Raw genomic sequence first — 144,179 nt, forward strand, 5'->3', positions numbered from 1 at the left:
CACAACATGCCACTGGGCCAAGCAATAGTGACACTCAACTGTATGTTTAAAAAATAAGAATATTCATAATTTCACACAATGACCAGGCATGACATGGCATCATGCAAACTTCATAACACAAAATCACACTGTGTCAAGCAACGGTGACACATAAAAAATAACTTCACACAATGGACAGGTGCAATTTTGTTCACCACCAACAGTGACTTTCACGGGCGATTGCTCTAAGACAACGAGGGAGGCTCAGCCTCCTCTAAAAATGCCCTTATAACTTTAATGTGTGTGTGAGTTTTTCCCCCTCGTGACAGCGCGATGCAGCGCAGCCTCAGTGGACTTCAATGGCATTTGGGAGCTATGCGCTTTTCAATCTCAAAATGCAAGACGGTTATTGGACAAATACTGCGAAAATGCCCGCCTACAGACTCCGAGCCTCACATGGGAGGGACATGGCAGTTTACGCGAGGAGACTGGTGATTGGTGAAAGTGGCCGGATATTTTCTTTGATTGACAGCTCGTTTCAACTATAGACAGGCAGCGGTGAATTTCAGTTCAGTCCCATGCGGATTCGCAAGTGCTGTGGTGTATTGTAAGAGATCAGCTTACATTTCGATTTCATTCATTACATACAGTTTCTACCAGCTTTTTTAGTTTGTATATATTTCCATTGTAAATAAAGTGTAAATATAGTGTTGTCAAGTTTGCGATCTTAGTTCCAGAAATTTCGTTTATTTGAGTGACTGAACTTGAACTTGAGGGGGCTAGTCAGCTAGCAAGAAAGCTGCGCACGGAGGCCAAGCATTGCTGATTTAATTTTGGCGAAGCCATTTGCCAGTCTTCCTTTCGAGGAAAAAATTAAAATTAAAGAGCAGGGTAGACCAACGCCTCAAATTGACTTGGTGAAAAAGGTAGGGAATAATACTCGTTCCTTTCAGCTCTCCTGGTACGAGAAAGTGAATTGGCTAACAGCAAGTGACCCACATCAACAACAGTAAATAGGCTACTTTAGTAATATGTCATGGATGGACCAAAAATATAGAATCTATTTAAAATGTTTATGCTGAGTATATTATATTGGAATATATATTTTTCTGGATATGAATTAAACACAGCTACAATTTGGAAAACATTTTTAAACAAAAACACAGCCGAGAACATTTCACACTACAGACCTGGATTAAAAGTGAAGGGTTATCAAAATTGTCAATAAAACATTTCTCAGTCAAAATAAGTAAAATATAGGGAAAGTGTCATTGAATGAAATGTGTGGCACCCAGCTCTACTGCTGAGGTTCCTGACAAAGAGCTGCTTTCAATAATGATCAATTTTTAAACAACATGCCACAATTTTAAAATATAAAATGTTAAAATATACCCCCCCCCCCCAACACCACCATCATGTATATTGGACAGTAGGCTAATGGGCCAAAAGAACCTGTTATTTCACAGTTTGTGACGCTGCCAACAATCAGCCAGATTAGAGGCAAGAGTATGGGCAAAATTGATGTTTTTTCTTTTAAAATCTGGAAATATCGTAACCGACCAGCCTCCCGTTTGAAAGACTACCAGCCGCCACTGGTGACTTTAGTGGGTGCATTTTACTTTTTTCCGATTTAGTGATACTCATAACAAAAATGGCATGGCATCATGCAGTCTTCATAACACAAAATTACACTGGGTTAAGCAATGACACATAAAAGATAACTTCACACAATGAACAAGTGCAGTTTTGTCAACCTACATGCAATGGTGGTACTACAGTAGCATTTACAGATTAGTATAACAAATAGATTTATAGATATAACTCCTTCTTATATTGGTGCCACCACAATTTCTACCACTTCATAACTTTTATCCCCCTTTCCTTCACAATCCACCTGGAATAACATCCATCTCTCTCCATTACTTTCCTTTCTACTATTCCTTCCCCGTACACTGATTTCCCATCTTACTTTCCAGAAAACTGGCAAAGACCAGACAAAACAAGGAATCAATAAATATCATCAGAGCAGACTTGACCTCATTCTTGGCATTACAGTAAGGCAGGCCTACTGGGTTTGAATTAAATGATAGCTAACGTTAAGCTAGCTGATACATCTCCTAACATTGACTAGCCAGCTAACTGCACTAACATTTCCATTGGGACAAAAAAAACCCCTGTCCTGTGGGGAAATTTTGACTGACTTTCCGCTTCTTTGTAAAGAATGTCCTTGTGTCCATTGTGTCTGGGGAGGAGCAAATACTGCAAACAATTCATCATCAACCAAGAATACCCCATTAGGCTAAGCTTATTTCACTGTTTAGTTGAATATTAATTTAACATGTCCTAGGGTTAATTTTGAGGGCACATAACAAAAGAATAAGGTTTTAGCAAAAGCTAGACATTGTGAGGCGGCAATGGGACTGACGTCACCTCCTCCACTTTCCAGCAGCTGCACCAACATTTCTCTGCTCGCGCTGAGATTCACTTCACTCGCGCGTGGTGAGTTGTTGTCTGGAACGCCCGGAAAACCCAGAGTGGATTTTCAGTGGTCTGTGTATTCTCTTATCGATCAAGTGGAATGGATTCTTTCACGAAGCAATAGAAACGGCGCTGGGTGAACTAATATTTTATGTTAAATGTGTGGGGGGGTCCAAACGAAGAATTATGAAATGTGAGGGGGACATGTCCCCTTCACATTCAATGGTGGTGACGCCCATGTTTAGCACCTACGGTTTACTATTACCTGGATGACTGAGAACCTTCACAGACATAGAAGGGGTGTCCAAACTTTTAACTGGTACTGGATAGTTACAGTACAAGAAAACCCCACACACTCAAAGTTATTAAAAAAGTACACTTTCAAATTTCTGAGACAGTTCAAAAAGTAAATTTTTGAACATGAGCCGAATGCAGATAGAACCTTATTGTTCTGTAAGATCAGACACTTTTCATACATTACATTAATGGAATTTAGCAGATGCTCTTATCTAGAGCGATATACGACACACCCAGAGCAGCCTGGGGAGAAGTTGGGGGTTAGGTACCTTGTTCAAGGGCACTTTAGCCATTCCTACTGGTCCAGGAAATTAAACCTGCAACCTTTTGGTCCCACAGCTGCTTCTCAAATCTTTTGACCATGGCTTCCTCTATATCAGTGGTCACCAGCCTTTTTAAGCCCAAGATCCCTAACCTCAGCCCTGTTGGAAGACAAGCTCTACCTTTTGAAGCGTTGAGAGAAAGACAGCCAAAATACTTCCAATTCAAGGCCTTTTATTTAGGCAACCTATTTGAATTACACAAAATACTTTGGTCCAACTTTCAATTTGATACAACCAAGAAAATATTGATACTAGCATATCAAATAATTAAGTCATACCAATACAAAGAATAAAGGCATGTGGCCTATTTTCTATCGGCATTATACAACCCCGATTCCAAAAAAGTTGGGACAAAGTACAAATTGTAAATAAAAACAGAATACAATGATGTGGAAGTTTCAAAATTCCATATTTTATTCAGAATAGAACATAGATGACATATCAAATGTTTAAGCTGAGAAAATGTATATCATTTAAAGAGAAAAATTAGGTGATTTTAAATTTCATGACAACAACACATCTCAAAAAAGTTGGGACAAGGCCATGTTTACCACTGTGAGACATCCCCTTTTCTCTTTACAACAGTCTGTAAATGTCTGGGGACTGAGGAGACAAGTTGCTCAAGTTTAGGGATAGGAGTATTAACCCATTCTTGTCTAATGTAGGATTGTAGTTGCTCAACTGTCTTAGGTCTTTTTTGTCGTATCTTCCATTTTATGATGCGCCAAATGTTTTCTATGGGTGAAAGATCTGGACTGCAGGCTGGCCAGTTCAGTACCCGGACCCTTCTTCTACGCAGCCATGATGCTCTAATTGATGCAGTATGTGGTTTGGCATTGTCATGTTGGAAAATGCAAGGTCTTCCCTGAAAGAGACGTCGTCTGGATGGGAGCATATGTTGCTCTAGAACCTGGATATACCTTTCAGCATTGATGGTGTCTTTCCAGATGTGTAAGCTGCCCATTCCACATGCACTAATGCAACCCCATACCATCAGAGATGCAGGCTTCTGAACTGAGCACTGATAACAACTTGGGTCGTCCTTCTCCTCTTTAGTCCGAATGACACGGCGTCCCTGATTTCCATAAAGAACTTCAAATTTTGATTTGTCTGACCACAGAACAGTTTTCCACTTTGCCACAGTCCATTTTAAATGAGCCTTGGCCCAGAGAAGATGTCTGCGCTTCTGGATCATGTTTAGATACGGCTTCTTCTTTGAACTATAGAGTTTTAGCTGGCAACGGCGGATGGCATGGTGAATTGTGTTCACAGATAATGTTCTCTGGAAATATTCCTGAGCCCATTTTGTGATTTCCAATACAGAAGCATGCCTGTATGTGATGCAGTGCTGTCTAAGGGCCCGAAGATCATGGGTACCCAGTACGGTTTTCCAGCCTTGACCCTTGCGCACAGAGATTCTTCCAGATTCTCTGAATCTTTTAATGATATTATGCACTGTAGATGATGATATGTTCAAACTCTTTGCAATTTTACACTGTCAAACTCCTTTCTGATATTGCTCCACTATTTGTCCGCACAGAATTAGGGGGAGTGGTGATCCTCTTCCCATCTTTACTTCTGAAAGCCGCAGCCACTCCAAGATGCTCTTTTTATACCCAGTCATGTTAATGACCTAATGAGTTGCAATTTGGTCCTCCAGCTGTTCCTTTTTTGTACCTTTAACTTTTCCAGCCTCTTAGGCCCTGTTTACACGAGGACGCTGTCAAGTAAAAACGACTAAATATTTTATCGGAAGTGCCTTTCGTCTACACGGGGATGGCGTTTCCGAGGCTGAAAAACGGAAAAAATTGAAAATGCCTTCCAGAGTGGATAAGTTAAAAACAGCCCCCGTTGCATATCCGTCTAAACTACCCAATACGCGAAACTCTGCTCGGATCTGCTCATGTCGGGTACGCGTTTACGTCATACATATGTCATATACTGCACATGCCAGCCCGGGAAGTAAGAAAGTAAGTAAAAAAGTAAGAGCATGTCTGATTACGTCGATCCAATGGACCTTCAAGCTGCTCTGGCAGCTTTAATAAACGTCCAGGAGTCCTTCGAACATCTATACCGAATCTGCACATATACCATTAATGAACAGAGGCGGGTATGTAATTACCTTTATGAATTTTTGGATACACCAATTCGTCGGAGGAAGTTTTTCTTAACCTCACGAGTAGCCATAGACAGAGTAGTCAAAGTTTTCGCAGCGCAGATGTGCAGATCAGACAAGACGGAAAACGTTGTGCATGCGTGCAGACATAGCGGAGGTCTTTCACAGCACCACCTAGCCGCCTGGCATGCACATCCAATTGAATTCCACACATTTATGCGTCACCGTATAGACGCAGATTTCCTCCTTGAAAACGGTCGTGTAGACGCGGAAAAAAGTGAGAATGAAAACGGACTTTTGCGTTTTTGTTTCAGACCGTCCCCGTGTAAAGTGGGCCTTATTGCCCCTGTCCCAACTTTTTTGAGATGTGTTGCTGTCATGAAATTTCAAATGAGCCACTATTTGGCATGAAATTTCAAAATGTCTCACTTTTGACATTTGATATGTTGTCTATGTTCTATTGTGAATACAATATCAGGTTTTGAGATTTGTAAATTATTGCATTCTGTTTTTATTTACAATTTGTACTTTGTCCCAACTTTTTTGGAATCGGGGTTGTAGAATTATGCAGATTATCTTGTTCATGGTGGACGTAAAAAACAAATCCATGCAGTTTACACACAGTAACCAGATCCAGTGATAACAATTAAGTGTGATGCATATCAACTTGCTTCACATAAGTTACTATACTTAAGCTACCTTTGAACATTGAAGAAAGCAAAACTGTAATGTAGCCTATGCCAATAAAATTCCCAGTTAATGAAACTAAGTGCACTTCTGTGTCCCATCTTATGCTGTATCACTTTTACAATGTCATTAGAAGGCAAAACTTTTGCAGTTATGTTCACAAGTTAGTGTGATGGCTATTATTGAATACTGTCAGTGAGTGCACTGTAGTTTGGTTCATAGCTACAGACAGCCAGTCTGAGGCAGTCTGTGAGGTGTCTCAGTAAGGCAGCTCCCTATACTTTGATTTGATTATTTTCATCTGTGAAAATGCCATTTCACATAGGTAAGTGGATCCAAAGTGTGTTAGCCCCCTGTTCTTTAAATGTGTGGGATAGGTGTCTATCTTTTTCCTGGATCTCAGTGTTGAGTGTGTTGTTTTGCTGTTAAGTCTGTCAGAAATCCCAGGTCAAGTAGCCATGCATCATCTAAGAGTTCTTCATGCTCTTCATTCCTCGTTGACAGAAAAGTCTTCATCTCTGGCAGCAAGTCAACAAATCGCTGTAGCACTTTGCCGCAACTCAACCACCAAACCTCAGCATGGAGAATTAGGTCTCCGTAAGCGGCGTCAAGCTCATCCAGTAACACCTTAAATAAGCGATGTTGAAGAGATTTTCCTTGAATCGAGGTTATCCGTTTGACCACCACTGTCATCATGTGAGAGAAGTCCATGACCTTCCCAACCAAGGCGTGCTTAGTGAAGAGTGACTGCTGGGCTTTCAACTCTGATTTAAGCTCCATGACTTTTCTAGCACAAATTGTGCTCTTTGGTGGATAGCTGTCCTTGACAAAAAATGATCTGGAAAAACTGATACATGCCTTCATCTCTAGTAGGGTTGATTACTGCAATGGCCTTTTCACAGGCCTGCCAAAAAAGACCATCAAACGACTTCAGCTGGTTCAAAATGCAGCGGCTAGGGTTCTCACACGAACAAAAAGAACAGAGCACATTACTCCAATTCTAAGGTCCCTACACTGGCTTCCAGTAAGCTACAGAATTGACTTTAAAGCATTGCTGCTGGTGTACAAATCTCTAAATGGTACAGGGCCCAATTACCTCTCTGATATGTTGCAGTGGCCTAACCCAATCAGATCTACCAGATCGCAACAGAAAAATTTACTATTAAAACCTGTTGTTAAAACAAAGTATGGTGAAGCAGCTTTTAGCTACTATGCAGTGCAGCTATGGAACCAACTGCCAGAGGACATTAAAAATGCTCCTGCTGTTGGCAGCTTCAAATCTAGGTTAAAGACCAAGCTGTTTTCAGATGCTTTCTGTTAAATAATTAATATTGTCTTCTTTACATGTTTTATAATCTGTACTTTAACAGTCTCTGCATGTTTCAAATTTTACTTAACTTTTATTCTATTTTATTCTGCTGGTTTTTCCCCCCCATTTGAACTTCTACTTAATTTTATTATTTTATTTCTACTATTGTTTAATTCTTATTATATTTCTTATGTAATTTTATTCTCTATTGTTCACTGTTTTGCTTTTACTTCTGTAAAGAACATTGAACTGCCACTGTGTATGAAATGTGCTATATAAATAAACTTGCCTTGCCTGCAACCCTGGAGGACAGGATAAGTGGCTACAGATAATGGATGGAAGTTTGCCTACTCAACCTGCCCTCAGCTCAGAAGAAAGCAGCCAACAGACTTAAACCAAACTCAAAAGGTAGTCCGACACAGCAAATACTGCTTTAAAGGTGGAGAATGTAATATATATAAGACAGATAGTTGTGGTCAGAAGTTTACATACAGGGACATGAATGTCATGGCAATATTTGGGCTTTCAGTAATTTCTTTGAACTGTTCTTTTTCTGTGGCAGAATGATTGTACAGCATACATCTTTAATTAAAAAAACATTAGAATTTAGTGGACAAGTTTTAATTTTCTTTGGAGTTTCTGAAATTGATACAGGGTCAAAATTATACATACAGCACACCTAATACTTGGGTAAAATGTCTCTTCACAAGATTTACCTTGACCAAACATTTTTGTTTACCACGAACAAACTTCTGGCAGAATTCTGGTTGGATATTTCATGACTCTTCATGGTAGATTTGGTAGAGTTCAGTTAAATTCGTTTTTTTTTTTCTTGGCATGGACTCGAGTTATAAGCATGGTCCATATATTTTCAATAGGGTTGAAGTTAGGACTTGTTTTAAGCTTAATGTTAGCCTGCTTTATCCTCCACAACCAGCTCTGATATATGTGTTTGGGTTCGTTGTCCTGTTGTAAGTCCTAAGTTGTGTTCAAGTTTCTGATGGTTTATGCTAAAGAATTCTGAGGTAGTCCTCCTTCATTATTCCATCCACTTTGTGCAATGAACCAGTTCCACTGGCAGCAAAACAGCCCCAGAGCATGATGATCCTACCACCACCACCAGCTGGTACAGTGTCCCTCTGTACATGGTGGTCATTGTGGCCAAACAACTCAATCTTTGTCTCATTTGACCATACAGCTATCCTCCAGAAGGCTTTTTTCTTTGTCCGTGTGGTCAGCTTCAAACTTTAGTTAAGCTTGAAGGTGTCAATTTTGGAGCAGGGGGTTATTTCTTGGATAGCAGGCTCTTAGCCCATAGTGATTTGAACTGTAGACAGTGATCCATCAGCTTCCAGTTCATGGCAGGGCTGTGCCATGGTGGTTCCCAGGTTGTTCCTGACCATCCAAACCAATTTCCTTTCAGCTGAGGGTGACAGTTTGAGTTTTCTTGAAACAAAGTGGCTTGGCAAAGTGACTACACCTCACAATAACTTGGATACAATTGTTTGAACTGATCTTGGAATTTGCAGTTGTTTAGAAATGGCTCCAAGAGACATTCCAGAGTTGTGTATATCTGTGATCCTCTTCAGATCTGCACTGAGCTCCTTGGACTTTCCCATTTAACTGTGTGTTGGTCAATCCAATGAGTGCTGTAAACAAACCCTTTTTATGAAGGCACAGAGAAGCTACCAGCTGTAGTCAATCATGATCACTAATAGGAAGTTAAGAGACCTTGGCCTTGGCAAGATAAGACACATTTTGGAAGTTTCAGCACCTCTGAATTAATAATCTAAGTGAGCGTATGTACATTTTTGACCCTGTGATTTCAGAAAACCCAAAGAAAATTAAACCTTGTGCACCAAATTCTAGTTAGGGCCCGAGCCCGAATGGGCGAAGGCCCTATTGCTCTTGTAAGAGTTCACTATTCTTCTTCTTCTTCTTCCTTCTCCTTCTTCTTCTTTATTTTTCTCCGCTGTTGGGCCATTTTCGTGGCGCTTGCCATGGGTGAAAACGCACGAAATTTGGCACCAGTTCCGAGAATTGCCACCGCTACTCAGAACCAGAAGCCCAAACTTGGCCGGGGCTCAGGGCCTCTATAGCGCCCCCTAAGTCGTTGTGATTTTGGCCTCCCGCATTAAGGTGCCTGGTTGCCATGTAGTTTGTAGTAGTGGCATGCCATTTGGTACGCATATGTATCTCACTAAGCCGGACAAAAATGTAATGCCAATGCATTAGCCACGCCCAACAGGAAGTGAGGTAATTTCACTTTTGTGCGAAATGCATGGCCACGAAGACAGCGCAACTCCTCCTAGACCGTTCATGGGAATGTCACCAAAATTGATACACATCATCTACAGACATGGCTGACAAAAGTTACTAAATACGTTTCACGTAGGATAAACCGTTCAGAAGTTATACGTCAATCAATTTTCAATGCAAAATTTTACATGCTTAAAAATTCATAACAAATCTTCTAATTGCTCAAAACTGCTCATTCTTCACACGCAAATCACTCATTGGGCTTCTGACATGTTACCCAATTTCTGTGATTTTTCGCCACTGGCGGCGCTATTTTTGGGCAAAAATTCCAATCTTCCCTCAAATTTGGTCAAACTTCACGGCCACCCTCTTACTACCTCCCATGTCATGTATACCACATTTTGGGAATTTCCGTCCATGGGGGGGCGCTGTTTTTGGCCGACGCAATTGCTCCAAAACGGGTTTTTGGTAAATAATTCCTTAATGCTTTTCCTTCACACCTCTGCCTTGTGATAGTACGTTGCTGTTGTGGACACTTATTTTTCCAACTCATAATCGCTCATGTACAGCATAGCGCCACCTACTGACATGGGAAAAACCAAAAAAATTTATTCTTCACAAATCTATATCTCATCTTCTATTTACTCAATTGTCATCAAACTTCATACGCAAACTCTTCATAGCTCACCTGACATATACACCAAATTTTGTGCACTTTCGCCCCTGGGGGTGCTGGTTATGGCAAAAATGATATTGCAGCTTCTGATTTGTCAAACTTGGCAAGCAAACTCTTTACAAGACCCTTATTGGGGCGCTTGCCATGGTCGACAACGCACGAAATTTGGCTCCTTTTTCTTAGACTGCCACCGCAGGCGGGCCTCAGGGCCTCTACAGCGCCCCCTAACGTGTTGTGATTTTTGCCTCTCGCATTAAGGTGCCTGCTTGGCATATAGTTTCTAGTTATTATTATTATTATTATTATTAGGGCCCGGGCACCGTACAGTGCGAGACCCTATTGTTTTTGAAGGATTATTATTATCATTATTATTATTATTAGGCCCCGAGCACCGTACAGTGTGAGACCCTATTGTTGCCATGTGTCCAATTCTGTGCTTTGTCGCCATTGTGGGAGTAATGTCTCTTGCCGAAGAAGCTGTGGCAGGTATTTCGCGGGGACGCATGCCCCCGCCCCCCTTGGCCGCTGGCGCGAGGGCCCGTCAAGGCCGCTTGCGGCTTTAATTAGGGCCCGAGCCCTATAGGGCGAAGGCCCTATTGTTCTTGTAAGAGTTCACTATTATTAGGGCCCGAGCCCTATGGGCGAAGGCCCTATTGTTCTTGTAAGAGTTCACTATTATTAGGGCCCGAGCCCTATGGGCGAAGGCCCTATTGTTCTTGTAAGAGTTCACTATTATTATTCTTCCGTCTTCTTCTTCTTCTTTATTTTTCTCCGCTGTTGGGCCATTTTCGGGGCGCTTGCCATGGGCGAAAACGCACGAAATTTGGCACCAGTTCCGAGAATTGCCACCGCTACTCAGAACCAAAAGCCCAAACTTGGCCGGGGCTCAGGGCCTCTATAGCGCCCCCTAAGTCGTTGTGATTTTGGTCTCCCGCATTAAGGTGCCTGGTTGCCATGTAGTTTGTAGTAGTGGCATGCCATTTGGTACGCATATGTATCTCACTAAGCCGGACAAAAATGTAATGCCAATGCATTAGCCACGCCCAACAGGAAGTGAGGTAATTTCACTTTTGTGCGAAATGCATGGCCACGAAGACGGCGCAACTCCTCCTAGACCGTTCATAGGAATGTCACCAAAATTGATAGACATCATCTAGAGACATGGCTGACAAAAGTTACTAAATACGTTTCACGTAGCATAAATCGTTCAGAAGTTATACGTCAATCAATTTTCGATGCAAAATTTTACATGCTTAAAAAATCATAACAAATCTTCTAGTTGCTCAAAACTGCTCATACTTCCCACGCACATCACTCATTGGGCTTCTGACATGTTACCCAATTTCTGTGATATTTCGCCACTGGGGGCGCTATTTTTGGGCAAAAAATCCAATCTTTCCTCAAATTTGGTCAAACTTCACGGCCACCCTCTTACTACCTCCCATGTCATGTATACCACATTTTGGGTATTTTCGTCCATGGGGGGCGCTGTTTTTGGCTGACGCAATTGCTCCAAAACGGGTTTTTGGTAAATTATTCCATAATGCTTTCCCTTCACACCACTACCTTGTGATAGTACATTGCTGTTGTAGACACTTATTTTTCCAACTCATAATCGCTCATGTACAGCATAGCGCCACCTACTGAAATGGGAAAAACCAAAAAATTTATTCTTCTAAAATCTATATCTCATCTTCTATTTACTCAGTTGTCATCAAACTTCATACGCAAACTCTTCATAGCTCACCTGACATATACGCCAAATTTTGTGCACTTTCGCCCCTGGGGGTGCTGGTTATGGCAAAAATGATATTGCAGCTTCTGATTTGTCAAACTTGGCAAGCAAACTCTTTACAAGACCCTTTTTGGGGCGCTTGCCATGGTCGACAACGCACGAAATTTGGCTCCTTTTTCTTAGACTGCCACCGCTACTGAGAACCAGAAGCCCAGATCCAGGCGGGCCTCAGGGCCTCTTTAGCGCCCCCTAAGTCGTTGTGATTTTGGCCTCCCGCATAAAGGTGCCTGGTTGCCATGTCGTTTGTAGTAGTGGCATGCCATTTGGTAGGCATATGTATCTCACTAAGCCAGACAAAAATGTAATGCCAATGCATTAGCCACGCCCAACAGGAAGTGAGGTAATTTCACTTTTGTGAGAAATGCATGGCCACGAAGACGGCGCAACTCCTCCTAGGCCGTTCATAGGAATGTCACCAAAATTGATAGACATCATCTACAGACATGGCTGCCAAAAGTTCCTAAATACGTTTCACGTGGGATAAGCCGTTCAGAAGTTATACGTCAATCAATTTTCAATGCAAAATTTTACATGCTTAAAAATTCATAATTCTTCTAATGGCTCAAAACTGCTCATACTTCACACGCAAATCACGCATTGGGCTTCTGACATGCTACCCAAATTCTGTGATATTTCGCCACTGGGGGCGCTATTTTTGGGCAAAAAATCCAATCTTTCCTCAAATTTGGTCAAACTTCACGGCCACCCTCTTACTACCTCCCATGTCATGTATACCCCATTTTGGGAATTTTCGTCCATGGGGGGCGCTGTTTTTGGCCGACGCAATTGCTCCAAAACGGGTTTTTGGTAAATAATTCCATAATGCTTTTCCTTCACACCACTACCTTGTGATAGTACGTTGCTGTTGTAGACACTTATTTTTCCAACTCATAATCGCTCATGTACAGCATAGCGCCACCTACTGACATGGGAAAAACCAAAACATTTTTTCTTCAAAAATCAATATCTCATCTTCTATTTACTCAATCTTGATCAAACTTGATACGCACACTCTTAACAGGTCACCTGACATATCTCCCAAATTTTGTAAACTTTTGCCACCGGGGGCGCTGTTTTCAGGCAACATTTTATATCTCGGCTTCTGATTGGTCAAACTTGATCAAACTTGACACAACAACTCTTCATAGGTCCCTTGACATGTATACCAAATTTGGTGAACTTTCACCACTGGGGGCGCTCATTGCGCTGTATCAGTTGCAGGAGAGGTGTTTACAATCATGAGGCACCAGGAGTATGTTGTTTTGGTTGCCTTAAACACACATGACTTGTGGGGAATGGGTAGGCAGTCGGGAGCAAGTGTTGTAGCGTTACATACAGACTAATAGATGTCTAGCAGAAGACAATCCTATGTAGCTATAGCTTGGTGACTGATGAGGTAAATACATTAATTTGGTTGGGAAGCCATGGCATGAAATTTTCTGTCCATGACAAGTCCTTAAACACACATGACTTGTGGGGGATGGGTAGGCAGTCGGGAGCAAGTGTTGTAGCATAGCGCCACCTACTGACATGGGAGAAACCAAAAAATTTATTCTTCAAAAATCAATATCTCATCTTCTATTTTCTCAATCTTGATCAAACTTGATATGCACACTCTTAACAGGTCACCTGACATATGTGCCAAATTTTGTGAACTTTTGCCACTGGGGGCGCTGTTTTCAGGCAACAATTTATATCTCGGCTTCTGATTGGTCAAACTTGATCAAACTTTACAAAACAACTCTTCATAGGTCCCTTGACATGTATACCAAATTTGGTGAACTTTCACCACTGGGGGCGCTCATTGCGCTGTAGCAGTTGCAGGAGAGGTGTTTACAATCATGAGGCACCAGGAGTATGTTGTTTTGGTTGCCTTAAACACACATGACTTGTGGGGAATGGGTAGGCAGTCGGGAGCAAGTGTTGTAGCGTTACATACAGACTAATAGATGTCTAACAGAAGACAATCCTATGTAGCTATAGCTTGGTGACTGATGAGGTAAATACATTAATTTGGTTGGGAAGCCATGGCATAAAATGTTCTGTCCATGACAACATCTCAGCGCACCGTGTACTCTGTGTCCAATTCTGTGCTTTGTCACCATTGTGGGAGTAATGTCTCTTGCCAAAGAAGCTGTGGAAGGTATTTCGCGGGGACGCATGCCCCCGCCCCCCTTGGCCGCTGGCGCGAGGGCCCGTCGAGGCCGCTTGCGGCTTTAATTAGGGCCCGAGCCCTATGGGCGAAGGCCCTATTGTTCTTGTAAGAGTTCACTATTATTATTCTTCCGTCTTCTTCTTCTTCTTCTTCTTCTTCTTTATTTTTCTCCGCTGTTGGGCCATTTTCGGGGCGCTTACCATGGGCGAAAACGCACGAAATTTGGCACCACTTCCGAGAATTGCCACCGCTACTCAGCACCAAAAGCCCAAACTTGGCCGGAGCTCAGGGCCTCTATAGCGCCCCCTAAGTAGTTGTGATTTTGGCCTCCCGCATTAAGGTGCCTGGTTGCCATATAGTTTGTAGTACTGGCATGCCATTTGGTACGCATATGTATCTCACTAAGCCGGACAAAAATGTAATGCCAATGCATTAGCCACGCCCAACAGGAAGTGAGGTAATTTCACTTTTGTGCGAAATGCATGGCCACGAAGACGGCGCAACTCCTCCTAGACCGTTCATAGGAATGTCACCAAAATTGATACACATCATCTAGAGACATGGCTGACAAAAGTTACTAAATACGTTTCACGTAGGATAAACCGTTCAGAAGTTATACGTCAATCAATTTTCACTTCAAAATTTTACATGCTAAAAAATTCATAACAAATCTTCTAATTGCTCAACACTGCTCATACTTCACACGCTAATCACGCATTGGGCTTCTGACATGTTACCCAATTTCTGTGATATTTCGCCACTGGGGGCGCTATTTTTGGGCAAAAAATCCAATCTTTCCTCAAATTTGGTCAAACTTCACGGCCACCCTCTTACTACCTCCCATGTCATGTATACCACATTTTGGGAATTTTCGTCCATGGGGGGCGCTGTTTTTGGCCGACGCAATTTCTCCAAAACGGGTTTTTGGGAAATTATTCCATAATGCTTTTCCTTTACACCACTACCTTGTGATAGTGCGTTGCTGTTGTGGACACTTATTTTTCCATCTCATAATCACTCATGTACAGCATAGCGCCACCTACTGACATGGGAAAAACCAAAAAATTTATTCTTCAAAAATCTATATCTCATCTTCTGTTTACTCAATTGTCATCAAACTTCATACGCAAACTCTTCATAGCTCACCTGACATGTACGCCAAATTTTGTGCACTTTCGCCCCTGGGGGTGCGGGTTATGGCAGAAATGATATTGCAGCTTCTGATTTGTCAAACTTGGCAAGCAAACTCTTTACAAGACCCTTTTTGGGGCGCTTGCCATGGTCGACATCGCACGAAATTTGGCTCCTTTTTCTTAGACTCCCACCGCTACTGAGAACGAGAAGCCCAGATCCAGGCGGGCCTCAGGGCCTCTATAGCGCCCCCTAACTCATTGTGATTTTGGCCTCCCGCATTAAGGTGCATGGTTGCCATGTAGTTTGTAGTAGTGGCATGCCATTTGGTACGCATATGTATCTCACTAAGCCGGACAAAAATGTAATGCCAATGCATTAGCCACGCCCAACAGGAAGTAAGGTAATTTCACTTTTGTGCGAAATGCATGGCCACGAAAACGGCGCAACTCCTCCTAGACCGTTCATAGGAATGTCACCAAAATTGATAGACATCATCTACAGACATGGCTGACAAAAGTTCCTAAATACGTTTCACGTAGGATAAACCATTCAGAAGTTATACGTCAATCAATTTTCAATGCAAAATTTTACATGCTTAAAAATTCATAACATATCTTCAAATTGCTCAAAACTGCTCATACTTCACACGCAAATCACTCATTGGGCATCTGACATGTTACCCAATTTCTGTGATATTTCGCCACTGGGGGCGCTATTTTTGGGCAAAAAATCCAATCTTTCCTCAAATTTGGTCAAACTTCACGGCCACCCTCTTACTACCTCCCATGTCATGTACACCTCATTTTGGGAATTTTCGTCCATGGGGGGCGCTGTTTTTGGCCAACGCAATTGCTCCAAAACAAGTTTTTGGTAAATAATTCCATAATGCTTTTCCTTCACACCACTACCTTGTGATAGTACGTTGCTGTTGTAGACACTTATTTTTCCAACTCATAATCGCTCATGTGCAGCATAGCGCCACCTACTGACATGGGAGAAACCAAAAAATTTATTCTTCAAAAATCAATATCTCATCTTCTATTTTCTCAATCTTGATCAAACTTGATACGCACACTCTTAACAGTTCACCTGACATATTTGCCAAATTTTGTGAACTTTTGCCACTGGGGGCGCTGTTTTCAGGCAACAATTTATATCTCGGCTTCTGATTGGTCAAACTTGATCAATCTTTACAAAACAACTCTTCATAGGTCCCTTGACATGTATACCAAATTTGGTGAACTTTCACCACTGGGGGCGCTCATTGCGCTGTAGCAGTTGCAGGAGAGGTGTTTACAATCATGAGGCACCAGGAGTATGTTGTTTTGGTTGCCTTAAACACACATGAGTTGTGGGGAATGTGTAGGCAGTCGGGAGCAAGTGCTGTAGCATAGCGCCACCTACTGACATGGGAGAAACCAAAAAATTTATTCTTCAAAAATCAATATCTCATCTTCTATTTTCTCCATCTTGATCAAACTTGATATGCACACTCTTTACAGGTCACCTGACATATGTGCCAAATTTTGTGAACTTTTGCCACTGGGGGCGCTGTTTTCAGGCAACAATTTACATCTCGGCTTCTGATTGGTCAAACTTGATCAAACTTTACAAAACAACTCTTCATAGGTCCCTTGACATGTCTACCAAATTTGGTGAACTTCCACCACTGGGGGCGCTCATTGCGCTGTAGCAATTGCAGGAGAGGTGTTTACAATCATGAGGCACCAGGAGTATGTTGTTTTGGTTGCCTTAAACACACATGACTTGTGGGGAATGGGTAGGCAGTTGGGAGCAAGTGTTGTAGCGTTACATACAGACTAATAGATGTCTAACAGAAGACAATCCTATGTAGCTATAGCTTGGTGACTGATGAGGTAAATACATTAATTTGGTTGGGAAGCCATGGCATAAAATGTTCTGTCCATGACAACATCTCAGCGCACCGTGTACTCTGTGTCCAATTCTGTGCTTTGTCACCATTGTGGGAGTAATGTCTCTTGCCAAAGAAGCTGTGGAAGGTATTTCGCGGGGATGCATGCCCCCGCCCCCCTTGGCCGCTGGCGCGAGGGCCCGTCGAGGCCGCTTGCGGCTTTAATGTTTTTTTATTACTAAAGATGTATGCTGTACATTCATTCTGCCACAGAAAAAGAACAGTTCAAAGAAATTACTGAAAGCCCAAATATTGCCATGACATTCATATCCAAGATAACATTCATGTCACTGTATGTAAACTTCTGGCCACAACTGTATGTGTGTGTAATTATATATACGCGTAGCAGCCATTGAATTTTTCCCGTTCCAGCCCCACGCCATGCGACTGCCATGCGACTGCCGTGCAGTTCCCAGCTGAACGCCAGGGGGCTGCCATGCATGGCTCAGACCCCCTCCCTCTCCTATTTTAATTCTAAACATGCCCATTCATTCGATTCCACTGTGTCGCCATTAGATGGCGCTTCTCTCATAAAAAAAAAAACATTACTTGAAATGTTGTGTGAAACTGTTGTACTGCACTTCATTCTGTTTTTTTTTATGATCTTATGGATTAAAAACATTGAGATGATGAACCATCTGAAAGTCTTTTTTTGGGGGGTACATCTTACCGTCTCCGAATAAGTAATGGTTACTACCGTAAGTGATATTAATTACCTATGATTAGTAATTATCAGGTATTACCTACTAGCAAACAAGAGATAATTTTACCCAATTTCAGTGAGAAAATAGCTGTTGAATAGATACATAAATGTGAGGTAAATTTTACCCAATTTATTTAAGTATTTCATAGCTTTTTATTTCAGTTATTTTATACTCAATATATGGAATGAAATCTACCCCAAACAAGTCAATGCAAATTGTTACCTCAGATTTATTGGGTAAATTCTATACGGTAGGTTACTTTTTTCAGTGCAGGAGCAGGCAAAACTGCGGGTCTTGGTAGTCTGGTGGTTACTGCACATGTCTTGTACCGGTAACTCCTGAAACATGGTTTGATTCTTGCCTTGGGTTTTTCACCCTCACTCCTCTCTCCCTGTTTTCTGCCAACCTCTATACCAGCTACTGTTAAACAAAGGCAAACTCGCTCAAAAATAAATATTTAACAAAAGTGACTCTTGCAATGAAGCACTGTGCACTTTTTAGTGTTACATGTAGGTTCTGCTTTCAAATAGGCTAGACAATATTAAATAGTGGCAATGTTGGGATGACTGAAAACAGACTTTTTTTTTGCTTATAAGACTTTACTAACTACCAGGGCTTTGAACCGGTTCAAGGAACGAAAACGAAAACCGGGAACTTTTTCTATTTCACATGGAACAGAAACGAAACCAGAAACTTTATTATTTTTTATGTTCTGGAACAGAAACGCTTATTAAAAATAATGGTAACCGGTTAATACCGGTTTTTATTTCGTTCCTCAAAGTTTCCGTAGCCTACAAATAAAAAAGCCATTCTTCTCCTGTGCAAGTTTCTATGACCCGCTGGGGTTCACTTTCTGTGTGACATTCGCTGACTGAATGGAGAGAGCGGGAAGGTGGACTACTATCATGTCTCCATTACTGAGTGTCTGAGCAAAGAAGAGTCTGAACGTTGCAACCTCCCTATTGGCCGTTTGTAAAAATGTATCAATTGTTGCCCTTCCCACGGGAATCATCGCGGGCTCGAGAGACGAGACCTGACGAGTTAATTCGTTGGTAGCAGAACAAAATGTCTGGACACAAATCGGGTTTTCAGAAAAGGAAAGAAAATAAACGGAGGGTTGAAAATACAAAAAAGGAGGCAGAAAATGCAAAACGAGTTTTAAGGTAGGACAAATGGTTACTTTTTAAGGCAGCCCGCCGTGGCTGCAGGCTTTCAGTTGTGTCATTGAATGGTTACTTTTCTGAGGCAGTCCGCTGTGGCTGCCTGCAGGCTTATTTATTATAGCCCATTTAGTTCAAATAGTTGATATAAAATGTTTATAGCTATAGTTATGTGATGGTTGTCCTGATTTAGACTGGTGTTTTTTTTTTTTGGGGGGGGGGGGGGGGGGGGTTGCGCGATGTTGCACCCGGGTCCAGATTAGGGCAGAACCGGCCCTGGCTACATTTCAGGTGTAGTTTGTTTTATGTATGTATGTACTTGCATAGATGTGTACTTGGTCTTCCAATATGGCGCCTAACAAAATCTCGCGGCGCAGTGACGTCATGCGGTAGCCCTCTATAGGGCCTGACTAGCCTTTGGTAACACACTAAACGAATTATCTTTCATTTTTGGCACTTTTTCTGTTTGTGTAGATGGGAAGACATACTGAGAATCCAAATCGCCAACATTTGAAATAATAATTTTTTTGAATTATTTCTTGTCTTATTTAATGAAGGTTGTAATAGAATTAGCCTACATTTGGCTTAAGCTGGATGAGACAGAGACATAACTTTATAGCCATTTGTTAAACAGCTGACAGGGAACGTAATTAACCGTTCCGGGAACGAAATTTTTTTGTTCTAACCGGTTCGGGAACGTCTATTTAATGGTGGAACCCCAAACCGGAAACGTTAAAATTCCGTTTCTGTTCGGAACGAACCAATAGGAAAAAAATTCTGGTTCAAAGCCCTGCTAACTACTGACATCTATTACAAGTTGAATGTAGTCACTGATTACTGTTTCATGAAGTAGGCCTTATAGGGCACGCTAAACAACATGCTTGTGATGAAAGTACCGTATAGCTTATTTGCTTGAATCAGTGTATCATTCATTCTTTCTATTTTCAAATGGCAATCAAAAAATGAAAAAGTGACTGGTTATTTTATTTGTTTTTATTTTAACACAAAAAATGAAAAAATGACTGGTTTTTCATATTTTTTTTATATGAGCCTAAAATTGAAATGAAAAACAAGTCATTTTTTTCATTTTTTGATTGCCAATTAAAAATGGAAAGAACGAATGATACAAAATCCGTGTATCATTCGTTCTTTCTTTTTTTCAGTAATGCGCAATGACTCGGCCAGGCCCTTTCTTTAGTGTAATAAGAGACAGTAGAGAGGTTCATGCCATTTGTCTATTTTTATTAAAATGTACCGGTACAGTGTAATCAAAAAACAGTATCGTATTTGAACCGACAAGAGACAGTTACCGTATCATTTCCCACTATGCCCTCCTTTGTTCCTAATAACCAGATTTATCACGTTTAATTATTAACAAATATAATAATAATAATAATAATAATAAATCAATATAAAACCCCGACATCTACAGAAGATTTTCAACAAATAGGGGGCAGCGAAGCTCGCACACTCCAGTAGCGAGTGATCTGTGATGAGATGATTTTGAGAAGCAAAAAAAAAATGCTCAACACCAGCAAATGTGGATTAAAGCAGAAAATTTCGTTAGGTAAAATCCTTTTCGAAATTTTAGAAATCATTACATTCTTGTTTTTTCAATAAAAATAATATTTTTTAACTTTATAATGCTTAGTTACATGCCGGGGCTCTGTCAGTCATTGATAGCCCAACTAGTCACAGCGCTGTGGTTCTTTTCCTGATCAATGGCATTGTTTTTTTTCTTTCTTTGTTGATAATGTGTTACCGTATGTGATAAACACGGTTCATTAAAAGGCCCGGAGATTTTCACTTCTGCTGCATGCCTCCTCCTCTCTGCAAAAATTGTGTATTCCTCTCAAGGTACTAACTATCTCCATTGTATTGTGAACAGCCACTCCACCCCCCACTGAGGTTGCTATTCATGAATGGTAATTTGGTTTTAGGTTACACCCCAATTTCAATGACAATTTACTCTGCCAAGCTCACAATGTCAGAGGACAGAGGACTGGAATTATGGCCCTTTTCCACTACCCTTTTTCAGCTCACTTCAGCTCGCTTCAGCTCACTTCAGCCCGACAGGGCTCGCGTTTCGACTACCAAAGAACAGCACGACTCGGCTCGCTTCAGCCCTGCTTAGCCCCTAAAACTCACATGGTTTTGGAGTGGGGCTGAAGCGAGCCAAAGCGAGCCGAGTGAGGCTGGGGGCGTGAGCAGACACTCCCCTGTGCACTGATTGGTGAGGAGGAGTGTCCTCACATGCCCACACACGCCCCACGCTGGGATCTGTAAACACCGTAAACCTGGAAGAAGAAGAATTACGAATTACGAGAATTTCTGAAGCCTTATGCGCCTCGCCTCATTTATACGCTCTTGCCAGTATCTGTTGGCGTTGTCGGTGACAACAAGCCACAGCACCAAGACCAGCAACACTAACGACTCCATGTTTATTGTTTACTATTCGGGTCGTGAGACTACCGCTTAAAAGCTCACTGATGTCACTGTTTGCACTGCTTAACGACATCACGTGACGTCCACCCACTTTCGCTAACTCCACCCAATGTGTCCACCCACTTCCAGCCAGCACGGTTCAGCGCGGTTGTAGTCGAAATGCAACTCCAACAGCCCCGCTCAGCTCGACTCAGCCCAACTCAGCATGGCACGGCTCAACCCGACTCAGCCGCGTTTGTAGTGGAAAAGCGGCATTAGTGCCCCAAAAAACACAATTTCAGCTTGGAAAAACTACAGACGGTATAACTTCAGGAAGAAAATAAACATTTATTTCACACTAAGAAAAGCAGGCTCACTACACATGGAGGCTATACAAAGCACAGAAATGTAGCATACAGTTGTCCCATCTAGTAGTTTCCACATTCCCATGGTGAGTCTTTCCTACGGTACATTTGCCACAGGTGTATTTGTGGCAGCGTACACAAAGTTCAGTGCTTCTGTATTGCAGGGTATGCCCACCTGACACTGTGTCTTTTTCTTCTGAGAAACTTTCATCTCATGCTGCTGTTTGTGTTCTTCCCCTTGTGCCTTTTCCTGCAAAAGCCTGTTTTGAAGTTCCTCTGCAAGCTCCAGCATGAACAATTGGCAACTTTCTTTGGATCCTGTACATGCTGTGTACAAGACATGTGCATTTGTGACAGCCATGTCAAGCAGGTTGTAAAACACAGCCATGGGCCATCTCCGTGTTCCTGCATGCACCGAGTAGTTGCGTAATTTCTGGTCCATGATATCAACGCTGCATTTGAAATGGTTGTAATCAACAACAGTGTTTGGTTTTTGTTTTTGGGTGTCCAAAATTTCCACTTTCTGATGCATGGTGCTCAGAAGACAAACAGATTTCTTTTTTTTTGTTGCAAACACCATCAGCAAGGCACTTCCAGATGTGAACACCTGTGTGGAGTACAACTGGCGCCCCAAGGTTTCCTTTGCAGTTGCTGGTAGCTCCTGACTATTTTTGTTGATGGTGCCAAGCAGAGTTGTTTTTCGTTGAAGAAGCCTGTTAGCCAAAGACAGAGAGGTGAAGAAATTATCCATAGTTACAGTCCTTCCCTGGTCCATACGGTAAATGGTTCCATCAATTTCAAAACAACATTCTCTGATAGCCTCTTTCTCGTTGGACAAGTGGGATCTTTTCCCAAGTAAGGGATGGCATTACACATGTATTTTGTGTCCAGATCTGCTGCAATCCAAAACTTGATTCCAAACTTGTCAGGGTTGGAGGCGATGTACTGCAGAAAGGGACAATGAACCTTTGAAGGAAATAACTGCTCATGCATGGTAACATGTTGCCCTGGACTGTAGGACGACACACAATTCTGAACAAACTCCTGCCAGATGTCTGAAATTGCTGCAAATTTGTCCGTTTGTATGTGCTCCTTGCAGGTGTCCTTGTTGTTGAAGCGAAGGTACCGCTTTATTTCAAGAAAGTGGTTACGGGGCATTATGGCTTTGATATCTGGGTTGCCGAATCTATTGGCCCACATGAGTCACATGGCACCAATGTAGCCCTTGGCAGCCCTTCGAAAAAGGACTGCGAGGAACGCCATCAGCTCGAAGACACTCGTCTGCCAGCTGGGATTTGTTCTATGGCCCTCCTGGACTGTGCAGTCTCTGATGGCCAACAACATGCTGATATCCAACAAATACAGGAAGCTTTGAAGGCGACTCGTGATTTTGCGTGTTGCAAACTCTGTTGGCCCTCCAGATCCATTGAATGCTGTCTGTGGAGTTTCATGAGCAGAAAAGTCTCCAACTTTGTGGTGGAACCACACAGTGCCATCTTTTGCCTTCTCTGTGGATCTAGATGTTATGCCCATATCTGCAACTTTTTGTTTTTTTATTACAAGGGGGGTTGATGTGTGTTGTGTCTTCCTCCTCATCTGATGTTGCCTCTGTGTCTGAACTGTCCTGCTCAATCACATACTTGGGTTAGGGTTTCCGGAAAGATCCACATCCTGGCCTAGGCCAAGGCCGTGTTGTGCACTGTCCTTCCCAAGCCCCATCCTCAATGCTCCACAAGTGCCTGGTCAGTACCCCCATGTTATATTTGGGTTATTATTCCATTATTATTTGAGGCTAGGTTTTGGGCTAGGGGATAAGGCTAGGGGTTGGGTTAGGGGTGAGCTCAGGTTGGGGTTAGATCCAGGATTTGGGGTTAGGGTTAGAACTGATCCTTCTTGGTTGCCTTGGTTGTGACATTGTGAAGTCTGCTTAGGGTTAGAAACAAAGAGGCTATTTCTCAGGTAACACAATAATTAGGCTTCTTTACACAACAATGGGAGGCAGGTAATGGTACGTTAGACTTATTCACAAATTTGGGGGGATTTCATTGCAGCCTAAAGTCTGCACTTTGGGCCTTCTAGTGTTAAAAATATGCTGTTAACTCAAAACACTTCTTATTCATTGTAAAACGTTTATTTCAGCGCTGTATACAGGTATTGAGCACACAATGTGACCACTTTTATGCGGTAGCCTAATAATAATAGAACAACCCAAAAATTGCAGGGTAACCCCAGACCTGCGCAAGTGATGCGCTACTGGCAAAAGAGCCAGCGACGTATGAAAAAAACCCACACCTTGGACCAAATACATATTATTTTCGGCACGCTGCTCCACCAGTCTGTAATGGTATTTTTCATATGATTACATTACGGTGTAAATGTGGTCTTGAGAAAAAAAACATGTTTGCAGACCTTTTGTTAAAATCGCTAAAAGTGATGTAATATTGAAACAATGGGTCTTACAGGGTAAACTACAGTATGGCGTCTAACCTTTTGTAATGCGTAACAGCTCGTTTGGCTGGAATGCGCAAGCTGCCCTACCCCCCATTCAGTGAAAAGGGACCATTCTCACCTGTAATATGACATTCTGGCCATATGCTGTCAGGGTTTTACACACACACACACACACACCATGCGGACAGATAGAGAAAGACTGAGAGAGAGAGAGACATACAGATAGACACAGACAGACAGACAGACAGAGATAGATAGATAGATAGATAGATAGATAGATAGATAGATAGATAGATAGATAGATAGATAGATAGATAGATGTACATGTAAGGGGCTCTGCATGCTCTTGCGACAAGGCTTTCGCAGATAGCTTTTCGCAGACAGTTGTAATTTATCATTGAGCGGGGAGTAATAGGCGTGCGCGATGTTATTCACCGCCACAACGCAAGGGGGCGCGAAGTCGCGAAATCGCTAGGAGTAGTTGGTGGGTGTGGTTAGTGGAGTGTTTATCCTCCGGTTACTTATAATGACTAGAACTGGAGTCGTATAGATGTACGTACTTCCTCACTTCCTCGATCAACCGCTCTTCGTGCTGCTCCAGCTTCGCTCGTGTTTTTAAAAATGGCGGTCGTGAAAACAAACCAAACCCGGAAAGTAGGGAAGCGAAAGTGCGTGTACAGCGGATGTAGAGTGGACCAATCAGAGCCCTCTTGTCTGCGACGCTGTCTGCGGTGGTCACAATTTTTGGGAGGTGCGCACAGTGTGTCTGCGAAGGGGGGGGCTTCGCAGACGCCATCTGCGAGGACTGGGTTGTCAGCATAAATTGGCCTTAAAGCCTCAGCTGCGCATGCCGCCTGGCAACGCGCACCCTCGCTACGTGCGCTAGGTGAAGGATCGGTCAGTGGAGAGCTCAGCTAAGCTCAGCATGTTTAATTCCCCAAGCCAATGACAAGAACTTTCGTGAGAAATAATGCGAACGTCTGCATCATGTGGGATTTACGGGCGGGAGTGGGACAAAATATGGCAGGCGGGAGCGGGACTGAAAATCATAATTCTTTGCGGGAGCAGGACTGAAAATTCTGTCCCGCGCAGACCTCTACGGAAAACCCAGAGTTTCCCTCATTTCAGGGTTTACAGACTCAGAGTCATGGCCGTAACTACCATTGAGGACACCGAGGTCATGTCCTCGGTATTTTTTTCAGAAATTTAAAATTGGTCTACGCTGAATTCGAGCAGTGATCAATGTAAAACGCAGCGTCCACATCCACGTCATCTGTATTTCCCCCCAATAAAATTCACATTTGTCTAATGTCATCTGAAATCTCTCAGCCTTTATCTCTATCGTTGCCGTGTTTAACGCAGCGTCACGCGACGTAGCCTATACTAGTGTCGGCCGGGGAAGTTGGGTTTTGGATAAAACAGGCAGGGTGTAGTCTACGCTCTATCACATGCCTACCTAACCTAACGTAGGCTAATAGTCACATCGCATTATAGAGCTTTACCTGAGTGCAAAATGAAAACGTTGCAACAAATTAAATTAAGGTTTGGACAGCCAACAGAAGAGCAGGGAAAGAGAAGGAGGGAAGGTGAGAAAATATTGTCAGTGCAGTGGCAGACCGTTCAGCGGTGTCATGCCAACTTTTCAAGGGGAAACGTTTCATTGTCATTGCCTATTACATTTTAGTTAGCATTTTGAGAAACATTCAAAACTACGTTGTCACAGGCAGCCCTGTGCAGGGCTGACTAAACGGGCTTATTTGAGTAACTGTCTCTCTTTCTCTCATAACTCTCTCTTTCTCACTCACTCACTCACTCACTCACTCACTCACTCACTCACTCACTCACACACAAATAATACACTCTCACACACGCTCTCTAATACATAGTCTTCGACACAGAACTAATAGCCCTACATTCTAATGTAATTTAAGATAATGAAATGTAAATAATGCCAATACTTCAGGTAGCTGAGCAATACACTCAGTTCAGTTCAGTTTTGACTTTTATGTCAGACAAAACTCCACAGTTATGATGGCACAGTTTTAGAATTGTTGAAGTAAATGTGTTGTGAGCCAAACTTACATTACAGGCAATGGTGAGAACACTCTGTTTCAGAGAATGCATGTAAATGGATCTCAATTCAAGACAGCCAGATAGACTGATGCCTTTACATCAGGGCTTTGAACCGGAATTTTTTTCCTATTGGTTCGTTCCGAACAGAAACGGAATTTTAACGTTTCCGGTTTTGGGTTCCACCATTAAATAGACGTTCCCGAACCGGTTAGAACAAAAAAATTTCGTTCCCGGAACGGTTAATTACGTTCCCTGTCAGCTGTTTAACAAATGGCTATAAAATTATGTCTCTGTCTCATCTAGCTTAAGCCAAATGTAGGCTAATTCTATTACAACCTTCATTAAATAAGACAAGAAATAATTCAAAACAATTATTATTTCAAATGTTGGCGATTTGGATTCTCAGTATGTCTTCCCATCTACACAAACAGAAAAAGTGCCAAAAATGAAAGATAATTCGTTTAGTGTGTTACCAAAGGCTAGTCAGGCCCTATAGAGGGCTACCGCATGACGTCACCGCGCCGCGAGATTTTGTTAGGCGCCATATTGGAAGACCAAGTACACATCTATGCAAGTACATACATACATAAAACAAACTACACCTGAAATGTAGCCAGGGCCGGTTCTGCCCTAATCTGGACCCGGGTGCAACATCGCGGAACCCCCAAAAAAAAAAAACAGTCTAAATCAGGACAACCATCACATAACTATAACTATAAACATTTTATATCAACTATTTTAACTAAATGGGCTATAATAAATAAGCCTGCAGGCAGCCACAGCGGGCTGCCTCAGAAAAGTAACCATTTGTCCTACCTTAAAACTCGTTTTGCATTTTCTGCCTCCTTTTTTGTATTTTCGACCCTCCGTTTATTTTCTTTCCTTTTCTGAAAACCCGATTTGTGTCCAGACATTTTGTTCTGCTACCAACGAACTAACTCGTCAGGTCTCGTCTCTCGAGCCCGCGATGATTCCCGTGGGAAGGGCAACAACTGATACATTTTTACAAACGGCCAATAGGGAGGTTGCATCGTTCAGGCTCTTCTTTGCTCAGAGACACTCAGTAATGCACTTACTCACTAGCAGTCCACCCTCCCGCTCTCTCCATTCAATCAGCGAACGTCACACAGGAAGTGAACCCCAGCGGGTCATAGAAACTTGTGCAGGAGAAGAATGACTATTTGTAGGCTACAGAAACTTTGAGGAACGAAATAAAAACCGGTATTAACCGGTTACCATTATTTTTAATAAGCGTTTCTGTTCCGGAACATAAAAAATAATAACGTTTCTGGTTTTGTTTCTGTTCCATGTGAAATAGAAAAAGTTCCCGGTTTTCGTTTTCGTTCCTTGAACCGGTTCAAAGCCCTGCTTTACATTACTGCTCAGAATGTCTCTACACATACAGATACCCACAAATAACACACAAACTCTCAGTCACTCTCTCTCTCTCACACACACACTCACACTATTATTATAAGGTGTAATACTAAAGCTTACAATTCAGCAATTCACACCCTTTCTGTCATGTGTATGCTGCAATGTAAATAATGCCAATACTTTAGATACTGTAACTGGTACTTTAGGTATGTATACTCAGTTCAAGAGTTCACTACCTTTCTACTTTTATGTCAGATAAAACACCACAGTTATGGTGCCACAGTTGTAGAATCGTTAAAATAAATGTGTCCACCACCAAATCTATCCTTGGTTTGTTATTTATTTATTTAAGTTGTGCCGGGGGGCCTTCGGTGCTGTCAGCCATGCTTGACATCGGTATTTGAAAAATCCTGGTTACGGCCCTGCTCAGAGTTTTCACTAAACCTGCTTTGTGTGTGTTAAAAAAAAATAATAATATCAGACATTATGATCTTAGAAAACGCTTTAGTGACGAACAGTTACAGACAGTAATATGTCGTGATATTATGTTATAAAATATTATTTTTTATTAGGCTATATATTAAATTATATATTCAATTTATCTTCTAAAATAACAGACTGTATTCATATCACAACCGGTTTATTTCACCATTGGAGATCAGATCACACAAGACATGCGTTACATGACTCATTTTAAGGATTTAAGTAGGGTATTTAAAAACAGTGCCAGCGGGACTTCGTGGCTCAGGTGGATAAAGTGCCACACCATAAATCCGAGGACCTGGGTTCGATTCCAACCTGCGGTCACTTTCCGAGCCCTCCCTGTTTTTCTCCTGCTCATTTCCTGTCTCTACACTGTCCTAAATGAGTTTGGATGTCTGTAAACCAATCAGGATGCTCTTTGTCTAGCATGCGCTACATGAACAGGCGCGCACACAGTCTCTCTCGCACTCCCTCGCACACTCCGTCATATGCGCAATGCAGACATTAATGTTTCGCGTGCACACTCTTGCTCACTTGCTCTAGATTCCGGGAGATATTCTCCAATTTGCGGGCATCAGGGAGCCACTATCAATATGCGGGAGACTCCCGGAACTTCCGGGAGACTTGGGATGTCTGCACTAGACAGTGTTTATGTAGAGAGCATGCGCACTTCAATCAATCTATCTATCTATCTATCTATCTATCTATCTATCTATCTATCTATCTATCTATATTTTATTTCAATTATATATAAACATATTCAAACTCGCTGTATGAGCGCATTAAAATCTTATGGCTTTTTAACTCACGGTGAAACTCCTCCGGGTTGAATTAACTAACTGAAAACAGCTGTTCTCAGCGTTTGATAAACCTGCTTTGTGAAACGGACAATCACTGCTCCTCCCCGTGGAAAAATGAGGGATAGCAGCTGGTTTTCACACAAGCTGCTTAGGGGCGTCACCAGTCAGGACTGCATTGACTACGTCATTGTGGGGGATAAATTATCTGCACTGACCAATCGGCAGACAGTCACGAACCAGTCAGGGGACAGCCAAGGGCCTGCAGAGGGCCAGTCACGGAAACGTGGAACAAATTCAATGGCTGCAATGGTATACTGTGTGTGTGTATATAATAAAAGCAAGAGTACAATATTTAAGTTATTTCACAAAATCGAGTTGTACATGAGCTGATAGCTGACAAGGCGCGTAGCACCGAGTCGGCTATAAGTCATGTATGACGAGATTGAGTGGAATAACTGTTTTATTCTATCCACATTCACTAGATTTTGAGAAACAGCATTTTTTTTTTGCAAATTCAATAAATAAAAACTAGATACAAAACATACAACAAAATCATTTCCGCTTAGAATGTAAACAAACTGCCGAAATGCAGAGGTGGAAAGAGTACTAAAATATTATAGTCAAGTACAAGTACTGTTACTCTGATGAAATTTTACTTAAGTACAAGTAAAGTTACCAGACAAAAAATCTACTCAAGTAAAAGTAAAAAGTAGATCATTTAAAATGTACTTTGAGTAAAAGTAAAACATTACTTTTAACAATGGGTGTTTTCTGCCTCCATTGTGTTGTGCAAAAATGAAAAAGAAGAGGAAACAAGGATATATGTACATCTCAACCCAGATGTTTTATTTAAAGGAAGTGTATCAAATTGAATGCTTAGGATAATGCTGCATTAAAACTGAGACAAACAAAAAAGGTCAATACACACAGTCATGTCGTTTACATCGCCCTGACCACACACAAAGCATTGTACGGTACATGAAATATGAAAGTGAAATGTTGCACCGAAATCTCGTAGCTTGCCTGTGTGCACTGTGTGTTATTGAACAATTCAATTCAAACATTATTTGTTTTGCTTAGTATTCCTTTCTGGCCTGTTGGATGTAGAATGGTAGGAGGACTGATCATGTCAGGTTGGCGAGCTAACTTGCTTGCATGATTAGCCAACCGAATAACAGACTAGTTACCGTTATGTTACAGTACCAACAGGTTGCTACTTCAACATTAGCAATGCCATCCACTATTTTTGGAATATAACCAGCCTATTGTCGGTTTTACTATGGAAAGGAAACATTATGATCAGGGGCGCAGATACGTTTTTTGAACTGGGGGGGGACAAAAAACTGGGGGGGACAAAGCTGCCAGCAAACCAACCCCAACCCCGATATGCCTGTCAAACTTGTTGTGAGTAACCATAGCAACCAAGCTCGAGCTCGAAACCTGTGCAGTCTGCGCAGCTCAACCAACCGAATCTCAGTCTTTGTTTTGTTTTATGTGAGTTGTTACAACTATGTATACACTGCTGTGCACCTCAATAAACCGAATGGTAATTAGTCTTTTGATTTTTCCGTGAGGTTTGCCTTATGCAAAGAAAGACAGCATAGACGTTTTTTCCTCCCTATAAGTGGGGGGGACCGAACGAGGTGAATTTAAATCTGGGTGGGACGAATCCCACCCGTCCCACCCTCTATCTGTGCCCGTGATTATGATGCCAATGACAATACTTACCTCAACATGCTTGCGCAGATTAGACGTCGAATTTTTGTATGCCGCAATGGTTGTCTTCTTGGGCACACAATCTGCATTGCATAGTGAAACTGTCACCCCTTTTCTCTACGAAGTTGAAGTGATCACGTATGTAGGGCCAGGGGTCCACTTAACTACTGGAAGAAATTGCGTTTTCTGCAGGGTCGTCCACCACAGGTTCCTCGGTCTCCTCCATGTCCGCAGGGGCGCTTTATCAACACCCGTGGCCCAGGGGCAAGGCCCCTCATAGGCTACCTGTCAACCCTACCCTTACCGTTGGCCAGGAAAACACTCTTATTTTATTTGCAATACGTGTCAAGCATTTACAGTGTAAGCACGTAATTAGCCTAGAAGCCTACGATAGGTTACGTTTGGCTCAGCGTAGCTGCGCAAGGCCCACGCTCACATCGCTCAACACATCCGACCACAGAGGGAGAGAAGAACGCGCGCATTATCATTACAGAGCCAGTTCTGATTATTACCACGGACAGGACAGTGATACTGCGTAACTTTCACGCAGGGGCATGGCCAGAGATAACCACACAAGCGCGCGTGCGCTAATGTAGACCTATGTGTTGTAAACATAAAACACACACACCTACAGACAAGTCCTTTTAAAAAATAAAATACATAAAAATAGCTCGGCGGCATGAAAACAAACATTCACTGCAAGACAAGGTGCCCTAGAATCACCATCAATTTTTAAATATCTATATGGACTTTGTTGTCAGGATTGCACAGCATGAGATATCAAAACTGTACCCAGATACAGGCTTCAAGTTCAGATATTTCATTCCAAATGAGGTATCCACAAGAGAAATGCGTACGAAAGCACGAGCATCAGGAGAGGGTTGCATAACAGAGATTCTATACGCAGATGATCAGGCCATACTCGCTGGATCCATCGAGGAGCTTCAGAATATTCTTCAGTTGTATGATAAGACCTACACCCGCTTTGGTTTACAAATGTCATATGTCAAAACAGAAACAATGGCTTTTAACGTCAATGAGGATATCAAATGTAAACCAAGTATCATTTCCCTTGGCGGCACTAATATTAAAAACGCCCGCACCTTTAAATATCTTGGTTATAATGTCAGCAACTGTGATGAATCCTCACACTTCCTGCATGCTAGGATAAGTGCTGCATTCATGAAATTGAATGAACTGAAACACGTTCTAACCGACCACCAAATACTACTAAAAACCCGTATAAAGTTCCTAGTGGCATGCGTTCGATCTCGTCTCCTGTACAGCACACAGGCATGGCAACTATCATCCAGTGAAATTCACAAAATTGAGGTAGTGTGGCACGGCTTCCTAAGGAAAATGATTAAAGGTGGATATAAACGAAAGAATGCCCCTGACCAAAAGAACACTACAAATGAAGATATAGACTGGAGCTACAAGATGTCCAACACTGACCTCCGGAAACTGACAGGAACCCAGGATATAAAACTATCCTGCTACGTACAACAACTAAAATATATTGCTCACGTTTGCCGGATGGGCAATAACCAAGTGCAAAAGCAGCTCCTGTTTGACAAAAATGGTTACAAATGGACGAAATGGGAAAATCTGCTGGGCATAGACACCCAACAGATAAGACGTATGATGATGGACAAATCAAACTTTGAGCAACTGCTGCAACTGCTACAGCAGAAGCACCCCTAGAGAGTTTAACTTTTGACAGGGGAACATGATGATGATGATGATGATGAAGGTACTTGGCTCGGCGGCCAAATGAAACGTAAACACCATGGACAGCGGCCAAACTCATAACTCTACAGACCGAAATACACGAAACCAAGTCCTACTAGGGTCTATTTTACCGATCTATGTTCAAGCATCATGCAAGTCTTCCTTCTCCTTGAATAAGACCGTGCATTCAACTGCCTTTTTGACATGACTGCATCGAAATACCACTTGCAACAATATTTCACGCACTCCATCAAGAAAAAAGTTAAACATGATGAACACGGGCATACTGTTTTGAGCATACGATTTTTTAAAAAGAAACTAGCTACATCAAAGTCCTTCAATAAACCCATCCTTTAGCGCAAATGAGCTTAACCTAGTTCAAAGCATGACGCTAGCAGTAGCTGCATAAGGCAAAATCGTATGGGCCTTTCGTCAACAAGCCACGGCGGGCAAACATTAATAATCAAGCGTCCTTACCTTAAAACGTTGTCTTGACCACAGAACTTCTCAAGTATTTCACTTAAATCCACACGGGTTAACAACACACCCAACACAGCTAGCGAGAAATGTGGATATGCGCTAGCTTTGTATTGCTATTCCCCTCAGTATGCTTACACTGTCTGCTGCCCAAACTGTGAAAATTATAGGCTACAATCTTTTCATCAATTTCTTTAGTAGATGCCGTTTTAGACATTTTATTATCCCCATCGAAATATGCTATTATACTAACAGGATTATAACTCAAATCACACGACACGTATTCAAATCACAACTGATTTATTTTACTGTTGGACAGATCATAGCGGGCGGCACGGTGGTGTAGTGGTTAGCACTGTCGCCTCACAGCAAGAAGGTCCTGGGTTCGAGCCCCGGGGCTGGCGAGGGCCTTTCTGTGTGGAGTTTGCATGTTCTCCCCGTGTCCGCGTGGGTTTCCTCCGGGTGCTCCGGTTTCCCCCACAGTCCAAAGACATGCAGGTTAGGTTAACTGGTGACTCTAAATTGACCATAGGTGTGAATGTGAGTGTGAATGGTTGTCTGTGTCTATGTGTTAGCCCTGTGATGACCTGGCGACTTGTCCAGGGTGTACCCCGCCTTTCGCCCGTAGTCAGCTGGGATAGGCTCCAGCTTGCCTGCGACCCTGTAGAAGGATAAAGCGGCTAGAGATAATGAGATGAGATGAGACAGATCATAGCATATCTAGCCTAGCTGCACATAGCCTAGATGCTGGTAGGCTGATAACTGATAAGTAGCTGATATTCTGAACAGATTGGTGATCCTTACCTTAAAAAAGTCTGTGACTTTAGGCAACTATTCTATCATTACCTGCATCTCTCTCTTTTTTTCCTTTTATGCACCCCGCTAACATGTGAACGCTTCATCTTTCAAAGTCTCTAAATTTGTGTCTCAGTAGTCTGCAGTCTTTGGCGCGCTTTTGTGCGTGACATTACATTTTGTTACATTTTATTCTGGTACAGTTGTGGGTGTTCGTTTCGCGAACCACATCCACCATGTCTCTTACAGCAGGCTACTGTGCGCTCATTTATTTCTAACCTTATTTCTATCCGTACATTAATGTAGGCCCACGATTCCGACAGTTTATTATTTTATTAATATTACAAGGCCCCTGATTGGCTGTGGCCCAGGGGTTTGAGCCCCCCGAAGCCCCTCCCTTAAAGCGCCGGTGCATGTCGGCCATCGTCTGTGTGAGACTCGTGCGCGCGACAACTGTCCTTCCCGTGATTCATTTCCAGAACGCATTTCCCCAGGGGCGTCAGAAGCATTTTTAATGTGCGGAGGACACACTGGCGGGGGGTCCTCCGCCAGAAAAATTTTAATTAATTTTCAACAATAAGTCCTCATTCAACTAGTCCATATATTCATCAGCCTGTTTTTAAACCCACCGCTACGCCTAAGATAATGAGATGAATGTGACACAATTTATCACCAACAATGACTTAATGGGTGCATTTTACTTTTTATTTTGTTTTCTCTATTTAGTTTTAGATGTAACACAACATACCACTGGGCCAAGCAATAGTGACACTCAACTGTATGTTTAAAAATAAGAATATTCATAATCTCACACAATGAACAGGCATGACATGGCATCATGCAAACTTCATAACACAAAATCACACTGTGTCAAGCAACGGTGACACATAAAAAATAACTTCACACAATGAACAGGTGCAATTTTGTTCACCACCAACAGTGACTTTAGTGGGTGCATTTTACTTTTTTCCGATTTAGCGATACTCATAACAAAAATGGCATGGCATCATGCAGTCTTCATAACACAAAATTACACTGGGTCAAGCAATGACACATAAAAGAGAACATCACACAATGAACAAGTGCAGTTTTGTCAACCTACATGCAATGGTGGTACTACAGTAGCATTTACAGATTAGTATAACAAATAGATTTATAGACATAACTCCTCCTTATATTGGTGCCACCACAATTTCTACCACTTCATAACTTTTATCCCCCTTTCCTTCACAATCCACCTGGAATAACATCCATCTCTCTCCATTGCTTTCCTCTCTACTATTCCTTCCCCATACACTGATTTCCCATCTTACTTTCCAGAAAACTGCCAAAGACCAGACAAAACAAGGAATCAATAAATATCATCAGAGCAGACTTGACCTCATTCTTGGCATTACAGTAAGGCAGGCCTACTGGGTTTGAATTAAATGATAGCTAACGTTAAGCTAGCTGATACATCTCCTAACATTGACTAGCCAGCTAACTGCACTAACATTTCCATTGGGACAAAAAACCCTGACCTGTAGGGAAATTTTGACTGACTTTCCACTTCTTTGTAAAGAATGTCCTTATGTCCATTGTGTCTGGGGAGGAGCAAATACTGCAAACAATTCATCATCAATCAAGAATACCCCATTAGGCTAAGCTTATTTCACTGTTTAGTTGAACATTAATTTAACGTGTCCTAGGGTTAATTTTGAGGGCAGATAACAAAAGAATAAGGTTTTAGCAAAAGCTAGACATTGTGAGGTTGCAATGGGGATGACATCACCTCCTCCACTTTCCAGCAGCTGCACCAACATTTCTGTGCTCGCGCTGAGATTCGCTTCACTCGCGCGCGGTGAGCTGTTGTAGGGAACGCCCGGAAAACCCGGAGTGGATTTTCAGTGCTCTGTGTTTTCTCTTATCGATCAAGTGGAATGGATTCTTTCACGAAGCAATAGAAACGGCGCTGGGTGAACTCATATTTTATGTTAAATGTGGGCGGGTCCAAACGAAGAATTATGAAATGTGAGGGGGACACGCCCCCTTCACATTCATTGGTGGCGACGCCCATGCATTTCCCCTTCTCCGTTTTAGCCTTTTTTTATTTTTATTTATTTATTTTTTTTACTCAGTAACGGTTGTGATGTAAAATGTACCGAAGTACACTACTTAAAAGAAAACATACTTAAGTAAAAGTAAAAGTACACTCTTTAAAAATTACTTGAAAAAGTATAAGTACACAAAAAAGCTACTCAAGTACAGTAACGCGAGTAATGTAATTCGTTACTTTCCACCTCTGCCGAAATGACAGTAACAATTTGTGAAAAAGGCTAGAAAAATAATACTTGAAAAAAAAAGATATGTTCTTACCATCAAATACTTTTATTCCAAATTTTGTTGCTTTATTTGTAATTTTGGGGTGTTTTCTTTAGTGGTATTTTTTTTGGCGGTTGGCAAACCAACTTAAAGGTGCATTACGGCCACCAACTGGGCTGGAGTGTGGAACAGGGGATATATATATATATATATATATATATATATATATATATATATATATATATATATATATATAATTGCTATTTTTTGCTGGTTTCTTTTAAATATTTGATCATTTTGGGGGTTTTGTTTTCAAGTAGAGTTTTTAATTTCATCCTCGGTTGGTTCAGCAGCATGTGCTGCCATTTTATTTTTCTCTACTCATGGTATATGAGCTGATATCCTAGTCATAGCGTAGCCAATCAGAGTGCATGATTGCTCATATCCAGTGAATGTGGATAGAATAAATACTGGGTATTTCTCAAAGGCAGCTGCATGAGGAGAAGTTGGTCTTCAGTGAGGGAGACCATGAGCTGGTCCTGGAGATCTGTGGCATGAAGAAACTCTCCCAGTGTGTCACCACCGAACCCCAGACGGAGAACTACAGGCCATGTCCGGCTATGCAGAACGTGGTGTATGACCTCATCCTGTACATCCAGAAGTTCATCTACCACCACGATGAGCTCAGAGAAATGTACAAAGACATGAAAGAGAGCGGAATTGCCCAGGAGATCAAGTCACTGAAGTTTGGTCAGGTAAGCATGTGCCCTTCTTGTCCATAAGCGCCGAGATTTGATATTTGCCATTCCTGGCTTGGCTGCAGTGTCTGCTGAGTCATTGCTGGCGATTGCATCATGTCCTTTTAGTGGAGGACTGAAGAGAGCCTAAAGAGAGGATTGGGGTTTTTTTCACAGGTGGGAAAGCTGTACATTTATTACTGTCTGGAACAGCCAGATGAGAGCCCCATTGTAGAGAGTGAAGACATCGTATGTCTTCTGAAAGACAGGAAAGAGTTCTACATTCAGAAAGACCACCTGTCATCCAAAATGGCCATCTGCAGGTATTTCTCTAGTGCTCGTATAACCCGTACGACGAGGGAGGGGCCTGTGCTTGTGCAGGAACAGTCTAATTCTAAGTTCTAGAGGAGACTGGTTTAGGTTAGGCTAGACCACAATCAATTACTCACCCCAAACAACACACAACACTCACTGGTATAAGGATAAAAAATACAACAAATATTTATTTAGACAATAAGTTAAAGAGAATAAAAGTCATTTACTCTGTGCAAATTATCAATCATGTAACCAGTATTCTAAGTGCAGTTACAGTAGTAAAGGTGTCAATATGAAGAATAAATAACATCAATACTAAGAATCTATTTGTGTTTTAACTAGGTTAGTAAAGGTCTCAATATGAAGAATAAATAGCCACTCTATTTATCAATAACTATTTAAAGACATTTAATTCCTACTAAAAATCTATGTAACTCAGTTAAATTATTAAGTTGTGAATGGTAAGCTACTTTTGTTTCCTAGTGTAGCGAGGTGGGTATTGGCTTTTTTTGCCATACCCACGGTACTTGCGTCATGACGTCCTTCGTTTTATCCAGCTGATTGTTCAGCTGATTGCTCAGCTGATTAACCGCTGGTGAGGTATAGTTGAGGGGCGGGCATTCGCTAGCTGAGTGGGATAGCTGATAGTTGGCGGGTCTTTCTACCTCCACTTCATGTGATTTTGTCTGTTCCTCATGCTCTTACCTGTCGTGGAATTTTAATTGGTGCGTTCATGTTCCCCGCGATTGTGTGAGTGCATCTGTCCTTCTGCTGCTGCTCTTACTCTGGTGTGTGTTCACCACAGCTGTGCTTGCTGGCCTTTTCTTTTGTGCTAAGGTAGGTCATTCTCATCATGCTAATAAGTCTGTTAGGTGTTTATGTTGTGTGTTGAGTTGGTTTTAAAAAGGCGTTTGTGTTTTTTTTTTTAGCGTGGGTTTAGGAATTTCTTCCTGCATGCCGGTCCGTAGTTTGTTTTCTTCTATATTCCAACGTGAGTAGACAGCTTTAACTTTTGATTAGTTAGTTAAAATAGTTTAATGGTGCATATGTTTTTAATGTATGCTTTGCATTTGTAGGTATGTTAGCGTAGCTGTAGACCTCAAGTCATCGCTTCAGGTGTTGCTGTTTTGTCCCCGTTAAATATACACCCCGTTGATCCACTGTTGTGTTTTTTTGTGGCTCATCGCTGCTCTAACCACAACTCAAGTGTTGCCCCTTTTCCACCAAAGCAGTTCCAGGGCTGGTTCGGGGCCAGTGCTTAGTTTGGAACCGGGTTTTCTGTTTCCACTGACAAAGAACTGGCTCTGGGGCCAGAAAAACCGGTTCCAGGCTAGCACCAACTTTCTGCTGGGCCAGAGGAAAGAACCGCTTACGTCAGCGGGGGGGCGGAGTTGTTAAGACCGACAACAATAACAGGACCGCAAAAGATCGCCATTTTTAAGCAACGAGAAGCAGCAGCTGTACAAACGCGAAGTCATCCATTATTATTATTATTATTGTTGTTGTTGCTGCTGCTTCTTCCGCGTTGTTTTTGCTTCGATATTCGCGCCAAGGTTTATACAAACTTAGCGACCTAACTGACGTGTACAGCGACGTAATGACGTATACAACGACGTAATGACATATACAACGACGTAACTGACGTATACAGCGACGTAATGACGTGTCTTCTCTTAGCACCGCAAGCGATGGAAAAGCAAGCTGGTTCTCAGCTGGCTCGCAAGTTGAACGAGTTGTGAACCAGCACCAGCACTGGCTCTGAACCAGCCCTGGAACTGATTTGGTGGAAAAGGGGTAATATGGAACCCAAACTGGACTGACCCCAATGGAACCCCAACCATGGATCGGATGGACCTACGAGTTAAGCCTAACGGAACTGCAACAATAAGAGTTGCAACCTGGAACGTATTGTCCATGAAATGGGAAGGATCAGCAGAGCTGGTTGCCAACGAACTGGCATGCCTGAGCGTCGCAGTAGCAGGTCTTACAGAAGTACGCTGGCCTGGATCTGGCACACATGTAGCAAACAACTACAACTTCCTTTGGTCGGGCAGGGATGACTGCCAACATCGCCAAGGGGCTGTTTGTTTGCCGGCTGGGATTGGTTCTGTGTGTGTATGTGAGACTGGTAGAAGTGTGTTTGTCTTCAACTTAAGTTAAAAGGGCGCAGTGAGAGTGCGACCGATATGTTTTTTTTTTTCCTTTATCGTGATATTTGGATTGACTTATCCTGATTTTTGTTTCTTTTGTTTGGTCCTGTGTTTAATGGCACCTTCATTTGCATGATCTGCATGTCTTTGCTTTTGATTTAGAGCTACACAAGTTGCAAGTTTCCATCTGGGTAATATTTGCCTATTGCAACTTTTTCTGGACCTGTGTATTTGATTTGCCTTGTGGTTATATAATTTTGTTGTTTTGTTTGTTTTTTCTTTGTTTTAATATGTGAGTTGTGTGGCAGGCCCTTTAGTCATTTAATATTTTGTTTAATTAATAGGTGCAGGTGATCCCCGAGGGAGTTTGTCGCCCCTGGTGGTGGGTTATAGATCATGTGGTGTGTAGGGTAGTGTTACTGAGTGTTCCTTGATAGTGAATGCATTAGCTTACCTTCACCTAGCGTGTGTGTCTGGGCACGTGTGTGAGTGTGTAGACTTAACCGAGTGTGTATACTAGGCCTGTACAGGGGCTGATTATTTCCTTCCTCTGGGTGCGCCTGTTTTGGATTGGAGGACACCTTCTAGCATCTACAAATATGTACAGATTTACTACCTGAGTGTGGGCTGGTGTGTGAGTGAGTGTGAATGCGTGTGAGTGTGAAGGGAAACCCAATTGTTGATTTTAGTGTTTTATGTGGTATTATTTATAATAAATATATTGTGACGAAATCCACGGCTGCTGTTTTCGTGCAATCTAGAACTTGTGTGGGTTCAGTTGGGGGCTCTGTGTGGGTGGTCCCTGGGGTGGTAGTTATTCCCTGGGGTGGCTCGTTTGGGCTCATTTCAGGGGAGGTTTTAACTTCCCTTCCCCCTACCACTCCGCCACATTTTGGCATAGTCAGCAAGATTGCATTTAAAGCAAGATGTGGATTCTTTTTTGTTTCTTTGTCTGTTTAATTTTTGTGTGTTTGAACTTAGTTTGGTGTGTTTGTATGGGTGTTTTTTTTGATTGGGTGTAGTAATAGTGGGACAGAGCAGCAACAGCCTGAGCAGGAAATATTTGTTCGTGGAGGTAAAGTGATTCGTTGGTTGCCAAGAATGTCTTGGCAAGTTGTGACACGAACATGAGTCAGGAATGGCAGTAGCAGGACAATTTAGCACCTGTGGATGAGGTGCAGCAACTGCAAGATCCGGTTGCACAGCTTCAGGCTGAGAAGGATCGATGGTTGCAACAGCAGCAGGGGGAGTCAGGGGCAGCCTTTGCAGCTCAGACTGCGGTAAATGTAATGGCTGAGAAGTTTGTGTTTATTCCACGGGATAGAAAGTGTCCTATGTTTTCAGGCAAGAGTGGTATGGGGTTTGATGAATGGGAGGAAGAAGTGTAGGCTTGTATGATGGCCTGCCATTTAGTCCCAGCAGACCAAGCCTATTTTCTGTTTGACCATCTTGAAGGGGAAGCAAAGGAGGAGATAAAATATAGGCCTGTAGGGGAGAGGAAAGACCCGGTGAAGATTTTGGCAATTTTGCAAGAGTTGTATGGCTGCTCGCAGTCCCATGTGTTACAAGAAGCTTTCTTTTCAAGGAAACAACAGGAGGGTGAGAGCTTGCTGGAGTTTTCCTTGGGGTTGATGAGCTTAATGGGAAAGATTAGACAAGTTGCACCAGATGTAGTACCAAATGCTGATGTTCTGTTGAGAGACCAATTTATAGAGTATGTTATAGATGGAGCGTTGCGTAGAGCCCTCAAGCAGTTTGTTCGAGATTACCCGAGAGCTTCGTTGCTCGATGTTCAAGGGGAAGCGATTAGGTGGGAGCGTGAGGGCATGCCAGTGGCCATGAGGGTAAGGAGTCAGTCTGTACCCTCTACATATGTCCTGGTGTATGGTGTCCAGGGTGACCCTTGTCCAGCAGCCAATAGGCCAATGCCCAGTCCTGAATGGGTAGAGTTGAAGGAGATTTTGAAGCATCAGCAAGAACAGTTGGACCTTCTTACACGTAGCATTAGCCTCTTTCAGGAGGCTAAAGTCCCTGGTAGATCCTTTTTTTACTGGTCCTGTGATATGCAGGCGGTGCCAGCAACAGGGACATTTTGTGCGTGATTGTGATGGTCCAAGGTGCCCACCGCATCCCAGTATGGTTTCCAGCTCTAGCTCTCCTTTGTGTCATTTTGGCCCTACACCCCCTACTCAGGTGCAGGAAAACTAACACCCACCGATCTGTTGAGTCGCAGTTCGGATGGGGTTTCTAAGGGCTCAGGGATGGTAAAGGGCAAAGAGGGGGGCTTACCACACTTACTGTCATCATGCCCAAATATACAGGTTAATATGGGGGGGGTGAATGTGTTATGTCTATTGGACACAGGTTCAATGGTATCAACCATTACAGAAACCTTCTTTAAACATCATTTTGAACCCTGCGGACAAGATCGCCTCAGACGGTGTCAGTGGTTGCAGCTACAAGCTGCAAATGGGCTGGCAATTCCATACCTGGGTTACTTGGAGCTTGACATTACGTTATGTAACAAGGTTATCTCAGGGTGTGGGGTGCTGGTAGTTAGTGACCCTTCGGGTGGGCCCATGTCTGAGGTCCCTGGTGTTCTGGGGATGAATGTTATCAGTAAATGTTATTATGAACTGTTTGGTGGGAAGGTTGCTTTTTCTGTCGAATCTCTTTCATTGGCCCAGGTTTCAAGTCCCGTCTTTGAGGCCTTACAGCAATGCCATCAAGTGAACATAACTGCTTCCTTGACAACCGACCGGACTGTTCAGGTGCAGGGTAGAAGAGCATATCACATTCATGGGGGGACATTCAAATTTGTTGCTGCTACCTGTTGTAGCCTTGGCTCCGGCCAGTCTGCACTCTTTGAGCCGTTGTCCACTGGGTTGCCAGGGGGGTTGTTGGCTTTCCCAGCATTAGTTTCTGTGTCCCAGGGCACTGCTTATGTTCCTGTGGTCAATTTTGGCGTCAGTGATGTTTTGTTATATCCCCGGTCTGTTTTGGGCAGTTTAGCAGATGCCCATGTTACCTCCAGGCATTGTTGAAGTTAGGGCAACATGTACTTCGGTTCAGGCACAGGAGTCTGTGGACCCTATACTGTCCAAAATTGGGCTCTTGATTTATCAGCTTTGAGTGACCAAGAGCAAGTCCGCTCCCTTCTATTGAAACATCGTTCTGTGTTTGCTGCCCATGAAGGAGATCTAGGCTGTACCAGTCTCATCTGTCATGAGATTCCGTTGCCTGATCAGGTTCCAGTCCGGCAGCGGTACCGTCGACTACCTCCCTCTGAGTATGATGTGGTTAAGTCGCACATCCAGCAATTGCTGGAGGCTCAGATCATCCAAGAGAGCTGCAGCCCGTACGCGTCCCCGATCGTCCTGGTCCGAAAAAAAGATGGTAGCCCATGATTGGGTGTGGACTACCGCCAGTTGAACAGTAAAACTCGCAAGGACGCGTTTCCACTCCTGCATATCGAGGAAACTTTGGATGCGCTCTCTGGTGCCTGCTGGTTTTCAACATTAGATCTTGCCAGCGGGTATAATCAGGTGCCCGTTGCAGAGCCAGATAAGGTGAAAACAACTTTCTGTACCCCATTCAGCTTGTTCGAATGGAACAGGATGCCTTTCGGGCTCTGCAATGCCCCTAGCACTTTTCAAAGGCTAATGCAGTGGCTGTTTGGGGACCAGCAGTGCCAATTGTTATTGCTTTATTTAGATGATGATGTGGTGTTTTCTTCCTCTGTTGACCAACATCTGCAGCAGCTCGCAGTGGTGCTCGACCGGTTGCAGCAGGAGGGATTAAAAGCCAAATTAGAGAAGTGTGTATTTTTTCAGAGGGAGGTAGGTTATCTTGGGCATGTAATCTCGGACAAGGGTGTCTCTACTGACCCCAAGAAGGTTGAGGTGGTGGCCAACTGGCGACATCCCACCCAGGTTTCTGAGCTCCGGTCGTTTTTGGGCTTCGCGAGCTATTATTGCCGCTTTGTCAAGGGGTTTGCAAAGTTGGCAGCCCCTTTGCATAAGGTGGTGGCTGAACTGGTAGGTACCAAGTTGCGAAAGGCCTCAGGCCGGAGCTTGCCATCAGTGTGGACAGCGGAATGCGAGGCTGGTTTTGAAGGTCTGAAAAGCAAATTGGTGCAGGCAACTGTGCTTGCATATGCTGACTTTTCATTGCCATTTATTTTAGAGATCGACGCCAGTTATACCGGCCTCGGAGCAGTTCTTTCCCAAGAACAGGGTGGCCAGGTTCGGCTCATTGCCTACGCTAGCCGTGGATTGAGGCCCACTGAGCGCAACATGTCAAACTATAGCTTTATGAAGCTGGAGTTTGTTGCGCTCAAGTGGGCTATGACGGAGAAGTTCTGTGAATATCTTCTTGGTCAGAAGTGTATTGTATTCACGGACAACAATCCACTCTGTCACGTGTCCACGGCTAAGCTTGGCGCTACCGAGCAAAGGTGGGCTGCCCAGTTGGCTGCCTTTGATTACGAGTTGAGGTATAGGTCAGGATGGACAAATAGGAACGCTGATGCGTTGTCACGACAGTATGTGGATTCGGGTGCCGGCCTAGAGGGAGCGCGTGGGACACTCCTTCTTACACCTTTGCAAAAGGTGGAGGTTGGTTTGAGTACTGTGGTAGCAGTACAATCCTCCATCTCGCTCTTCCCCAATCACTCCACTTCTGACTTGCAGGTTTTGCAGAGGGCCGATATTGTTATTCAGCTCATATTGACCTTCTGGGAACGGAAGAAGCGTCCAAGTGCGGCTGAACGGCGTTCACTGACATCTAAGGCTTTGGTGTTGCTACGCCAATGGGATCATTTTGTGCTCAAGGATGGTGTGCTGCACTGCCGGATCTTCCGCCCTGATGGCGGGGAGGAGGTCCTCCAATTAGTTCTACCTTCCCCTTTGCATTTGGTGGTAATGACCCAGCTCCACCAGAATCATGGCCATCAAGGGATTGAGAGGACTAGCCGGTTGGTGCAGCAGCGGTGCTACTGGCCGGGGATGTTTGCTGACATCAAGCGGTGGTGTCAAGAGTGTGAGCATTGCCAGGTTAGTAAAGATATGCAGCCGGTGGCTCATAGTTTTATGGGGCATTTGTTGGCCTCCCGACCCAATGAAATCTTGGCCCTAGATTTCACGATTTTGGAGCCTACCCGTAGTGGCATTGAAAACGTTTTGGTAATGACTGGCATCTTCAGTAAATATACATTAGCTATCCCTACCCGGGATCAACGTGCTGCCACCATGGCCCAAGTCCTGGTCAATGAATGGTTCTACAAACTGGGGGTTCCCAGTCGTGTCCATTCAGACCAGGGCCAAAACTTTGAAAGCGCATTAATTCACCAGCTCTGTCAGATGTATGAGATTGCAAAGTCCCGAACAACTCCTTACCATCTGTTGGTTAAATCAAGATATATGTAGACATATATATATATATATATATATATATAAGTTTAGTTAAGAATTCAGCGAATTATTCTGTGTCAAAATTATATTAGTTGACTTTATGTCTCGGCTGGACATTGTTTGGGAACATTTTGTTTATTCTTTGTTATGAGAGTGTATTTTGAACAGAGAAGTGTCTGAAGGACCCACCAAGGTCTGTTTTAGTGCTAAATCGACTCACACACACTCTGAAATGGCAGAATTAAAGTTCATGTTTCATTTGAAACTTAGGTCATAGCTTCATAAAAGCTATGAAATATACTGAAATATATTGAAATATACTATGGTAGTGATTTGGATCCCGTAATTAATGAATGCATTCCGTGATTAATGTTAGTTTTATAGTTCTAGATTAGTTTCATAATGACATTATAATTATAATTAAGATCTTATGATTCTAAGGGTTTTTAGTTTAAAAGCATTAACCTAATTTAGTTAATTAACCTGTTAGTTGTTTAATTGTTCTCTCTCTTTCAGACATATTCTCATTGTTCTTGTGGTTAAGTTGTTCTTATTTTTTATGTTTATTTTCTTATAACATTCCTTGTTTTAGCATTATTAAAGACATGTTATTTGTTATTTTACTTATGTTGATGAAATCAAGATGTAATTTACTGACTTAACACACATTTATGTGTTAAGAAATTATGTTAATTATTAAGATCCTTTCTGTGCAAACTAGTGTCTTTGACCTTCTTTGTAGACGAGACATTATCTGTGTTTAGACATTCCATGCTATAACCATAATATTGATCATAAGCCAAGACTCTGATATCTATCTGTACCTTACTGTCAGCAAAAATGTTATTATATTATGATTGATTCAAGATCATTACACACTTCCACATAGACGCACACCCATCTCTCACACACACACACACACACACACACACACACACACACACACACACACACACACGAAGACAAAACATAAACACAGAGACACTATAAGACGTTTTCAAAAATGTTTTCATTTTGACGAAGTGACTGTGCAAATAAACTGACATGTGAACTCTCTGGTGTTCCCTTGTCTGTTTCTCTCGACCTGATCATTCTCATCCTCAGATCTGAGGGGGCTCATGAAGGAATCGGGGTCTCTTTCTGGGTGAAACCCAACACCATCCGGCTGGCAATGGCCAGTGCGAGAGGTTTAACCAAACGCTGCATAATTTGTTGCGGACTTTGCCTGCATCGCAGAAACGCGACTGGAAGATGGGCCTCCCCCAAATGGTGCTTTTTTATAACACGACCCTGTACCAGTCCACCGATGAATCACCGTATTTCCTTATGTTTGGTCAAGATCCCAAACTGCCGGTGGACTTTTTGTTGGGTAGGGTAGCCGATCCTGTGGCGGGGACCGTAACAGACTGGATAGCGGAACACCAAAGGCGACTTAACCTTGCCTTTAGTGGGGCAAGGGACTGCTTGGCTAATGCAGCAGAATATCGCCAGCAGTTTTATGGTCAGCGGGTGCGGGAGTTGCCGTTGGAGGAGGGCCACCTTGTTTATGTCCGTGATCATAGTTTTAGGGGTCGTAACAAAATTCAAGATCGATGGCATCCAGTGTTGCATAAGGTAATTAAGGTTCCACAGCCAGGTGGTGTCATTTACGATATTGCACCCATTGATGCCTTGGGCAAAACCAAGCATGTGCATCGTACCATGCTGAAACCTTATCTTGGCTTAAACCCTGTGCACAGTCCTCCCCCTCTTGCACCAGGTTTGCCAGCTTTGCAGGAGGACGACTCCAATGAGGACATTGGCTTGTTGGTGGCTACTGGGTTTAATAACCCCCAATGTTCGCTTCCAGAATCAGCAGTTGCTTCTGTTGTGTCGCCTCTGGTTACTGTTCATTCTAGTATACAGTCTCCAGCTGGCAATACTTACCATTCTCGACTGTCGTTCCCAGAGTCAGTGACTGCTTCTTTGGTGCTACCGTATCCCAGTACGTTGTCTCCATCTCGTGGTCCCCAGAGTAGTCTCCCCTTGGATCAAGGGATGAATGAACAGTTGGCATTTCTTTGGCTAGTCCCTTCCAAGGTGAGGCCTTGGAGGCTGCTGTGCTATTACCTGCCCAGACCAATGATATTGGTGGAGTACGACGATCGGCACGAGTAACTGCAGGTCAACATTCCAACCCATACCATCTTCCGTGATCGGTGGGAAATGCCAGTTGAGGATGGTGTGTGTATATAGCTTTATAGCAAGTAAGGATTCCTCGTCGGGACAACGATGCAAATCCCGGGGGTAGATTGTAGCAAGGTGGGTATTGGCTTTTTTGCCATACCCACGGTACTTGCGTCATGACGTCCTTCATTTTATCCAGCTGATTGTTCAGCTGATTGCTCAGCTGATTAACTGCTGGTGAGGTATAGTTGAGAGGCAGGCATTCACGAACTGAGTGGGATAGCTGATAGTTGGCAGGTCTTTCTACCTCCACTTCATGCGATTTTTGTCTGTTCCTCGTGCTCTTACCTGTCGTGGAATTTTAATTGGTGCGTTCATGTTCCCCGCGATTGTGAGGGCATCTGTCCTTCTGCTGCTGCTCTTACTCTGTTGGTATGTGTTCACCACAGCTGTGCTTGCTGGCCTTTTCTTTTGTGTTAAGGTAGGTCATTCTCATCATGCTAACAAGTCTGTTAGGTGCTTATGTTGTGTTGAGTTGGTTTTAAAAAGGCGTTTGTATTTTTTTTTTTTTTTTTTAAGCGTGGGTTTAGGAATTTCTTCCTGCATGCCAGTCTGTAGTTTGTTTTCTACTATATTCCAATGTGAGTAGACAGCTTTAACTTTTGATTAGTTAGTTAAAATAGTTTAATGGTGCATATGTTTTTAATGTATGCTTTGCATTTGTAGGCATGTTAGCATAGCTGTGGACCTCAAGTCATCTCTTCAGGTGTTGCTGTTTTGTCCCTGTTAAATATACACTGATCCACTGTTGTGTTTGTTTTTTGTGGCTCATCACTGCTCTAATCACAACTTGAGTGTGTGGCTGTTTGTTTGCCAGCTGGGATTGGTTGAGTGTGTGTATGTGAGACTGGTAGAAGTGTGTTTGTCTTCAACTTAAGTTAAAAGGTCGCGGTGAGAGCACGACTCCCCCCCCATCGTGATATTTGGATTGACTTATCCTGATTTTGTTTCTTTTGTTTGGTCCTGTGTTTAATGGCACCTTCATTTGCATGATCTGCATGTCATTGCTTTTGATTTAGAGCTACACAAGTTGCAAGTTTCCATCTGGGTAATATTTGCCTATTGCAACTTTTTCTGGACCTGTGTATTTGATTTGCTTTGTGGTTATATAATTTTGTTGTTTTGTTTGTTTTTTCTTTGTTTTAATATGTGAGTTGTGTGGCAGGCCCTTTAGTCATTTAATATTTTGTTTAATTAATAGGTGCAGGTGATCCCCGAGGGAGTTTGTCGCCCCTGGTGGTGGGTTATAGATCATGTAGTGTGTAGGGTAGTGTTACTGAGTGTTCCTTGATAGTGAATGCATTAGCTTACCTTCACCTAGCGTGTTTGTCTTGGCACGTGTGTGAGTGTGCAGACTTAACCGAGTGTGTATACTAGGCCTGTACAGGGGCTGATTATTTCCTCCCTCTGGGTGCGCCTGTTTTGGATTGGAGGACACCTTCTAGCATCTACAAATATGTACAGATTTACTACCTGAGTGTGGGCTGGTGTGTGAGTGAGTGTGAATGCGTGTGAGTGTGAAGGGAAACCCAATTGTTGATTTTAGTGTTTTATGTGGTATTATTTATAATAAATATATTGTTGTGACGACGAAATCCACGTCTGCTGTTTTCGTGCAATCTAGAACTTGTGTGGGTTCAGTTGGGGGCTCTGTGTGGATGGTCCCAGGGGTGGTAGTTATTCCCTGGGATGGCGTAGTCGGGCTCATTTCAGGGGATGTTTTAACTTCCCCTAGCACTCTGCCACACTAGGGTTTTCTATGTGATACAAGTGTACCCAAAACATTGTTAAATTGTAACTAGATGTAAAAAAAAAAAAAAAAACTGTATCAATACCAATACAATATTAGTGCCGGCACTATGGTTCTAAATAACAAATAAAAGAAATGAATGAAACAAACAAAATATTAAATAAAACCCAATTGAGATCTCAAACAACAAAAAAACTAAATAAAAATAAGCCTAAAGAAAACTGAGTGCACCCAAAAAAAATGAAATTGAAATAAGAAGAATGGAGTAGGGATGTTAAATGTGTGGCTCAGTCAAATTTCCGATCCAAGTCTGCGTATTGTATTCAAATTTGATCCTACCACAGTCACAGGGCAAGGGATGGTGGCAAGTAGCTAAGGGAGATCAGCCAGGAGATGTGAAGAGGCATGCAAGGGGGAATGGTGACACAAGAGAGATGGGGACCACAGGTGGGGGACTCCAAGGTATCCACAGACGAAGACGACGGTGACACAGGGTTTCCAGGTGTACAAAAAAAGTCAGGATATCTGCTCTTAATCAAGATCTCCAATGATCTCGGGGTCTTGATTGTAGATAAGGATAGATTAGATGCCAGTTTCTCTCAGTATCGAAGGTAATCGTGTCTATCCAGTTTCTCGATTTCAAGTCTGGTTTTAAAGTGGCAGTTGCTTATTATTATTATTTGAGTAAACACTCTGGCGCACGCTCTAGGGGCTATCAGCAAACCCTCAGTGCATCAGAATGGGTTAGGGGGTGTCTAAAAATCATATGGGTTACATTCTCCCCCTCTAAACTGCATGAGTCTCTGCATGTGTGTTAAATCTACCTAGTGTGCCCTCTAGAGGATTCAGACATTCCTGGCTAGACTTTCAAAGAAAGAGTCAAGAGCTAGCACCAAGGGTCTCCCCAGTTCTCCATAACAGTCTTTCAGGTGGACGTCTTTCTCAGGTGGATCTTTGGACTTCGGTGGATTCTCTCTCAGGTAAGTCAACAGGTTCAACTTGCGGTATCTCATCAATGGGTGGCACAGTCTCTGTCTCTTCTTCCTCAGGTAAGTGTCTTTGAAGAGGTCTTTTCTGTGGTATTGCATTGGTGTGGTGCTTCCTCTATAACAGGGTTTCTTGCAGGTGAGTATGCACCAAGAGGTTCACTTGCAGGTATTGTATCTTTGGCTGGAGTTCTCTCAATTTCAACTGTCTGTCTTTCAGGTGAGTATGTCTGGACAGGAACAGTGTGGGATATTGTATCGATGAGTGGAGCTTTGGACTGGAGGACCTCGGCTGGATTTGTATTTAGCAAAAGTGGAGTGGAAGGTTCTGAAGCCTGATGTGCAGAAGTGGACTGTGTTGCTTCTCTGATATTTGTTTTGATGAAGAACCTTGTGGAGATCTGTGGAATCTGATGTGGATAGCAATCCTCTTCACTGCTAGACATTCTCTCCTCAGCGCCGCCAACATTCGTGGGCTGCTGAACAGTATTTTGGGATCTCAACCTTCTTGCAAGGAATTTCTTTTCAGGCTCTGTTTCCAGTTCTCCAACAGGTAAGAAACCACAGGGCAGGAGGAGGTCTCTGTGAAGGGTTCGGTGTGGAGCATCACCTCTTTCTTGTGTGACAACGTAGACAGGACTTCCACCCATTCTCTTTACTACAACATGGACTTCCTTCTCCCATCTATCAGCAAGCTTATGTTTTCCTCTCAGGTTCATGTTTTTCACCAGGACTCTGTCTCCAGGAACTAGTTCTGCTGCTCTAACTTTGGTGTCAAATCTGGCCTTGTTCTTTTCTCCCATCTTCCGTGAGCTTTCAGAAACGAGGGCATAACTGTCTTGCAGGCATAGATGAAGGCCCTTCACATAATCTGAGTGTGACTTGAAGCTATCTTGTTTTGGTTGAAGGCCAAGGACAAGATCAATGGGGAGTCTTGGCTGCCTGCCGAACATCAGCTCGTACGGTGAGTAACCAGTGGTGTCATTCCTGGTGCAATTGTATGCATGGACTAAAGACTCGGTAAAGTCCCTCCAGTGGTATTTGTCCTTTTCCTCTAGCGTTCCAAGCATGCTGAGGAAGGTCCTGTTGAACCTTTCGATGGGGTTGCCACGTGGATGGTATGGTGTGGTTCTCACTTTTTTTTAAAAATGGGTTTTATTCAAAGAACATTTGGCAGCCCAAGAGCTGAATTACATGTTCTGTACATTGGATAAAAGGTACATTGACAAATCAAACATACTTAGAGTTAAAATCACAAACATATATATATATATATATATATATATATATATATATATATATATATATATATATATATATACAAAATAAAACATCATGGTTAACCATTCCAATTATAATGTGCTATTCAGAAGTTGAACAAGGTAAGGAAGTGGACTTTTAGAGTATTGTACAGTGCGAACTGGCAACTGATCAAGTTTTTTTATTCTGTCTAGTTTCCCTACCACTTGTCTTTCCCCACAGTTGTGGAAACCAATGTTTGTACTGTTCAGACTTGTACAGTTTCTGGGCAAACTTCAGACACAGCGTAACACGTCGGTCCTCAAGTTTTTGGAGTCGTAGAGCTTCACAAGCTGGAGAGTAACTGTGAAAGTTATTGCCAAGGATGATCTTAGTTGCACGCACTTGGGTGTTCTCTATCTTCATCCGTTGGCTGTTCGTTAAGCCTGGATGACACAGGGGTGTTGCATACTCCAGGACCGGTCGTACAAAACATGTGTAGACTGTAAGCAGGTCCTGTATGGGTAACTGAAACTGCTTTAGCCTACATAGGAGGTACAGCCTCTGTTTCCCTTTATTAGTCATTTCTGTGACATGCGTGCCCCACTTCAGGTCTGACTGAAAGGTCAAAAGCCTTACTGAAGTCCATCAGTACCCATGTGCTGCTTGTTCCACGCTTGTCTGCTGACTTAAAAAGATGATTCGCCAAACTAACAAGACAATGCGTTGTCGAACGACCTTTCAAACACCCGAATTGACTGGGAGATATGCTGCTGTCTATGTCCTGCAGTATCCAAGAAGCAATAAAGCCCTCACATACCTTGGCGATAAGGGAAGTCAATGACACTGGACGTAACTGATCAATGCTTGGTGGGTGGGACTTAGGAAGTGGAACTACAACGGCCTCCTTCCATTCCTGTGGCACTTTGCCTTCGTGTAGAGAGGCGTTGAAAATATTAACAATGGGTGTACTGAATTCATAAGCAAACTTTCAGTAACACACCATTGATTTCATCCGGTCCAGGAGATTTCTTCACCTTCATTTGTAACAGTTTATTGTACACCTCCCATGGATGGACTGTGGGGGGAACGTGTGATGGAAGAAATGCTGGTAACTTAGTGACATCGAGAGGTGGCAGGGATGTCGTGATGTCGGTAAACTTTTTGTTGATGATATTTGCAATGTCACTGGGGTCATTGGGTACACCTTGCACTCGTACTGTCATCTCCTTCCTCTGTGTACCAGTGAGAACTTTAAGCTCCTTATACCAAGCACTGGGATTCTGCTTCAACAGCTTCTGAACTCTGTTGCGGTAGAATTCGCTTTTGGCCCTTTTGATTGCCCTTTGAACTTTGTTGCGAAGTGTTCGCCATGTTGCCCAGTTTTGTTCTTCAAATGCACACTGACGGAGCTTAATCGCGTTCTTGATCACTGGTAATATCCATGGTTTATCTTGGATGTGGGTCTTGATTACTTTACAGGGGAAGTGTGTATCTATTGCGTAGGTTAAGATTCTGTAAAAAGTAGAGGTTTTGTTTTGTGTTCCTTGTGCCTCCAACACTTCTTCCCACTGGTACTGAGTAATCCATTGGCCGAACGATTGAATGTTTGACTCATTGGTCGTATCTGACGCTTTGTGATCTTGTTCGTGACCAGCTGATACTTGGACTTTAGTAGAATGATGTGGTCGCCACGCCCCAGAGGTGCGATCACAGTGGGGGGGTGATAGAATTCGTTAAGGTTTGTCATTATGAGGTCTAGAGTTGCCTCACATCTGGTTGGGATATTAACTATTTGATACAGACCATTGCCAGAACACACCGCAGATATGTCAACATGATTAAAATCACCCATTATGAAATATCCTGCATTATCATATTGGCTTCTTAGCTTATCTACAGTTTCTATCAAATGTTGTTTTAAAGTGTCTTCACAGGCACATTGTGGTGGTCCATACACTACACAGATAATAATGGAGGAGATCTTCCTCGGTAGGCACCTAGGCCGTAACATGATCCACATACATTCTATATCACCTGGTACAGTGATTGTCGTTATCTGATGTGCAGCTATACAATCCCTTACATATAATGCTACGCCTCCACCACGTCTATCTTCTCGGGATTTGGAAAACAGTGTAGCCATCTACGGCCCAAAAGTCAGGAGGAACATCATTACTAAACCAAGTTTGTCACACCAGCAACCTCAACATTCTCGCTTAACAACAACAAATGAAACTCATCTAATTTGTTCACTAAAGAACGAGCATTGCAAAGACATGCAGATGGTGCAGTAATTTGACATAAGGTACTAGGCTTAACTTTTTAGAATTAAGTGTTCGTAAGTGCAACTGGTACTACCTCTCTCGGCCTGTGAATAATGTTCGCCGGTGTATGAGGAAGTTTGTTGACAATGGGCAGAACGCGAGGAAGATATGTCGGCCGGTATGTGTTTCGGTATGCTCCAGGTATGTGCATTTGGGCACATAAACCAGTCACTGGTCCTGTTGTAAACACACCATTTCCCTCTGGCACCGACAGGAACTCGCTGGCAACTTTACATACGGGTTATTTGAGCTGGTTGTTGAGTGCCCCATATTTACATATCAATGGTCTGTTTTCTCAGTAACTGTAGAAATCTTCCGTATAAAGTGTTGGCCAGCTTTTTTCCCTCTTGGTCTACGTGAGGGGTATTCAATTAAGTCACTGAGGTCCAGTTATTAAATTTTGTCCAAGTAGAAGGTCCGAACCGAAGTCCAGCTTGTGTCTTATAGCCTTCCCCTATGTCCACATTTTCATATGGTTTCAACAATATTTATTGTTCATTTCCAATGCAGGAAATGAACTGAGTGCACAACTATCTCTCTTACCATAAATAAAAGTAGTCCCAGGAAAATAAATTCAAGGCCTTTATTTCAGATTAAAGAAAACAGAAACCTCAGAATAAAATAAATAAAAAAGTGCAAACAGAGTGGAATAACTCCTGTTTCTCTTAAATTAAAGCGATCCCAACCTGAAGAATTGAAGGCCTACACTTCAAGTAAAAAAGTCAACTCAGAAAACATTAACTAAAGTGCAAACAGAGCACTGACTTAACATTTTCTCTTCTTTGTTCTTAAAATAAGGAGGTCCCAGCCTAAAAAAATGAGGGCCTACTTTTCAAGAAAAAAAAGTCCACATTTTCAGAAAACAAGTGGCTTTTTGGGGGGGAAATGCAAACAGAACATTTTTCTTTGAATTTTTCTCTTTTAATTCTTCTTTTACTTTTCTTAATGAGAAAAATGGGCATGTGGTTGACCTGCCAGTAATTTAAATCTTGGTTGGAATGGAGTTAGTGCCATTCTCATGCAGATATGTAGGTGTTCATTGTTGAGCCTAGAATGGTACTTGGTTTTGACAATGTTCATAGTGGAAAAAGCTGACTCGCAGCTGTAAGTCGATCCAAACATAGTCAAGGTGTGCAGTGCTCCTTTGGTTAGACCAGGGAACACACTCTCAGAAACAGTCTGTAACCAGAAAGTAGCAGGGTCAGTTGTCTCAAAATGCTCTCTTTATGCAGCATTTCCTTGCAGATCAATGAGCAGATCAATGTCTCAGCAACGGCGTTTAAGCACTCCTTCACAACTGTCCCATCACTAAATGTTTTTTTTTTTATGTTGCCCCAAAATCCACGCTACTTTTAAGGAACATTCGTTTGCACGTTGCTGGGCTGTAAATGTATGTGTGATGAGTTGGGTAGACCTGTCATACTGTGCTTGCAGTTCAGGTGGGGTTTACATTAGACCGTATCAGCGGATCATCAGATTAACGTTTTTAAAACGATTAGTGTGCACACAGCAACACCAATACACGATTTGCGTGCACACAGCAACACCAATACACGGATACGCTCGGCTCCGCAGGCATCCTGCGCTCCAAATCACTCCGCCCTGAACAGCGAGTGCCCTCTGGAGGGTGCGCACTCCGGCCCTGCGCAGCTCACAGAGCGCGCAAGTGAAGCGCACGAGCAATGATTCGGGACTGAGCCGCTGTGTGTGTGATCCTAGTGCATATCGGGCATGCACGTCACTTACCACTTGCAAGTGGAAGGATGGCAAGCCTAAAGACAATCATAACTACACAATGGGCAGTATTTGCATCAGTATTTGCAGTATTTTCATACTTTTATACTCTTTAATGAAAGGTGATACAAGGCGGAAGTCCGCGCCGTTTTTCAGCAGTCGCGTCACATGACCAACGCCAGCGAATCAGGAAGGTGGATGTCACAGTGACGTTGTCCAATGACGACGCCAGCTAGAGCTCAGCACAGCGTATCCGCGTATCTCAATGTTTACACAGCACCGGACCAGACACGATCTGGATTGAACACGTGGACCCTGGCGGATTCCCGTTTCCCGGCGTTTCCAGGCGTTTTAATGTAAACAGACAGTGCATCCGCGAAGAAAACAAGACAGATACGGTCTAATGTAAACTTGGCCTCAGTTATTTTGTGTGCCCTCAGCTCGGACTTCAGGGGATAACTTTGCTCAAAAGAGCTGTGCTTTGTTTCGTAGTGCCGCTTCACGTTGCTGCTTTTAATTAATGCCACGTTTTCGGAGCATATGAGGCACACTGGTTTTGAACTGCTTGCCGGAAGAATGAACATGTATTTCTCCGTCCATTCATCTTTAAAACAATGATTTTTCTTGTCTACTTTCCGTCGCCTTTTGGAGCAAGCCATGTTGTCTCGGTCGGTTGTCTCTGAACTTAACTCTCTTCCTCTCTGCTTGTTGCTCTACTGGGACATGCTGGGTAAACTAATGATTTTATTGTTTCAACTGAGTGAAGCTGTTGTCGTATTAACTGGAGTAGCAGTGCCCGCTGTCAATAGCCACGACCGTCCAAAATAATGCTCCATGAAAATTACTTAATCTCGTGAATTTACCATTGGTCACGGGTCCAGACAGAACCATCACTGGGTCCGGATCCAGACCGAGGGCCGCCATTTGGTGATGCTTGGTCTACGTCGTTGTTTCAAAATCCCAAGGCCACGTAGGTGATTCTTGATTTCTGGACCAGCTCGTGCAGATACCGTCTTCAACTCCCGCAGGTAATCCAATGAGTACTTGAAGACAGTTCGTGAGCAGGAAGCCATATTGTAACCAAAATGATGTCCGAGTGCTATTGTGCTGTTTTGTCATTGCTATGGGGCAAGGGAGACTTCTAGTGGTCATATTTTTCCATAGCAACGAAGTTTTCTATTCCTTTTTTGTACCTTTGGTGTTGCCGTACTCAGAGGTATTTAGTTAATTAACTCAGAAGCTAAATAGAGTTGGGCCTGGTTAGTACTTGAGTGGGAGACTGCCTAGGAATACCAGGTTACCACGCTTACGGCCAAACCACTCTGACAACACCTGTTCCTGTCTGAACTCAGAAGCTGAACGGCCAATGGTTTGTGATCTGTGTTTATGGCCAGAAAGCATTTGCCTGTAAGTAATTTATGCTAATCTGCCTCTTAATAATAATAATAATAATAATAATAATAATAATAACAATAATAAGGAATTATGTGATATGAACCTTTCTACATAAGTGAGAATATCTTTTTATAGTTAATGTATCAAATGGTAACCGTTGTCATTTAAAAGCTGTTTTCCATAGATGTTAGCTTTAAGCTAACTGCTTATTTTTCATTTGTCTTGTATGTAGTTTACTCTTTCTTGTGTTTTGTGATTATAATCCAAACATAGTTTAATCCAGATATATTTGCATGTTTTGTATGTCAGTTTTACAGATAAATCTTCAGTAAACTTTTTATAAGTCCACCAACGGACCCTGGAAGTTTATTGAAGAAGTTGTTCGCTATCTGCGCAGCTCGTTGCCATGCAATCAGGGAAGCATACGCACGAGCGGGGGCAGAGTAGCTATAATTGGTGCGAACTTGAACAAATGAAGCTCACAGTTGTACAAAAACGGTCCACAAGGTCTCTGGAAACATTCATACACACGATCTATTGCACAATTAAACTAAAATCTTTAAAACCATAAAATAAAATGCATCTAACCAACAACGGGTATTTGAGTGCGGCTGCCATTAAAAGCGCCACCTATCCGCCACCTTTCTCTGTGCCAATCAGCAAACACAGCTCTTTGATGGTATGGGATTCAAAGTCTCTTCCTTGGTCACTGAGAAGATGGCTTGGGAATCCATAATGGACAATGAAGTTATCCCATAGAGTCTTGGCAATGGTGTTTGCCCTCTGATCTTTTGTTGGCACCGCAATGGCAAACTTAGTAAAATAGTCTGTGATGACAAGGATGTTTCTAGTGTCTCTACTGTCAGGTTCAATACAAAGGAAGTCCATACACACAAGCTCGAGGGGGTAACTAGTCTGGATGTTTTCCATGGGAACAGCATTCTGAGCATTGGCCTTCCACCTCACACATCTCTCACATGTCTGACACTTCTGATCAACAGACTGGAACATCTTCGGCCAGTAAAACCTAGCACAGGTAAGGTGGAGACGCTCAGTGCCAAGATGGCCGAGTTCATCATGCAGACCGTGTAGTGCTCTGGCGTAGTGCTTACTGGGTAAAACCAGCTGATGGATCTCAGTGCTTCTATTCAGACATCTATGGAACAGCACCCTATCTCGAAGCTCAAGTCTTTTCCACTCTCTGAGTAGCAGTTTGACTTCCAGTGACTCAGAAGATGTCTCTTTAAAAGTGGGCTTTTGATTTTCTTTGGATGAGGCTGATCACACATCTGATGGAGGGGTCTTCTCTTTGGGACTGGTACCAGTCACTGTGAGTCATTCCAAGGATGGTGTCTTGCCCTGAAGACTCAAAGTCATCTGGAACAGCAGACGCATCTACAGCCAAGGACTCGGCAAGAATGGGGAGCTCTGGCAGTAAACATTTGTCAGCTGAGGCAATCATAGAGTGGTGCTGGCATACAGCAGAGAGCATTTCACCAGACACAAACTCATTTTCCTCATTCAAGATCCATTGCTTCATCTCCTCAATTCTCGCTTTCTCTTGCTTGAACTCCTCATCCTTTTCAGACAGACTCTGAGGCCTTCTGGACAACCTGTCAGCATCTTGATTACTGATTCCAGCTCTATACTTGATGGTGAAACGATACGTTGACAAAGCAGTGAACCAATGATGACCTGTTGCGTCAAGCTTGGCTGTGGTCAGCACATAAGTTAAGGGGTTATCGGTTAAAACTTGGAATTCAATGCCATAAAGGTAATCATGGAATTTCTCACAAATGGCCCATTTTAAAGCGAGATACTCTTGTTTGTGGATGGGGTAATTCTGTTCACTCCTGGACGGCCCTCTGCTGGCATATGCTATGACTCGCAGTTTTTCATCTTGTTCTTGGTAGAGGGCAGCGCCAAGTCCATCACAGCTGGCATCTGTGAGTTGGGATTGGCAAAGGACAGGGGCTGAGGTCAATTTGTCAGAGTTCTAAATGCAACCTCACACTCTTCAGTCCAGTCATCTCCAAAGGGCAAGGTGGGATTAATGGGGGGTTTGAACTTTCTCTTATAAATCTTTCCTCTTTTCCTTGGTGGGACATATCCTGCTGTAAGGCTGTTCAGTGGCTTCGTTATTTTAGAATATCCTTCTACAAATCATCTGTAGGGGCGGCACGGTGGTGTAGTGGTTAACGCTGTTGCCTCACAGCAAGAAGGTCCGGGTTCGAGCCCCGTGGCCGGCGAGGGCCTTTCTGTGTGGAGTTTGCATGTTCTCCCCGTGTCTGCGTGGGTTTCCTCCGGGTGCTCCGGTTTCCCCTACAGTCCAAAGACATGCAGGTTAGGTTAACTGGTGACTCTAAATTGACCGTAGGTGTGAATGGTTGTCTGTGTCTGTGTCAGCCCTGTGATGACCTGGCGACTTGTCCAGGGTGTACCCCGCCTTTCGCCCGTAGTCACCTGGGATAGGCTCCAGCTTGCCTGCGACCCTGTAGAAGGATAAAGCGGCTAGAGATAATGAGATGAGATGAGAAATCAGCAAATCCTAAGAAGCATTTGAGCTTTTTTCTGTTGGTGGGATAGGGCCATTCCTTTAATGCAGAGACTTTACTGGGATCTGTGTGGACTCCTTCAGCATCAACGATGTGACCAAGATATTTGATGGAGGTCTTGAAAAAGTGGCACTTGTCTGGGGACAGTTTCAGACCATAGTCTTTGAGCCAATTAAGCACTTTAAGCAATCTGGTCTCATGCTCTTCTAATGTCTCTGAGAAGACAATGAGATCATCCAGAAAGACTAGGACTTTGTTCAGGTGTACATCTCCCACACATTTCTCCATAAGCCTCTGAAAAGTGCTTGGTGCATTTGTTACGCCTTGAGGCATCCAGTTAAACTCCCAGAAGCCTAGAGGGCATACAAAAGCGGTCTTGTTTGTCTTCCTCAGCAACGTCAAGTCAACTTCTCATCTCATCTCATTATCTCTAGCCGCTTTATCCTTCTACAGGGTCGCAGGCAAGCTGGAGCCTATCCCAGCTGACTACGGGCGAAAGGCGGGGTACACCCTGGACAAGTCGCCAGGTCATCACAGGGCTGACATATAGACACAGACAACCATTCGCACTCACACCTACGGTCAATTTAGAGTCACCAGTTAACCTAACCTGCATGTCTTTGGACTGTGGGGGAAACCGGAGCACCCGGAGGAAACCCACGCGGACACGGGGAGAACATGCAAACTCCGCACAGAAAGGCCCTCGCCGGCCCCGGGGCTCAAACCCAGGACCTTCTTGCTGTGAGGCGACAGCGCTAACCACTACACCACCGTGCCGCCGTCAAGTCAACTTTATTGTCAAATATGCTATACATGCTCGACATACAGCACAGATGAAATATCAGTCCTCTCTGACCCACAGTGCAAACAGGCAATGCAATAAATAAACATAGAATAATTGAAGAAAAAAACAGTATAAACGTTCTAGATAGGAACTAGATAACACTCAAACAATATAAACAGTATAAATAAACAGTATAAACACTAGATAAGAACAAGACAGACTAAACACCGACAATATAAACAGTATAAACACTAGATATGAACTAGACATAGACTAAACACTCATTAGTGCTGTCAAGCGATTAAAATATTTAATCGCGATTAATGTCACGACTGTCATAGTTAACTCGCGATTAATCGCAATTTAATCGCACATTTTTGTCACATGAAAAACCATTGTAATTCTCTTATCAGCATAAAAACGTGAATGGGCTTGCTTTGTATTGCAAAGCATAACACATCTTGACACAGCCACTGCAAAGTGAAACCTAAGCCAAACACCGGGGCTGGCAAGAGAACCATGAGTGAAGTGATCTACTGCTTGAGTTAGTCTACAACTCAGAGAGACAGGTTACACAGTGACAGTAGGCTTGACATGCTTGATTATAATATAAAGTACACTATTATATTAACTTTAAGTTGTTCGTTGATAAATATTGCATTGAATCTGATCTTTACTATTTCAGCTCACTTAACACATTTTGTACTTTTACACTTTCTGCCTGTTGATGCGTCGCGCTGTCCAATCAGAGGCGGCCAAATTTGCATATTACAGGAAGGATTTCTGGGATAGCATTGAGTTTACAGTTCAGAGGGATCTGGCTTCTTTAGACGCTGTCTTCTTAAAACTGAATAAATATTTAAAAAGAGCCAAATGAGCCAGTCTTTTGAACGGCTCTTTTCAAAGAACGGATCACAAAGATGCGGATCCCATCAAAGAGCCATAAATCCCATCTCTACTAGCGCGCCCTGCCCGCGCTGGTTCTTTGGGGGAGGAGGGCAGAGGACTCTGGCTGTGCGGGGCATTACAGTCTAGCTGCTATCGGTATTCTAAGCAAAGTCTCTGTTCCAAGTTCCTGGCAGTTTCAAAAGCTTATGAAAAACCTACATCATGTCACAGAGCATTAATCTCGCGATAAAAAAATTATCGCCATTAAAATTGAGTCAAGTTAACACGTTAATAACGCGACATTTTTGACAGCACTATACAGTGCAATGCAATAATGAGTACACCCCCCCTGAAAAACGACATTTTTCACAGTATTAAAATGAACACAAACAATATGTCCCAAACAGTTCCTTGATGATGTTTATTGCACTATGTTCTTACATTATAACTCAAGCAGAAAGGTGAAAAGATGCCTTAAATTACATATTTTTCTGTTTCCGTGAAAGTGGGGTGGAGCAAAAGTGAGTACACCCCACAACAAACTCAATTACATCCAGTACATTTAGTACTTTGTATGGCCTCCATTATTTGCAATGACAGCCCCAAGTCTCCTTGGCATGGAGTGCACAAGTTGACAACATTTGGCTACATCAATCTTTTTCCATTCTTCAAAGATGACATCTTTCAGAGCCTGGATGTTGGATGGAGAGTGATGCTCAACCTGCCTCTTCAGTATTCCCCAAAGATGCTCTATAGGGTTCAGATCAGGTGACATACTTGGCCATGGAATCACTCTCACCCTGTTCCTCTTCAGAAAGTCAGCAGTGGCCTTAGATGTGTGTTTTGGGTCATTGTCATGTTGAAAAATGGCACGACGACCAATGGCCCGAAGTGATGGAAGCATCTTAGCTTTCAGTATAGAGCAGTACATTTGAGAATTCATGATGCCATCAATGAAATGCAGTTCTCCAACACCCGCAGCACTCATGCAACCCCACATAAGAACACTATCCCCTCCATGTTTCACTTTGGGCACCATGCATTTTTCCTTGTACTCCTCACCCTTGCGACGCCAGACTGTTTTGAAGCCATCAGTTCCAAAAAGATTGATTTTGGTCTCATCACTCCAGAGTATAGAGTCCCAGTAGCCTTCATCCTTTTCAGCATGTGCCCTGGCGAACTCTAGACGGGCTTTTTTGTGACTGGGCTTTAGGAGAGGCTTCCTTCGGGGACGACACCCATGCATGCCATTCCGCTGCACTGTACGGCATATTGTGTCACGTGACACATTCACTCCAATTTCAGTCTCTACTTCCTTAGATACCTGTTGTGCACTTGCATGCCAATTTTCCTCAACTTTTCTCATTACAAGCCACTCCTGCCTGGGTGTTAATTTTCTTGGCCAGCCTGTACGTCTCTGTACTTTGGCTGCAGTTCCATCTGTCTTGAATTTTTGGATCACTTTTGCAACCGTGTTCTTACTGATAAGTAAGGCTTTACTGATCTTCTTGTAGCCCTCACCTCTCTTGTGTAAAGCAATAATCCGCTTTCTCAGATCCAGAGACATTTCCTGCCCATGAGGTGCCATTGCTGACAGCAGGAAATGGGAAAGGGTGGTTTGCTTTAGGTAATAGCCTTTTGTAGCCAACTGCCTAATTAACACCTGTGTAATGACTAATTAGACTCACCTGTGGTTAATTGTTTGTTCAGGTCCACATTGGTAGCCTAAAAAGTTGCTTTACTCAGAGCCCTTCAGTGGGGTGTACTCATTTCTGCACCACACAAATTTCACTAAAACTGAAATAAAAATCATTTAAGTTATATTATTAGCCTTTGTTTTGAGTTCAAAAGCTCAACAGAACCTGTGTTTAACTTAGTCTGGGAACATTTTGGAAATATATCTTTGTGTTCCTTGTCATATTGTGTGAAATGTTACTTTTCAAAGAGGATGTACTCATTATTGCATTGCACACACACACACACACACACACACACACACACACACACACACACACACAAATTGGTTCAAATAACCAAACAGTCAAGGGCACTTGAGGTATAGCAGGTAAACATGAAATAAACAGTATAAACAAACTAGCAGCTGCCCGACTTCAGGTCCATGACAGAGAACCATTTTGCGCCACTAAGAGCAGAGGTGTCTTCAATGTTGGGAAGAGCATAGGCACCTTTCACTGTTTGCATGTTCAATTTTCTGTAGTCAACACACAGCCGAATTTCTTTTTGACAACAGCAATGGGTGATGCGAATGGGCTGTCTGATGATTCCAGCGTCTAGCAGCTTTCAGAGGTGGTGTTTGACAGCTTCTCTGTCGGAGGGGTGAATGGGCCTGGGTCTCTCTCTAAAGGGAGTGTCCTCCTGGAGGTGGATGTGGTGCTTGACGGCAGATGTATGGCCATAGGACAGGTCATCAACAGCAAAGATCTCCGGCATGTTCAGCTTTTCCATGATTTGTTTCTTCCACTCTTTTGGAATGGGGGAATCTTCCAGGTTGAAACTCAGTCCATTGTTCTGAGACTGGGGGATGTCAGACACTGTTCCATGTGGTTCGGGTGGCATCACATGCTGTGCTACCATCATCTGAGCTATCACCTGCTTTGGATGCAGCATGACGTTTCGGTTGGTCACATTCCTCAGCACAATGGGGATCTTGCTTGATGATCTGTGTGGAATTTCTTGAAGGGCACTCTCAATGAACATGCCTCCTGGCAATGAAGACATTTCAGGGGACTCAACCACAAAGAGTGAGCGTGGAGAGTTCTTCCTCATCCTGACATCACCCGAGACAGACACTGTTCCTCCCGCTGGGATGGCAACAGAATGTCGTCCATGTAGCTTGACATGACAGGCTGAATTCTCTTCCTGATGACTTTGGGCAACATGCTGGAACAGTAGGACACAGTCGCTATTGAGGTCAGGTCCTTGCAAGAACTCCGGTCCATGCTTTTCCACGCCATCTTTGTACAATCTGTCTAAGACGTTCGTGCTGGGTGGCACGGTGGTGTAGTGGTTAGTGCTGTCACCTCACAGCAAGAAGGTCTGGGTTTGAGCCCCATGGCCGGCGAGGGCCTTTCTGTGCGGAGTTTGCATGTTCTCCCCGTGTCCGCGTGGGTTTCCTCCGGGTGCTCTGGTTTCCCCCACAGTCCAAAGACATGCAGGTTAGGTTAACTGGTGACTCTAAATTGACTGTAGGTGTGAATGAGTGTGTGAATGGTTGTCTGTGTCTATGTGTCAGCCCTGTGATGACCTGGCGACTTGTCCAGGGTGTACCCCGCCTTTCGCCCGTAGTCACCTGGGATAGGCTCCAGCTTGCCTGCGACCCTGTAGAAGGATAAAGCGGCTAGAGATAATGAGATGAGATGAGACGTTCGTGCTGACCAACAGGGGAATCTGGGTGTTGAAGTGACAGTCTGGCACAATGAGGACTAAAGCAGTGATCTGTTCAGCAACACCAGTGATGTTGCTAGGGAAGGAGATGAGGGCTTGGGTATAACCCTTATAGGGGACATGTTGGCCTCCTGCACCTACCTGGAACAAGGCTTGGATGGGCTGAATGGGGAGGAAAGATAGGTTGTTCCAGTAGAATGTCTCAAACAGTTGTAACTTGAGATCCAGTGTCGAGGATGGACTCTCACTCTATTCCTTCAATAAAAACAGAGGCAGTGCAGCGTGGGCCTACAAGTCCAAGGGGGAGGAATTTATCATTCTTTTGGTGGTGATTTTCTTTCCAGAGTGTTCTCTTTATGATGGCGTTGAGGGGTTGGGGACTCATATTCTGGCCTTTAGCTCCTGAACGTCCTGAAACAGGAGCTGTTACGAGTTTAAAGGCATGGAGGAAACAATGTGTTGTGTTCTCTGAGCTTCACGTTTTCTTTTTAGTTCTGCATTCTTCTGATGGACCAGAACAGAGTTGGGAGCATTCAAACAGCGAGCAGCAATATGGCCGTCCTCACCACACTTAAAGCAGAAACAAGTCTTAGGGAAACGAGGAGTGTCATGTCGAGGCATGGAGGCATTTGTGACCATGCAGCTGGCTTCAACTTGATTTATGCTTGGCTGTGAGTTCATGCCATTCCTATCAGAGTGGCAACCTGTTTGCGCAGCTCGGATATCTCACTAAGCAACCTCTGTGTATCATCTTTCTTTTCAACAGGCACTTCAGTGTTGCTGTAACAGGTGGGTAAGCCATATACTGTGCGGGCATGTGCAATCGCTTTTGAGCTTCCCATATGCTTTTTCATCCTATCCATTTTGGCTGAACAGTGGTCTTCAGTTCTAAGCAGGAGCAGCAATTTGGGGAAAGGTGGAGGACTGTTCTTTTTCTGCTCAAACTGGAAGCTGATAAGCAAGGAGTGGTCCCAGCACCCTCTGCAAAACTGTCGGATTAAGTGTTTGTCTGAATTTTCAAAATGGACTCCCTTTCTAGAAATGACTTTTGTCAGGAGGGTCTGAAGTCTAAACAAGTAATCTGATGGCTTCTCGCCAGCATTTTGGTTCGTGCTCAAGAACTTTGCAAACAGCTCCTCTCCATCCTCTACAACATTAAAAGCTGACTCAAGATGATTAACATATGCACAAGGGGTTGACGTGGTCCCAAGTGGCTTTACTATGTCAGCGGCTGGGCCAACCAGACTGTCTAGAACTTTCCTCACCTTCTGTGAGTCTGTGACATAAGGGTCACTAAGAAGCAGCTCAACTTGAGTTTTCCATGTTTCATAATCCACTTCGCCGTTCGGCTTTGGAACTCTTCCTAAGAGGGTGTGGATTTTAGTCTGGCTTGTGTATGGTGGTGCAGAATCATTCCGGATGACATGTTCTACAACTGCTCTTTGGATGCTTGGAGGATTAATGACATCATCGGCAAGGCTCAGTGGGCTGTACCCAGCAGAGTGGGCGCTCAAAGGGGGATCTCCAGACATGGAAGAGCGACAGTTGCACTGCGTGTTCATGCTCTGAGTGGCTTTGACATCCATGCTGGTCTCAGTGTGTGATATGGGGCTGTCTCCGGGGATGGGAGTGCTGTCTGTTCTCTCAGAAGTCTGACTGAATCCGTCTAGGCTCTCCTTCCAGGATGCTGGCATATCCTGATGTGGCACTGCCACCTATGGCACTCAGTTCTTCTAGGTACTGTCGGGCAAGCTCTTTGCCCAAATCTTCTTGGCATATGTCTCTAACTGTTCTAACATAACAAAGTGGTTGGGTCATTGGGACTGGGTATATGGCCAAGGGTATCTGGGTTGATCATAGTTATTGAGTTTTCTGAAGCATAAACTATTAATACCCTGCCATTAGGTTGATTGGGCTCATCAGGAACTCTAATGCATTTTGAAATCTTGCCATTTTGTTCAAGAAAGCTAATTATCATTTCATCAGTGCATATTTGATCGACACCTGCTACTATCAAGCAGCATTGTCCATGTACTTTATAACGGTTGAAAAGATCCATGTTTGACTAAGGTGAGCACTATTTTCAAGTAGCCTAGTTCACTAGAAATATTTTTACAGTGAGGTGTGGTCAAAGGGGTGTGGTATGTGGTCTTAAAACCATTTAACCAATCTCCTGGCTGGCTCGCCAAACTTTCTGTAACCCGTATGACGAGGGAGGGGCCTGTGCTTGTGCAGGAACAGTCTAATTCTAAGTTCTAGGTTCTAGAGGAGACTGATTTAGGTTAGGCTAGACCACAATCAATTACTCACCCCAAACAACACACAACACTCACTGGTATAAAGATAAAAAAATACAACAACTATTTATTTAGACAAGTTAGAGAATAAGTCATTTACTCTGTGCAAATTATCAATCATGTAACCAGTATTCTAAGTGCAGTTAGTAAAGGTCTCAATATGAAGAATAAATAGCCACTCTATCAATAAATATTTAAAGACTTATTTAATTCCTACTAAAAATCTGTTTAACTCAGTTAAATTAAGTTGTGAATGGTAAGCTACTTTTGTTTCCTAGGGTTTTCCATGTGATACAAGTGTACCCAAAACACTGTTAAATTGTAACTAGATGTAAAAAAAAAAAAATGCATCAATACCAATATGCTATTAGTGCCGGCACTATGGTTCTAAATAACAAATAAATGAATGAAACAAACAAAATATTAAATAAAACCCAATTGAGATCTCAAAAAACAAACAAAAAATAATAAGCCTTAAGAAAACTGAGTGCACCCCCCAAAAAAATGAAATTAAAATAAGAATGGAGTGGGGATGTTAAATGTGTGGCTCAGTCCAATTTCCGATCCAAGTCTGCGTATTGTGTTCAAATTTGATCCTACCACAGTCACAGGGCAAGGGATGGTGGCAAGTAGCTAAGGGAGATCAGCCAGGAGATGTGAGGAGGCATGCAAGGGGGAATGGTGACAAGAGAGATGGGGACCACAGGTGGGGGACTCCAAGGTATCCACAGACGAAGACAACGGTGACACAGGGTTTCCAGGTGTACAAAAAAAGTCAGCATATCTGCTTTTAATCAAGATCTCCAATGATCTCAGGGTCTTGATTGTAGATAAGGATAGATTAGATGCCAGTTTCTCTCTCTCTCTCGGTATCGAAGGTAATCGTGTCTATCCAGTTTCTCGATTTCAAGTCTGGTTTTAAAGCGGCAGTTGCTTATTATTATTTGAGTAAACACTCTGGCGCATGCTTTAAGGGCTATCAGCAAACTCTCAGTGCATCAGAATGGGTTAGGGGGCATCTAAAAATCATATGGGTTACACTCGGATTATACAAGGCCATGTATAGCACTGTCTTTAACAAGACCAGAACTCTGGTTTGTGGTTCAGGTGTAATTGTGCTGGTCTGATTGCAGAGAGCTGGTGAAACTGTTCACCACAGAGAAGAGCTTTATGGAGGAACTGAAACAATTTCTCGATAAACTTATGTGCACCAATGTAAGCACCTTCACCATACTCCATGTCAGACCCTTGAGCGAAATACTTGCAGATTTTCATACAGAAATAAATCCAGGATGCTATTCTGTTTAAAAGTTCAATTAAACATGGAAATATTTCTGAGATCCATATAGTGCAGTATATTTATTAAAACTGTATTTTATTTGGAAAAATGTGTGACGGCATGTGAAAACCCCTCACATTCAGTATGTTGCCTTGCACACTAATTGTTAGGTTTATATAAGTATTATTCTTGACCAAGAAGGCAGTAATTTATTTGTGACCAAATTAAGGATTAATTTCGGTTCAGTTAAAATGACCTTATGTCTCGGCTGGACATTGTTTGGGAACATTTTGCTTGTTCTGATATGAAATGTGTATTTTTGATCAGAGATATGTCTGAACAGCGCCAAGGTCTGCAATGATGTCAGATCCACCCACAATGGCCTTTGATATCACACAGAACCACAGTTGCACAAAGAGTTAAGACTTTATATTTTTAAGATCCTTTATTATTTTGGACTATTGCATATACTATGGCAGTGATTTAGATTTAATTTTTAGATCTAAGATGCATTCAATGGTTTAAGTTAGTTTTATAGTTTTAAGTTAGTTTTATAATTACAGAATATAATTTAGGATTGTTAAAGACATATTTTTATGTTATTTTGCTTATGATTGTCTTACTACATATTGATGAAATCAAGATGTAATTTGCTGACTTAGCACAAGACACACATTCATGTGTTAAGAATTTATGAGCTTTTCATCCTTTAGCTTTTAGACCTTTTAAACTATTTCTGTTGGCATTAATTTCTGACTTCGTAGACTAGACATATTATCTTTGTTGAAAAATTCCATCACCATCTTAAGTACATGCATGTATTGCCCTATGTTATATCTGACCTGAAGGGGTGTACGTAGGCAATGACCTTTAAAATCTGTTTGTACCTTGCTATCATGTCATATCATCAGAAATATGTCATTATGTTATGATTTACACACACACTGATGGAGATTATTTGACCTGCCCCAAGATCAAGCTGCCCACTTGCTCGCAAGTCAAACACACACACATACATCTGAACATTCCATTAGAACAATGATGTAATTAAGATGTGACTTGCTCTCTCTCACACACACACACACACACACACACACACACACACACACAGTGGTGCTTGAAAGTTTGTGAACCCTTTAGAATTTTCTCTATTTCTTTCTATATATGACCTAAAACATCATCAGATTTTCACACAAGTCCTAAAAGTAGATAAAGAGAACCCAGTTAAACAAATGAGACAAAAATATTATACTTGGTCATTTATTTATTGAGGAAAATGATCCAATATTACATATCTGTGAGTGGCAAAAGTATGTGAACCTCTAGGATTAGCAGTTAATTTGAAGGTGAAATTAGAGTCAGGTGTTTTCAATCAATGGGATGACAATCAGGTGTGAGTGGGCACCCTGTTTTATTTAAAGAACAGAGATCTATCAAAGTCTGATCTTCATAACACATGTTTGTGGAAGTGTATCATGGCACGAACAAAGGAGATTTCTGAGGACCTCAGAAAAAGTGCTGTTGATGATCATCAGGCTGGAAAAGGTTACAAAACCATCTCTAAAGAGATTTGGACTCCACCAATCCACAGTCAGACAGATTGTGTACAAATGGAGGGAATTCAAGACCATTGTTACCCTCTCCAGGAGTGGTCGACCAACAAAGATCACTCCAAGAGCAAGGCATGTAATAGTCAACGAGGTCACAAAGGACCCCGGGGTAACTTCTAAGCAACTGAAGGCCTCTCTCACATTGGCTATTGTTAATGTTCATGAGTCCGCCATCAGGAGAACACTGAACAACAATGGTGTGCATGGCAGGGTTGCAAGGAGAAAGCCACTGCTCTCCAAAAAAAACATTGCTGCTCATCTGCAGTTTGCTAAAGATCATGTGGACATGCCAGAAGGTTATTGGAAAAATGTTTTGTGGACGGATGAGACCAAGATAGAACTTTTTGGTTTAAATGATAAGCATTATGTTTGGAGAAAGGAAAACACTGCATTCCAGCAATAAGAACCTTATCCCATCTGTGAAACATGGTGGTGGTAGTATCATGGTTTGGGCCTGTTTTGCTGCATCTGGGCCAGGACGGTGTGCCATCATTGATGGAACAATGAATTCTGAATTATACCAGTGAATTCTAAAGGAAAATGTCAGGACATCTGTCCATGAACTGACTCTCAAGAGAAGGTGGGTCATGCAGCAAGACAACGACCCTAAACACACAAGTCGTTCTACTAAAGAATAGTTAAAGAAGAATAAAGTTAATGTTTTGGAATGGCCAAGTCAAAGTCCTGACCTTAATCCAATGGAAATGTTGTGGAAGGACCTGAAGTGAGCAGTTCATGTGAGGAAACCCACCAACATCCCAGAGTTGAAGCTGTTCTGTATGGAGGAATGGGCTAAAATTCCTCCAAGCCGGTGTGCAGGACTGATCAACAATTACTGGAAACGTTTAGTTGCAGTTATTGCTGCACAAGGGGGTCACACCAGATACTGAAAGCAAAGGTTCACATACTTTTGCCGCTCACAGATATGTAATATTGGATCATTTTCCTCAATAAATAAATGACCAAGTATAATATTTTTGTCTCATTTGTTTAACTTAGTTCTCTTTATCTACTTTTAGGACTTGTGTGAAAATCTGATGATGTTTTAGGTCATATTTATGCAGAAATATAGAAAATTCTAAAGGGTTCACAAACTTTCAAGCACCACTGTAGACATAGATATCAAAATGATGTCACTCACTCACACCCCCCCCATAGACACACACATACACACATTCATGCACACATACACATAGATATCAAACAGTGATGTCATTTACACGCAGATAACACTCGTATATAATAACCCTCTGTATTCTTGTCCAATTGGGGGAAACTTGCGAATAAAGATGTGAACTACACTGGGGTTCCTGTCTTTCTTTGCGACTAACCCCCCCAGAGCTCTGGGCGGTACGAGGGCGGGGGTCCCGAGAAGTAAGTTGACTGTTTCCGACTGGGTGAACCCCAACACTAATATTCCACTATTATTCTGAGAATGGCGATATTCGGAATTTGATAACGGTCATGTAAACAGCATATGGATATTCCAAATTTGGCCTTATTCCAAATTTAGCATTTTCCGATTAAGACACACTAGATGCTGATATTATTCAGGATTTAGGAGCATTCTTTGGACATGTATACAGCAGAATCAGAATATTCATCTCAGTTGGGGTTTTTATGGCAGTTTGTGACCCACAGGCCTCTCGCCTGTTTACTATCTGCTCTGTGTGCTGTACACAAATCAACTAGACAATTGGAGTATACACGGCTGCATGCAAACGGGAATATTAGTGGAATATTCATTTCCATTAGCCATATAAACAGCTTAAGAGGAATGTTGTCTTTTTCCAAATAAGGGCAAAAACTGGAATATTTTGTGGCTGTAAACATAGCGATTGTGAAATTGTGACATTTTCTATGATATAAAGATTTGACTCTCAAGCTTCTTTTGAATTGAAATATATTCAGTCCCCCAGGATTTCACGGGCCTTTTTTGTGATTGTTGCGGGCTAAAATGTCTGTTGCGGGGGTCTTCGAAAAAATTGCGATGAAAGTTGTGGTGTTTTTAGGTTTTTGTTGCGATTACATTGCGGGAGGAAATGAAAGTTGCGAGAAATTGTTGCAATTTTCTCTTTTTGTGATTAAAATTGAGTGATGCGGTATGTTAAATATTAAGTTATTACTGAAAAACTATTGATTAAAAAAAACACACTGAGAAATGGTCCTATAAACAACTTTACCAATATAAAAGATTACCAGAACTACAAAAATGCAGAAAAAATAGGCTTTACTTATCCAAATGCACCTGTTGGTTCAAAAGTTAAAGTGCATAGAACCTCACAGCACAACATGAAGTTAGCTTAAAATATAATATAAATGCCTCAGCTTTCATGTAAGAAAAAAAAAAACTATTAATACTAGTACTGTGTGCAGGCAGTCTCTCCTGAAGACTAAATTAAACAATAATTATAAACTAATAAAATAAATGGCTCAGGCTTCATAGAAGAAAAAAACAATTTGAATAGAATCTCACAGTATGATGTTGAAGCTGCCTAAACAATGGAAAATAAAATACCATTTTGGCAAAAATGTTGGCATCCATTAATTTCTTGTATTAAGTAAAAAATAATGTAAAGTGCACACAGTCCTTCACTGTAAACATAACACACTTTCAGTAACAGAATTTAAGCCTATATAAACACTGACTCGCACATGCTGCTTCTCTTGAACATATACACGGAAGTAAGCAGTGTTGCCAGATACTGCTGACGTTTTCCAGCCTATATGTTCAAAACCCGCCAAAATGCAGTTGAAACTGCCCAATCTGGCAACACTGGAAGTAAGGCGGAAGGTAGTTTGTTGACGTCACCTCAAGACGACGCCAACGATTGGTCAAATTTGCGGGAAAGTTGCGGTGATTGGATATAATTGCAACACCGCCCTGAATTCACGGGGATTGGTTGAATTTGCATTGAAGTTGCAAATCGCAACATCGCGAAATCCTGGAGGGTCTGGTATATTTCTCTTTCTCTCCAGATGAAAAGTTCTAGCATTTTAAAATCTGGTTACCCCCAGAAAAAAAAAGAAACTTTTGAAAATTGCATTTAAAGAGCGTCACATACATTTTAACAGCCACTATCTGACTGAATTGATTAGGCTTATCTCCGTTTAGCTATGACACACAGCTGTTCAATAACTTGATCAAAGCATGACATTCACTGTGTGAGGAAATCTCACTTACCTAGCAAGGTTTCAGGCATCTTTAGGCACACTGACTGCTGTGTTTATTAAACTGGCTTCTTGCCTAACATGATCTTTGCAGCAAGATAGCCAGATACAATGGTGCTTGAAAGTTTGTGAACCATTTTGAATTTTCTATATTTCTGCATAAATATGACCTAAAACATCAGATTTTCACACAAGTCCTAAAAGTAGATAAAGATAACTCAGTTAAACAAATGAGACAAAGATATTATACTTGCTCATTTATTTGAGGAAAATGATCCAATATTACATATCTGTGAGTGGCAAAAGTATGTGAACCTTTGCTTTCAGTATCTGGTGTGACCCCCTTGTGCAGCAATAACTGCAACTAAACGTTTCCGGTAACTGTTGATCAGTCCTGCACACTGGCTTGGAGGAATTTTAGCCCATTCCTCCATACAGAACAGCTTCAACTCTGGGATGTTGGTGGGTTTCCTCACATTAACTGCTCGCTTCAGGTCCTTCCACAACATTTTGATTGGATTAAGGTCAGGACTTTGACTTGGCCATTCCAAAACATTAACTTTATTCTTCTTTAACCATTCTTTGGTAGAACGACTTGTGTGCTTAGGATCGTTGTCTTGCTGCATGACCCACCTTCTCTTGAGATTCAGTTCATGGACAGATGTCCTGACATTTTTCCTTTAGAATTCACTGGTATAATTCAGAATTCATTCTTCCATCAATGATGGCAAGCCGTCCTGGCCCAGATGCAGCAAAACAGGCTCAAACCATGATACTTCCTCCACCACCACCATGTTTCACAGATGGGATAAGGTTCCTGTGCTGGAATGCAGTGTTTTCCTTTCTCCAAACATAATGCTTCTCATTTAAACCAAAAAGTTCTATTTATCTTCTCTGTCCACAAAGCATTTTTCCAATAGCCTTCTGGCTTGTCCACATGATCTTTTGCAAACTGCAGATGAGCAGCAATGTTTTTTTTGGAGAGCAGTGGCTTTCTCCTTGCAACCCTGCCATGCACACCATTGTTATTCAGTGTTCTCCTGATGGTGGACCCATGAACATTAACATTGGCTAATGTTAGAGAGGCCTTCAGTTGCTTAGAAGTTACTCCGGGGTCCTTTGTGACCTTGCCGACTATTACATGCCTTGCTCTTGTCGTGATCTTTGTTGGTCGACCACTCCTGAGGAGGGTAACAATGGTCTTGAATTTCTTCCAATTGTGCACAATCTGTCTTACTGTGGATTGGAGGAGTCCAAACTCTTTTGAGATGGTTTTGCAACCTTTTCCAGCCCGACGAGCATCAACAACGCTTTTTCTGAGGTCCTCTGAAATCTCCTTTGTTCGTGCCATGATACACTTCCACAAACATGTGTTGTGAAGATCAGACTTTGATAGATCCCTGTTCTTTAAATAAAACGGGGTGCCCACTCACACCTGATTGTCATCCCATTGATTGAAAACACCTGACTCTAATTTCACCTTCAAATTAACTGCTAATCCTAGAGGTTCACATACTTTTGCCACTCAAATATGTAATATTGGCTCATTTACTTCAATAAATAAATGACCAAGTATAATATTTTTGTCTCATTTGTTTAACTGGGTTCTCTTTATCTACTTTTAGCACTTGTGTGAAAATCTGATGATATTTTAGGGCATATTTATGCAGAAATATAGAAAATTCTAAATGGTTCACAAACTTTCAAGCAACACTGTAGGATTAAAAAGTAAATGAATGTATGTCCATTTTATTTTGACGTGAATTGATTTGTCTGTATGGAGTTTGTATGTTCTCCCTGTGTCTGTGTGGGTTTCCTCCGGGTGCTCCGGTTTCCCCCACAGTCCAAAGACATGCACGTTAGGTTAATTAGTGGCTCTAAATTGACCGTAGGTGTGAGTGTGAATGGTTCATCTCTGTGTGTCAGCCCTGCGACGATCTGGCGACTTGTCCAGGGTGTACCCCACCTCTTGCCCATCGTCAGCTGGGATAGGCTCTAGCTTGCCCGTGACCCTGCACAGGATAAACAGTTATGGATAATGGATGGATGGATAAATAAAACTGCCACAAAAGGCATCAATACTACAAATGTTTTATTAACCTCCTAGAGCTTAGCGGTCACATGCGTGGACAGCACTTTTTAGAAATTCGGAACAAGAATCCACATATGTGGACATACTTTTTCTCTAAAAGTACATCTTATCAAAAGATGATGCTTAGTTTTTATTCTAATCAGGTTCTAATAAGCCCAAATAGCAAAGAGAAAATAAAAAATGCATGTAAAAAAACAGCTTGGGCCTTAGGAGGTTAAGCATATAACTTACCATAACAGCTTTTTTTTATAAAAACTTTTTACTGGAAGCCAATTGTTGTCGCGTTCTATTGGACACAGTACCAGGTCTGTTGGATTTAAGAAAATAAATCCTTCAAACATTGACTTTTGTTTACTTTGCTAGTGTGAGTTTCCTGTTAGAATCTAGATGTTCTTGATGTTCAACAATCCTGGCTCTTTTTCAGCTTCTTCCTCTTTGTTAATACAATTAGACCGTATACTTCAGGCACCATCACAGTTATACACAGACGAATAAAATCCGACTAATTCCTGTATAACTAAAATCTGGCTTCTGGTTAATTCATGTAGGTAGCAAATTCAGAAGGTCATTTTTGCTCTATAATGGCAAGTCTCTGATCTCCCAGTTGTGAAGGAAAGTTTTTCCTAAGTTGGGTGTCTGGCTCCTCAATACACAGGTGATTCATAGCAGCTGTGGCTGCAGAGATGCTCTGCAGTAGTGGGTCATATCCCTGGGGGATGCGTCACAGTCACCTGGCAACTGGAACTGATGCACTGATTGAACACATCTAAAGGCATTCTAATTATCACATGGGCCGGCACTGTCGCCTCACAGCAAGAAGGTCCTGGGTTCGAGCCCAGTGGCTGACAGGGGCCTTTCTGTGTGGTGTTTGCATGTTCTCCCCATGTCTGTGTGGGTTTCCTCCGGGTGCTCCGGTTTCCCACACAGTCCAAAGACATGCAGGTTAGGCTAATTGGTGGCTCTAAGTTGACTGTACGTAGGTGTGAATGAGTGTGAATGGTTGTTTGTCTCTGTGTCAGCCCTGTGATGACCTGGAGACTTGTCTAGGGTGTACCTTGCTTCTTGCCCATAGTCAGCTGGGATAGGCTCCAGCTTGCCTGCGACCCTGGACAGGATAAGCGGCTACGGATAATGGATGGAAGGATGGAATCATCACATCAGGAGGCCAGGGAAGGAAATGTCTGCAAGAGATAACTTAATGTGACTGAGCGTGAATCATAGCATGACAGGCTTATTGCATCCTCCTTATTCACAGCAGAGATCTGGCACATTTTATTTTCTCATTCAAATTTGAAAAAACTTTTTAATGTCAAACAGTTGTAATGCCGTTTTTGTTTTATTTTATTGTCTCACCTAGGATGCAGATTTGAAAAAAATAACTAGACAGTAAAGGCACTGAGGAGCTTCCTCGGGATGAAGAATGATGGGAGGTTCCGGCGCTGCTAGAGACACCTGAACCCAAGAGTAAGCTCCAGGCCTGGCTGTAGTGTCGTGAAGAAGGGTCACATCACACACCCTGATTTTTTAAAAGTGGTTTTGAAGTGTCATATACAGAACATTTCAAGATTCAAGAAGTTTGTCATATGCATAGTAAAAACACGAAGGTTCAGACAATCCAATGAAATTCTTATTTTGCTGCTGTCCTTACACACAACAATAACACATACACCCAAAGACATGACAAAAAGATGCCCGAAAAGGGAATAAAAGTAATAAAAGCAGTAAATGTAGTAAAACTAAATAGGTAAAAGAAGTGCCAGAAAAAAACAGTCAATTTGTAAAGTGACTCTGTGCTTTGTGCAAACAGGTATCTGCAGTGGGGATGCTGGAGAATGGGGAGTGCAGTATTTCGTGTGATAGCCTGTGGATAGAAACTGTGAGTCTTGTAGTCCTTGATTTGACACTCCGGTAGTGTCTCCCTGACGGCAGGAGTGTAAAGAGACTGTTGTGGGTGGGTGTTGTCCTTAATAATGTTATGGGCCCTCCTGATGACCCTGGAATTATAAATGCCCTGTAGTGATGGGAAGGCTGTTCCAGAGATGGACTGGGCAGTCTTTATCACCCGTTGGAGAGCCTTCTTGTCCTGAGCAGTACAGTTTCCATACCCCACTGTGATGGAGCTGGTGATGACACTCTCAACTGTGCATCTGTAGAAGTTGCTGAGGATTTTGGTTGGCATGCCAAACTTCATCAGCTTTCTCAAGAAATATAGTCTCTACTGTGACTTCTTCAGAAGCTGCTGAGTATTGTGAGACCAGGTGAGGTCCTCACTGATGTGAGGGCCAAGGAACTTAAAAGTTCTCACCCTCTCCACCTGTCTCCCCCATGTATATGGGGCACATTTGCAGCTCTGACATGCACCGCCGCTTTAGTCTCAGCACCGTTCCCTTTCCAGTACTGTTATTTTCCTTCATCTTCTATGCGTGTGTTGCGCGCACATGGACACAGTGTAGCATGCTCATATGTTAATAGGGATTTGTTCAGTGCAGTGCTCACGGACATGAAGGAGCGGCTGTTACTGGGGCTGTAGGAGTGCAGAGGAAGGAGGGAATCATCCCTCGCTTGTCTTTTCCTCTTACAGGATTCAATAACCATCACACACACACACACACACACACACACACACACACACACACACACACACATTCCATTGCTCTGACTAAGTAAAAAATATTAAATTTGTCATAAGCCCGTTTTCACTTTATCCTGTTAGTACTGCTGCTTAGCATTCCCCCCCCCCTTTTTGTTGTTAGAGCTCTTTACCAACAGCTCATTAGGAACTGTGAGTGCACAGGAAGTGGAAATGAACACAGAAGGTTAAACTGAACTGCTGGCCTCCCAAAGAATCACTCAGCAAAATGAGGCAGAAACACAGATGTGTGCACAGGCTCTCACACTATCTGCTCGATCATGTGACAAGTTAAGGGGAAAAAAAGCTGTTGCTGTCCTTTAAATGCAGAAATCCCATAGGGAAGAGTTCTCATTCCATAAAACCTCCAACGTGTACTGTTTTATTTGTGGTACTGCCTTATAGTATTTGTAGACCATTTGTACAAGCTGGAGGATGTTTTTTTTTGAAATACTTAAGTGCTTTTTTTTTTTTTATAAAGTGCTCTCAATAAGTGTATCTGCTAAATGCTGTAAATGTTATAATAGGCATCTCATCTCATCTCATTATCTCTAGCCGCTTTATCCTTCTACAGGGTCGCAGGCAAGCTGGAGCCCATCCCAGCTGACTACAGGCGAAAGGCGGGGTACACCCTGGACAAGTCGCCAGGTCATCACAGGGCTGACACATAGACACAGACAACCATTCACACTCACATTCACACCTACGGTCAATTTAGAGTCACCAGTTAACCTAACCTGCATGTCTTTGGACTGTGGGGGAAACCGGAGCACCCGGAGGAAACCCACGCGGACACGGGGAGAACATGCAAACTCCACACAGAAAGGCCCTCGCCGGCCCCGGGGCTCGAACCCAGGACCTTCTTGCTGTGAGGCGACAGCGCTAACCACTACACCACCGTGCCGCCTATAATAGGCATATCAGGTGAAAATTCAAATTTAATCCAAATTGCTTGAAACTTATCACCGAATTCAGAATTGAATGCAGAACATACTTTTTACAGAATTAAAATGTTTATCCATCCTTGAGATATTACAAATATCAAAGATTGAAAAAATGGCTTAATTTTTAGAAAACTGCCATAATATTCTGTATGAGGATCACATGGATCCCGAGATACTTAAACTCCTCCACTTGAGGCAGGACTTCTCCACCAACCTGGAGAGGGCAAGCCACCCTTTTCCGGTCGAGAACCATGGCCTCGGACTTGGAGGTGCTGATTCTCATCCCAGCCGCTTCACACTCGACTGCAAACCGCCCCAGTGCATGCTGAAGGTCCTGGTTTGAAGAAGCCAACAGGAAAACATCATCCGCAAAAAGCAGAGATGAAATCCTGTGGTTCCCAAACAGGATTCCTTCCAGCCCCTGGCTGCGCCTAGAAATTCTGTCCATAAAAATTATGAACAGAACCGGTGACAAAGGGCAGCCCTGCCGGAGTCCAACATGCACTGGGAACAGGTCTGACTTACTGCCGGCAATGCGAACCAGACTCCTGCTCCGTTCGTACAGGGACCGGACAGCCCTTAGCAAAGAGCCCCGAACCCCATACTCCCGAAGCACCCCCCACAGAATACCACGGGGGACACGGTCGAATGCCTTCTCCAGATCCACAAAGCACATGTGGACTGGTTGGGCAAACTCCCATGAACCCTCGAGCACCCTATGAAGGGTATAGAGCTGGTCCAGTGTTCCGCGACCAGGACGAAAACCGCATTGTTCCTCCTGGATCCAAGGTTCGACTATCGGTCGAATTCTCCTCTCCAGTACCCTGGAGTAAACTTTCCCTGGGAGGCTGAGAAGTGTGATTCCCCTATAATTGGAGCACACTCTCCGGTCCCCTTTCTTAAAAAGAGGGACCACCACCCCAGTCTGCCACTCCAGAGGCACTGTCCCCGACCGCCACGCAATGCTGCAGAGGTGTGTCAACCAAGACAGCCCCACAACATCCAGAGACTTGAGATACTCAGGGCGGATCTCATCCACCCCCGGTGCCTTGCCACCGAGGAGCTTGCAAACCACCTCAGTGACTTCGGCTTGGGTAATGGACGAGTCCACCTCTGAGTCATCAGCCTCAGTCTCCTCAGTGGAAGGCATGACGGTGGGATTGAGGAGATCCTCAAAGTATTCCTTCCACCGCCCGACAATGTCCCCAGTCGAGGTCAACAGCTCCCCACCCGCACTGTAAACAGTGTTGGCAGAGTACTGCTTCCCCCTCCTGAGGCGCCGGACGGTTTGCCAGAATTTCTTCGAGGCCGACCGATAGTCCTTCTCCATGGCCTCCCCGAACTCCTCCCAGTTCCGAGTTTTTGCCTCCGCAACTGCCCGAGCTGCAGCACGCCTGGCCTGCTGATAACCGTCGGCTGCCTCAGGAGTCCCGGAGGTCAACATGGCCCGATAGGACTCCTTCTTCAGCTTGACGGCATCCCTTACTTCCGGTGTCCACCACCGGGTTCGGGGATTGCCGCCACGACAGGCACCGGAGACCTTGCGGCCACAGCTCTGAACAGCTGCGTCCACAATGGAGGTAGAGAACATGGTCCACTCAGACTCAATGTCCCCCGCCTCCCTCGGAAGCTGGGAAAAGCTCTCCCGGAGGTGGGAGTTAAAGACCTCCCCAACAGAGTGCTCGGCCAGACGTTCCCAGCAGACCCTCACCATACGTTTGGGCCTGCCAGGTCTGTCCAGCTTCCTCCTCCGCCAGCGGATCCAACTCACCACCAGGTGGTGATCAGTTGACAGCTCAGCCCCTCTCTTCACCCGAGTGTCCAAGACATAGGGCCGGAGATCAGATGAAACGACTACAAAGTCGATCATCGACCTCCGACCTAAGGTGTCCTGGTGCCACGTGCACTTATGGACACCCCTATGCTCGAACATGGTGTTCGTTATGGACAAACCGTGACTAGCACAGAAGTCCAATAACAAAACACCACTCGGGTTCAGATCGGGGAGGCCGTTCCTCCCAACCACGCCCCTCCAGGTGTCACTGTCGTCGCCCACGTGAGCATTGAAGTCCCCCAGTAGCACAATGGTCATGACCTATGGTCATGAGCTTTGGGTAATGACAGAAAGAACAAGATCGCGGATACAAGCGGCTGAAATGAGTTTCCTTCGCAGGGTGGCTGGGCGTCCCTTAGAGATAGGGTGAGAAGCACAGTCACTCGGGAGGAGCTCGGAGTAGAGCCGCTGCTCCTCCACATCGAGAGGAACCAGCTGAGGTGGCTCGGGCATCTTTTTCGGATGCCTCCTGGACGCCTCCCTGGGGAGGTGTTCCAGGCATGTCCCCCTGGGAGGAGGCCCCGGGGAAGACCCAGGACACGCTGGAGGGACTATGTCTCTCGGCTGGCCTGGGAACGCCTCGGTGTTCTTCCCGAGGAGCTGGCCGAGGTGTCTGGGGAAAGGGAAGTTTGGGCTTCCATGCTTAGACTGCTGCCTCCGCGACCCGGTCCCGGATAAGCGGAAGAAGACGAGACGAGACGAGACGAGGATCACATGGTCCAAAATGGGCCTCATTAACAAATGAGATCAAATGTTTGGTTTTTTTACTAACTTTTTTATTTTTCAAGATATTTACATGGAAATTGGCAGCACACAGATGGTTGTATACTGAATACAAAGTTTGAAAAATTAGTAAAAACCAATTCTGCAAATTAGTATTTAATTAGTATCAATTATGCTAATTAGGTAAACATTAAATCGGTACACTCAATAAACAAGTAATAAAGGATTATTTCTAATACCCTCTTTGTGCTCTGTAGGCCTTTGTATTTCTCAAACGTAGGGCCTACTAGTGTTTATATGAAAGAATATAAATGATAATGTTCAGTTTTCAAGGCGAACCTCGAAAAACTGTGATCTACAATAAATAATTCCAATTAATTGAACTGAAATTGACACTCGCATTTCTGACTTCCGTTTTTTTTTAAATCTCATTCTGACCACAAAGATCTCAATATTTTTCATCAGAACAACTAGTTATATTCTAAAATATTTTATTTACATATACATCAGCCCTGTGATGACCTGGCGACTTGTCCAGGGTGTACCCCGCCATTCGCCCGTAGTCAGCTGGGATAGGCTCCAGCTTGCCTGAGATCCTGTAGAAGGATAAAGCGGCTACAGATAATGAGATGAGAAATGAGATTTATTTACATGACTCAGTTTTATTTGAAAAAATAAGTAGGTAAAGCTATGAAAACTCACTTCAAAGTCTCCCGTGAATCAGAACATCAAAACTAGCTGACGGAAAATTTTGCTGAACACTTCATCAGAAACAGTGGGAGCTAGAGAACAGCCCTATAAAAGTTCTGATCGATATTCACAAGTAATCCAATCAGAAACCGATCAGAAGAGAGAGAGCCTGACCGCTTTTCCATGACTCAAAAAGCACCGGCAGTTTCCCAACATTACGCGAGCAGAGTTTTTACTTTGTTGTATCAACTTCAACCTACCGTTACTCCCCTTTGGGAGTAACGGCAGGTTGAAGTTGATACAACAAAGTAAAAACTCTGCTCTACTGAACAGAGCTTAACAAGATAAATTTCTTTGGAAAGCAGAGAAGCTTTTTAATGATTAGGTTCATGATAGAAAATATTCAAGAGTTAAACAATGACAGATTTGGAAACTCAGATGAGTGTCTGCATGCACAGTTTTCACAGCACAGCCAGCAAGCGTCTGATATGCCTAGTTCATTCTCTCTCTCATTATCTCTAGCCGCTTTATCCTTCTACAGGGTCGCAAGCAAGCTGGAGCCTATCCCAGCTGACTACGGGTGAAAGGCGGGGTACACCCTGGACAAGTCGCCAGGTCATCACAGGGCTGACACATAGACACAGACAACCATTCACACTCACATTCACACCTACGGTCAATTTAGAGTCACCAGTTAACCTAACCTGCATGTCTTTGGACTGTGGGGGAAACCGGAGCACCCGGAGGAAACCCACGCGGACACGGGGAGAACATGCAAACTCCACACAGAAAGGCCCTCGCCGGCCCCGGGGCTCGAACCCAGGACCTTCTTGCTGTGAGGCGACAGCGCTAACCACTACACCACCGTGCCGCCTGATATGCCTAGTTATATTATAAAATACTTAATACTGACAATACTATTCATTCAAACTGTATTAATCAAGGCAAGTTTTATCGTCATCCCCAAAATATCCATGATATGCCACATCTTGGTAGCCAGGGCTAAATGCAAATAGTGCAATGGTCCTCACCTGTCTGCTTGTGTGTACGCAGGAAAAGGAAGCCAGGCAGTGGAGGCAGTAATGAAGATGTGGCCTCCTCCAGCACCTCCAACCTCTTCAGCTCCTGCTCACTGGGGCTCTGGAGCTGAAAGCAGCTCACTCAATACAAGTGCTCAGGAAAATACAGCAGAACTCCAGCTACACCGAGAGCCAGGTGCTCCAAGTATTCAGGGATTTCAGGGACCCAGGTCAAGCGATCACATTCCACACACAGAAGGTTAGTGTTTGTGTTAACAGCTGACAAGATCAAGAGCAGAATGAAGTGATTTCCAGTGATGTTGGAGTAACTGATATTTCTCATTTAGATATTGAGTTGTGTAGCAAATCTGTGTTATACTATGTTTAAGTGACATGACAGCCAGACGTTCATTTTCTATATACATGCGACACAGAACTGTGAGTTACTTGAGTTGTTTCAATTCTGTTCCAAGAAACTATGATGTGGTGAAGCAACAAATCCATACAGTTGGTTCAAATGATACTTCAGACCAAACCTATGGTGTGTGTGATCTGACATGTGCTTAGTTACCCACTCAGAATTTTGGTTACTAGCTGCAGTCAGTTCCCATTGACTGTTTAACTTGTAGAAGTGGATGAAAAATCTTATTGTGATTTCATTTTATCTGGTCATGACTTCCAAGAAAATAAAGCTTGGAAGGAAGTAATTGTTGGTCCTTCTGGTGAGTGTCCTAGTGAGTACCAAGACTAGAATCAAAACCAATTTACACACTGTGGTTACCACCTCCACAGACTTTGTTGGAGGAGGTGATGTTTTCATTTCCGTTTGTTTGTTTGACTGTTCCTAACGTAACTCAAAAAGTAGTGAACAGATTTTGATGAAATTTGGAGGAAAGGTGAACCATGGACCAAGGAACAATTGATTAGATTTTGATGCAAATCCGAATATGTGCCTTGGCGGAGGTATGCACGCTACTGAGTGCCCTTCTAGTTTAATGTGTGTTTAGCTAGCTAGCTTTTGAAGCTATACACACTGTAGCTACTACTGTATCATATTGAAACTAAACAAATGTTGTGCATGGCAAGTGTAAATGGAGCTTTATTCTCAATCTCAAAAAAGGCTTTCTAGTCTCTCTCTCTCTCTCTCTCTCTCTCTCTCTCTCTCTCTCTATATATATATATATATATATATATATATATATATATATAACATTTTTTTTTTGTTTTTGTTTAATTACACAAGCTCCCAAAGCTGCTGTGCAGATGGTCCAGGGTGTTGATGCTACTTACGAAGCCCATGCTGGGTCCAGTGCAGTTCCTGGTGAACAAGCTGAAACCAGCGAGGACAAGCCAGAGAGCAACAGTACTCCATCTCCAGCAGGAGAACAAGAGTCCACACTGCAGCCTTCAAAGCAGTATGTTGTTTTGCTTCTGTCTTAAAGCAAGATGGCCTTTCAATTTCATAAAGTCGGTGAAATTTATTTCCCTCTGAAATTGTCATTGTGATTATGTATTTGTTTCTGTAATATCTCAAAAAAAAAAAAGCCATTCTGTGGCTGGGAAGTTGTTTCTTTTGAGGGGATTCCCTAGCAAATAATATGCATGAAATCGCATGCTTTGCGCAGTCAAGCAGAGAGAGGAAGTCCGGTGTGCGCAGGTTCATTGACCATGCACTGACCCAGTTACATCATTTTGCTGCGAGACGAGGAGCTAAATCACAACATTCGCACTGCAACTTCCGTACTCAAGTTGTGACAGAAAATTTGACAGAGCTAATGGATCCTACACATCAAATGCTGGGTAGTATGTTTCTCCCTATCATAAATATTGTAATTAGTGAAGAACATGCTGCAATTAGCCCAAAATATGTATCTTTTTGAGGTGAACTTGAGCCTGGTCACTCATCTTGTTGAAGTCTGTTTTTCCTTAAGCGTATTCTAGCCAATATTCGTTAGTGATAATGAAAATTATATATTAATTTCACAATGTAAATATTATTCCTGTGCATTAGATAGTTTACATAGAAGGTCCTTTTTTTATCATTGCGATGGTGAAGACCGCCGAGTGAAAATGTGTGTAATTAGAGTATACACCTATATTGCATAACTTCTGGTGAATAACCTCTCGATTCACTACCATACTGTACAGTTTATTTCGTTGAGCAAGAGAGTATACAGTTCTTTTTCAGTGTGGCAGCAGGGGCGTGGTCAAGTGCCAGTTTGTGAATGGAGAGTGAGGCCAGGGAAGGTGCTCTGTGTGTGGAGTGAGGATCTCTTCCCCTGGCTGAAATCACGTTGGTGCAGTGGCTCACAGTTTAGTTTGAAACTGCTGAAAAGCATGTTGTGTTAAGTGACAGTTTAAAAAATAAAAACGAAAGTGACATTGATCTTGCCTGCATAGTTCAGTGTCCACTATATCAGGGAAGCAGTTATATTCATCTTTTTGATTTGTTTGCTAATGTTTTTGCCAAACATAGTGATCAGACCCTGGGCTGCGATACCTTCAGGGGCAGGCGGTGAACTAGCAGGTTCCCTGCAAAGGCTCCCCCCGCTCCTGGCAGGTCCAACCATGGTGGGATGGTTCCCAGGGGAGCTGCTGCTGGCTAATAGCACCTGCACCGCCTCAGCCCCCGATGGGTGGTCTACAAATCCAGCCGAGGTTGTGCGTTGGGTTAGCAACCACCCACATAAAACAAACCCACTACAAAACCTCACATATGCCCCTTTTCCACCAAAGCAGTTCCAGGGCTGGTTCGGGGCCAGTGCTTAGTTTGGAACCGGGTTTTCTGTTTCCACTGACAAAGAACTGGCTCTGGGGCCAGAAAAACCGGTTCCAGGCTAGCACCAACTCTCTGCTGGGCCAGAGGAAAGAACCGCTTATGTCAGCGGGGGGGCGGAGTTGTTAAGACCGACAACAATAGCAAGACCGCGAAAGATCGCCATTTTTAAGTGACGAGAAGCAGCAGCTGCACAAACGCGAAGTCATTTATTATTATTGTTGTTGCTGCTGCTTCTTCCACATTGTTTTTGCTTCGATATTCGCGCTAAGGTTTATGCAAACGTAACGGCATAACTGACGTATACAGCGACATAATGACGTATACAACGACGTAACTGACGTATACAGCAACGTAATGACGTGTCTTCTCTTAGCACCGCAAGCGATGGAAAAGCAAGCTGGTTCTCAGCTGGCTCGCAAGTTGAACGAGTTGTGAACCAGCACCAGCACTGGCTCCGGACCAGCCCTGGAACTGATTTGGTGGAAAAGGGGTAATATGGAACCCAAACTGGACTGACTCCAATGGAACCCCAACCATGGATTGGATGGACCTACGAGTTAAGCCTAACGGAACTGCAACAATAAGAGTTGCAACCTGGAACGTATTGTCCATGAAACGGGAAGGATCAGCAGAGCTGGTTGCCAACGAACTGGCATGCCTGAGCGTCGCAGTAGCAGGTCTTACAGAAGTATGCTGGCCTGGATCTGGCACACATGTAGCAAACAACTACAATTTCCTTTGGTCGGGCAGGGATGACTGCCAACATCGCCAAGGGGCTGCACTTGCCCTAGCTCCACCTGCCTCCCTAGCACTAGTCCACTGGAAACCAGTGAACAACAGACTGCTCCTTGCCCGCCTACACCACAGCTATGGCAGAATTTCTGTCATTGTAGCCTATGCCCCAACCAACATGGCAGCAGACGAGGAAAAGGACAAGTTTTTCACCCAGTTATCGCTTATGACTGACATCTCCAGACATGACATCGTTTGGATCCTTGATGACCTCAACACTACAACTGGGCCCGATAGAGCCAGGTTTGAGTGCCCTAGGCCCCCATGGAACTGGCACCTGCAACAACAATGGCATAAGACTCCTAGAGTTCTGCTCCAACTTTCTCCTACGAACAGAGCGCTCCTTCTTCCGGCACAAGCTCATACACAGCATGACCTGGATCAGCAACGACGGCCACACAAGGAAAGAACTGGACCACATCCTTACCAGCCGACGCTGACACACTTCAACAGACTGCCATGTCTACCGCAGTGCCAAGCTGGGAAACTCCGACCACAGGCTGCTCGCCATGACAGTCTGTCTTCGACTGAAAAGGAACCACTCCACCAAAGCACAGTGCAAGGTTGACATCTCCAAACTGTGGTCTCCTGAAGTCGCAGCCCACTTCCAGCTGGACCTTCACAACCGCTTCGCCGCCCTGCCTACAGACCCAGATGAGGACAATCCAGAGAAGCTCTGGAACGACCTCAAGCAAAGCATCACTGCTGCAGCCAGGGTGCTTGGGCACAAGAGAATGAAGGAGAGGAAGGACTTCCTGTCAGAGGAAACTTTGTGTTGTGGAGGCAAGAACAGCCAGACTGGCAGGGAGTGCAGATGTCTTAATGCCAAACGCAACAAGCTGAACTGGCTCGACAACCTACCAGAAGAAGCAGAGGCGGCTGCCCATAGAGGCGACCAAGGCTTCCTCTACAGGACCCCAGGGCCAGATTATGGGGGGTCTGGGCCCCGGGGCCAGGAGTTCGCAAAGCCCCCCCCCCACACACAAAGGCTACTGAGGTCGCAAACTAGCAGAGGGCAACATGTGAATTAAGTAAATAAAGTGACATGAACATACTGTATGTTTAGAACATTTAAGGCATACAATGTTAGTGATTAAAGATATATGTATTGTGTCAAGAAGTTAACAAGGAAACTGATTAGGATATGTCAATAATTAAGCCATACCTAAGGAATAATTCATTCTAGGCTATATAAGTTTTTTTTTTTTTTCCTACTCTTCCTTCTTGCAAAGTCATCCACTAATTCATCAAAGTTAAGCTGTCGAACCAACTCTGATTCAATTGCCAAAAGAGAAAGTGAATTCAAGCGGTTTTGGCACATTGTCATCCTTAGTTCATTCTTAATACGAGCCAGTCTGGAGAATGAACATTCCCCTTCACAATTTGTAATAGGCAGGGTAAAAAAAAAAGTCTGAGTGCTATGTAGACATTTGGAAAAGTGGACTGTAGATCCAAATCCACCATGGTCTTCAGCATTGTACTTGGGCATTTTTGATTTTCTGACATGAATGATTTGTATTGTACAAGTTCCTCTGCCAGGCTCATGTCCAAATCTGTGTGATATGCTTCAGCAAGTGATTTGGCCCTTGAAGTGAGCTCACTGTTGGACATATTGTCAGGCATGAAAAGAACATGAAAAAGATTGGTCAAGTGTGTGTATGCGGTTAACTGATGGTTAAGACAGGACACAAGTTTGTCAATTAGAACATTGAATGTTTCAATCCGAAACTTTTCTTTTCCACTAAATTCAACACCTGGCTCTTCATTTTCATCAGCCATACGTTTGCGCTTCTTTGTGCGCTGGAGGTCATGCCTGTAGTCTTGGGAGACTGAATGGGTAACATTTAAAGCTGACCCTTCAAAAAGGCGAAATTGTCTCTCTGTTGTGCCACAAAGTCACGAAGTGAAAGGAGAAGCAGTGTAGCTGTGTGTATGTCAATGTTATGTTTCTGCAACTGCAGACTTGTGGCTTGGAACCGCTGCAGTATTGTATCCCGAAAGTGTGCCATGAAGGCTATCTCTAGGGTGTCCAGCTTGCCACAGAGTGCAGAGGCCTCGCTTCTAGTTTCACATTTCTCCTGTGAATCTTTGGAAATATTGTTCAGTGCCTCTCTCAATTGTGGATAATATTTCCAAAGAGCCTTTGTGGATTCAGCTCTTGAACTCCAGCGAGTACCTGACAATGATTTCAATGCGAGTTTCACATCTGTATCACGAAACACCTTTCCCCACCTGTGTGTTGACGAGGTACAAAATGTGTATAATGATTGCACAAAGTCAAAGAAACTGCCAGCTTCTGGGCAACTATCAACAGCACTGACACCAACTAAATTCAACAAATGTGCTGCACAGGGGACATAAATTAATGGGTTTATTCATTTCAGATGAGCTTGGACTCCATTGTATTTTCCTGACATATTACTTGCATTGTCATAAGACTGGCCTCTACAGTTAGTTAAGTCTAGGCCCAGGTTCTCCACCATAGCAACAACACACTCAGCCAAACTGCTCCCACTATGATTTCCAACAGGCTCAAAAGTCAGAAAATGCTCAACTACTTCTCCACCATTATTTACAAACCTGAAAATAAGTGAGTTGGTCCACATGAGCAAAGTCTGGAGTGGAGTCAACTATAACAGAAAAGTATTTGGACTCTTTAATCTCGCTGATAATTGCTTCCTTTGTTCTTTCTCCCATTAAGTGGATAAATTCCTCACAGATTGTTGATGGGTGGTAGGACACGGAGCCTTTGCCCTTGCCTCCAAACCTTTGGAGATGGTCGGCTAGAAAAGGGTCAAATTTGGCCAACAGTTCGACAATGCCCAAGAAATTACCATTGTGAGGTGATCCCAGCTGCTCATCGTCTCCCCTGAAAGCAAGGCCCCTCTCCCCCAAAAACTGGATTACAGCAACAACTCTTTTCAAAACTTCCCGCCAGTATTGCCTCTCTGTATCCATTTGTTTGACAAGACCAGAATCAACTCTTCCTGTGTTTTTGGAGCGATTGTGTAATGCTAGCATGCAAGCCCTATGCTCCTCACTCCTCTCATGCTCACCGATAAGCTCAGAATGTTTCCAATCAGAAAACCCGTGGACAAATGCATTGTGCTTACTTGAAAATAGCTTGCAAGCAAAACAAAAGATGCAACCAGTTGAAGGGGAGTAAAGTAGCCACTGCCTAGTCACAGATTGGCCATTAGGTAGAGAACATTTGAGTAAGGAATTTGTGAAACTCCTAGTCATGCCCCCCCATTGTCCTATCCCTACTTGAGGCAGGGTACTTTTCACTTCGATTTTGAAAAGCAGCTGCTCCTCTACTAACCAGAATCGACTTGGCTTGTTCAGTAATGGAACTTGGCCATAAAGCAGGGTCATTATCTGTTTCACACCAGGAGTTTGAGCCCCCAGCTTCTGGTGTGATACTGGTCTCGGTGTACCCCTTCTGACTTGACAAGACTTTCTCAGGTGATGCCTGGTCTGACAGTGAGTCTCCTGTACTAACAAGAGTACAGTCTTGGTCAGTTGTGGTATTTGGCTGTAAAGCAGGGTCATTAAGTGTTTCACAACTGGAGTTGGAGTCCCAAGCTTCTGGTGTGAAACTGGGCTCCGTGCACTCCTCCTCACTTGGAAACACTTTCTCAGGCGATGCCTGGTCTGATTGTGGGCCTGAGCCTGACAGGCCGGATCTACGCTTGATTGGGTCTGTGAGGGCTCCTGTACGATCAAGCCAGTAGTGATCTCTTCATTGCTACAACTTGGGCCACTAATGACATTTATCAATACTTGAATCTTGAGGCTTGTCGAAAAAGTTAGAAATCAGAGGCACATTTTTTTAAAAATCGGCCTGCTTTGCCTCCCTAACTTTTTTTGGCTTTTTGTTTTGAAGCCCCACTTTTTTGTTTGCAATCCATATTACTGATGCCAAGTGTAATGTGGGAGTGTTATATCTATTGGATTTTCACTGGGACTTCCTAAATTTCTCACAACTGATTATAATATATACACGCGCGCGCACACGCAATACAATAATTAAAGGCAATGAGCCTTTAAAAAGTCTTTGAACCTTTGAAGGTGCAGTGTTGTTTCTAGTAATATAATATATAATGAAATATAATAAAGACAATGAGCTTTTACAAAGGCTTTGAACCTTTGAATGTGCAGTGATGTGTTATATAATATAAATGGATATAAGCCTTTAAAAAGGCTGTTGGATGCTAAACTGCTGAACAAGTCTGGTTGAACAGGCTGAACACAGAGCAAGTTGTCAAGCTGAACGGTCAGAATGTTGAGGAGTACTGAAGCAGGGAGCATATATATATATATATGAAAGAGAGCCCCTAAGTCTCCGCCCCTTCTGGTCAGTCCATTGGAAAATTGATATTAGATTTTCACTTAGACTTCCGAAATTTCTCACTGAAAATACACTAGTCCTTACAACGGCTTTGAGGTCGTAGCAGCAAATCAAATCGATTAAAACATTTATGTTGATTTGATTGGCCGCCGCAGGTGAAATTCGCTACTCATTTGCATCATATTAAACTTGGCCAAATATTTTTCACTTCGCGTCGCCCTGTTCGCTTGCCTTCACCCCACTTCGCTTCCCTCATAGGAATGAATGGTGAATTTCACTTCACTTTGCCAAATTCACTTGTACAGTATGTGTCCCTGGCGTGAGGCACACAAGGCATGTTGTTATCTGCCTATGACATGAAGTAAGGAACAAAAATGAACCCCAACACTAAAACCCTTGGTAAATCAGAGGCCCTTTGTAGGGACATTTGTAATCAGAGGGCTCTCTTCAGGGGCGTCAAAGTAGGGGGGAAAGTCACCAGGGCCCTACGTATCGGGGGGGGCCCCATAGGGAGTCAGTTTTTTTTTTTTTGTAAGGGGGGGTCCATTTGAGCTAGGTCCATAGGGCCCAGAATTTGGTGCTACTCTTAACAGTACGCTTTCCTGTTGGGGCTCTCTCTAGGGCCCCCAGATAGCCAGAAGTCATGACCCTTAGCAGGGGCTTTCATAATCATAGGGTCCTCTGAAAGCATTCCCCCTACTTCCTTGAACCCCTAGTTGGCAGACGTTATGGCCTCAGGAGTTTTCACGAGAGGCACTACAGCAGGGCCAGGGGCCCTCTGATTGCCGTCCCCCACCGCCCACCAACCCACCCCTTCCCTCTGTTTTCTTCAGATATGTCCTATAACAGTGTAAGTAGTCATAAGATCCTAGAGAATAGAGGCCCTCTGATGTCACAATTAGCATCGGCATCGCTATGGGCCCCCTTGGGCCCCTGGGTGCCGGCCCCACTGGCCCGGTCCGTAATCCGGGATAGCCTAACCCATTCTGATGCACTGGGAGTTTGCTGATAGCCCCTAGAGCATGCGCCAGAGTGTTTGCTCATAATAAGCAACTGCCGCTTTAAAACCAGACTTAAAATCGAGAAGGTTTTATTCCAATTTGCGAAAAGAAAATCTGTATTCGCATTTTATGCGAAAGTCATTTAAAGTTTAAGCAAAATCCATCAAACAATTGCGATTTCTCAAGATAAAAAGTACCTTTCAGGGCCTGAATTTGGGCGCGGGATTGCGGGTATCGCGCATATTTTTTTTAATTCCCGCACTTTTAACGATTCTAATGCGAGAGATTCCCGCACACATTACTGCATTGCCTGACAACGTCAATCTAATAATGGATCAGTGTGAATGCGCGACTACCTTCTGTTCTCAAGGTTACTTGAATTTAACCCTCCTTTTACTGACTGACCCCCCTCTCCCCCCGTAGCCCACTCAGAAAAAAAAACAGCAGACAGACAGTTCACACACACACACAGATACAGCGCGCGCACTCTTCCTCTCTCGGACTTTCGCTGTAAAACACATGGACCGCTGGCTAAAACGTACAAGTGCAGTGGCAGAAGTTTCCCCTGCTAAGAGGAAAACTCCTGAATCCGATGGTGGTAATAGCAGTGTGAGTGATACTGTTGAGAATACTACTGAGAATACACAGGACGAGACAACTAACGTTAACGTCGACGTTGCAAAGGGGATTAGATCAGAGCATGGCTATAAGAAAAAAGTATTTACAAGGAAAAGCAAAGGACACTGATGCTGACAAAAGGGATGACCACTAGGAGAAAGAGTAGGAAAGACTACATATGTACAAGAATCCTGCACTCAGCAAAGATGAATTGTTCAGTGTTGAACAATTAGATTTTTTTTTTTTAAATTAAAGATGGTATATGACACAGGAGACAGGGCTATATGGTATAAGAGAATCCTGAAAAGTCAACAAAGACTGTCATGTTAACGTTCTATATGTGGACTGAAACAAAGTTTGTAAATTCATTCAGTGTTAAGAACAGTTTGATAGTGTTTTCTTATTTTAATTGTAGACATTAAAAAGAGGACAGGGATGATCAGATCAGACATGAGAATAGAAAAATGATATAAAAGTTGATAAAAAAAGATGATATAAAAATGTTATAAAAGGAAAAAGCAAAGGTCACTGATTAAAGAGATGGCCACTTAAAGAAGAGACAAATAACACAAACATAGTTAAGAGAATCCTGAAAAGTCAGCAGACTGGTTTAAGTTAGATTTTAAGTTAGACTTGTTGTGTCAATAAATTCATTGAGTGCTATTAAGAACAGACTGATTTTTTTTCTTTTTTTATAATTAAACGAAGCAGTGACACTTAAAGAATAGTGCATGAAGATGAGGAAGAAGCAGCTGTGTAAAGCAACACTAAGGAGGTTGTAAAATTAGCTTAACTAAAAGGCACACAACCTTCCAAACTCTTCCTAGAGCCTTACTCGCACTGCTAGAAAAAGGCTATTGGTGTTTGATGGCATAACAGTCAGTCAGCAATGTCATGCTGTAAAGGATCTCTTTCATTTTGTGGTGGTTTTCTACCCTCCACCCAAAACTGAACAGTCCATATCTTAGACGGCTGGTGGGAATAATACTTGCATTTATCCACCCTTTGTCTGACAATGCTATCCAAATTTGGAGATATCAAAATGAAAAGTCTACTAAAAAGGATACCTCAAATGGTGACAAAAGGTTACATACTGTAGAGATCTTCAATCTGAGTAGTGGCAGAAGGTAAGACCTAAGCTATTTAATCCCACAAGTAGCGTTCCCCACAAACTGTATAAATCCCCCCCATTTGAGTCACTGAGGGGGGGAATTCCCCCCCATTCTGAAAAATGAAATTCAGGCCCTGCCTTTTGTGTCCATCTTCGATGTTTTGATTTGTAACCAACGCCCCCGAGTTTCGAAGCTTCTTATTGGTTGACCGCAAATTATGTCTTCCAATAGCATCGGACCTTACATATAAAATGATCAATTTCCGAGTTGCGCTGATAATGTCGCCAGTTCTCGCTCATTAGTGAACAAGATTATAGCGAGGTTTGTTTAAAATTATCCGACTTTACGTATGACAAAAACTTATCTAAAAAGTGAGAACATATTAGAATATTCTGTTAGTTTTCTCAGTTAGGGATAAAAACACGATATAACCATTCTAAAGAAGTATTTTCTACATATCAACCCTGACAGAACTTTGGAAAAACTCACAGATGAACCAGGATATATCGACCAAGTGTACCTTGTTTTCAGAGCGTTTTGACGCACATGGCTCAAAGTTTTGACTGCAAGTTTCACTTGAGAAATTAATGGTGAATATCGTTATATTTGGGTTATGAGATTAATTTATAAGAAACAACCATTGATTTTAACTCCCTGAGCTCCCTTCATCCTACCCGTAAAGACACCCCCCTCCCCCTAAACACACACACATGGATCACAATTATACACCACACACACACCCACACAGGCCAGTCAGCAGACTATAGAGGGTGACTCAGGCCAAGTTTACATTAGACCGTATCTGTCTCGTTTTCTTCGCGGATGCACTGTCCGTTTACATTAAACCGCCTGGAAACGCCGGGAAACGGGAATCCGCCAGCGTCCACGTATTCAATCCAGATCATGTCAGCTCCGGTGCTGTGTAAACATTGAGATACACGGATACGCTGTGCTGAGCTCTAGCTGGCGTCGTCATTGGACAACGTCACTGTGACATCCACCTTCCTGATTCGCTGGCGTTGGTCATGTGACGCGACTGCTGAAAAACGGCGCGGACTTCCGCCTTGTATCACCTTTCATTAAAGAGTATAAAAGTATGAAAATACTGCAAATACTGATGCAAATACTGCCCATTGTGTAGTTATGATTGTCTTTAGGCTTGCCATCCTTCCACTTGCAAGTGGTAAGTGATATGCGCTGGGATCACACACACAGCGGCTCAGTCCCGAATCACAGCTTGTGCACTACACTCGCGCGCTCTGTGAGCTGCGCAAGGCCGGAGTGCGCACCCTCCAGAGGGCACTCGCTGTTCAGGGCGGAGTGATTTGGAGCGCAGGATACCTGCGGAGCCGAGCGTATCCGTGTATTGGTGTTGCTGTGTGCACGCAAATCGTGTATTGGTGTTGCTGTGTGCACACTAATCATTTTAAAAACGTTAATCTGATGATCCGCTGATACGATCTAATGTAAACATGCGCTAAGGGCTAAAAGGTGCATAGATGGCAAAGAATGCAAAGCACATTACACCAGATGTTAGATATAATTATAATGAAAAATATGGACTCTGTAAACCAGATTAAGTGGGTTAAATTAAACACACAATTTCATTACATATATACAGTTGATGAAATGATCAAAATAAGAGGATTCAAGAATAAATAAGCATGCTATGAACATAAATCAAGAACATGGAAAGACAAAGGCAGGAAACAAGCTTGCAAACACTATTGAAACACCAACAAACTACAATAACAATTCATTTTTCAATACTATGTCAGTGCAAGAAACATTTAGAAGTATAACATATCTTGCTAAAAAAATTACTTTGCTAAAAAGAAAATTGTTCTTTTAGCATTTCTTGCTAAGCGAAATTGCAAATTGCTAAAGAAAAATTTGAGTCTTTAGCACTTTTGCGCTAAAACAATTTGGGTCCTAGAGTGAGCACAGCTAATCTATCCTTATCTACAATCAAGACCCCAAGATCGTTGGAGATCTTGATTAAAAGCAGATATCCTGACTCTTTTTGTACACCTGGAAACCCTGTGTCACCGTCGTCTTCGTCTGTGGATACCTTGGAGTCCCCCACCTGTGGTCCCCATCTCTCGTGTCACCATTCCCCCTTGCATGCCTCCTCACATCTCCTGGCTGATCTCCCTTAGCTACTTGCCACCATCCCTTGCCCTGTGACTGTGGTAGGATCAAATTTGAACACAATACGCAGACTTGGATCGGAAATTGGACTGAGCCACACATTTAACATCCCCACTCCATTCTCATCTCATCTCATCATCTCTAGCCGCTTTATCCTTCTACAGGGTCACAGGCAAGCTGGAGCCTATCCCAGCTGACTACGGGCGAAAGGCGGGGTACACCCTGGACAAGTCGCCAGGTCATCACAGGGCTGACACATAGACACAGACAACCATTCACACCCACATTCACACCTACGGTCAATTTAGAGTCACCAGTTAACCTAACCTGCATGTCTTTGGACTGTGGGGGAAACCGGAGCACCCGGAGGAAACCCATGCGGACACGGGGAGAACATGCAAACTCCACACAGAAAGGCCCTCACCGGCCCTGGGGCTCGAACCCAGGACCTTCTTGCTGTGAGGCGACAGCGCTAACCACTACACCACCGTGCCGCCCCCCACTCCATTTTTCTTATTTTAATTTCATTTTTTTTTGGGTGCACTCAGTTTTCTTTAGGCTTATTATTTTTTGTTTGTTTTTTGAGATCTCAATTGGATTTTATTTAATATCTTGTTTGTTTCATTTATTTCTTTTATTTGTTATTTAGAACCATAGTGCTGGCACTAATAGTGTATTGGTATTGATTTTTTTTTTTTTTTTTTAAACATCTAGTTACAATTTAAGTGTTTTGGGTACACTTGTATCACATAGAAAACCCTAGGAAACAAAAGTAGCTTACCATTCACAACTTAATAATTTAACTGAGTTACCGGTAAATAGATTTTTAGTAGGAATTAAATAAGTCTTTAAATAGTTATTGATAAATAGAGTGGCTATTTATTCTTCATATTGAGACCTTTACTAACCTAGTTAAAACACAAATAGATTCTTAGTATTGACATGTTATTTATTCTTCATATTGACACCTTTTACTAACTGCACTTAGAATACTGGTTACATGATTGATAATTTGCACAGAGTAAATGACTTTTATTCTCTAACTTGTCTAAATAAATATTTGTTGTATTTTTTTTTTTTTTATCCTTATACCAGTGAGTGTTGTGTGTTTGGGGTGAGTAATTGATTGTGGTCTAGCCTAAAGCCTAGGTCACAACCGGACGTACGATTTTTTTGGCCGTGCGATTTTTGGCGTTTCCCAAATCGCTGCTTTTTTTTTTTTGGTTCGTGGAGAACGTAGTTGTGGTGACCATGAAGGAGTAAGATCACCGCGCACCCAACATACAACCTGGAAGTCGAATGTGCGTACCACGCATGAAATCTGAGGCTGCTCGGATGTACGGCTGTCGCTTCATTCGTACAGCCGACGCACGCAAGTTGTAAGACCAACGTCCTTCAAACGTGCAATAATCGTACTGACCGTGCGTTCCATGCAGGCTTCGTATGAAGGTTGCAAGAACTGCGCACGATCTGTATGTTGTGCATACCAACGACGTTCGTTTGTCGCACAGCGGCGATTTGGAGAGGGGTATATATATTTCGGCATATAATACTTTGCTTTCTCACTGTGAAAATGGCAATCCCTCCGCAAAGACTTCGTCTCCTAGATTTTCAATTACAACTTCGCGAAGCTGAGGAACACCACGAAGTTATACTACTCTATCTAATTTGTGAGAGACAGCACAAACAGGGGCCAAGACCAAGGAGATGGTGGGTACATTCTTGGATACAGAGAAGGCGGATGTTAGGGCAGTATAACACCATTTTCCAGGAGTTGGAGAGAGAAAGCCAGGGTGACTACATGTCATACATTCGCATGGACCCAAACACCTTTGCGGAATTGCTGCTACGCATCACACCACACATAACCAAGGGGCCAAGGTGTGTGTTTGTGAAATATTGAGATTTCTCTGAGGGTAAAGAAAATGTTTGGATTATACATACAGTATATTAATTAAAATCCAATAATGGTCGCTATTAAAGCACACACACACACACACACACACACACACACACATATATATATATATATATATATATATATATATATATATATATATATATATATAAATAATATTTCAGGTACTTAAAATTTCTTTTTGTTGGGTATATTTACAGAAGCAGACGACCATTGGAGCCTGGGATGAAATTGGTGATCACTCTGCGTTTCCTAGTGACAGGTAGCAGCTACAGATCTTTAGCCTTCAACTTCCATGTCGCCCACAACACCATCAGCCTGTTCATTCCCGAAGTGTGTTCAGCCATATTTGATGAATACCGCAAGGAGCTGTTTGAAGTCCCCTCAACACCTGACCAATGGCGTGACGTAGCACAGAAATTTTGGAAAAGGTGGAACTTTCCCCATACTTGTGGTGCTATAGACGGGAAACATATAGCTATAAAGAAACCAAACAAGAGTGCTTCGCTGTTCTATAACTATAAAGGATTTTTCTCTATTATATTGCTCGGTGTGGTGGATGCTGAATACAAGTTCGTCTGGGCCACTGTTGGGGGCAATGGCTCTGCATCAGATTGCGGCATTTTCAACGCTTCCCAGCTGTACCCGGCCCTTGTGGGGGATTCACTTGGCTTCCCCCAACCTGAGGCACTCCTCCCAGGAGATGACTGTGACCTTCCGTACTTTCTCGTGGGCGATGACGCGTTCCCCCTACGTACCTGGATGATGAAGCCATACAGCAACAGGGGTATGACGCATGCAGAGAGAGTCTTCAACTACCGACTCTCATGGGCAAGGTGGGTGGTCGAAAATGCCTTTGACATTCTCGCACATCGCTGGCGTTGCCTGCTCACCACATTGCAGATCGGTCCTGGCAAGGCCACCAAGGTTGTCAATGCCACGCTTGCGCTGCACAACCTCCTCAGGATGCGCTGACCAGCTCTCCAGGCAAATGAGGTGGATCAGGACGATGATGATGGGACCGTGGTACCAGGAGCCTGGTGTGAGGGTGTGCAACTGACTGACACAGTTGCAGTTAGAGATCAACGTGTGACACATGAGGGAAAGAAAGAGAGGAACTATCTCAGTGACTATCTGAACAGCCCTATTGGCAGTGTACCATGGCAGGACAGGGTTGTATAAAACAACTTTGGCAGAAGCAGAAGATTTCGATGAACTCTTGATGACAGTAAACAATTTTCATGATTAAAGTGTAAAAAAAGGTGGAATAAAACTTGACGTCATTTTTTTATATATATGTATATTCCTTTATATGTTTTATACTACTATTACTTTATTATACATCATAACAAAATGACAAACATTATGCAAAAAGGTATTGTTTAATAGATCCAACATTGTATATACGTAGCTAGGGTACTATTAGCTTGAAATGCATATAAAATGCAGCAAACATCCACAGAAAATGTGAAAGCTTATATATAATTCTTTAACCCTTTGATGCAAAACATTGGTCAAAAGTGACCCGGCTGAGTTTTTATCTTCTATATCTTTGCAATAAATTAATTCCATCATTCAGTATTCAAGGTATTCCTCAATTAATTTGTTTTTGATCATCATACATCCTTATTTTATTTTTTCCTTTCTTACTTTTTGAATAAGAACCTTTTTTGTATCACTACCCTTCTAATGCACAACATGGGTCAAAAATGACCTGCATTCATTTTCCAGGTTATTTCATGTATGGCTGAGTGTTTCTATGATATACTTTTGAAATAAATTCATTTTGTCATTTAATTTTCCAAATATGCAGTAAATATCTTGTTTTTGTTTAGCACAAATCATTTTTATTTTTCCTTTAAGTTATGAACAAGCACAGCTTTTGTAATTCTACATCAAGTTTACACACACAGGTCAGAAACGACCCACATGCATTTACTACAGCGTTTGGTGGGAACTGTGAATTGTGCTTGTGTCAGACATTTCACAGCTCAGCACAGCGCCCTTTGCCCATCTAATACATGTGAGGGGCGTTCAATAAGTAATGCCCCTGACCCACTTCCCATAGCAGTAGAGCAACGAAACTTGGCACAGTTATTAGTCTTTCTCTACATAGGAACCACCCAGAGTTATGCATTTCTCCCATCGTTTGATGCAGCTCTGGAGACCGTTTTTGTAGAACACCCCAGGTTGGTCCTCCAACCACGACGTGACTTCAGAAATCAAGGCTGCATCATCTGGGAAACGCTTTCCTTTCAAAAACAACTTCATGGCTGGGAAGAGGTGAAAGTCAGAGGGTGTAAGGTCAGGAGAGTAGGGAGGATGGGGGAGGATTTCATAGCCACACTCCCATGCTTCTGATCTGGCGACAAGCGAGTTGTGGACTGGAGCGTTGTCCTGCAGGAGGAGGATACCTTTGCTGATCTTGCCCTGCCTCTTGATTTTGATAGCTTCTCTTAATTTCCTTAAAAGTGAAGCATAATAGGCTCCTGTAATTGTGGTACCCTTTGCCAGGAAATCTGTCATCACTACTCCGTCCTGGTCCCAGAAGACTGTGAGCATGACCTTGCCAGCGGAGGGCTGCACCCTTGCCTTCTTTGGAGGTGGTGAGTCCAAGTGCTTCCACTGCATTGACTGGGCATTGGTCTCTGGATCATAGTGATGGACCCAGGTTTCATCCTGTGTAATCAGTCTTTTGAAAAACTTTGACTCATCTTCTTGGCACATCTCCAAATTCATCCTCGAGCACTCGACGCATTCTCGCTTCTGGAAAGGTGTGAGCAACCTGGGAATCCATCTGGCAGACACTTTATGCATATGCAAATAGTCATGAATGATAGTTTCCACAGACCCTGTACTAATCTTGACCTCTTGGGCTATTTGGCGAATAGTAATGCGCCGATCTTCCAAAATGGCAGCCTCAACTTGACGGACAGATGCCTCATCAATGGCAGAAGGGGGGCGACCAGGTCTGGGAGCTGTTTCCACAGACTTCCGGCCATGTTTGAATTCACGATGCCAGCGTTTTACAAGGTCATATGATGGGGCATTATCACCATAAGTTTCTTTCATTTCATCAAAAGTCTCCTGTGGTGTGCGTCCTTTCAAATACAAAAACCGGATCACTGCGCGACACTCAACAGGCTCCATTTCACACCTGACTCAGTTCAAACACCTGTAAATCTGAAACCACAATTAGTACAGAGCTGTAATTTGCCACATAACCCCTAGAGATATAAATCATTGCACATGCAAAATTTCAGCTAGATCAGACAACTGGAAGTGGGTCAGGGGCATTACTTATAAAACACCCCTATTGAAAATGTTTATCAATTGTTTTAACATTACCTTAGAAAAAAAATTGATTATGTTTAGGTTACCTTGAGAGTGAGTAGATTACTTGTCAGAAAGTTGCAAGTAATTACTGGGTCATTCCATGCCAAATCAACAAGAGGTTATGCTCGACCATCTCAGATTTCAATGAAATTTGGAGGGTTCAGAGATACTATTAAAAGAAGTTAAGCCCCAAAACTTGAGCTTCCTATCACCAATAGTTTCAGAGATACAGGCATTTGAATTTTTCGATTTTTTTGTTTTTTGCTCAAAACATACATATTTAGCGCTGTCGCCTCACAGCAAGAAGGTCCTGGGTTCGAGCCCCGGGGCCGGCGAGGGCCTTTCTGTGTGGAGTTTGCATGTTCTCCCCGTGTCCGCGTGGGTTTCCTCCGGGTGCTCCGGTTTCCCCCACAGTCCAAAGACATGCAGGTTAGGTTAACTGGTGACTCTAAATTGACCGTAGGTGTGAATGTGAGTGTGAATGGTTGTCTGTGTCTATGTGTCAGCCCTGTGATGACCTGGCGACTTGTCCAGGGTGTACCCTGCCTTTCGCCCGTAGTCAGCTGGGATAGGCTCCAGCTTGCCTGCGACCCTGTAGAAGGATAAAGCGGCTAGAGATAATGAGAATGAGATGATGACATACATATTTCAAAGTGTAATATAATCTTTATTATGCAAGATAGAAACCTAAAATTTTGCACAGAGAGACTCAATGTCTTGTACTACAAGCTTCAACTTAGAATTTCAATGGTCATTGTATATTAGATGGTGATTTTAACAAGGAAATTAAAAAGACAAATTTGCATTTTTTGCATTTTTAACTCATTCTGGAAGCTTGCCTGTGGCAGTAATGCTTAAACTAAGAATGTTATTCAAATCTACACAGAAATATCTACCAATTTCAGTTTTACCAAGTCTCCACTATTCCTAGTTTGTGTGTAACAGGGTTTTGAAATTCGCCGATTTCTAAAACATGCCATTTTCAGTAGCAAGAAATCCAATGTGGGATAGCAGTTAGGAACTTGTAAATTTTTTTCAGTAATCCCCAAGATCCATATTTTATATTTCCAAATTTTTGTTCTGTGTCTCTCAAGTATTTTTAAACTACAGGGGTTTAAAAAAATCCATTTTCACCAAATTCGAATTTTTGATATATTTTCATATAACTGATATTTGAGGGTTAATAAATGCTTCGATAAGGCTCAAGTAAGTTAGGAGACATGTTTCTTCCTCAATTTTAAATAAAATTTCGATTAATGCTCAGTATTAATTATTTGTAAATTGATTTTAATCTAAGACTGTGTAACATTAGCAATCAATGACCAGCTATTGTGTACCAGTCTACAGCCAGCCTTATCAATACCAACACAGCACAATAGGTGACCTTTTATACCAGAACAGGTGGCTCATATCTTATAGTTTTAGAGTCTGTAAACTGCATACTTGTTCAGATAACATTATATTGCTTGGATTATATTAAATACATTGTAATACAGCGCACTGAGAAAATTTACCAATGTTATTAACTGAATGTGTTTCTTTGCAAGGATTGGATATTTTGAATAGTTGACTAGGGAATTTAATTGTAGTTGCTTTCAATTTGAGATCAGTATAAATGAGTTTGTTCTTAGACATCTAGAAATGGCTGAACTTCCTCCCTGTTCTATAGGAATTGGACTAAAGAAAGATTCTGACTGCCATAAATTAACATACAACAGAAATTGTAAGTTAAATACACTCTCTCAGTATAGTTTGGAGCAAATTTCATTAATCAAACAGAGAACTGAACTTGAAAACATTTCAAGCACAGACACAGTATGTCTGCATCATGAGAAACTGTTTCTGATGAAATATGAAGAGCTACAGAAAAGTTGTTGTGATCCATATGAAAGGCACAAGAAAAAAGTTAAAACAGAATTACGTTCAATTCTTCCTGAAACAGCAGATTCACTTTCAAAACTGATAAAAATATTAAACCTGGACAAAATTGTGTTCTAAATGTTCACAGAGAGTGAAAGAACATTTAAGCCAAGCAGATTCAGCAGGTTCTACAGAATCAGAACAAGAGAGCATGTGTGTAGATGTGGATCCAACATACACTGGTGAGGTAGCTGAATCACTTGACAAAAGCCTTGTGTCAATTGGTTGCTCTCCACTGAAAATTGCCAAGTATGGACCCTTTTCATGTGACGTCACGACAAACGCGGCCGCCATTTTGGACATGTACTACCAGTAGTTTACCACAGCCAACATTGAAGAATGGCAGCAAAGAAAGTTTTTACTTTCAGCAAGACTTCCGTCATGCCACTATATTGTTGTGTACCTGGATGTAGTAACCATCAACAAACAAGGCAAGGGTTATCATTTTATCGGATCCCGGTAGATGCTGACTGACAGAGAAGATGGATAGCGGGATACCAACGCTTGTGTAGTGACCACTTTGTTGGAGGTAAGATGAATAAAATTAGCCAGAAAAGGCATTACATTGCTGTTAACATTCCATTCTAGTTTACTGTAATTATGATCTGGCAGCTATTTACACCGGATCCAGTGTAAATAGCTGCCGGAGCTAACGTCCGAGCTAGCGAGCTAGCGCTGGCTCTGGCCAGGCACGAGCTAGCGCTGGCTCCGGAACCTCGGACGTTGGCTCCGGCAGCTATTTACACTGGATCCGGTGTAAATAGCTGCCAGATCATAATTACAGTAAAAAACTAGAACGTCCGAGCTGGCTCGCTAGCGCTGGCTCCGGCCGGCCGCGAGCCAGCGCTGGCTCACGGCGGCTCGGAGCCAGCGCTGGCTTGCGGCAGCTCGGACATTGGCTCCGGCAGCTATTTACACTGGATCCGGTGTAAATAGCTGCCAGATCATAATTACAGTAAACTGGTAAATACAGTTTTCTGCATCTCGCTCCTTTTTCTTTTATGCTTGTCGCTTTCCTTGCATTCAAACCGATTCGAGCCGAAGTCCACTACATGTCCAAAATGGTGGTCGCTGTTACGAAGGTCACGTGACTGAAAAGGGTCTATAGCCACAAACAGAAAGCTGCGTATGGCAAAGCAAAGCTGCAACGAGTAGAAGAAGCTTTACGTTCTAAAATGAAATTTTATTAATTAATGAAATTTGCTCCAAACTATACTGAGAGAGTGTATTTAACTTACAATTTCTGTTGTATGTTAGTTTATGGCAGTCAGAATCTTTTAGTCCAATTCCTATAGAACAGGGAGGAAGTTCAGCCATTTCTAGATGTCTAAGAACAAACTCATTTATACTGATCTCAAATTGAAAGCAACCACAATTAAATTCCCTAGTCAACTATTCAAAATATCCAATCCTTGCAAAGAAACACATTCAGTTAATAACATTGTAATAAAGAGCACTGAGAAAATTTACCAATGTGTTTAATATAATCCAAGCAATATAATGTTATCTGAACAAGTATGCAGTTTACAGACTCTAAAACTATATGAGCCACCTGTTCTGGTATCAAAGGTCACCTATTGTGCTGTGTTGATATTGATAAGGCTGGCTGTTGACTGGTACACAATAGCTGGTCATTGATTGCTAATGTTACACAGTCTTAGATCAAAATCAATTTACAAATAATTAATACTGAGCATTAATTGAAATTTTATTTAAAATTGAGGAAGAAACATGTCTCCTAACCTACTTGAGTCTTATTGAAGCATTTATTAACCCTCAAATATCAGTTATATGAAAATATATCAAAAATTCGAATTTGGTGAAAATGGATTTTTTTTAAACCCCTGTAGTTTAAAAATAATTGAGAGACACAGAACAAAAATTTGGAAATATAAAATATGGGTCTTGGGGATTACTGAAAAAAATTTACAAGTTCCTAACTGCTATCCCACATTGGATTTCTTGCTACTGAAAATGGCATGTTTTAGAAATCAGCGAATTTCAAAACCCTATTACACACAAACTAGGAATAGTGGAGACTTGGTAAAACTGAAATTGGTAGATATTTCTGTGTAGATTTGAATAACATTCTTAGTTTAAGCATTACTGCCACAGGCAAGCTTCCAGAATGAATTAAAAATGCAAAAAATGCAAATTTGTCTTTTTAATTTCCTTGTTAAAATCACCATCTAATATACAATGACCATTGAAATTCTAAGTTGAAGCTTGTAGTACAAGACATTGAGTCTCTCTGTGCAAAATTTTAGGTTGCTATCTTGCATAATAAAGATTATATTACACTTTGAAATATGTATGTTTTGAGCAAAATGCAAAAAAATCGAAAAATTCAAATGCCTGTATCTCTGAAACCGTTGGAGATAGGAAGCTCAAATTTTGAGGATTAACTTCTTTTAATAGTATCTCTGAACCCTCCAAATTTCATTGAAATCTGAGATGGTCGAGCATAAATTTGTCAGATATTTGTTGATTTGGCAACAGCTACCTAGCTGTTGACATATTCTAATTTAGTTAGCTAATTTTATTGTAGTTGGCTTAGCTAACCACATAGTTAATAAATAAATAACTGGCCCCATTCACTGCTAAAGTAATTACTTGAAACAAATTATTATAGTATTAAGACATTTAATTTTAAATCACACTTGGATGACCCATGTGCAGTAATATAAAAAGTATTTTTGTTCATAAAGTAGGAAAGAAAAAATTAAATTAATGATTTGTGGTAATTAAAAACAAGATATTTAAAGAATACTTTGAATATTCCATCATAAAATAAATTGATTTCAAAAGATAGAGCAAAGAAAAACTCAGTCAGCATGAAATAACCTGGAAAATGAATGCGGGTCATTTTTGACCCATGTTGTGCATTAGAAGGGGTGTGCATATGTTTTGCATCAAAAGGTTAAATATAAAGTAACTACCAAAATATAACATTTAGATTAATTATACCTCTACCAAGTCTCAGTGAAATCGGTAAAATATTTTCAGAGAACTAGATGTGTTTGGACACACCCACACACATCGTTCTGCTTTCTGTAGTAATTTTTTTCAGAAGTCTTATTTCTGGGAAAATATGAACAAGTCATTATATATGGTCAATCATAACATTTATTAACAAAACATATTAACAAAACAGATTACACACATGTCTTTCCACTCCTATATAGCTAATCTGAGACATTGTCCTCGTCCTCCGTCCTCTGGCTTGTCGGGGTTGATCCGGAGTCCCCTCCCTTGAGCTGCTTCATGAAACTGTCGCTCAGACCTATGTTGGAGAAGCTCTCCCCTGACGTGCTTCCTGGGGTGAATTGCCCTGCTGAATGTGGCCTAGGTAGAGGGACCGATATCTGCAAAATAAAGATGTTAAAAGATATTTAAATTTTAGTTATCTCTAGTTTACCTGTATTTTTTTTAAATGTGACAAGAAACAAACATTTAAAAGATGATTTTTGTGGGGCGGCACAGTGGTGTAGTGGTTAGTGCTGTTGCCTCACAGCAAGAAGGTACTGGGTTCGAGCCCCGTGGCCGGCGAGGGCCTTTCTGTGCGGAGTTTGCATGTTCTCCCCGTGTCCGCGTGGGTTTCCTCTGGGTGCTCCGGTTTCCCCCACAGTCCAAAGACATGCAGGTTAGGTTAACTGGTGACTCTAAATTGACTGTAGGTGTGAATGGTTGTCTGTGTCTATGTGTCAGCCCTGTGATGACCTGGCGACTTGTCCAGGGTGTACCCTGCCTTTTGCCCGTAGTCAGCTGGGATAGGCTCCAGCTTGCCTGTGACCCTGTAGAAGGATAAAGCGGCTAGAGATAATGAGATGAGATGAGATGTCATCAAAATTTGTCATTTAAAAAAAGATAATTATACACAATCTAATTTATCATGAAGATATACACATGTGCAGAGTAGAATGTGCCATCTTGTCGCTGGCTACTCCATTGTAATACACACCTGCTGCACCTGCCTCATCGGAGTGCTGTGGCAACGGGGTGGGTCATGCTGCCAGGACTGCTGCGGGGGTTGCTGCCAGGTCTGCTGCCAGGACTGCTGCCAGGACTGTTGCGAGGCAATGCGAGGAGGCAATGAAGTGTCTGGGGCTTGTGGAGGGGGCATGATGGGCCTTGTGAATTCCCGCATCAGATTCTGGGCAGCTACAGTGAAGTTCTCTCATCGGGCACCTTCGGGATCCTGGCCACGAGCCAGTTCCCCAGTGCCGTGTGTTCGTCTTGGGGTCCTGCAGAACTGGCGGCTAAAGCTGCTTCAATCTGCTCAAGATCATGGAAAAATGTAAACAACATAATGATTATTAACTCTATATACCATTAAATAAGAATACCATAAAAAGAAAAACTATACACATCAATTTAAAATACATTTTGTACAAATAAGTTGCATTCTTTTGGCCAAATAAATGCTAAAGTCTTATACCTTTTGGGAAATCTCCTCAGAGGGCCTGGGCCTCGATATGTATTCGAGAATGACATCGTCAGTCTTCTTTGAGCGCTTTTTTTGGGCTTGAACATAGGCCCGGCTGGAGGTTGACCTGTCACTCGCTTGATCCTCTTCTTCACTGGTCGAAGCTCCCCTGCTTGTCCTGGACTCTGATGATGGCAGCTGGAGGAACGAAACACAAAGCAGAAAATAGTCATTAATCATGATAATTAATGAAATAATTAGTCATGATCGTTAATCATCACTAATCATGATCATTTATAATAATCCAAGCAACAATACATGGTAAATGCTTACTGTTCCTGTGTCAGACATGTATGATCTTGAGACGATGTGATCCCTCAAGAAAACAAAGTTCTGTAGCTGCCATCTTTTCCTGGCTGTGAGTGCCTCTAGTGCTTGCCCTGACTTTTTCTTCAATAGCTTTCCCACAGCCGTCCTCTGGTTCCTGAACCATCCATTTACCTTGGCAACTGCAGGAAACAAAAACATAAAACAAAATATGTCGGTGTTTTAAATTAAGAAATGCAAAGAAAAGAAAGTTAAAATTCACGTGCACAGCATTTGTAGACATTTACATACATGAATTTGGAAAAAAAATGACAACATATACCAAGCAAAGCTTTAACCAATACATGTGCAAAGTATGTCTACACAAAACTTACAAATCCAAGGATTTTTACTAAGAAAATGCCAAAACAGCACCATAATTAGTATTTAGCAGGTCAATACTCACCAGTTGTGTGTAGTTCAGTAGCAATGCCCTGTGTCAATTTCCGTTTGTGGGTGGCGTTGCTGTACAGGTCCAAAGTCTTGTCATAGAAACAAGGATTGGCACGGAAAAAATCTACCAACCTCTCCTCGTCTGCTTCACCGAAAGAGTACGACAAACTCCTGGCCTGCTGGTCACTGTCGTGGTCTTCATCCTCCTCCTCACTGCTCCTTATCCTCTCTCTCTCCTCCCTCTCTGCCGCCGTCTCTCTCTCCTCCCTCTCTGTCATCCCCTCTCTCTCCTCCGTCTCTGACACCTTTTCTCTCCTCTTCCCTTTTGCCTTCGGCATATTGAAACAATGCAATGCAATTGGATTTTCTCTCAATTAAACAACGTGTACAAATGGCCGTAGGCACCCCTGCAGCTTTATATACCCGAGTTTTCGTGCGATTGACACACTCTCACCGTACGGCCAATGCACGGCCGACTTACTCGACATGCATGGAGGACGTACGAAATATCTGAACGTGTGTTGGCCGCATTAATTACGTATGTGGGGCGCATGACACACATACGGAGTCCGCAAGTGTGACGTACGAAAAAATTGACATTTTGCCCAAACCTGACACCAGCAAATCATACAAAAGATGCACGTTGGCCATACAGATGACACACGAGGCCGTAAGTTTGTCTTGCAACCTGAAAAAAACGTAAGTGCCTGTAGAATTTGTTTGACATGACAAAGAACCCCTGCGGCCGGTCTGTGGCCAGTCTATGGCTCGAAAATCAGCACGTCACACACGCGACCTCCATGCGTTTCTTGCATTTTTTGCATGTAGACCGGCTGTAGGAGCACTTACGGCCGGTTGTGACCAAGGCATAACCTAAACCAGTCTCCTCTAGAACCTAGAACTTAGAATTAGACTTTTCCTGCACAAGCACAGGCCCCTCTCTCGTCATACGGGTTACAGAAAGTTTGGCGAGCCAGCCAGGAGATTGGTTAAATGGTTTTAAGACCATGTACCACACCCCTTTGACCACACCTCACTGTAAAAATATTTCTAGTGAACTAGGCTACTTGAAAATAGTGCTCACCTTAGTCAAACATGGATCTTTGCAACCGTTATAAAGTACACAGACAATGCTGCTTGATAGTAGCAGGTGTCGATCAAATATGCACTGATGAAATTATAATTAGCTTTCTTGAACAAAATGGCAAGATTTCAAAATGCATTAGAGTTCCTGATGAGCCCAATCAACCTAATGGCAGGGTATTAATAGTTTATGCTTCAGAAAAATCAATAACTATGATCAACCCAGATACCCTTGGCCATATACCCAGTCCCAATGACCCAACCACTTTATGTTATGTTAGAACAGTTAGAGACATATGCCAAGAAGATTTGGGCAAAGAGCTTGCCTGACAGTACCTAGAAGAATTGAGTGCCATAGATGGCAGTGCCACATCAGGATATGCCAGCATCCTGGAAGGAGAGCCTAGACGGATTCAGTCAGACTTCTGAGAGAACAGACAGCACTCCCACCCCTGGAGACAGCCCCATATCACACACTGAGACCAGCATGGATGTCAAAGCCACTCAGAGCATGAACACGCAGTGCAACTGTCGCTCTTCCATGTCTGGAGATCTCCCTTTGAGTGCCCACTCTGCTGGGTACAGCCCACTGAGCCTTGCCGATGATGTCATTAATCCTCCAAGCGTCCAAAGAGCAGTTGTAGAACATGTCATCCGGAAGAGTTCCAAAGCCGAACGGCGAAGTGGATTATGAAACATGGAAAACTCAAGTTGAGCTGCTTCTTAGTGACCCTTATGTCACAGACTCACAGAAGGTGAGGAAGGTTCTAGACAGTCTGGTTGGCCCAGCCGCTGACATGGTAAAGCCACTTGGGACCACGTCAACCCCTTGTGCATATGTTAATCATCTTGAGTCAGCTTTTAGTGTTGTAGAGGATGGAGAGGAGCTGTTTGCAAAGTTCTTGAGCACGAACCAAAACGCTGGAAAGAAGCCATCAGATTACTTGTTTAGACTTCAGACCCTCCTGACAAAAGTCATTTATAGAGGGGGAGTCCATTTTGAAAATTCAGACAAACACTTAATCCGACAGTTTTGCAGAGGGTGCTGGGACCACTCCTTGCTTATCAGCCTCCAGCTTGAGCAGAAAAAGAATGGTCCTCCACCTTTCCCCAAATTGCTGCTCCTGCTTAGAACTGAAGAAGACCGCTGTTCAGCCAAAATGGATAGGATGAAAAAGCATATGGGAAGCTCAAAAGCGATTGCACATGCCCGCACAGTATATGGCTTACCCACCTGTTACAGCAACACTGAAGTGCCTGTTGAAAAGAAAGATGATGATACACAGAGGTTGCTTAGTGAGATATCCGAGCTGCGCAAACAGGTTGTCACTCTGTCCGCTAGGAATGGCATGAACTCGCAGCCAAGCATAAATCAAGTTGAAGCCAGCTGCATGGTCACAAATGCCTCCATGCCTCGACATGATGCTCCTTGTTTCCCTAAGCCTTGGTTCTGCTTTAAGTGTGGTGAAGACGGCCATATTGCTGCTCGAATGCCCCCAACCCTGTTCTGGTCCATCAGAAGAATGCAGAACTAAAAAGAAAACATGAATCTCAGAGAACACAACACACTGTTTCCTCCATGCCTTTAAACTCGTAACAGCTCCTGTTTCAGGACTTTCAGGAGCTAAAGGCCAGAATATGAGTCCCCAACCCCTCAACGCCATCATAAAGAGAACACTCTGGAAAGAAAATCACCACCAACAGAATGATAAATTCCTCCCCCTTGGACTTGTAGGCCCACGCTGCACTGCCTCTGTTTTTATTGAAGGAATAGAGTGTGAGTCCATCCTCGACACTGGATCTCAAGTTACAACTGTTTCTGAGACATTCTACTGGAACAACCTGTCTTTCCTCCCCATTCAGCCCATCCAAGCCTTGTTCCAGGTAGAAGGTGCAAGAGGCCAACATGCCCCCTATAAGGGTTATACCCAAGCCCTCATCTCCTTCCCTAGCAACATCACTGGTGTTGCTGAACAGATCACTGCTTTAGTCCTCATTGTGCCAGACTGTCACTTCAACACCCAGATTCCTCTGTTGGTTGGAACGAATGTCTTAGACAGATTGTACAAAGATGGCGTGGAAAAGCATGGACCAGAGTTCTTGCAAGGACCTGACCTCAATAGCGACTGTGTCCTACTGTTCCAGCATGTTGCCCAAAGTCATCAGGAAGAGAATTCAGCCTGTCATGTCAAGTTACATGGACGACATTCCGTTGTCATCCCAGCGGGAGGAACAGTGTCTGTCTCGGGTGATGTCAGGATGAGGAAGAACTCTCCACGCTCACTCTTTGTGGTTGAGTCCCCTGAAATGTCTTCATTGCCAGGAGGCGTGTTCATTGAGAGTGCCCTTCAAGAAATTCCACACAGATCATCAAGCAAGATCCCCATTGTGCTGAGGAATGTGACCAACCGAAACATCATGCTGCATCCAAAGCAGGTGATAGCTCAGATGATGGTAGCACAGTATATGATGCCACCCGAACCACATGGAACAGTGTCTGACATCCCCCAGTCTCAGAACAATGGACTGAGTTTCAACCTGGAAGATTCCCCCATTCTAAAAGAGTGGAAGAAACAAATCACAGAAAAGCTGAACAACATGCCGGAGATCTTTGCTGTTGTTGACCTGTCCTACGGCCATAAATCTGCCATCAAGCACCACATCCGCCTCCAGGAGGACACTCCCTTTAGAGAGAGACCCAGGCCCATTCACCCCTCCGACAGAGAAGCTGTCAAACAACACCTCTGAAAGCTGCTAGACACTGGAATCATCAGAGAGTCAGAGAGCCCATTCGCATCACCCATTGTTGTTGTCAAAAAGAAAAATGGAAAAATTCGGCTGTGTGTTGACTACAGAAAATTGAACATGTGAACAGTGAAAGATGCCTATGCTCTTCCCAACATTGAAGATACCTTCTCTGCTTTTAGTGGCGCAAAATGGTTCTCTGTCATGGACCTGAAGTCAGGCTACTACCAAGTAGAGGTTGCTGAGGAAGACAAACACAAGACCGCTTTTGTATGCCCTCTAGGCTTCTGGGAGTTTAACTGGATGCCTCAAGGTGTAACAAATGCACCAAGCACTTTTCAGAGGCTTATGGAGAAATATGTGGGAGATTTACACCTGAACGAAGTCCTAGTCTTTCTGAATGATCTCATTGTCTTCTCAGAGACATTAGAAGAGCATGAGACCAGATTTCTTAAAGTGCTTAATCGGCTCAAAGACTACAGTCTGAAACTGTCCCCAGACAAGTGCCACTTTTTCAAGACCTCCATCAAATATTTTGGTCACGTCGTTGATGCTGAAGGAGTCCACACAGATCCCAGTAAAGTCTCTGCATTAAAGGAATGGCCCTGTCCCACCAACAGAAAAGAGCTCAAATGCTTCTTAGGATTTGCTGGATACTACAGATGATTTGTGGAAGGATATTCTAAAATAGCGAAGCCACTGAACAGCCTTACAGCAGGATATGTCCCACCAAGGAAAAGAGGAAAGATTTATAAAAGAGAAAAGTTCAAACACCCATTAATCCCACCTTGCCCTTTGGAGATGACTGGACTGAAGAGTGTGAGGTTGCAATTAGAACTCATATAGACAAATTGACCTCAGCCCCTGTCCTGGCCTTTGCCAATCCCAACTTGCCATACGTACTACACACAGATGCCAGCCGTGATGGACTTGGCGCTGCCCTCTACCAAGAACAAGATGGAAAACTGCGAGTCATAGCATATGCCAGCAGAGGGCTGTCCAGGAGTGAACAGAATTACCCCATCCACAAACAAGAGTATCTCGCTTTAAAATGGGCCATTTGTGAGAAATTCCATGATTACCTTTATGGCACTGAATTCCAAGTTTTAACCGATAACAACCCCTTAACTTATGTGCTGACCACAGCTAAGCTTGATGCAACAGGTCATCGCTGGTTAGCCGCTTTGTCAACGCATCATTTCACCATCGAGTATAGAGCTGGAATCAGTAATCAAGATGCTGACGGGTTGTCCAGAAGGCCTCAGAGTCTGTCTGAAGAGGATGAGGAGTTCAAGCAAGAGAAAGCGAAAATTGAGGAGATGAAGCAATGGATCTTGAATGAGGAAAGTGAGTTGGTGTCTGGTGAAATGCTCTCTGCTGTATGTCAGCACCACTCTGTGATTGCCTCAGCTGACAGATGTTTACTGCCAGAGCTCCCCATTCTTGCCGAGTCCTTGGCTGTAGATGCGTCTGCTGTTCCAGATGACTTTGAGTCTTCAGGGCAAGACACCATCCCTGGAATGACTCACAGTGACTGGTACCAGTCCCAAAGAGAAGACCCCTCCATCAGACGTGTGATCAGCCTCATCCAAAGAAATCAAAAGCCCACTTTTAAAGAGACATCTTCTGAGTCACTGGAAGTCAAACTGCTACTCAGAGAGTGGAAAAGACTCGAGCTTCGAGATCGGGTGCTATTCCGTAGATGTCTGAATAGAGGCACTGAGATCCATCAGCTGGTTTTACCCAGTAAGCACCGCGCCAGAGCACTACATGGTCTGCATGATGAACTCGGCCATCTTGGCACTGAGTGTCTCCTCCACCTTGCCTGTGCTAGGTTTTACTGGCCGAAGATGTTCCAGTCTGTTGATCAGAAGTGCCAGACGTGTGAGAGATGTGTGAGGCGGAAGGCCCATGCTCAGAATGCTGCTCCCATGGAAAACATCCAGACTAGTTACCCCCTCAAGCTTGTGTGTATGGACTTCCTTTGTATTGAACCTGACAGTAGAGACACTAGAAACATCCTTGTCATCACAGACTATTTTACTAAGTTTGCCATTGCGGTGCCAACAAAAGATCAGAGGGCGAACACCGTTGCCAAGACTCTATGGGATAACTTCATTGTCCATTATGGATTTCTAAGCCATCTTCTCAGTGACCAAGGAAGAGACTTTGAATCCCGTACCATCAAAGAGCTGTGTTCGCTGATTGGCACAGAGAAAGCGAGAACCACACCATACCATCCACGTGGCAACCCCGTCGAAAGGTTCAACAGGACCCTCCTCAGCATGCTTGGAATGCTAGAGGAAAAGGACAAATACCACTGGAGGGACTTTGTCCAGCCTTTAGTCCATGCATACAATTGCACCAGGAATGACACCACTGGTTACTCACCGTACAAGCTGATGTTTGGCAGGCAGCCAAGACTCCCCATTGATCTTGTCCTTGGCCTTCAACCAAAACAAGATGGCTTCAAGTCACACTCAGATTATGTGAAGGGCCTTCATCAACGCCTGCAAGACAGTTATGCCCTTGTTTCTGAAAGCTCACAGAAGATGGGAGAAAAGAACAAGGCCAGATTTGACACCAAAGTTAGAGCAGCAGAACTAGTTCCTGGAGACAGAGTCCTGGTGAAGAACATGAACCTGAGAGGAAAACATAAGCTTGCTGATAGATGGGAGAAGGAAGTCCATGTTGTAGTAAAGAGAATGGGTGGAAGTCCTGTCTACGTCGTCACACAAGAAAGAGGTGATGCTCCACACCAAACCCTTCACAGAGACCTCCTCCTGCCCTGTGGTTTCTTACCTGTTGGAGAACTGGAAACAGAGCCTGAAAAGAAATTCCTTGCAAGAAGGTTGAGATCCTGAAATAATACTGTTCAGCAGCCCATGAATGTTGACAATGCTGAGGAGAGAATGTCTAGCAGTGAAGAAGAGGATTGCTATCCACATCAGATTCCATAGATCTCCACAAGGTTCTTCATCAAAACAAATAACATCAGAGAAGCAACACAGTCCACTTCTGCACATCAGGCTTCAGAACCTTCCACTCCAGTTTTGCTAAATCCAAATCCAGCCGAGGTCCTCCAGTCCAAAACTCCACTCATCGATACAGTATCCCACACTGTTCCTGTCCAGACAGACTCACCTGAAAGACAGACAGTTGAAATTGAGAAAACTCCAGCCAATGATACAGTACCTGCAAGTGAACCACTTGGTGCATACTCACCTGCAAGAAACCCTGTTATAGAGGAAGCACCACACACCAATGCAGTACCACAGAAAAGACCTCTTCAAAGACACTTACCTGAGGAAGAAGAGACAGTGCCACCCATTGATGAGATACCCCAAGTTGAACCTGTTGACTTACCTGAGAGAGAATCCACTGAAGTCCGAAGATCCACCCGAGAAAGACGTCCACCTGAACGACTGTGTTATGGAGAACTGGGGAAACCCTTGGTGCTAGCTCTTGACTCTTTCTTCAGAAGTCTAGCCAGGAATGTCTGAATCCTCTAGAGGGCACACTAGGTAGATTTAACACACATGCAGAGACTCATGAGGTTTAGAGGGGGAGAATGTAACCCATATGATTTTTAGACGCCCCCTAACCCATTCTGATGCACTGAGAGTTTGCTGATGGCCCCTAGAGCATGGGCCAGAGTGTTTACTCAAATAATAATAAGCAACTGACACTTTAAAACCAGACTTGAAATCGAGAAACTGGATAGACACGATTACCTTCGATACAGAGAGAGAGAGAGAGAGAGAGAAACTGGCATCTAATCTATCCTTATCTACAATCAAGACCCAGAGGTTGTTGGAGATCTTGATTAAGATCAGATATCCTGACTGTTTTTTTGTACACCTGGAAACCCTGTGTCACTGTCGTCTTCGTCTGTGGATACCTTGGAGTCCCCCATCTGTGGTCCCCTTCTCTCTTGTGTCACCATTCCCCCTTGCATGCCTCCTCACATCTCCTGGCTGATCTCCCTTAGCTACTTGTCACCATCCCTTGCCCTGTGACTGTGGTAGGATCAAATTTGAACACAATACGCAGACTTGGATCGGAAATTGGACTGAGCCACACATTTAACATCCCCACTCCATTCTTATTTTAATTTCATTTTTTGGGGGGTGCACTCAGTTTTCTTTAGGCTTATTTTTATTAAGTTTTTTTGTTGTTTTTTGAGGTCTCAATTGGGTTTTATTTAATATTTTGTTTGTTTCATTCATTTATTTTATTTGTTATTTAGAATCATAGTGCCGGCACTAATAGTGTATTGGTATTGATGCAGTTTTTTTTTTTTTTACATCTAGTTACAATTTAACAGTGTTTTGAGTACACTTGTATCACATAGAAAACCCTAGGAAACAAAAGTAGCTTACCATTCACAACTTAATAATTGAACTGAGTTAAATAGATTTTTAGTAGGAGTTAAATAAGTCTTTAAATAGTTATTGATAAATAGAGTGGCTATTTATTCTTCATATTGAGACCTTTACTAACCTAGTTAAAACACAAATAGATTCTTAGTATTGACGTTATTTATTCTTCATATTGACACCTTTACTACTGTAACTGCACTTAGAATACTGGTTACATGATTGATAATTTGCACAGAGTAAATTACTTTTATTCTCTTTAACTTATTGTCTAAATAAATATTTGTTTTATTTTTTTATCCTTATACCAGTGAGTGTTGTGTGTTGTTTGGGGTGAGTAATTGATTGTGGTCTAGCCTAACCTAAACCAGTCTCCTCTAGAACCTAGAACTTAGAATTAGACTGTTTCTGCACAAGCACAGGCCCCTCCATCGTCGTACGGGTTATACGAGCACTAGAGAAATACCTGCAGATGGTCATTTTGGATGACAGGTGGTCTTTCTGAATGTAGAACTCTTTCCTGTCTTTCAGAAGACATACGATGTCTTCACATTCTACAATGGGGCTCTCATCTGGCTGTTCCAGATGGTAATAAATGTACAGCTTTCCCACCTGTGAAAAAAAAAAAAAACAATCCTCTCTTTAGGCTCTCTTCAGTCCTCCACTAAAAGGACATGATGCAATCGCCAGCAATGACTCAGCAGACACTGCAGCCAAGCCAGGAATGGCAAATATCAAATCTCGGTGCTTATGGACAAGAAGGGCACATGCTTACCTGACCAAACTTCAGTGACTTGATCTCCTGGGCAATTCCGCTCTCTCATGACTTTGTACATTTCACTGAGCTCATCGTGGTGGTAGATGAACCTCTGGATGTACAGGATGAGGTCACACACCAGGTTCTGCATAGCCAGACATGGCCTGTAGTTCTCCGTCTGGGGTTCGGTGGTGACACACTGTTTCTTCATGCCACAGATCTCCACGACCAGCTCATGGTCTCCCTCACTGAAGGCCAACTTCTCCTCATGCAGCTTGCCTTTGAGAAATACCTAGTATTTATTCTATCCACATTCACTGGATATTAGCAATCGTGCACTCTGATTGGCTATGCTACAACTAGGATATCAACTCATATACCATGAGTAGAGAAAAATAAAATGGCAGCGCATGCTGCTGAACCAACTGAGGACGAAATTAAAAACTCTACTTGAAAACAAAACCCCCAAAATGATCAAATATTTAAAAGAGACCAGCAAAAAAATAGCAAAAATTATTTTTATTTATATATATATATATATATATATATATATATATATATATATATATATTTCCCCCCCCCCCCCCCCCCCCCCCCAATATCCCCTGTTCCACACTCCAGCCCAGTCGGTAGCGGTAATGCACCTATAAGTTGGTTTGCCAACTGCCAAAAAAAAAACCTAAAGAAAACACCCCAAAATTACAAATAAATCAACAAAATTTGGAATAAAAGTATTTGATGGTAAGAACGTATCTTTTTTATTTTTCAAGTATTATTTTCTTAGCTTTTTTCACAAATTGTTACTGTCATTTCGACAGTTTGTTTACATTCTAAGCAGAAATGATTTTGTTGGAGGTTTTGTATATAGTTTTTATTTATTGAATTTTCAAAAAATAAAAATGCTGTTTCTCAAAATCCAGTGAATGTGGATAGAATAAAACAGTTATTCCACTCAATCTCGTCATACATGACTTATAGCCGACTTGGTGCTACGCGCCTTGTCAGCTATCAGCTCATGTACAACTCGATTTTGTGAAATAACTTAAATATTGTACTCTTGCTTTTATTATATACAGTATATATATATATATATATATATACATACACAGTGTGTGTGTGTGTGTGTATATATATATATATATATATATATATATACACACACACACATACATACATATAATTACACACACATACAATTGATGCCAGAAGTTTACATACAGTGACCTGAATGTCATCTTGGATATGAATGTCATGGCAATATTTGGGCTTTCAGTAATTTCTTTGAACTGTTCTTTTTCTGTGGCAGAATGAATGTACAGCATACATCTTTAGTAATAAAAAAACACTAGAATTTGGTGCACAAGCTTTAATTTTCTTTGGGTTTTCTGAAATCACAGGGTCAAAAATGTACATACGCTCACTTAGATTATTAATTCAGAGGTGCTGAAACTTCCAAAATGTCTCTTATCTTGCCAAGGCCAAGGTCTCTTAACTTCCTGTTAGTGATCATGATTGACTACAGCTGGTAGCTTCTCTGTGCCTTATAAAAAGGGTTTGTTTACAGCACTCATTGGATTGACCAACACACAGTTAAATGGGAAAGTCCAAGGAGCTCAGTGCAGATCTGACAAAGAGGATCACAGATATACACAACTCTGGAATGTCTCTTGGAGCCATTTCTAAACAACTGCAAATTCCAAGATCAGTTCAAACAATTGTATCCAAGTTATTGTGAGGTGTAGTCACTTTGCCAAGCCACTTTGTTTCAACAAAACTCAAACTGTCACCCTCAGCTGAAAGGAAATTGGTTTGGATGGTCAGGAACAACCTGGGAACCACCATGGCACAGCCCTGCCATGAACTGGAAGCTGATGGATCACTGTCTACAGTTCAAATCACTATGGGCTAAGAGGCTGCTATCCAAGAAATAACCCCCTGCTCCAAAACTGACACCTTCAAGCTTACCTAAAGTTTGAAGCTGACCACACGGACAAAGAAAAAAGCCTTCTGGAGGATAGCTGTATGGTCAAATGAGACAAAGATTGAGTTGTTTGGCCACGATGACCACCATGTACAGAGGGACACTGTACCAGCTGGTGGTGGTGGTACCGTAGGATCATCATGCTCTTGGGCTGTTTTGCTGCCAGTGGAACTGGTTCATTGCACAAAGTGGAGGGAATAATGAAGAAGGAGGACGACCTCAGAATTCTTCAGCATAAACCATCAGAAACTTGAACACAACTTGGGACTTACAACAGGACAACGAACCCAAACGCATATATCAGAGCTGGTTGTGGAGGATAAAGCAGGCTAACATTTAAGCTTAAAACAAGTCCTGACTTCAACCCTATTGAAAATATATGGACCATGCTTATAACCAGGCTCGGACTGGTAATCTGTGATTTTGGGCATTATCCCGGTGGGCCGCTGTACCTCAGATGTGCTTTGGGCCGGCCCTCACAAGTTAACACCGGCCCTGCTCTCTACATAGCAATTACAAGTGACTACTAGCAATAGAAAATCCGCTATTACATTTTTGACTAAGCACATCATGACTTTTGGGCGGAGCGTGCAGTTTATATACCCCTTACTTTTGATACACATCTTTGTCATGGTGGGCATGTGGCGTAATTTTATTTTTCTTCTTTTAACTGTAAAATCCTTACAACAAAATAAACTAAAAACTTTGTTGAAGCCAAACTACGATGTTCCTTTTGTATTTGGTGGATTTCTGTTTGAAGATTTTGCAAAAATGTGTAGCGGTGCGGGCGGCACGGTGGTGTAGTGGTTAGCGCTGTCGCCTCACAGCAAGAAGGTCCTGGGTTCGAGCCCCGTGGCCGGCGAGGGCCTTTCTGTGCGGAGTTTGCATGTTCTCCCCGTGTCCGCGTGGGTTTCCTCCGGGTGCTCCGGTTTCCCCCACAGCCCAAAGACATGCAGGTTAGGTTAACTGGTGACTCTAAATTGACCGTAGGTGTGAATGTGAGTGTGAATGGTTGTCTGTGTCTATGTGTCAGCCCTGTGATGACCTGGCGACTTGTCCAGGGTGTACCCCGCCTTTCGCCCGTAGTCAGCTGGGATAGGCTCCAGCTTGCCTGCGACCCTGTAGAAGGATAAAGCGGCTAGAGATAATGAGATGAGATGAGGTGTAGCGGTGCATGATGGGGTAGGAATCTTTCACTGATGTCACCCGAAACCGGAAGTAAACAAACCCTGCGCCATATTGGAAGACCAACAAACTCGTGATTAGGGGGAAATAACGGCAGTGCGCGGTATGTGAACCCACGAGTCACTTGGTTCATCAAAAACCTACAATGGTAAACTTTTGTGCTGTGTTAGGGTTCTAACAAACCTGATGGGAAAGGTGAAAAGAAGTCTTTCTACAGAATACCAGCTGTGATTGAGACACAAGCAAACCAAGGAGCTTTCTGCCAGGAGACAGAGAGAGTATTTAGCTGCTTTATGCAGAGCGGATCTGAATACTTCAAGTCTACAACAGTACAGAATATGTTCAGACCATTTTGTTACTGGTAAGTCACTAGGCTAGTGTGTTGTAGAACATTTTTTTAAATGTTTACTGAATAAAAACATCCTTTATTTTATCACATTTATGTTGTGTATTTCATTTCTTTCTTTTGTTTTAATTTTCCTCCCTCCATCCCTCTTTGGATTTTAAATATAGTTTTTCCCCATGTCCAAATAATTCAAATATATATAAATAAAAACAGATAAGTAGTAAATTAAAAATAAATTATGAAATAAAAAAATCCATTCTCCCTTGCCCCGAGTCTTATCATATGGGTCAAACCCATCAATCACAGCCAGTTTCTCCACACCGTGCCCTTTCTGCAGCTGGTAATGTACTCACATAACCAGAATTATCAGCCATCGTGTCACTTTACTCTCGCTCGTACTTTGTTTTATATTGTATGTATCAGAGGTGGAAAGTAACGAATTACATTACTCGCGTTACTGTACTTGAGTAGCTTTTTTGTGTACTTATACTTTTTCAAGTAATTTTTAAAGAGTGTACTTTTACTTTTACTTAAGTATGTTTTCTTTTAAGTAGTGTACTTCGGTACATTTTACATCACAACCGTTACTGAGTAAAAAAAAATAAATAAATAAAAAATAAAAAAAAAAAGGCTAAAACGGAGAAGGGGAAATGCATGGGCGTCACCACCATTGAATGTGAAGGGGGCGTGTCCCCCTCACATTTCATAATTCTTCGTTTGGACCCCCCCCCCCACACACACACACAACATAAAATATGAGTTCACCCAGCGCCGTTTCTATTGCTTCGTGAAAGAATCCATTCCACTTGATCGATAAGAGAAAACACAGAGCACTGAAAATCCACTCCGGGTTTTCCCTACAACAGCTCACCGCGCGCGAGTGAAGCGAATCTCAGTGCGAGCACAGAAATTTTGGTGCAGCTGCTGGAAAGTGGAGGAGGTGACGTCATCCCCATTGCAACCTCACAATGTCTAGCTTTTGCTAAAACCTTATTCTTTTGTTATCTGCCCTCAAAATTAACCCTAGGACACGTTAAATTAATGTTCAACTAAACAGTGAAATAAGCTTAGCCTAATGGGGTATTCTTGATTGATGATGAATTGTTTGCAGTATTTGCTCCCAGACACAATGGACATAAGGACATTCTTTACAAAGAAGCGGAAAGTCAGTCAAAATTTCCACACAGGACAGGTTTTTTTTTTTGTCCCAATGGAAATGTTAGTGCAGTTAGCTGGCTAGTCAATGTTAGGAGATGTATCAGCTAGTTTAATGTTAGCTATCATTTAATTCAAACCCAGTAGGCCTGCCTTACTGTAATGCCAAGAATGAGGTCAAGTCTGCTCTGATGATATTTACTGATTCCTTGTTTTGTCTGGTCTTTGGCAGTTTTCTGGAAAGTAAGATGGGAAATCAGTGTATGGGGAAGGAATAGTAGAAAGGAAAGCGATGGAGAGAGATGGATGTTATTCCAGGTGGATTGTGAAGGAAAGGGGGATAAAAGTTATGAAGTGGTAGAAATTGTGGTGGCACCAATATAAGAAGGAGTTATATCTATAAATCTATTTGTTATACTGATCTGTAAATGCTACTGTAGTACCACCGTTGCATGTAGGTTGACAAAACTGCACTTGTTCATTGTGTGAAGTTCTCTTTTATGTGTCATTGCTTGACCCAGTGTAATTTTGTGCTATGAAGACTGCATGATGCCATGCCATTTTTATGAGTATCGCTAAATCGGAAAAAAGTAAAATGCACCCACTAAAGTCACTGTTGGTGGTGAACAAAATTGCACCTGTTCATTGTGTGAAGTTATTTTTTATGTCACCGTTGCTTGACACAGTGTGATTTTGTGTTATGAAGTTTGCATGATGCCATGTCATGCCTGTTCATTGTGTGAGATTATGAATATTCTTATTTTTAAACATACAGTTGAGTGTCACTATTGCTTGGCCCAGTGGCATGTTGTGTTACATCTAAAACTAAATAGAAAACACAAAATAAAAAGTAAAATGCACCCATAAAGTCATTGTTGGTGATAAATTGTGTCACATTCATCTCATTATCTTAGGCGTAGTGGTGGGTTTAAAAACAGGCTGATGAATATATGGACTAGTTGAATGAGGACTTATTGTTGAAAATTAATTAAAATTTTTCTGGCAGAGGACCCCCCGCCAGTGTGTCCCCCCCACATTAAAAATGCTTCTGACGCCCCTGGAGAAATGCGTTCTGGAAATGAATCACGGGAAGGACAGTTGTCGCGCGCGCAAGTCTCACACAGACGATGGCGGACATGCACCGGCGCTTTAAGGGGGGGGGCTTCGGGGGGCTCAAACCCCTGGGCCACAGCCAATCAGGGGCCTTGTAATATTAATAAAATAATAAACTGTCGGAATCGTGGGCCTACATTAATGTACGGATAGAAATAAGGTTAGAAATAAATGAGCGCACAGTAGCCTGCTGTAAGAGACATGGTGGATGTGGTTCGCGAAACGAACACCCACAACTGTACCAGAATAAAATGTAACAAAATGTAACGTCACGCACGAAAGCGCGCCAAAGACTGCAGACTACTGAGACACAAATTTAGAGACTTTGAAAGATGAAGCGTTCACATGTTAGCGGAGCACATAAAAGGAAAAAAAGAGAGAGATGCAGGTAATGATAGAATCGTTGCCTAAAGTCACAGACTTTTTTAAGGTAAGGATCACCAATCTGTTCAGAATATCAGCTACTTATCAGTTATCAGCCTACCAGCAGCTAGGCTATGTGCAGCTAGGCTAGATATGCTATGATCTGTCCAACAGTAAAATAAATCAGTTGTGATTTGAATATGTGTCGTGTGATTTGAGTTATAATCCTGTTAGTATAATAGCATATTTCGATGGGGATAATAAAATGTCTAAAACGGCATCTACTGAAGAAATTGATGAAAAGATTGTAGCCTATAATTGTCACAGTTCGGGCAGCAGACAGAGTAAGCATACTGAGGGGAATAGCAATACAAAGCTAGCGCATATCCACATTTCTCGCTAGCTGTGTTGGGTGTGTTGTTAACCCGTGTGGATTTAAGTGAAATACTTGAGAAGTTCTGTGGTCAAGACAATGTTTTAAGGTAAGGATGCTTGATTATTAATGTTTGCCCTCCGTGGCTTGTTGTTGACGAAAGGCCCACATGATTTTGCCTTATGCAGCTACTGCTAGCGTCATGCTTTGAACTAGGTTAAGCTCATTTGCGCTAAAGGATGGGTTTATTGAAGGACTTTGATGTAGCTAGTTTCTTTTTAAAAAATCGTATGCTCAAAACAGTATGCCCGTGTTCATCATGTTTAACTTTTTTCTTGATGGAGTGCGTGAAATATTGTTGCAAGTGGTATTTCAATGCAGTCATGTCAAAAAGGCAGTTGAATCCACGGTCTTATTCAAGGAGAAGGAAGACTTGCATGATGCTTGAACATAGATCGGTAAAATAGACCCTAGTAGGACTTGGTTTCGTGTATTTCGGTCTGTAGAGTTATGAGTTTGGCCGCTGTCCATGATGTTTACGTTTCATGTGGCCGCCGAGCCAAGTACCTTCATCATCATCATCATGTTCCCCTGTCAAAAGTTAAACTCTCTAGGGGTGCTTCTGCTGTAGCAGTTGCAGCAGTTGCTCAAAGTTTGATTTGTCCATCATCATACGTCTTATCTGTTGGGTGTCTATGCCCAGCAGATTTTCCCATTTCGTCCATTTGTAACCATTTTTGTCAAACAGGAGCTGCTTTTGCACTTGGTTATTGCCCATCCGGCAAACGTGAGCAATATATTTTAGTTGTTGTACGTAGCAGGATAGTTTTATATCCTGGGTTCCTGTCAGTTTCCGGAGGTCAGCATTGGACATCTTGTAGCTCCAGTCTATATCTTCATTTGTAGTGTTCTTTTGGTCAGGGGCATTCTTTCGTTTATATCCACCTTTAATCATTTTCCTTAGGAAGCCGTGCCACACTACCTCAATTTTGTGAATTTCACTGGATGATAGTTGCCATGCCTGTGTGCTGTACAGGAGACGAGATCGAACGCATGCCACTAGGAACTTTATACGGGTTTTTAGTAGTATTCGGTGGTCGTATAGAACGTGTTCATTCCATTTCATGAATGCAGCACTTATCCTAGCATGCAGGAAGTGTGAGGATTCATCACAGTTGCTGACATTATAACCAAGACATTTAAAGGTGCGGACATTTTTAATATTAGTGCTGCCAAGGAAAATGATACTTGGTTTACATTTGATATCCTCATTGACGTTAAAAGCCATTGTTTCTGTTTTGACATATGATATTTGTAAACCAAAGCGGGTGTAGGTCTTATCATACAACTGAAGAATATTCTGAAGCTCCTCGATGGATCCAGCGAGTATGGCCTGATCATCTGCGTATAGAATCTCTGTTATGCAACCCTCTCCTGATGCTCATGCTTTCGTACGCATTTCTCTTGTGGATACCTCATTTGGAATGCAATATCTGAACTTGAAGCCTGTATCTGGGTACAGTTTTGATATCTCATGCTGTGCAATCCTGACGACAAAGTCCATATAGATATTTAAAAACTGATGGCGATTCTAGGGCACCTTGTCTTGCAGTGAATGTTTGTTTTCATGCCGCCGAGATATTTTTATGTATTTTATTTTTTAAAAGGACTTGTCTGTAGGTGTGTGTGTTTTATGTTTACAACACATAGGTCTACATTAGCGCACGCGCGCTTGTGTGGTTATCTCTGGCCATGCCCCTTCATGAAAGTTACGCAGTATCACTGTCCTGTCCGTGGTAATAATCAGAACCGGCTCTGTAATGATAATGCGTGCGTTCTTCTCTCCCTCTGTGGTCGGATGTGTTGAGCGATGTGAGCGTGGGCCTTGCGCAGCTACGATGAGCCAAACGTAACCTATCGTAGGCTTCTAGGCTAATTACGCGCTTACACTGTAAATGCTTGACACGTATTGCAAATAAAATAAGAGTGTTTTCCTGGCCAACGGTAAGGGTAGGGTTGACAGGTAGCCTATGAGGGGCCTAGCCCCTGGGCCACGAGTGTTGATAAAGCGCCCCTGCGGACATGGAGGAGACCGAGGAACCTGTGGTGGACGACCCTGCAGAAAATGCAATTTCTTCCAGTAATGAAGTGCACCCCTGGCCCTATATACGTGATCACTTCAGCTTCGTAGAGAAAAGGGGTGACGGTTTCATTATGCAATGCAGATTGTGTGCCCAAGAAGACAACCATTGCGGCATACAAAAATTCAACGTCTAATCTGCGCAAGCATGTTGAGGTAAGTATTGTCATTGGCATCATAATCACGGGCACAGATAGAGGGTGGGACGGGTGGGATTCGTCCCACCCAGATTTAAATTCACCTCGTTCGGTCCCCCCCACTTATAGGGAGGAAAAAACGTCTATGCTGTCTTTCTTTGCATAAGGCAAACCTCACGGAAAAATCAAAAGACTAATTACCATTCGGTTTATTGAGGTGCACAGCAATGTATACATAGTTGCAACAACTCACATAAAACAAAACAAAGACTGATATTCGGTTGGTTGAGCTGCGCAGACTGCACAGGTTTCGAGCTCGAGCTTGGTTGCTATGGTTACCCACAACAAGTTTGACAGGCATATCGGGGTTGGGGTTGGTTTGCTGGCAGCTTTGTCCCCCCCCAGTTTTTTGTCCCCCCCAGTTCAAAAAAACGTATCTGCGCCCCTGATCATAATGTTTCCTTTCCATAGTAAAACCGACAATAGGCTGGTTATATTCCAAAAATAGTGGATGGCATTGCTAATGTTGAAGTAGCAACCTGTTGGTACTGTAACATAACGGTAACTAGTCTGTTATTCGGTTGGCTAATCATGCAAGCAAGTTAGCTCGCCAACCTGACGTGATCAGTCCTCCTACCATTCTACATCCAACAGGCCAGAAAGGAATACTAAGCAAAACAAATAATGTTTGAATTGAATTGTTCAATAACACACAGTGCACACAGGCAAGCTACGAGATTTCGGTGCAACATTTCACTTTCATATTACGTGTACAATGCTTTGTGTGTGGTCAGGGCGATGTAAACGACATGACTGTGTGTATTGACCTTTTTTGTTTGTCTCAGTTTTAATGCAGCATTATCCTAAGCATTCAATTTGATACACTTCCTTTAAATAAAACATCTGGGTTGAGATGTACATATATCCTTGTTTCCTCTTCTTTTTCATTTTTGCACAACACAGTGGAGGCAGAAAACACCCATTGTTAAAAGTAACATTTTACTTTTACTCAAAGTACGTTTTAAATGATCTACTTTTTACTTTTACTTGAGTAGATTTTTTTGTCTGGTAACTTTACTTGTACTTAAGTAAAATTTCATCAGAGTAACAGTACTTGTACTTGAGTATAATATTTTAGTACTCTTTCCACCTCTGGTATGTATGTATGCATGTATTTGGTCTTCCTATATGGCGCCCTAACACAATCTTGTGGTATGGTGACGTCACATGGTAGCCCTCTATAAATAATGGAAAGAGGTGGCAAAAAGAGAAAAGAGGGAGCAGAGAAGATTCGTGACAAAAAGCAGAAAGCTCTTCAAGCTGACACTTCCAAGTGTTTTAAAATAGATAATTTGTTTGCTGTGGCCAGTAGTGCTACTACTAGCGTTGCTGCTAGTGTTCCCAACGTCCCTACTACAAGTTCAACGGGCGAAAATAAGGACAACGTTACTGGAGAGGTCAGTACAGGCTCAAAGCCAAGTGATGTGTATGTTGGGTCGGACTCGGAGGATTCCGTGGCCAGTGAGCAGGTCGAGGGAAAGGACGCACAGGAGATTACAGAACCCGAAGTTGTTCATCATGCTCAGATTCATGCTAGCACTTCCAGTGTTAACGTTCCTTCAGAGAGGATTACGTCTGAGGCCGAGCCTGCTATGGACTATTTCAGCTGCCCTAACCAAAACGACTGTCTCCTGTAAGGTAAGGTAAAGTAAACACACACACACACAAATTCTCCCGATGAGAATTTATCACGTCGACGGGACGACGTTAATTTTAATCTCACACACACACACACACACACGCACACACATACACATTTTGGAGACACAAAAGCTTGTGTGCTTGTGCTTTGTAATATGTTCAAGCTGAAATTGAAATGACAGTGAAAGTGTGTTTTCATGGTGTTTAGGTGTCTGGTATTTGTTCACTGGGGGTTCGGTGTGGACGGGTGGGTGGATGTGTGAGTGCGTGTTTGGGGGTGGTTTCGTCGGGCCAATAGTGGGCTGGTCCAGAGGAAAAATGCCAGGGCCGAAATTTGTTCCCAGTCCGACCCTGCTTATAACTCAAGTCCATGCCAAGAAAAAAAAAATGAATTTAAGTGAACTCTACCAAATCTACCATGAAGAGTCATGAAATATCCAACCAGAATTCTGCCAGAAGTTTGGTCGTGGTAAACAAAAATGTTTGGTCAAGGTAAATCTTGTGAAGAGACATTTTACCCAAGTATTAGGTGTGCTGTATGTACAACCCTGATTCCAAAAAAGTTGGGACAAAGTACAAATTGTAAATAATAATGCAATGCAATAATTTACAAATCTCAAAAACTGATATTGTATTCACAATAGAACATAGACAACATATCAAATGTCGAAAGTGAGACATTTTGAAATTTCATGCCAAATATTGGCTCATTTGAAATTTCATGACAGCAACACATCTCAAAAAAGTTGGGACAGGGGCAATAAGAGGATGGAAAAGTTAAAGGTACAAAAAAGGAACAGCTGGAGGACCAAATTGCAACTCATTAGGTCAATTGGCAATAGGTCATTAACATGACTGGGTATAAAAAGAGCATCTTGGAGTGGCAGCGGCTCTCAGAAGTAAAGATGGGAAGAGGATCACCAATCCTCCTAATTCTGTGCCGACAAATAGTGGAGCAATATCAGAAAGGAGTTCGACAGAGTAAAATTGCAATGAGTTTGAATATATCATCATCTACAGTGCATAATATCATCAAAAGATTCAGAGAATCTGGAAGAATCTCTGTGGGTAAGGGTCAAGGCCGTAAAACCATACTGGGTGCCCATGATCTTCGGGCCCTTAGACAGCACTGCATCACATACAGGCATGCTTATCTATTGGAAATCACAAAATGGGCTCAGGAATATTTGGCATGGGCAGCTTACACATCTGGAAAGACACCATCAATGCTGAAAGGTATATCCAGGTTCTAGAGCAACATATGCTCCCTTCCAGACGACGTCTCTTTCAGGGAAGACCTTGCATTTTCCAACATGACAATGCCAAACCACATACTGCATCAATTACAGCATCATGGCTGTGTAGAAGAAGGGTCCGGGTACTGAACTGGCCAGCCTGCAGTCCAGATCTTTCACCCATAGAAAACATTTGGTGCATCATAAAATGGAAGATACGACAAAAAAGACCTAAGACAGTTGAGCAACTAGAATCCTACATTAGACAAGAATGGGTTAACATTCCTATCCCTAAACTTGAGCAACTTGTCTCCTCAGTCCCCAAACATTTACAGACTGTTGTAAAGAGAAAAAGGGATGTCTTACAGTGGTAAACATGACCTTGTCCCAACTTTTTTGAGATGTGTTGTTGTCATGAAATTTAAAATCACTAAATTTTTCTCTTTAAATGATACATTTTCTCAGTTTAAACATTTAATATGTCATCTATGTTCTATTCTGAATAAAATATGGAATGTTGAAACTTCCACATCATTGCATTCCGTTTTTATTTATAATTTGTATTTTGTCCCAACTTTTTTGGAATCGGGGTTGTATAATTTTGACCCTGTATCGATTTCAGAAACTCCAAAGAAAATTAAAACTTGTCCACTAAATTCTAATGTTTTTTTTTAAATTAAAGATGTATGCTGTACAATCATTCTGCCACAGAAAAAGAACAGTTCAAAGAAATTACTGAAAGCCCAAATATTGCCATGACATTCATGAATGTAAACTTCTGACCACACTACCTTTAAAGCAGTATTTGCTGTGTCAGACTACCGTTTGAGTTTGGTTTAAGACTGTTGGCTGCTTTCTTCTGAGCTGAGGGCAGGTTGAGTAGGCAAACTTCCATCCATCCATTATCTGTAGCCGCTTATCCTGTCCTACAGGGTCGCAAGCAAGCTGGAGCCTATCCCAGCTGATTATGGGTGAGAGGCCGGGTACACTCTGGTAAAGTCACCAGGTTATCACAGGGCTGACACATAGTGACAAACAACCATTCACACTCACATTCACACCTACGGTCAATTTAGAGCCACCAATTAGCCTAACCTGCATGCCTTTGGACTGTAGGGGAAACCGGAGCACCCGGAGGAAACCCATGTGGACACGGGGAGAACATGCAAACTCCACACAGAAAGGCCCTCATCGATCGCTGGGCTCAAACCCAGGACCTTCTTGCTGTGAGGTGACAGTGCTAACCACTACACCACCATGCCAAGTAGGCAAACTTCTGCATGAGATTTGAAGATCTTTTCCAGGTTTGGGTTGTCTGGTATCATAGGTTTCCGGGCCAGTGTGACCCAGCACTGTCTTGGTAGGAAACACCATATGAGACACCATTTCTGGCAGAAATGACACCAAGCAAGCAGTCATCGCAAACCGTTTTAAGCTTAAGTGGACACAACATTAAACATCAAAAATGAAACTGAATCAATATCATTAGCACCTTCTCTCACCTTTCAGATTTCTGCAGTAGAACTGGTCCAATTTGATGTCTTCATCATGCCATGTGTACGAAGTGTGTGTGGTGGTGGTGTTTTTAATATTTATTTATTTATTTATATGTTTTCAGCTTTTATTAAAAAGAACCAAACATAAAATATCAGCTGTATTGCATTCTGTAGAGCCATATTCACTCTGATATTGTTTTAGGGTGACTGCTACTATATAAAAACACCCACCCAGTCTGGCAAAAAATGATGGAGATATCCTGAAGCACCTCTCCTGTGGGAAGTGGCAATGATTCACATACAGCCTCCAAAAGGTCCACATACTGCTTCATGGATGGACTGGGCTCCACCTTCAAAGACTTCTGCATGAGAAACAAGACACAAAAAGCTTTCACTCGAAATGTGAATAAACAAAATGCAACAGTCTCAATTATTTCGCACAACAACGGCACAAATCTAAAACTACAGGGTCACCATAAACAGTTCTTCCATGTGCTGCAATTTGCTATAAAATGGAGCCAATACTTTATGTTCCTGGACCCTGCTGTCTGGCTTGAGGATCAGCTCCTTGTATCTGACAAACATGCCTGTTGGATCTCGCCAGCACACGTCCTTGAGATGGTAGAAGTGTCCTGAAGACCATCTCTTAGGGTGCGACCCTGGCTGTCCAGCACTTGAGCACTGAGGTACTGAGCATACTTCTTTCTGAAACACACAGAACATGCATGTATGTCTTTTACAGGCTTTCTTCATTTTGATTGGTTAGTGCTCGTCAGCACTTTGTAACAGCCAGGCTCAGGCTGGTTCTGTTTTCAGACACAAGAACGTCTTCAGGACAGAGGACTTTATGCTTTGTGGTTTCATAGTCACATTTAAATCTACAGTATATACAGTGCTCAGCGTAAATGAGTACACCCCCTTTGAAAAGTAACATTTTCAACAATATCTCAATGAACACAAACAATTTCCAAAATGTTGACAAGACATAGTTTAATATAACATCTGTTTAACTTATAACGTGAAAGTAAGGTTAATAATATAACTTAGATTACACAATTTTCCAGTTTTACTCAGATGAGGGTGGTGCAAAAATGAGTACACCCCACAACAAAAACTACTACATCTCGTACTTTGTATGGCCTCCATGATTTTTAATGACAGCACCAAGTCTTCTAGGCATGGAATGAACAAGCTGGCGACATTTTGCAACATCAATCTTTTTCCATTCTTCAACAATGACCTCTTTTAGTGACTGGATGCTGGATGGAGAGTGATGCTCAACTTGTCTCTTCAGAATTCCCCAAAGAAAATAATTTCTTTACACCACAAAGGTGAAGGCTACAAGAAGATCAGCAAAGCTTTACTTATCAGTCAGAATACTGTAGCAAAAGTGGTACAAAAATTTAAGAAAGCTGGAACTGCAACCAGCTCACAGAGACGTCCAGGTCGTCCACGGAAGTTAACACCTCGACAGGAGCGTCTTCTGATGAGAAGGGTTGAAGAAAATCGGCATGCAAGTTCACTGCAGTCATCTAAAGAAGTAGAAAGCCAAACTGGGGTGACTATTTCCCATGACACAATACGGTGTACACTGCAGAGGAATGGCATGCATGGATGCCGTCCACGAAAGAAGCCTCTCCTAAAGCTCAGGCACAAAAAAGCCCGCCTAGAGTTTGCCAGGGCCCATGCTGACAAAGATGAAGACTACTGGGACTCTATACTCTGGAGTGATGAGACCAAGATAAATGTTTTTGGAACTGATGGCTTCAAAACTGTATGGCATCGCAAACGTGAGGAATACAAAGAAAAATGCATGGTGCCTACAGTGAAACATGGTGGTGGCAGTGTCCTTATGTGGGGCTGCATGAGTGCTGCTGGTGTCGGGGAGCTGCATTTCATTGATGGCATCATGAATTCACAGACGTATTGCTCTATACTGAAAAAGAAGATGCTACCATCACTCCGTGCCCTTGGTCGTCGTGCACTTTTCCAACATGACTAAACACACATCTAAGGCCACTGTTGGATTTCTGAAGAAGAACAGGGTGAAAGTGATTCAGTGGCCAAGTATGTCTCCTGATCTGAACCCAATCGAACACCTATGGGGAATTCTGAAGAGACAAGTTGAGCATCACTCTCCATCCAGCATCCAGTCACTAAAAGAGGTCATTGTTGAAGAATGGAAAAAGATTGATGTTGCAAAATGTCGCCAACTTGTTCATTCCATGCCTAGAAGACTTGGTGCTGTCATTAAAAATCATGGAAGCCATACAAAGTACGAGATGTAGTAGTTTTTGTTGTGGGGTGTACTCATTTTTGCACCACCCTAATTTGAGTAAAACTGAAAAAAAAAAAAGCGTAATCTAAGTTATATTATTAACCTTACTTTCACGTTATAAGTTAAACAGATGTTATATTAAACTTTGTCTTGTCAACATTTTGGAAATTCTTTGTGTTCATTGGGATATTGTTTGAAATGTTACTTTTTAAAGGGGGTGTACTCATTTACGCTGAGCACTGTATGTTTTGTCTTATTCAAGGTAACATATTATACCCCTTTTGCACAAGTTGACCCAGTTCCCCGATGTCTTAATGAAATGTCTGTGACATGCTTTGGTCAAAATACTACAAGGATAAAACGCCACAGCTCCCTTCTCACCCTGTCTAAACAGCCCTGTTCAAAACGGCTGATTTTTGTGGCTGTTCCTTTAAATGATAATGAGCCACTGATCGCCTCTCTTTTGCTGGCCAATCAGGTAGCACTTTCCTCATGAATATTCGTTCACAAAGGCAGTTCTTAGGCCATGAGTGGAGATACTCAGATGAGGGAGTGGCATAATTCTAATGACCTCCTCTTGTAACATTGAAAGGGGAGTCAAATCTGAATGGTTTGTTGAAGCACATTTTCTTAAATAGGCAGCACAAAAGAAACTGCCTGGGTGTCTTATTTCAGAGTCTGTGGGGTGGTCGGCTCCAGATACCCAATGTGTACATCACAATCCAAGAAGGCTAGATTATTCCCACTTGCGTCCTCCCGAGTGAAATTGATGTTGATATCCACTGCATTGATGTGTTTAGAGAAGGCTTCCACTTCATGGGTTTTGATTTTAACCCAGGTGTCATTCACTCGGGAGGACGTAAGTGGGAATAATGTAGCCTTCTTGGATTGTGATGTACACATTAGACAAGACAGAAGCCTTAGCATCGAGGTCTACCGGAAACCCACACACACGGACCAGTACCTACTCTTCGACTCTCACCACCCACTGGAACACAAATTGGGGGTCATTAGGACCTTGCAACACAGGGCTCAGAACATCCCTACAACGGTAGAGGGAAAAGAGAAGGAGCAGAATCACATCAGGAAAGCACTTCAGAACTGCGGGTATCCCAACTGGTCTTTCTTCAAGAGCAGAAAAAGGAACATAACGGACAAGGAGGATTACAGGAACAAACGCAAGAACATTGTCATTCCCTACATTTCTGGTCTATCTGAGAAACTCAGGAGGATCTTCTACAAACACAACATTCCGGTACGTTTCAGACCCAGTAACACCCTGAAGCAGAAACTGGTCCACCCTAAGGACAGAATACCCAGACACAAACAGAACAACGTAGTGTATGCAATTCAGTGCAGTGAGCAATGCACGGACTCGTATATTGGTGAAACCAAACAACCGCTTCACAGGCTCAACACAGGAGAGCCAGTTCCTCAGGCCAGGACTCTGCTGTCTACCTTCATCTTAACAACAAAGGACACTCATTTCAGGATTGCAATGTACGCATTTTAGCCAGAGAAGATCATTGGTATGAGCGAGGAGTTAAAGAAGCCATTTTTGTCAACCTGGAACGGCCATCACTGAACAGAGGTGGGGGTCTAAGACATCATTTATCAGCCACCTACAATGCAGTCCTTGGCACACTTCCCAGACAACTGAATGCACACCAAAACCCAGCTGTTTTCAGTGGCTCACAGGAGGACAGAGAGAATCAGCATTCCATTGATCACCTTAACGGGCTATCCATTGATCACCCTAACAACTCTCGAGGCCATTCACATGCAGCCCCCAGTGACCCACACAAACAGGATGACTCAACGACACCTTAGATGAGCTTTTCATCCATGAGAGGATAAATACCTGATATTCCCTACTAGTCAGACAGAACTGAAGAAGCCTTTCGGATGAGAGGTGAAACGTCTTCAAGAATCTTCAAGCAAGTCCAGTTGCTCTCTTTTACCACCCACACAGTGTAAACAATGAGCGCGTGCTTGTGACCAATAAAAATCGACTACACATAATTACCACATGTGCACCATACTTTTGACCAATCGCAGTGCGAATTAATCGGCCTGGTGTGGTGGTAATTATCTATGCAGGAAACAAACAATGGTGCAGTCTAAGCTGATGAAGTTTCTTTGGGTGGGCTTCTCCAAGCACTGAGGATGATTTAAGGGCTGAAACAGTCATGGCAGAGGCACAATCAGTGCCCCGACCATCCCCAAGCACATTGGACAGTGTCAGTAATACAGGGGTCAGTGTAATTAAAAAAAAAAAAGCCAAAGTGAAAGTGCTGTCAGCCGGCAAGCAACAGAAGCGCTCTATGTTTTGGGGGGCGTGGAGTGTTGAGTCCCCACGGCGGATGCATGATGTAAAACGTGGTGTCATTCTGTGTTCGGCTCATAAATTGATGGCAAATTCAGATTCCTTCACTCTGTAAAAACCAGAAGAAGATGATTCCTTCACTGTTGGTTGGTCTAAGACTCTTCTTGACTCTGTTCAATTCTAAATCAAGTTGTGTTGAAGTAAAAGGTAAGGGGAGTCCTAATATCTCTTTTAAATAATTCCCTGCTAAAATATTCTTAAAGCAAAACGGCCATTCGATTTCATAAAATCGGTGAAATTTTAGTTCCCTCTGAAATTTGGTCAATGTGATATATGTTTATTTCTGTAATATCTCACAAAATATCAGGCCATTCTGTGGCTGGGAAGTTATTTAATTTGAGGGGCTTCCCTAGCAAATAATGTGCATGAAATCGCTCGCTTCGCGCAGTCAAGCAGACAGAGGAAATCCATGTGCGCATATGCAGGTTTACCTTCTTTGGGGTTTTACGGCAGCTGGCATCCAGTGTTGCATTACTGCCATTTACAGGTTTGCCCTGACTGTGCATTGACAGTTACATCACTCTATCACTAAATGAACAGCTGATCACACCGAGGTGCTCGCTGACAGCCGATATTTATTAGTTTTGTCCTGCGTTTCCTTTCCTTCATATATGACATAACGTCTTTTCTTCTCACTTTCCGTTACTGTAGTCGGTCTTCCACATTTCATGCGCACACTCACGTGCTCCATTGTTCTCTCCTGTTTCAAATTTGTATCCCACAATGCACTGTGTGAACGGGGAAAGCCCACCACGTCATGCATGACATAGTCTCTTGAATTAGGTCACAGTGAGACAAGGAAAAAATGGCGGAGAATCTAGGGCCACGGGGCTCTAAATTAATTAAGTTTTCTTTTAGGGAAAAAAAGTAATAAAATCGGAAGTCTGTGATTCGAATTCAGTAGCTTTCGGGCCACTAAAAAAAAATAATTGGGTGTCAGGGAACTTCTTTTTATGGCCTAAATTTGAGAAATCTGAAAGACAGTCTAACTTTGTTATTACTTTTTTGGTTAGCACAGTCGCCTCACAGCAAGAAGGTTCTGGGTTCGAACCCAGTGGCCGGCGAGGGCCTTTCTGTGTGGAGTTTGCATGTTCTCTCCGTGTCTGCATGGGTTTCATCCGGGTGCTCCGGTTTACCCCACAGTCCAAAGACATGCAGTTAGGTTAACGTGGGGCGGCCTTGGGCTGAAGTGCACTTGAGCAAGATACTTAACCCCTGACTGCTCCCCTGTCTAGGTGTGCTCTGGGTGTGCGCGCACACGCACGTGTGTTCACTGCTTCAAATGGGTTAAATGCAGAGGATGACTTTCACTGTGCTTGAAGTATGCATGTGACAAATAAAGGTTTCTTCTTCTTTAAGTAAGGTCAAACTAAAGAGGTTTATTTTAGTTTGATGGTGCACAGGACGCCCAAAACCAAGTCTTTCTTATCAGATGCTGGAGTGGAGCCCAAATTTGATATGTAATGGAGAGGCTTAGCTATATTTGTACAAATATTTGAATTGTGCCAGTTTGTGGTGATAGAAAATTACTGTTATAAAGAAATAAAATACTTCAGGATGTGCCGTGATTGGAAACTAATCAACTTCATGGTGGTAAGAGCAACTCACCACAACACCCCACTGCTGATTAGCCATTCAAGGACCCCAGTACATGATGCAACACAAGATATAGGGCACAAGAGAGAACTTTTTTCTTTCCAATATCTTTTTAAGCAGCATGAGATATTTGATGAACATTTATGGGGTATAAGAAAATATTGCTCTGTTTCATCCTGCTCAGATGGCTTGATGACTCACACGCTGCAGCACAGAAAGGACAAGAGGACAAAAGGTGATGCGCGAGCTGATACAATGAGCCAGTGAATCCCAGACCTGTTGTTGTACCTGGTCATTAGCCTTAATGACCAGCAGCATCGACAACTCCTATAAAGGCAGTTATGAAGGGTTGGAGGAATTCTTGAAGCCTAAATGGGTTGAAACCATTGTAGAGGAATGTTCCAGCATTTTTCAAACACATTTGTTGCATATAAGTGATTACCACAGAGAAGGATTTCTGACTGAAGCATAGAGAATCTCTTTATGTGAAACAATCTCATAATGGAAATCTGTTAAAGGGAATCTACATGTGTATGCAAACCATGTATTCTTCAGTCAAAGGCATTTGTAAAAAAAAAATGAAGCTTTAAATATGTATAATATATCCATTCAAAGATAGAACAGATCCCTTTTTTCAGAGGGATGAATTTGTGGACGTGTTACAAATACAGTGAGCAGAGTGTCTGTGTAACCCTAAGATATTTACACTCACTGGCCACTTTAACAGGAACTTGTTCTTGATCCTAAGATTCCTGTTCTTGGCTGCAGGAGTGGGACCCAATGTGGTCTTCTGCTGTTGCATGCTGAGATGCTTATCTGCTCACCACAGTTGTAAAGAGTTCCTATGAGTTACTGTATCCTTCCTGGCAGCTCGAACCATTCTAGCCATTTTCCTCTTATCAACAAGGCATTTCCATCCACAGAACTGTCGCTCACACAATGTTTTTTGTTTTTCACGCAATTCTGTGTAAACTCTAGAGACTGTTGTGTGTGAAAAGCCCAGGAGATCAGCAGTTTCTGAAAAACTCAAACCAGTCCATCTGGCACCAACATCCATGCCCCAGTGAGTTAAAGAGATTAAAATTTTTCCCATTCTGATGTTTGAAGTGAACATTAACTGAAGCTCTTGATTTGTATCTGCATGATTTTATGCATCGTGCTCCTGTCAAGGGATTGGCTGATTAGAAAACTACATAAAATGGATGGGTGTTCCTGATAAAGTGACCAATGAGTATTATCAGCGTGTAAAAATTGTACTTCTGAATTAATGTTTTATAGTCACATATTGTGAAAGTTGAATTTCATCAGTAAACAATATAAAACACTCAGCAAAGGCCACTTGTGTAATCCCACTTTTGCTAGATTCTAGATTAAAAAAACAAACAAACACAAAACAACACTGTAGTATTCCTTTAAAGTGATCCTCTGTAATGTGTTGTGGCATTTGCTAAATCTTTCTCTCCAAGGATCATCACTCTGAATATGAACTCCAGTTCTATCACAATTAGCTATGGCCAGATATGGCTTACAAATCAATAAACCAGAAAAACGAGGATACATTAAACAAATTGCACAAATCCAGTGAGCTTCACACCCTGATCCAGACATGGAGGACTAGTATTTGTATTTTAACTAAGCTTATGTTTGCAGAACGGATAATACAGTGACAATGACCCCATTACCATCCAGCCACCTGCATTTCAGCATTGTTCTATACAGAATATAGGCCATCAAATTTTAGGAATACAGACTAGGAGAGAGTTGGAAAGGGAAAAGATATAGGACTGAAATAACAGACCATAAGGTGAATGGCTAGACGAAAAGCTTGCTTCACAATCAGCCGCAGATTAGGAGGATTAGAGCAGCTGGCTGACAGACAGGTCTTTCACAGGGGAAGCGCAGTGTGTAATCCTATACTTTGAAGAGGTTTAGGAGTGTGTGTGTGTGTGTGTGTCATACCCAGTGTCGCAGTTGTTCTCCAGCAGGTTGATCAGAACATGTCTTTGCTGCAGTTTGATGTCAGAGGGAAGTTGATCTGCCATTATCAGTGAGTGGAGCTCTTCACACTGACTATCCTCTATGACATACAGTTTATCAGCAGTTTTGGGCCACAGCTCTGCCTCCACTGCCCATGGGCTTGATGCCTTGACAAATAACAGAAGGAGGTAAAAATAAATAAATAAATTTTATATAAATAATTTATTTATTCTTACCTCCTTCTGTGTGTGTGTGTATATATATATATATATATATATATATATATATATATATATATATATATATATATCAAACTGATTAGATAAATGCACAACAAGTTTCCTTAAAATTTATACTTAATTTAGAAATTTCTAATGTCTTTACAAATACAGATACACCAAAAAATAAATAAAAAGATGATAAAATTGTAATTAACTTACTAAAAGAAATTAAACAACCTCACAAGAACTTCATGGAGAAAAACAGAAGACAAATAAAAAAAAGTAACTATAACAACCATAATAATAATAATAATAATAATAATGGGGCGGCACGGTGGTGTAGTGGTTAGCGCTGTCGCCTCACAGCAAGAAGGTCCTGGGTTCGAGCCCCGGGGCCGGCGAGGGCCTTTCTGTGTGGAGTTTGCATGTTCTCCCCGTGTCCGCGTGGGTTTCCTCCGGGTGCTCCGGTTTCCCCCACAGTCCAAAGACATGCAGGTTAGGTTAACTGGTGACTCTAAATTGACCGTAGGTGTGAATGTGAGTGTGAATGGTTGTCTGTGTCTATGTGTCAGCCCTGTGATGACCTGGCGACTTGTCCAGGGTGTACCCCGCCTTTCGCCCGTAGTCAGCTGGGATAGGCTCCAGCTTGCCTGCGACCCTGTAGAAGGATAAAGCGGCTAGAGATAATGAGATGAGATGAGATAATAATAATAAGTGTTGCCAGGCAAAACAAACCTCACCTGGTAGCACTTACAGTAGGGAAAATAAGTATTTGATACACTGCCGATTTTGCAAGTTTTCCCACTTACAAAGAATGGAGAGGTCTGTAATTTTTTATTGTAGGTACACTTCAACTGTGAGAGACAGAATCTAAAAAAAATCCAGAAAATCACATTGTATGATTTTTAAATAATTAATTTGCATTTTATTGCATGAAATAGGTATTTGATCACCTACGAACCAGCAAGAATTCTGGCTCTCACAGACCTCTTAGTTTTTCTTTAAGAAGCCCTCCTATTCTCCACTCATTATCTGTATTAATTGCACCTGTTTGCACTCGTTACCTGTATAAAAGACACCTGTCCACACACTCAATCAATCAGACTCCAACCTCTCCACCATGGGCAAGACCAAAGAGCTGTCTAAGGACACCAGGGACAAAATTGTAGACCTGCACAAGGCTGGGATGGGCTACAGGACAATAGGCAAGCAACTTGGTGAGAAAGCAACAACTGTTGGCGCAATTATTAGAAAATGGAAGAAACTCAAGATGACTGTCAATCTCCCTCGGTCTGGAGCTCCATGCAAGAGCTCGCCTCAAGGGGTATCAGTGATCATGAGAAGGTGAGGGATCAGCCCAGAACTGCACGGGAGGACCTGGTCAATGACCTGAAGAGAGCTGGGACCACAGTCTCAAAGATTACCATTAGTAACACACTACGCTGTCATGGATTAAAATCCTGCGCGCTGCGCAAGGTCCCCCTGCTCAAGCCAGCACATGTCCAGGCCCGTCTGAAGTTTGCCAATGACCATCTGGATGATCCAGAGGAGGCATGGAAGAAGGTCATGTGGTCATATGAGACCAAAATAGAGCTTTTTGGTATAAACTCCACTCGCTGTGTTTGGAGGAAGAAGGAGGATGAGTACAACCCCAAGAACACCATCCCAACTGTGAAGCATGGGGGTGGAAACATCATACTTTGGGGGTGCTTTTCTACAAAGGGGACAGGACAACTGCACCATATTGAGGGGAGGATGGATGGGGCCATGCATCACGAGATTTTGGGCAACAACCTCCTTCCCTCAGTAAGAGCATTGAAGATGGGTCATGGCTTGGTCTTCCAGCATGACAATGACCTGAAACACACAGCCAGGGCAACTAAGGAGTGGCTACGTAAGAAGCATTTCAAGGTCCTGTAGTGGCCTAGCCAGTCTCCAGACCTGAACCCAATAGAAAATCTTTGGAGGGAGCTGAAACTCCATGTTGCCCAGCGACAGCCCCAAAACCTGAAAGATCTGGAGAAGATCTTTATGGAGGAGTGGGCCAAAATCCCTGCTGCAGTGTGCGCAAACCTGGTCAAGAACTACAGGAAATGCAAATTAATTATTTAAAAATCATACAATGTGATTTTCTGGATTTTTTTTTTAGATTCTGTCTCTCACAGCTGAAGTGTACCTCCGATAAAAATTACAGACCTCTCCATTCTTTGTAAGTGGGAAAACTTGCAAAATCAGCAGTGTATCAAATGCTTATTTTTCCCACTGTATAATGAATTTGAAGGAAGATATCGTGAAAAAAATTGGTACCCTATGGGTACATGTGGCTACTGCTTATAAATAAAATAGCTTTCTGATACCATGTCCATACAGTAAATATAGCATATATATTTACTCTATGAGGCAGTAGCCACAAAAATGAAGTATAATCCAAAAATGAACAATTTAAAAATCACAGAAGTAAAATTTACTAAGTGTCTGTTGTACTTTATGTGGTAGGACCAGGGCTTTGAACCGGTTCAAGGAACGAAAACCGGGAACTTTTTCTATTTCACATGGAACAGAAATGAAACCAGAAACTTTATTATTTTTTATGTTCCGGAACAGAAACGCTTATTAAAAATAATGGTAACCGGTTAATACTGGTTTTTATTTCATTCCTCAAAGTTTCCGTAGCCTACAAATAAAAAAGTCATTCTTCTCCTGCGCAAGTTTCTATAACCCGCTGGGGTTCACTTCCTGTGTGACGTTCGCTGACTGAATGGAGAGAGTGGGAGGGTGGACTACTATCACGTCTCCACATCTTAAATAAGAGATAAATATTGCAGTCTATCGTTATTCAAAAACGTCAATTTCAAACACGATATCAATATATTTGTCCACGTTAATGAGAGGCTCACGAACATTAAACGACATTTACAGGGCGAGCAGAGGGAGAGGTATTTGCAAAAATTGAGGTTAGCAGGCTTAGAGAACGACGTTTACCTGCTTCCACCAGGACTGTTCACTGACAGCTAAGATTTGTTCACATTTTCATTTACTTTCGGTCCTCAGGATAAACAAAATGTTATTAAATGTCATTGAAATAACTTCTTAGTCTGTTGAGACATGGCCCGTTATAAGTTTTTCCTTTACTGTATTTACTAGTTTACTGAGCGCGCTCCAGGGCTGGCCGGGGCTAGCTAGCGCTCCGGGGCTGGCCGGCGCTAGCTAGCGCTCCGGCGCTGGCTGGCGCTAGCTAGCGCTCCGGGGCTGGCCGGCGCTCCGGGGCTGGCCAGGGCTAGCTAGCTCTCCGGGGCGTCACGTGACCCTGTGACGTCAGGTGAAATACCTCAATAGTGCTTCCTGGTCGTAAGCTCAAAACGCACTGCCACAGAAACTTGTTGGCTGCTGCTTTGCTGCTTCGCTGTTGCCGCTTTGCTGTTTCGATTCGGCTTGCTACATATGCTGCATGCGGTTGCTGCTTTCTACTGCCATCTTCTGCTACTCGGCTTAACATTTCTAAACTAACTTTACGGGTCTTAATCTAAGGCCGCTGCTCTCCACTTTTCCTGTGGGCCATTGTATGGTGGCTTGGTGTGCTTGTGGTATGTTTGGTGTCTACGTTGTGCGTGCGTGGTGACGTGTCTCCTACTTGTGTGAGGGTGAATGGTGTCGTCTGTGTCTTGCATTAACTGTGCTGTGCTTGAGTGTTGGTTTGTTTGTCCATGTGTCTGTTTGTTTGTATTGTGTTGTCCGATAAGTCCATTTTGATTTTGGATAATTTGTGTTTTTTTATTATTATTATTATTATTATTATTATTATTATTATTATTATTGCATTGTAACCTCTCAGTACTGGCTTGGGTAATTACATCTAAGGGGGAGGCAAGTGTACCGGCTTACATGCATATCTTTTTTTTTTGTTGGCTGTGGGTTATTTTCATTTGGGTGTCTCTTGTAACAGGTTTTGAGTGTGCATTTATTATTTGGGTTTGTATTTTTTTATTTTGCTTTTGATGTAGAATGTTGTGATTTGTTTGATTTGTGGGGTTAGGGGGACTGAGCCTATGTTGCACTGCTACACTGCTGCCTCTTGAGGCCCAATTCATATAAGTTATACTGGAGCTACAGTTGCATGTTTTAAATATATTTTTATATTGAAATTAATTCTTAATAAAGTGTTGCATTTGAGGAATCATGCGTCTGCTACATTCATTTCGTTGAATGGCCTGCTCTGTGGAGGAATACTACAGATTAATTTAAGGGTGATTCACTTGGACTGAAGTAGCTTCAGTTAGGGGCTAAATTCTAGTCATTTGGGTCGGTCTCATTTATATTATTCTATTCTTACCTCTTAGTTTTCAAAACTGAAACATCCGAACTGAGGCTGACATACACACTTGACATACACTTGAATTGACAATTCTCCTGGAAATGGCCCGGTGCTAGAGCTCAGTGGCACGCACTCTCCCTCTGTAATAAGCATAAACATGTCTGAAAGCAATTTCTTTAATCTAGTCCATTTATTTTGAATGGTGAAACAAATTGTATGCACTAACTGGCCATTTTAATGAGAACACATAAATGCGCATGCATAATGCCATTCTGGTGATCCGCATGCACAGTGCACAATTGTTACACGTTTACATATGAGTGTATGAGGCAGTAGCCACAAAAACCTTGACCTTGACTGGATGACCCCCAAAATGTTGGAGGTTCTATTTGAGACCAATGCCCATCTATCCTGAAATTTTCATGAAGATTGGTCCAGCCGTTTCCCCATAATATCGTTAACAATAAAACAAAGAAACCCGACCGAAAACAATACCTCACCCCCTGGTGGACTCCGTCCCAGGCAAGGTGGTAATAATAAGAATAATAATCAGTTATTACACGAAATTGACTCGTACATGAGCTGATAGCCGACAAGATGCGTAACGCCAAGTTGGTTATAAGCCATGTACGATGAGATTGAGTGGAATAACTGTTTTATTCTATCTACAGTCACTGGATTTTGAGAAATGAAGCATTTTTATTTTTAGCAAATCTGATGAATAAAAACTTGATACAAAACGTCCAACAAAATAATTTCCACTTAGAATGTAAACAAACCAGTGAAATGTACATAGCTTGTATATAAGTTGGGTTGTTGTTCAGGCTTTTTGGACTTGTACCATTTTTATTGTTAGAACTTTGGCTTTGTATTTGTACATTGGATTGACAGAACACTGAATTACATTCCATCAGAATCAGCATTCAATATTGGTACGTTATCCCCCTGTTCTTAACTTTTTGTAAAATCTATAACTTTTCCATCAAATGTATACATATAAAAATAATTATATTAGTTGTCTTTTTCATGGTATATCAGATATATTCCATTCAGCTAGCATGATACTGAACTCGTCCTCAACTCGTTCAGTATCATGCTAGCTGAATGGAATATATCTGATATACCAACTCGGAACCTTCTTGCTGTGAGGCGACTGTGCTAACCACTACACCACCGCGGCATCTACCTTCTTTTTGCGGACATTTTGGGGGTTAAAGTCTTCTTGTGACCTGCTCGCAACAACTTCAATTCGGTGTAGGTATCAGGTCGGCTTGGGCTCCGGCTGGTGACATCACACTATGTGATTGGCTGGACCGTTTGAAGGATGATGTACAATTTTGTGGTTGGTCTGGACAAATTACGGAAGTAGTTATTGTGGGATTAGGTTTTGTGGGATTTCATGTCATGCGCATTGCGTTTTTGTTGAACACAACTTCAAAATAAAAGCAATGCACATTCAGTCCATGCATGAGGTAAAATTAGAAAATACGTTTATTTTGTAATTTCTAATTAACCTTACGCGGGCCGGTCAGAATGAACCAATGGGCCGGATGCGGCCCACGGGCTGTAAAATGCCCAGTAGAGGTCTATGTCTAAGGACCCTCCAGATCTACACCTTTAATATAGACACCATTAACAAAAGGCTTGACTAAACAGATATGTTTTCAGCCTAGACTTAAATGCTGAGACTGTGTCTGATTCCCGAACACCACTTGGAAGGCTGTTCCATAACTGTGGGGCTTTGTAAGGAAAGGCTCTGCCCCCTGATGTAGCCTTCACTTTATGAGGTACCAGCAGATAGCCTGCACCTTTTGATCCAAGTAGGTATGGCGGGTCATAAAGGACCAGAAGTTCGCTCAGGTACTGTGG

The 144,179-nt window shown here is 42.7% G+C and overlaps 1 protein-coding gene across 1 annotated transcript; it reads left to right on the plus strand.

Annotated features, from left to right (window-relative positions):
* Positions 1–42,256: 42,256 nt before the first annotated feature.
* On the plus strand, positions 42,257–114,043 carry LOC132897587 (uncharacterized). The gene is given in 10 exon segments (XM_060938836.1): positions 42,257–44,594; positions 45,768–46,431; positions 65,309–65,496; positions 82,223–82,384; positions 86,213–86,696; positions 97,111–97,697; positions 110,047–111,136; positions 111,362–111,902; positions 111,938–112,343; positions 113,340–114,043. Coding segments are annotated over 10 exon segments (7,164 nt in total).
* The last annotated feature ends 30,136 nt before the right edge of the window (positions 114,044–144,179 follow it).

This window comes from Neoarius graeffei, chromosome 14, assembly GCF_027579695.1.
Source record: "Neoarius graeffei isolate fNeoGra1 chromosome 14, fNeoGra1.pri, whole genome shotgun sequence".
NCBI classification, from domain to species: domain Eukaryota; kingdom Metazoa; phylum Chordata; class Actinopteri; order Siluriformes; family Ariidae; genus Neoarius; species Neoarius graeffei.